The sequence below is a fragment of the Lynx canadensis genome, chromosome A2 (genome assembly GCF_007474595.2).
Source record: "Lynx canadensis isolate LIC74 chromosome A2, mLynCan4.pri.v2, whole genome shotgun sequence".
Classification (NCBI taxonomy): domain Eukaryota; kingdom Metazoa; phylum Chordata; class Mammalia; order Carnivora; family Felidae; genus Lynx; species Lynx canadensis.
Window position 1 is genome coordinate 112,327,987 of NC_044304.2, and position 144,179 is coordinate 112,472,165.

General features: G+C 36.1%; 1 protein-coding gene across 1 annotated transcript; it reads left to right on the forward strand.

The window, feature by feature from the left end:
- The first annotated feature begins 20,900 nt into the window (after positions 1-20,900).
- ITGB8 (integrin subunit beta 8) lies at positions 20,901-104,228 on the forward strand. The gene is made up of 14 exons (XM_030308069.1): positions 20,901-21,099; positions 47,329-47,414; positions 52,980-53,151; positions 67,869-68,115; positions 69,444-69,609; positions 70,208-70,366; positions 80,344-80,439; positions 83,680-83,769; positions 87,843-87,977; positions 90,536-90,941; positions 93,415-93,640; positions 96,292-96,398; positions 99,594-99,757; positions 99,854-104,228. Exons 1-14 carry the CDS (start codon positions 20,973-20,975, stop codon positions 99,974-99,976), a joined length of 2,304 nt encoding a protein of 767 aa, XP_030163929.1. The 5' UTR covers positions 20,901-20,972; the 3' UTR covers positions 99,977-104,228.
- Positions 104,229-144,179: the final 39,951 nt, after the last annotated feature.

A 144,179-nucleotide genomic window follows, 5' to 3' on the forward strand; every position in this document is an offset into this window, starting at 1 on the left:
CAAAGATAAATGTATCTCATTTCCAACTTTACAAGGTAAATTCAATTAAACTCATGTTTATTGAACCATTACTGAATGTAATGTATATGCTAAACTCTGCAAATTCCATAGAGAACATTCATGACAGGTGTAATCTCTTAATTGTGCTTGAGGGTAAATGGGATACAGAATTAATAATTCCCAGCTTTGTATCTCCATATCCATAACCTCACTCCTTTTATTCTCCTCTGAAGAAACACTTGATTGAATCAGGCCAAACATTTCTAACACCCTACTTGTATTATGAAAAAGTCATGTTTGGAGAAGGGAATCAATGCAGTCTATAATATCACAGTGAGAATTAGTTATGAACTCACAAACTTCTCATCTCAAAATCCATATTGATAGAACATCTATGAATCACCTCAGTTTTTCTTAAAGATGCAGAAAAGTTTATTAGTATACTCACCTGCCATTATAAATTCCAAGCATTTAGCTCTGATTATTTATAGGCCACTATTCACTTATTTATTATTTCAAAAAATATTTATTACACACCTACTATGTGCCAGGTATTCGCCATTATCAATGTTTAATAAAACAGACTGGTATTGCCATCATGGGGCTTGTGAGGGAAACAAAATAAATAAGTAAACAAAATGCATTATGATACAAACTACAAAAGAACTTAAACACACTGTACTGTTAATAAGAATAATGGTGAGGAAAGACAGACCTGCATTAGGTAGCATAATCAAGAAAGGCCTCTTGGAGGGGGCAATACTCAAACTGACAACCTGAGGAACAAGGAGCCAGCTCTGCCAAGATATAGAGAAAGGCATAAGGAAGTGTCTATACAAAGGCCAAAACACTTAGTGAGGGCCAAAGGATCTAGAGCAGAGTGAGCAAAGGGGAGTTTCGTGAGATGTGGAGAAGTAAGACGAAAGTCCATCATTCAGGATGGTGAAGGAGAAGCTAAGGACTTTAGTTTATTTGAATAGAATGGAAAGTCACAGTAACAGACTGGAAAGGAACTGATTTGATCTGATGGCTGCATGGAGAAGGGATTGGGGGCAGCCAAGAGAAATGGGAGAAAGAAGCCTATTGAGGAAACGTAGGTGGGAGAAATGATGTGACATGGACAAGGCTGGTGGCAGTGGAGTCAGAGAAGTGAATATATCTGAAAGGAATTCTGGAACAAAATTCAATAGGACTTGGTGGTAGATTAGATGACTCCTTTGGTTCTTGTGTTGCTTCCCAGCTTATTAGCATTTGCTGATACGAATATAACTCTGAAATGTTGATACAGTTTATTAGATTTAGAGCACCGTATTAGATTTTATGTCACACCTAAGCTTTTATTTTTGTAAAAAAAATTAAGAAAAATCTTAATAGAATGAATTATTTGCATGTCAATAAGGAAACACTTATTATCTAGCACCTCTACCAATGAGGCAATCTACAAAAAATAATTTTATACATAATGGAAGTTCGTCTACTAAATCACCAAAGCTTATTTAATTTTAACCACTTAGAAGAAATTTTTTTCTCAAATTGTTAAATATTTTCCTGATCTCTTAAACAGAATATATTTAATATCAGTTAAGCTTTTCAAAAAGTCAGACTTACTATGATGAAAAAATAGTTGCTGGACCTCTGTACTAGAATGGTGCCCTTAAAAAGAGTGAGATATAAAAGTGGGTTTCCTATACTCTGAAAAACTACTCTGCTTTGAAATAATTAAATTTTTGTTGTTGCCTCAGTTCTACTTCTCATTGTGCCAGATTGTAGTCATTCACTGACGCATTCTAACGTGATGTTTTTCCTTTGCTGTAAGGTGGGAACCTTGCTATCAGACTTTCATGCAAGTTAATAGCATGTAAACCAAGTAAAGTATAAACTTTTGTACTCTATTTTGATTGCACAGAGGCTTTTTTTACATGCTGCTTTCTCAAGTATATTTTAGGTCATTGAAGTTGCTTGATCAGCAAAGTTCAGGGAAATGTCTTCTGCTAGCATTTATTTCCCACATATTTCATGAGGTTCCTTGAAAATGGAATTCCCATCACCATATACATTATCATGTCAAGTTTCTACAAAGAATCCTTCCTTATGACACAAGTTCAACTACATCATTATAAATGTTGCTTTTTCTTTTGATGCCTAACATAAAAGCATATAAAATTTGATCATAAAACTAGACTTAAAAAAAAAACAGATTTCTTGATTGTGACTATAATGTAATCTGTTTCCTTTTTTTTTCTTTCCATTTTGACATGTGTGGAAACTAAAATCAAATGTCCACAAAACTCCAATCAACAACACTACTTTCAAAGTGTCTCTTGACAAGTAACATGTGCATATTACAAACCCAAAGGCATGTCTGAAGTGATTCTTCTGGAGACTTACATTCCTCAAAGCTCTCTCTCTCCTCAAAGTATCACCACTTTGTTTCAGAGAAGAAAATGTGTAAATGTGTAATGGAAATGTGTAAATGATTAAAGCATCTGTATAAACAAAGAACATTCTTAACACGCATAAGAATTATTTTGAGGACTTCTCGAAAAACCAGACACCAGATGCCTAAATCTGATCTGCCAAATGAGAATCCTTGAGAGAGAGGTCCAGATATTGGCATTTAAAACAATTAGTAACCAGCTTATTGATATATGTGGTCCTTAGGAAAATCCTTAGATAACAGTGTCATAGACTCCAGATAACCAATTCTAAATGATTTGCCATTTCAAATTTGTGGCAGTTTGTATTTTCCAAAGATGACTATGGCAATACATACCGTCTTATGTGCTCTTCCTATAAAGTGACATGGATATCTCTTTGCCAAAAAATGGGGTTTATGTTCCCTCTTCTTGAATCTGGGCAGACTTTTGACCACAATGGAAGTGATGTTATGTGACTTCCAAGACCAACTCATAAAATGCAAAACAGTTTCTGTGTGGTTCTCTCAAGACACTTGCCCTTGGAATCCAGCCACCATGCTGTGAGAAAGCCAAGAAGCCACATGAAAAGGCCACGTGTAGGTCTTTCAGCCATAGCTCCTGCTGAAGGCCCTGTCGACAGCCAGCCATCAGCCAGCAGAGTTGTGAGTGAGTTTTCAGATGATTCTAGCCCCCAGTTTTTGCGCCACCCCAGTAGAGCAAAAACAACCTCTCTCCTTTAGCCCTGGAAAAATTGCAGATTTATGAATAAAATTAATGTTGTCACTATTCTAAGCCACTATTCTTTACATTTTTTTTTTTTAGTGCAGCAACAGACAACCAGAAAAAATCCCAAATAGTTCTGTGACTTCTTTGGATAAGATGTAAAGCCCCAGATAAGCCTCTATGCATTCCAGTTTGCATTTAAGGATATCTAATTCTATCCAGCTAGATCCATCCCTGAATCATTGCTAGGTCCTTCTGTAGTTTATTGCCTAGATCTGTGGTTCTCAGCCAGAAGTGATTTTGCCTGCTAGGGGACACTTGGCAATGTCTGGAGACATTTAATGATAGGCCCAATTTGTGAGGGGGGGGGGAGGTTGGAAAGAAATGCAATTGGCATCTAGTGGGTAGAAGCTAGGGATGATAGTCAACAGCCTACAATGTACATCACCGCCCCACTCCCCAACAATAGTTACCAAACCTAAATAGTGCAAAGGTTGAGAAACTCAGACCTAGATCTGCTTCAGCAGTGGGGTATTCCATTCTTACCCATGATTCTCTTCTTCATCATATAAATCTGATGTTCTCAATCATGAGAAAATGGTGCATGTGTTGAGGGCAGGAGGAGTGCAATGAGTTAGAATATCAGGATTTTCAACCTATACAAGTGAGCCTGTGATGGTCAACTCTGGAAACAAATTAGAATAATTTGCCAAATTTTTACTTTTTGTTTTGCAATACTAACTCTGTTTAAATACCAGCTCAATCCCCAACTCTAAGGATTCTAGTTCAAAAAATACTCAATGCCAGTAGTTTTTAAAAGTACTTTAGGTGATTCTAATATGCAGCTAAGCATGAGAACCAGAGACACTGGCCCTTTTACCTGGAGACTGTGACTCTTAACTTGGATAAAAATGTTTGTAGAGTCTAGAGAGTAAAATTAGAAAATTCCAATAGGTGATTCTGTTGGTACCCCTCTGCCCCTTCCTCCACTGAAAACCTTTGGCCACCATGCATACCTGAACTTAGCCTGCCAGGTTCAGCAAGAAAAAGGACCTATGCCAGACTCTCATTTCATTCTTCTGCACTTATCTGGAAGGGAAGCAAACCCTAAGGCTTCATTAATTCTTGTTAAGCCAGTAAACAGCACCATTTAGTAAATGCTGAACAGCCAGTTCAGATTGAATGGGCTCGGTCTGCTATGTACCTCTCCACTGATAAAATCAGTTCTATTTACTGGATTTTCCATTAATTCCCTAAGGTGTATATAAAGATATCAGTCAATATTCTTAGAATTTTACTACTGGAGTGTCAAGCTAAATCAAATAATTTATATCAAATCAAAAATAATATGTATGATTTACATAGTTCAAGATGATAACTAAAGTTCTTGATAAGTTTTGAACTTGCCTTGCTACCCCACCCCCCAAAAAACAACCAGTTACACAAATACATTGCCATCTGCCTCAGATGCTAAGCAGATGAAAGTCTGCTTATTAAAAAAAAATGACTTGGGTGGAGGAGGGAAAAATGTGCAATAGCCTATTATTATAATAATTACCTTGGCAAAAATGTGTTATTTCATCATGGACAATAAGCTTTTCTGAACATGTTATTATTACATTACATTTGTGGTAAAAAGAAAAAATCAAAATTATGTTTTTCTTTTCAAAATCTATGTGTTGAAGGAAAACACCAATTTATTAATTCAATTTCTCAATTATTGCATTGTAACTTTTCTGTTTTTAACTCTTTCCTTATTAAAGCCAAAACCAGAGTCTTTAATGCCATACGTATGATCCTTATCTATAAAACAAAAAGCTGAATGTCTCTAACAGTTTCAAGTAATAATTATACAGTGTGCCTATATTTGGTAGAAGATGGTCATGATTAAAAGCATTTCCCTCTTAGTTAGATCGCCTAGGTTTAAATGCTAACTCCACCATTTACAAAGTGATCTTGGACATTATTTTAGCTCTGTGACTAAGTTTCCTCTTCTCCAAAATGTAATAATAAAAGTATTGAGGTAATAACTGCCTTTGAAGATTAAAAGATAAAATGAATAGAAAGTGTTTAGCATAGTCCCTGGCACATAAGATGCACTAAATGAATGAGAATCAAATTTAACTGTGAAATATAACTAATGCTGGTTTATGTTACTTATTCATTGAGCAATTTTGATTAAATCACATTACCCTTCTACTACCCAATTTTTCATTCATATTACAAAAGGCTTAATTCCTAAAATTCAATTCAACAATTACCCAGTGTGCCAGGTTCCTTCTAGCTCTTTATGTCTAAGAATCTGGCCTCTAAAGCAGATCTTTACCTATTTTCCCTATATCAGAGTGTCAAACTTACACAAATATGTTTTATTTTGTCTGTTATTTTAATGATTGTACTGCAAATTCTGTTTCTATAGCTTCCATTTCTTATATCAAGTATGCCTTGAAATACAGGGATGTTTGAATTTCCCTATAAAGTGTTATATATTACTTATTTCCTCTTAGACTGAAATCTGAAATGTCAATTCCTACCCCCAGGAAGGCTGACAACAGATAAACTGTCCTACAGACATGGCTTATGTTGTGATACAAAAGTTTCCATATTGATTTTATAAAAATATGAATATGGCAGCATATGTAAAGATTCTTTGAGAAATGCAGAAGTTCCTGTCAGGTTATTCTGTCCTCTTTCATCCTCTTCTCATGTAAGTATCTCAAAAGATGTCTCCAACTTGTTTATGTAGTGCAGTTTGGCTTCTAACTCACCCTTCACAGAGGATGCTCTCCCTGACAACAGCAGTGATCTCCTGGGTTCCAATCAAGTAGGGCATTTGAAGCCCTTATGAGAATTGACTTTTCTATAGCATTTGACCTTCTAATCACAGCTTCCTTTTAGAAATGTTGCAGCTTTTCTTGGTTTCTATCAATGAATCTCTACTATCTTTGTTTTCCTGCCTCACTGACCACCTTGTCTCAGCCTTCAGGTGCTGTTTCCCAGACTCCTCTTCTTGGCCATAAACTGTAATCCTTCTAAATATTTCCCCAAAGAATGCCCATGACTTCATATATCACCTAGAATATTTTTACTTTCAAATCTATAATAACAGTATATACTTCTTTTTTAAGCTTCAAACCTATATTCCCAACTTCCTCCTGGGTATCTCCATCTGAAATTCCTACAGGCCATTTCTAAATTATCTTCCCCAGTATATCTTAGTTTTCCTCTTATATTCCTTAACTAATCACAAAATTTATCATAAATATCTCTTTTTAACCTCCTAAATATCTCTCAAATCTATTACCTCCTCTCCATCACCAAATATCACTTTCTTGGCCCAGGTCCTTTGCACATGTCACCTAATCCTGCTCCATTCTCATCCTCTGACATTCACTCCCCACACCAACCAGAGTGATAAATCCAAAATGCCAGTCTAACCAAACCATCTGCCTGCTTAGAACTTTGCAATGACTCCCCATCATCTTAGGAGAAAGCCTAAGCTCCTTGGCCAAGGGGCTGTTCCATGGTCTATTTCTACACACCTCTCTAGTCTCATTATTGGCTACTTCCTCCCACCATCAAACTGGAACCCACTACAAAACTTAATAGCTCTGGGCCCTTGCACATTCTGTTCCATCCACTTCATTACTCCAGTATCCATTCCTCATTCTTCAAAACCCTGCCCAGACTTCTCTCATGTAAAGCCATTCCCAATTCTCCAATGGAGTAAACTTTTCACTTCCCTATACTACTCTATATATTCCAAACATATTGCTTTTATAATTAATATAGGATTATATTGTAGTTATATTTTAATTTTTTAAGTTTATCTATTTACTTTGAGAGAGACGGTGGACAGGAGGGGCAGAGAGAGAGAGAGAGAGACAGACAGGGAGAATCCCAAGCTGATGGCACAGAGCTCAATGTGGGGCTCAAACTCACAACCCTGAGGTCATGATATGAGCTGAAATCAAGAGTTGGAGGCTTATCTGACTGAGCCACCCAGGTGCCCCTGTAGTTATATTTTAAATGACTATCACCCTCAGTGTACCATGAAGTCCTAGGACATAAATACTATGTCTTATTCATTATTGTATCCTAGAATTTAGAAGAAAGATAGATGTACACCAGAGCTCTATGTTTCTTGATTTAGTAATAAAGATATAAATTGGTTCACTAATGATTTACTCAGTATAAAATGTATAATAATAAAAACCTAAGATAAATATAGTATTAAGGTTAAAATCTTACTTACAAAAAAAATTTCAGTTTCATTGAGTTAATTGGCATACAAAATTATAACATATTTAAAGTGTACATCATGGTGATCTGATGTAGGTATACATTGTGAAAGAATTCCCCCCATCTAGGTAATTAACACATCAATCACCTCACATATTTATCTTTTTGTATGAGAATATTTTTCTACCCCCTTAGCAAATTTCAGTTATACAATACAGAGTTATCAATTATAGTTACCATGTTTTACATTAGACTCTCAGACCTTATCCATTTTTCCAAAGCTCTTACTTTTAATTTGTCCTTAAACTTTTCATTCATACCTGGCTTTTTATCTCTTACCTGCACTGAGGTACCACCTCTAATCTTCCTGACCCTGTTCACTCAACTGCTCTAGGTTCTTTTCCATCTCAGGATGACTGAGCCTTGAGAGAACTTCTTATGTTATGCTGAAAGGGCTTTAGTCACTTACTTAATCTAATATGTCCTACCAAGAAGTTTATCTCTTTGAATCCTTCTTAGTCTTAAGAATCTGGTTCCCTGTCAGCAAAAATTATTTTCCACCTTCCTCAAAACATAAAGATATATGTTTTCCAACATGTCTCTGAATCTTCTGTACTGGGGTCTAAAATAGATACGAGAAAATGAAGACAGAGTAAGGTTGTTGGACTGATTTTTCAAGCTCTGTTGATCTTCTCAAGTAAAGTCATGTGGCCATTGTGCCTCTAGTTGTTATTTCTCTTCCTTCTTTAGACACAGATTGTTTGCTATTAGGGTAAAATATTTAAGATAAATCTTTAAGTTCTTCAAACTCTTGTTATCTTTTAACCTTCCTAATAATCTAAGGAGTGTTGACAAATAGTTCTGGGCCTAAAGTCCTACTAAATATTTTATGCAAATAACAAAACTCGATATTGTTCAGTTGTATGTATACCTTTGCTTGAACATCGCTCCAATAGCATCTTCAGTGTCCATAATGAAGAGTCATACTATTATTTAGTTTCAGGACTTAAAACCATCTGAGAAGTGTCTAATTTCACAAAAATAAATCTGTTTTAATGAGAGAAAAGCTATTATAATTCCAACACACTTCTTGCAGGTCAGGTAAAACTCAGAGAGAAGAAGCATAATGGAAAGTGGTGAGGTCGAGGACACACAACAGGTAACAGGCAATCGCTATTTGGTAAAAGAAATTGTGGAAACATTGCCAGTAATTTTACTTATGCCACATTCCACTGGTGATAATGTAGTTCCTGCTGCATTGAGATTAAATGGACATTTGATCCTAAGAAAATAAAGAACCGGAGGCTGAAATGGTCATTTGATCTTAAGAAAATAAAGAAATAGGAGGCTGGGCACTGCCTCCTTTGTCCATGAGTCACTAGTGCAGGGACTGCAAACTCCAATGACTATAGGACTTGGGCATGGAACATATACGAACAAACCCAGCCCAGGTATATGAGAAGCAGTAACATGATCACGTTGCAAAATGATAACTGACTATCATAAACAGAGCAGGAGTGGTGAGGACTGTGGCAAAGTGAAGCGCCTGGCAGCTCCTTCTTAGGTGGTAGCAGATATACAGCTCCAGCTCAGTGCCTTGGAGAAATGTAGGTCCAGTTGTGTTCAATAGTCTGACTGGTCAAGAGAAGCTAAAAGTAGGATTTTTTGAGATCTCCTGGCTTTATAGCATTCGGCAAAAAAAAATTTTTAAACAATTAAATCACTCTATAGGCAGATAGTATGAGGGCCAAACAAAACATGTGTTCACATTTGATTCTGAAACTGTGTTTCACAGTGAATCAAGAAGATCCAGTGAACTCAAACAAATAATTAGGGGTATATCTGAGAGGAAATTTACTTTTTCTAGCAGCAATAAAACACTTAATAATTAGGCAGAGATGTGAAATGTAAAGGGCAATTTTCATGTTTCTTTTGCTAATCTTGCCAAGATAGTTTATGGCAATCTTAATAAAGCCAATCTCCTTTCCTTTGGCCATTTGATTGCCTTTGAAGTTAAACACATTGGATATTTTCCATTTACCTATCCAGTTCCCTCTCTACCCTCTTTGTCTCCCAGGAAACTGGCCAGTGTAGATTGCATTAAAGGGCTACTTTAATTCTGGTTTTCATTGGGTTTGGTCCCTCTGAGGCAAGGTCAGGAGTTTGGACAGTAGGAATTGATATCAAGGTCTTTATTTGCCCTTCTTTTGCCCTGCTGGCTTACTAACTGGTTGGTTCCTTTCTTCCAGTCTGGAGGCTTTCTTTATACAGTTCCTTCATGCCCTTTGTGTGTGTTCCTTGAAATAACACCTCTTCTTAACCCTACAAGCCAAAGGTGCTAAAAATTCCTCACTGCTATCAGCCCCAGAAGACCACACTATTACTTGTTCCCTTCCATAAAACCTGCCTTTAGGCTTCAATTATCCAGCTTAACTGTGCTTTCCATTTCCTGCTGGGAGCCTCCCTTAAGATGCCATTTCCAAAGACACAATGATTTCCCAGGGTTGGGCTCTTCACTGGGCAAAATTTCTCATCAAGTCCTTTCATTCTTATTCTTCTGGGTCCTTTGGAAAAGCAAAGCTATTCGGCAGGAAGTATCAAGAGCCTCAAGAATGTATCTAATCTTTGACCCAGTAACCTTCACCTTGAATTTTCCTAAGAAAAGAATCTTTAAATATTTAATAATTTAAATAAATATTATGCAAATATGTTTATTATTAAAATGGTCAAAAACCATAAACGACCTACATCCCATCCTAAGGGTATGCCAGGTATCTTTTGCTTGCCCCACCAGCTTTCCACTCCACTATGTTGTCTGCCATAAGGGGCCAGCCTGCCTGGACCCTGGCTATGGCTCCACTATCCTCTTCTATCCTTCTATCCTAAGGGATAGGCTTCGCCCATGGTATGTCTTATAGGACACCGGAGAAGAGAAAAAGAATGAAGTGGGGGCAATTATTCCTCCTGTCCCTTCTATGCAGATGACCTCAGGCTGGCTGTGACTCTTGAATGGAGGTAACAGAACTTGTCACGTGATATGCACACACTCAATACCTCTGGGGTTTAGTAATGCACCCTTCTTTTACTCTTTGAATCCTAAGGATAGTGATGCATCTCCTCACTGTTTCTAACTCAAGAATACAGCATTATCACTGACACTCTATCCCCATGTTTATAAATAGTCCCTTTATTAACAAAGTCTCCTCAAATTATCCAGTTTGAGTAAGCTATCTGTTTCCCTGCCAAGAATCTGGTGGAATCAAGGAGCATATTTAAGTAAACTGAATAACAAACTCACTAGGGAATAATATATAACATAGAAAGATATTCATGAAGAATGCATATTAAAAACAAAAATGGTAGATCCAGTATGAACAAAGCCACATAAAAAAAGCAAATAAAATTCACCATGAAAATGCAATACATTCTTCAAATTTTCTAAAATAAAAACATGCTACTTTTTTAATGAAAATTTTTTTACAGATTACTAAAAATGAAAGATATTGTAGATTATGCCAAAAGAAAATCTGAAAGATTTTGTAGAAGTGGCATTAGAAATGATTCTCAACAATTAAGTTAAGGTCTCTTTCATGTCTTAGAGAAAGGATGGGTAATAGCATAAGATGAACCATAGAAAGGTTTAAGAAAATAAAAAGTTTAGATTCGTATTTCAGAAGGAAAACTCCTATGGCATTGTGGGGATGAGAAGGCTGGGTGTTCAAGAGAAGGATTAGAAAAGCCTGAGCTGAGGCAGACGTAAAAGCATTTAATAGGAAGGAAAAGATTATGGACATTTCACTAAAGTGAGATTAATATAATTTGTTAACTAATGAAAGACACGTGTTATGTAGCATACATCTCTGAGAGAGAATAATAATACCTAGGGCACACTGAAAAACTTGATAATCTTCTCATTAATTTAGCTTGAAAAGGGTTCACATGGCCAAAAATCATTTGCATTTTTTGTTGTTATTGTATATTATACTGAAATGTGCATCTTTATAAACAATTTTCCTATATTTCTGCATATTTACAGGACTAACTTCCCAGACATGAAATTAGTGTTGCACATATATCTATTGTAACTAAATATTTTCTTATGATTTGTATGAACACATGCTATGGTGTATGTTTTTTACCCTTTTACAAAGTAAGTATAAACACTTAGGTTTTAAAGAAATCATCATCAAATTTGTTGATTTGCTCTTTTGAAATTGGATAAATAATCTTTACAGTTTAGAAAGAATTTTATTGTCAATATCAGAAAAAAAAGAAATATAGTCTTGTAGTTTTACACTAAGCCCTTTAATCCATCCTGAATTTATTCTGGTATAAAGTAAGTTTCTAAATTAATATTGTTTTTTCCCAAATAGCAAAAATGATCCTGATACCATTTATTAAATTATTTATTCCTTCTCCATCAATTTTCAAAGGATATTTTGCATTGTATTAAGTTTTTATTGATGTTAAGGTCTACTTCTGACCTATCCTATTTACCAACTCAGTCACCTTTTTTATTATTACATATTATTTCCAAATCAGATTAATTAATATCTTTGAGAAAATGATAGGATCTATCACTTTACACATAGCAAATGTTCAATAAATATTTACATATTTATTAAGAATGTTGAAATTGAATAATCCTGTGCCTAATTTACAAAGAATTTCCTTACTATGTGAAAAGGTCACATTCTTCAAGGTGAAGCATGAAGTAATTCTGAAATTGGAGAAGGGGGACAAGAATGGAAGCATTCCAAGTATAAAAATGCCATGTGAATCTGATTAGAATAATTTAAATTTTGTAGTGACTTCATTCTCCAGAGGCTATGTGATCATGAGAAAACGCTGAGAGAGAAAATGTTAGTAGTGGGCTTACTCTGAGTTATTGAAGTTCAGAAAGGCCTTTAGCTGTGTAATGACGTGCAAATCAGTCCACATACCATCAAGGCTCAACAGATGAACAATGTCAGTGGTGACATGTTGTCTTTTTAATATCTGCTGATACCTTTATTTGGGAAAACCAGCTGTGGATCCTTAACATTGCTATACATTTAGAGTACTGAGCAATAAAGCAATAACATTTAAAATATACTACATATACATATTACCCTCCTGACCACATATAAGTTTAAACATGTTGGATTTTAAATAAAAGGCCGTATTAAGTATATTGCCCCTGTCATGTACAAATGAATGAAGCTTTCATATAGTCTTATGTCAAACTGCACAAGGATGACTTCAGGCTGAAAGACTGCAGAACAATTTTGTTTGATTAAGGAGACTTAAAACAAGACCATCATATGGGGCGCCTGGGTGGCTCAGTCGGTTAAACGTCCAACTTCAGCTCAGGTCATGATCTCGTGGTTTGTGAGTTCGAGCCCCGCATCGGGCTCTGTGCTGACAGCTTGGAGCCTGGAGCCTGCTTTAGATTCTGTGTCTCCCTCTCTGGCCCTTCCCCTCGAGCTCTGTCTCTCTCTCTATTTCTCTCTCTCTCTCAAAAATAAATAAACATTAAAAAAATTAAAAAAAAAAACTAGACCATCGTAAAGAATGCTAGGAATACAGGTGTCTATATAAAAACATGCTCACTACATCCACTGATGTATGTAAAGAATTGTATAGTTACCAGAAAAGAGTTATGTATTCAGCAAAATCAAAATTTTGGGTGATATTTTTACGATAAGATCCAAGTCTTGAAATAAGTATGTATGTATTTTCAATGTTGTTTATATTGTGAAGTTTAAATAATCTAAATTGCTACTGCAAAAACCCTTGAGACAATATATGGTGAATTCTAACATGTTTCATTCGTGACCTTTCCTTTGATTCTCATAATAATCTTATTTGGCAGGTGTGTGTGTGTGTGTGGCTGGCTGTGTGTGTGTGTGTGTGTGGTGTGCGTGCGCACTATATAAACTTGAGTATTTTTAGTTTCACTGCAAAAATGAATGGAAAACACAGAGGGTTCCCATATGCCTCCTAGCTCCCTGATACACACAGCCTTCCCCACTGTCAAAATCCCGTATCACAGAGGTACACTTGAAACAATGGCTGAACTATACTGACACATCATTATCACCCAAAGTCCATAGTTAACATTGGGATTCACTCTTGATGTTGTATATTCTACAGGTTTTGACAAACGTACTATGACATATATCCACCATTGTAGTATTATATGGAATAGGTTCACTGCCATAAAAATACCCTGTGTGCCATCGATTTATCCGTCCCTTCCCCCTTACCCTAGCAACCATCTTTCTACTATTTCTACACTTTTGCCTTTCCAGAATGTCATATAGTTAAAAGTCAGACATTATGTAGACTTTTCACATTGGCTTACTTTTTTAGCAATATGCCTTTAAGGTTCCTTCATATCTTTTCATGGCTTGATAGCTCATTTCTTTTTAGCACTGAATAATATTCTGTTGTTTGGATATAACCACAGTTTATTTATCCATTCACCTATGGAAGAGCATCTTGATTGCTTGCAAGTTTAGGCTATTATGAATAGAACTGCAATATACTTCCACGTGCAGGTTTTTGTGTAGACATAAATTTTCAACTTCTTTGGGTAAATACCAAGGAGTGCAATTGCTGAATTATATGGTAAGAGGTGCCTTAGTTTTGTAAGAAATCATGAAACTCTCTCAAAGTGGCTCTACCATTTTGCATGTCATGCCAACAACGAATGAGGGTTCCTATTGCCCATATCTTTGCCAGTTGTCAGTGTTCTGGATTTTAGACATTCCACTAGAAGTACAGTGGGGTCTCATTGTTTTAATTTGCAATTCTTGTAGTTATCTTAATTTCGTTGTGCATAAGTGAATAAATCAAGGCTCAGAGAAGGTAAATTAATTAATTAATTGCTCATGGTTCCACAGCTACTAAGTAACAGATTCAAATTTAGATTTTTCAGACCTCAAAGCTCCTGTACTTTTTCTTCTGTGGGTTGCCTTATAGCTAGACAAGAATAAAATTCAAATTCATACATGGAGGAGTCCAGAGAGTGGTTTTTCAGGCTCATTTATTATTTTTCTTAGTTTAGGTTCCTCCAGAAGAGGACCCTGAGACAAGGAAATACTAGGGAACAGTGGAGAAATGAGGGAGGAAAAAGTGGCCAATGAAGAATATGTCTGAATACAGTTATCTCTGTGGACATCTGTGGCTTACTCTATAGGGGAACCTGGGAAAATGGTGCTCAATATTGCTCAGAATGTGGTGAGTGATGGTACCAATGTCTGCACCTTCCCAGACTGCTCCAGGATAAAACACGTATAAAAAATAAAAGTTTGTACTGAGGAACTTTTATAAAAATTTGACATTTGGGTGGCATCCATTTTTAGTAATTCATTATGTTTTGTTGTTTAAATTACTAATCAATAATGGAATGAAAATTTCAAAACTGGTCCAAAACTAGTGTGAGAAGCACTAGTATAGAACACAAGTCCCAAAGTGATTCCATACAAAGAGCAGGAAGCTAGAATATTTATTTCTCCATTCCTATTAGGTCAGTCCTTGGTTGAGACAGGGGCCATGAGTGTTCAGTCCGCAGCACTTCTGGCCATGTGGAATGAAGTAGTGTGGGCTGGAAGGACACAGAAAGGTCAACAATAGGATCTGCTATAGACTTGACCAATAAAGAATTTCACACAGCTCAAAAATTAATTCAAACGTCATCATATCTCTATAACGATTCTGAGGAGTTAAAGGCTGAATAAGCATTAGTTTGCTGCATATGCTAAAGAAAGATAACAGAAAGCTAGGATTAGACTGTGCACATATAAAATGTTTCATTCACAAGTACTCATGAAGATAACTAATACCACTAACCAAAGCATTAGTGAGTAGGCAAGGTAGTTAAATTAAAGCTTCATCATTACCCAAAATCCATCTGTAATGCAAAGCAGTTGCCTGTGGAAGCCAGGATATGTGAGTGATGAGCGTCTGTCACTTTACAGGCTCCCTTCATCAACCTAAGGCGGCTTCATGTCATTTTGATGGGAAATGGTATATATTTTCCACTGAGGAAGCCAAAGGCCAAATCCTCCCCACTGCCCTCTACCCCCAGAAGGCCAGGGGACTGGCATGTGACTAAAATTCTGAAAATTAGACATTCCCAACCAGGATTCTGAATGTGCAAGTTGTATAAAGATGAAGGACTACTTAGAAAAGCATTCTTGTTTGCTGGACCCTTACTGCCATTGCTTATGCCTCCCTTGGTTTTGACCTTGTTCAGTCCTGGTCACTCAGCCTCCTGCTGATTCTGTGAGCTCTCAAATTCCTTCCAATAACTTCCCTTTTCACTTATGGCAGTCACAGTCTGAGTCTGTTACTTGAAACAAAAAGTAATCACTGATATGAGGTGGTGGACAAGACCCAGGGCTCTGATTATGTCTGCTCAATAATTCTCTTCAAGAAGGTCGGTCTCCTCACAATATGGTTCTTGGTTCCACATTTATAAGATAGGATTCATTCAGCAGTGTGGCTTTATGGAAAATTAGTCTGTGAAATGTTCTCTGAATAAAGGGTTTCTTCTTTTGAATAATCCAGTTGCATTTTAGCCTGTATAAGTTCCCGGAAAATCCTCCGTAAAGGATTTAACTTTAACTCAGCATTTCCCAAACTTAGTCATGTAAGTCTGTTTCTGAAACACTAACATCTCATAGAGTTAATCATCCATAGAATGCCTTGAGAAGAGTCATTGGCGCCAGAAATTCTTGTGTCTTTGGCTTTGCCTCTGACACTGGAGTTTGTCTATAAGCACACGTGAGGCCTTTGAGGAGTTTTCTGTATTAATGCATTATGGCAGAGGTTCTTAAACCTCATTGCATGAAGACATTTGAGGATCTTATAATAATACTGCTGGATACCACCCCAGATCTGTGAATTCAGAATCTCCTGGAATAGAACTAAGGAATCACTTGGTAGGTAATCATGTTGCAGGAAGTCTTCAGTTCTCAGTATGAGTAACACTACCTTATGGAATATTTCAGTGAAAACTGTCTTGCAGTACATCATTGGAAGACGCTAGAAGACATGGTTACAACAATACATCCCACTTACTGGATCATTCTCATCTCCTAAGCTGTAGATGAAGCAAGCTCATAGATAACTTGTGAACTTCTGCTTAAAACATACTGAACATCTGATCCTAACTTCAGAAAGATATAATATTAAAATATGTATATGGTTTAACTGTAACCATGAGGTCAATAACTTGGACAAAATCTAGTCAAAGGTGGAAACATGACAAAAGAAGCAGTCTCTCCTAGGTCTCTCACTGTTGCTATCCTCCTAGTCTATTCATTGCTAGAAATCAAAGGAGCAGGGAAGAAACTGAATTCATCTAATTTATACTTTTAGCAACTAAAAGAATCTGATGATAGGAAGACTGGAATGAATAGCTAAAATGATATTTTAGACTATCTGTGAATTCATTTGCTCTCATTACCACAAATGATGAAAAATAGCTGTCATAAATTTCAAAGCAAGACAGCAGAACATGCTAGAAACAGGAATTAATCAACTGGACTATCTCTGGAACTTTTTTCCTCTGTTAGAGCCTTCAGGTAACATGATAAAGGTAACAATACTCTACTTCTTCACAGTATCTTGTATATTTTATTATAGAAAAAAAGGATTAAGTTGTGGTTGACCAATGGTACTTATTGAAATAGCAAATTTGTGCCTGGGCCCTAATTATTCTTATTGAAAGAAACCCTACAAATGATTTAGGGGACTCAGGAGAATTCACTTATTATGTATATCCCAGAATGTACATTAACTTGTTTGTAAATAACCTGCTAGATCCCGTCTCAGCTGGGATACTGTTTTATTTTATTTGATACCAGAATTATAACCTCTTTACATAGTAAGTGTGATAAATGGCACTGAATTTCTCTTCAACAACTCCATAAAACTGACATCCGATATATATTTGCAATGGGTTTCATATAACAAAACATGGAAGTCTTTCTTTTTAAATGACTTCAAAATCTCCTGCAACAAATTTACAAACTTTATTTTGTTCCTCTTGCTACACAGTTCTTTTGGCCTAGCATAAAATATCTAGACATCTAACAATACCGGCAGTCCCTGACTTAACGATGGTTTGACTTAAAATTTTCTGGCCTTACAATAGTGCAAAAGTGATATGAGTTCAGTAGAAACCATATTCAGATCTTTTCCCAGGCTAGTGACATGTGGTAGGATACCTACCTCTCATGCCGGCAGCACCAGTGGGCTGCTGTTCCCAGTCAGCCACACAACCACAACGGTAAACAGCCAATATGCCTACCACCATTCTGTACCCATATGACCATTCTTCTCACTCTCAATACAGTATTCAGTAGGTTGGATGAGATGATCCACACTTTATTATAAAACAGGCTTTGTGTCACATGGTATCGCACAACTGCAGGCGAATGTACAAGTTCTGAGTCTGTTTAATTAAGGTAGGCTAGGCCAAGCTGTGACATTCAGGTTAGGTGTATTGATGCATTTCCAACTCACAGCAGTTTCAACTTATTATGGATTTATGAGCATGTAACCCCACCATACATTAAGAAGATATATAGAGAGAGTTAAAACTTAGTGCATACCTCTTTAATGTCACAAAACTATGCCCATTATTTACATACATTATATTTCATTTAATATTCTAATTTCCATTTACATTTCCAACATGAAGAATTAGATTATTAAATATGTCATATAACGCTGATGTGATAGTCACTTTACAGTGCAGAGTGCACCTATACACACTTCCTTACAGGGGTTACGAACTGACTTTTTCTCGTCATTGTAGCACTACACGGTCTCAATGGTGGCTACATTGGGACTGTGAAATACTCTCTGGAAAATACACATGCTCCCCCACTGAAGAATGATTCATGGGAGTTAGAATATGCTCCTTTTATGTTCAAATTTAACATCTTCACACCATCCCAGCCAGTTTCCAGGCCTTTCCTTTAAGATCACCTGAAGCAAAACCAGAGCTGTTCAAACTTGTAACTAAAGAAAGAAAATAAGTTATGAAGCTGGGCTAGATTTAATTCTATCTATTTAGAGTACATTGCCTATGGTGAATTGTGTTTACAAGGATTATTTTTCAGGTTTGGATCATTCATTCATTCGGGCTCTCAAAAGGACCCTCTTTGTAGATCTAGGGCAATTGTAATTTTCCAGCTGGGTTCTGGGTTTGCTTAGCTAATTTGTGGGTCCCAATGTGCAGTCCACACCTGAAAAGGGGGAGTTTTCAATGCTGTGGCTTATTAACCAGGTACTTTCCATTCACTCGGTTAACAATTAGAAAACAGAAAAAAAAAGAGAGAGAAAGAGAGAAAGCCTCCTACTTGTTTTTTTACTCCAAATATGGAGATGGAAACTATTAAACAAATAAGAAGGAGGGGAAACTCCCACATATTTCACCTTGACCTGGCTAGACTGGTCTGATGTCTGTACGAGGCGGGTGCTCTATGAAAGACGTCGCGCAGGCTGCTAGTGGAAAAATGAGAGGTCAGACTTTACCACAGGGAACCACTCCTGCCCCTAGAGGAAAAAGAAAACCATCACTCTGTGTCTCAGAATGCGAACAGTGCCTTGTTTTCAATCCGGGGGGACTGGGTTCCCTCCCTCGGTCTAGAGAGGTAGTGACAAGATCCGAGGAGGCGCGCGGCTTCTCTGACAGTTGCCCAGCTTAATACCCGCTCCCTTTTTGCACCTAAATTTCTGAACTTCAAGCAGGCAGAAATGCCCTCTCTCACCATCTCCTTAGCTTCTCTCTCCTGCTTCGTTCGCCGCACTTCATAACTTCTTTGTTCCGTTTATTTGAAAGGTGACGCTTAAGGTCAAAAGACTCACTGTAACTAGCAAAAACCCAGAGCCACCACCAGACCCTGGGAAGAGCAAGGCTGGACAGCTAAGGACTGAGGCTCCGCGAGAAGGAGCGAGAAATTTCAGCTAGCAGCTCCGGGTACAGCCTCTGCGGACTGGCCCAATTCGAACTGTTGGGAAGATGCCGGATGGTCTTGGGGTGGGGTGAATAGTGAGCTCCTAAATCTGCAAGCGAAGTTGGCAGTGCGCACCCGCGGAACAGAGGGTGTTGGGGGCGGGGAGAGGCCCCTGTGTTCCACTTGGTACGCCGCAGCTGCGGGCAGTGAGTATTTCGGAACAAAGAAGCGCAGAGTGCCCGGGTGAGAGGCTGGGATCTGCGCGCAGCTGCCATTAGTACTTATCAAGTCTCCACGCCGGCTAGGGGAGCGTTGGGGTGTAGGCATTCGGCGAGGAGGGGGAGAGGAAACAGGGCGAGCGATTCCCGTTGCGCAGCTACGCATCAGGAGCTCTGGTGAACGATGGGAATGGCAACTATCAGAGCCAAGGGGGAGAAAAAGAGCTGGAGTGAGCAAAACAAAGAGCGAGTGTGGGCCGCGGTGACTTCATGCCTCACCAATGTCCCGCCCACGCTGCTCGGAGCTGTTGCTGCTGCTGCCGCCGGAGCCGCCGCTGAGCCTGCAGGCGGCCGGGGCGAGGCGCCGGGTAGCGTGGGGCGGTTTCCTAGCAACTCGCGGCCCCGAGCGCGCCCAGCTATCAGCACTTCGGGAGCCCCCCCAACCCGGGGGCCGGAGCGGGACCACTGCTCCCCCGCCCCTCGCCAGCCTCGCTTCCCTCGCCTGCTCGCGGGGTGTACCCCGGAGTGCGCCAGCTGCCCGGGTTCTGGACGGTGGGACGCCTGAACCGCACACCGGGGCCAGAAGGACGAGGGTACGAAGCTCCCGCCCCGCAAGGCTAGGCTACTGCACCCTCGCGGAACCTCCTCTCCTGTGCTAGAGGCCGTGCGCTCCACTCCCGGCGAAGCGGGGATGCTATGCCTCGCTCTGTGTCCGCGGGCGCCGGCGGGGGCTTCTAGGGTGCTGCCGGAGCCGGCCCCCAGCTACTGGCACCCCGAGCTTCCCTCGCCAGCCCGGACGCTGCCGTTCTGACTTTGCCCGCCGCTCAGCTGACGAGGCTGCAAAGCTGTAACTAAGTGGAGTTGGCCTCCCTGCCCACCTGTGGAAGAAGCTCGCGCTGATTGATGCGCCATCGACTTTTTTCCCCTCGACCTCGCCGGCGTCCCCTCCCACAGATGCAGCATCACCCAGTGATAGTACTTTAGGCTGGTTTTTCCCCCCGGCTTCGGGCTTTGTTTGGGTTTGATTCTGTTTGGCTGTTCACTAAGCTGATTTATGCAGCAGAAGCCCCATCGGCTGGAGAGAAACAAAAGCTCTTTTCTTTGTCCCAGAGCGGGCTGCGGAGCCTTCGCTCGCGTCGCCGCCCCGGGACACTGACCGTCAGAGGAGGTGCTTCTCGCGGAGATCGCGGGACCGCGGAGCAGAGCTGGCAGGGCCGGGGGGGCCCTGAGATGCCAAGCGGTGCCGGGGCCAGCATACCTGCACCGCTTGCTACGAGCCGCGGGGTCCGCCTGCTGGGCCTTCGGGAAACGTCTTAGCGACACTTGGCCGGCGGGCCCCGAGGTGCGCCCGTGAGTCGCCAGCGCGCATCCGGATAGCAGCCAGGCGGCGGGCGCTGTGCGGGCTGCTTTGCATTATGTGCCGCTCCGCCCTGGCTTTCTTTACTGCCGCATTTGTCTGCCTGCAAAACTGCCGGCCAGGTCCTGCCCCATTCCTTCGGGCGGCCTGGGTGTTTTTAGTTGTTCTTGGACTGGGCCAGAGTGGTAAGTTGTTTTGTTTTCTTTTGTTTTCTTCTCTTTCCCAAAGGTCTTGGGCTGTGACGAAGCATATCCCGGCCAGGTAAGTGGCCCAGTGTCAGCCTCCTTGCCCTAAGAACTTCAGAAGGGCGGGTGTGTGTGGCAGCGTCCTCCCTTCAGGCGGCCTGAGGGAGGCCAGGTGTGAAGTGTTTCCGCCCCGGAGTGACAGCAATAACTAATTACACGAGGAGACTCTGTGCGTTGCTCCGGGTTTGGGGCAAGCAGTAATAGAATGTAAGTTTGGAGGAGTGGAAGGCCATATTTACATAAGTCACTTCAGGGGTTCTGCTCCATCCTTGAAAGCATTCTTCTTTAAGTCATCTTTGAAGATGCCCCCATATTTCTGCATGTGGATCCACTAACCACTAACTTGCATTTGATTCAAGGCTGAGGATACATTGGTATAATGGGAGTGAGTTTTCTGGTTTTGAGTCCATGAGAAGATGGCTGCATACAAGTTGCTTCTATCATAGTGCTCAGCCTGAATGAATTAAATACACTACCAATATTCTTTAAGTCACCGTTTTTTTTTTCAGCTTAAACAAACAAAAAAAAGTCCTAGCTGATTGATCCCTCAGTGAGATCAGCCCCTGAGACTGAAACACAGAGACAGAAATTTAAACCAGGATTGACACCATTTAATCCAGGCAAGCCACCTCTATCAGAATTGTCTTGATTTGGAAAGGATACTTCTTTATAAAGTTATTGTCCTTATTTTACAAGTGAGGACAGTACCTCCCTCCCTAAATCAAGGAATGCGCAAGTCAAATAGTGTATGAAAAGGTGTGGCACTTTTGAATTACATGCAAATTTAAGGTGGCTGTACTGGATTGTTGGCAAACAGTAAAACATACAGTAAGTAATAGAACTAATCATCAATTTGGGATGAGTTCTTCTTGGTTTTAAATACAGGCCAAACACTTTTGGTCATCAAGCCTTTAAATTCTGTTAGAGCCTTTCTCTGACCTCTGCTGTTGAAGTAGGGTTGTAATTGTTTTGTAGACTAAAATTTTCTTTTATACTTTGAATTGATGTGCCGTGTTTCCACCTGAAGCTTATAAAAACGATCAAGTCATAACCTTATACGTTAGAGTTTATGATGGAAACATCCAGCTAGTTTCACTCATTTGTTGCACATATCATTGTCCAATATTTGTTTCAAAAAGAGATTTACCCAGTTATGTGAATGGGAGAAATTAGAGTAAATTTTTATCTTGTAGTTATATTTTGGTTATATGTTATTTCAAAATAAGTGAAATTTAAAGCAAAGGAAATAGTAACATTGTCAATTATCTCTTCAGTGGAACATCCATTAACTGCAACAGATTTTCCACCAAGTATAATTCCATCTTCTGTTAATAAGTGACAAAGTATTTTCTAGATTTAGTAAACACCACACACACGCACACACACACACTCAATAGTAAAATGACCAAGACTGTGTCAACAGAGTATATTTTGTCCCAAATACATTGACAAAGAAAAAAGTGCTACTTGCCTCTAGAATTTACTACTAATAACAATACTTTAAAAATATTCATGGGCACCTGGGTAGCTCAGTCGGCTAAGTGTCCGACTTCGACTCAGGTCATGATCTCATGGTTCCTGGGTTCGAGCCTCGCATCCGCCTCTGTGCTGACAGCTCAAAGCCTGGAGTTTTCTTCAGATTCTTTGTCCCTCTCTCTCTCTGCTCTTCCCCCGCTTGCACTCTCTGTCTCTCAAAAATGAATAAACATTAACTTTTTTTCATGTGCTTGTAAAGATCAGTCAAGTTCTCATGTAATAGCATTGTATTTTCATCCAGTGACTATAACTGGTTTGGAGCAAATGCTATGAATGGGCTCCCTTGCACCTGCAGTTGTGAAAAGGCAATGCTTATCTGAAATCAGAACAAGACATCCTTTTCCCAGTCTCTGTCAATATACAAAGGTTTCTGATGTATACTGGTTGGCATTGCAGTTAAAATCATGCAAAAAATTTAAATTATAGCCAGTACAACTCAGAAAATTAGAGATCAGCATAAACTGTTGTACTTCCATGATAGAGATACAAGTCTCAAATTATATGTCTTCACAGTGCAAATTAGATGCTTAAAGCAGAACAGAAATTTAGGTATCAGTTACAAAAGAAATCTTGTTCCCTTGTTCAGTAGTTTACACCAAGGAAATGTTTAGGGCAATAAAGGCATACGCTAGGAACCATAAACTGCACAACAACATAACTTTGGGTTTAATTTTTGAAGTAGGGTTTATAGGTCCCAAATACATAGTGGACTTTTAATAATGACTATATGGTGAGCAAGGGGATGTTGTTAATAAAACCTGACCTTTTCTAATCTACAAAAATGTTTTTCAACTTTCCCTGGTGGAAATCACCGACAATTGGAGAAACAATAACAGAATAAAATGGTTAATGAGTAACTGGAAAACACTAAAGAATACTTAGTAGTTAATATTTGAAGAGTTAATGTAGCAACACTGTTGTTTCTACATTTGCTCACTTTGCAAGGTTAAAAATCTATTTTGCCTAAATTTTTATATGGCAATATGAGTGACAAATTTCAGAAAGTATTTTCTTTAAAAAAAAAAGGTGTTAACTATTATTGCAATGAAATTTTACCTTCGGTGCATAATCAACTATTCTTTTAAATAACAATCAACTGGATTAGCATTATTTTGTAACTGTAATATTATTTTACCTTAGAACATATTTCATATCACAGGTGTTCTTAAATTTCTTTATGCTTACCTAAAGTAAGAGGATATTTAAGATTGTTGCACTATATGCTAATTTGGATGTAAATTTAACAAAATAAAACATAAAAAATAAAATTAAAATAAATAAATAAAATAAAATAGAAACAAAAAGAATCAAGGCTTCATTTTTAAAAGTCTAGTCTTCCGAATATTTGCACAATAAACATCCAAATTAATTCTATCTTAATGCAACTAAGACACTTTCTGAGAAAAAAAAGCTTGTGCTGTCTATGAAAAGTTTTTATGCTGTAGAAGAAACAAACAAAAAAAAAAAACTGATTATGACTTGGTTAAATTCCTGTGCCCCCAAATAGCTCCATCACCTGTTAACAAATGATCTAAAATTTCACCATTGTAATGGATTTCTTTGGATTAAGTGCAGTACTGACAGTGGGTTTCTTTTCATTTCACACTTCATATTTGGAAATTTTCAAACACATACAGAAGCAGAGAGAATGGTATAAGGAATGCCCATATGCCTATCACCAGGCTTCATCAACTATCAACTCAGGGCCAGCTTCCTTCTTTCATCTCTTCTCCTACTCAGTTCATCTCCTTCCCCCAATAAGATTATTTTGAAGCAAACTTCACATCATTTTATCCCAAAATATTCAGTAAATCAAAGTACTACTGGAGGAGAAACACTATCATTTGTTTCACAGCATGATTTTTTTAGCTGAAATTTCGGGCTATAGAAATGTTTACTATGTTTAAGGGAAGAAATGCAGAAGTGAGGGAAGAAGCAAAGATAAAGAGAGTTTGAACCATTTACTTTTCAGTGAGTCTGTAATGGCTGCATTAAAAACAGTTCTCTTAAAACTATGCCTATGTAACAGCTTTTTGGTATGCATGTATATGAAAAAGAAAAAAAAAACAGCATGAGTACATCTACTTCCCCAGACAAACATCAATTATTTTATCACAGTGGAATCACAAGTGAGGAGTATTGCAGACAGAAAGAATGGACAACTCCTACAAGGATTTTTGCTATAAAGGAGAATGAGAAATAGAAGACAAGAGGTATTACAACATGTATGGATATGCACATGCAATGGTCCAGTAGACAGGAGAAAAACTGTCAACTGAAGAGACAGGAGGAACAACCCTTAAAACTGAAACTCAAAACAAGTTATACCTGAACTTTCTTTATTATATATATATATATATATATACTGGACTAATGCAGTCTTGGGTCTTAAATACCACTTGTATGCTAACAATTGCAGTCCTGACCTCTTCCCTGATCTCCAGAGAACAGAGCAAACTGCCTCTTTTGCATATCCACTGTATGTTTAAAGGCAAAACCCTAATGTATTCAAAACCAAATGTCCACTTTTCTCCCTCAAACTTGCTTCTTTAATACTCTTCCTCATCTCACTTTGTGATCAGCTATACTTCCAGTAGTCCAGGGTCACACTTTGGTGGCATCCTTGATTTCTGTTTCTCTCACATTCCACAACTCAGTTTACCACCTCCACTGCCATGGAGTGGTCCATGCCATTTTTTGCTTGAACTCTTGAATGGCTCTTAAACTGGCTTCTCTACTTCAAAGTGTAGCCAGGCTCACTTTTTAAAAATGTGCCTCGGGTTCTATCACTCCTCCCCTCAGAACTCTACATGTTTTTCATCTATCTCAAATTGAAGGCCACATCTTTATTTTACATGGCTTCCAAGATTCTGATGACTTCCTGACTTTACCTCCTAATCCTCTTTTCCTCTCTCACTTTGTTACCATAACGCTTGCTTGCTTCTTGCTATAGCTTGGATGTACCAAACATGATCCTACCTCCAATCCTGAACTCATTGTCCTGTGCCTGGAATGTGCTTCCATGAGATATATTCTGATCCCTCTCTCTCAGTTCTTTCAGATGTCTATTCAAATATCATCTTAAAAAGACCTTCCCTGCCCTCCTTATCAACACTATTTAGTTCCTTACCCTGCATCTTTTTCTTTTATATATTTAGCACCCTGATATATTATGTATTTGTTTGTTTTACTGTCTCCCTTTTCCCAACCTAGCAACTACATTAAAGCTTATGAGGAAGGTACTTTGTTCTTATTTTACTTATGGAAATGCCAGCTACATACAGGGTGCTAGGTACATATTTGTTGAGTGAATGAAAGAATGAATAAGTAAATTCTTCTTAATTTTTTCATCAGATTGATTATCTTGTTCAGTCTAAGACAAGGCTTCATTTTTTTTCCTATCAATCTCTAATCTTTGCAAAAAACAGATGAACTGAATAATCCAGTTCTACTACATTTACGAGACAATAACAGAATCTTCTTCCAGAAGAAAAATAAAGGTACTTCTATATTTAGTATAAACATGAAAAAATTGCCCAATGAGCCAATTTGGCTGTGATATTTTTGTGTGTGTCCATTCACATTTGATAAAGTTGACTTAATATTGTAACCTCTTTTTTTGTTTGTTTGAAGTATACCATATCTTCAAGTAGAACCATTTATATAGGACTCTAAAAAATAGGACTGACCATGTATAAAAAAATATCTCAGAATAATTCTGCCAGCTGATAATTTTTCCCAATGTATGTTTAAGGTTTAAAGGTAAATTATTTATTCATGAACATATACAACTGGTAAGCTAATTAAGCCTTGATTAGACTGAAAAAACTTAGTTAATAATTTTAATGAATTATTAAGGGGAGTCAGGAGATTTTAATGAATTATTTGGGAATTATTTTAATTTTAATAAAGTATTAAGGGGAATCAGGAGATATTATTTAGGCGACTAAGGGATACATTTGAATAGGTTTTAATATAGGTAATAACAAGATAAATATGATAATCAGTTTTCATTCCAGTTTGATTTTTTTAATTTTTTTTTCAACGTTTCTTTATTTTTGGGACAGAGAGAGACAGAGCATGAACGGGGGAGGGGCAGAGAGAGGGGAGACACAGAATCGGAAACAGGCTCCAGGCTCTGAGCCATCAGCCCAGAGCCCGACGCGGGGCTCGAACTCACGGACCGCGAGATCGTGACCTGGCTGAAGTCGGACGCTTAACCGACTGCGCCACCCAGGCGCCCCTCCAGTTTGATTTTTTTATGAGGCATGAGAAATATCATGATATAGCAACACTATATTGCCTTTTCAATTTTCCTGCTCACCATTTTGAAAGAACCTTCCTCAAAGCAAATAAAGTATTTGAGATAACCCAGTCTTTGTTGTTCAACAGTTTAGAGCCTTTTCTGCCCACCTGTGAAATAGCTGGGTGTTAAATTCCTCATTTTGTTCATCAGCACCAGCTCCCCGCAGTCATTTTACTGTTCACTAGCTGGGTGTCAGAGGGTATTGTTTTGATCTCAGCTTCTTTACATGTTAATAAATAGGACCCAATCCTTGGACTATCAGTTTTTTTGAAAAGTAATAAACTGTTTGCCTTGTTATGTAGCCTTGTCTTGTTTGTATTTAATAAGTTCAGATGCTCAAAGTATCTCCTCTTGATAATACCTATTGTATAGCATTCTGTCATTTAAATGATGTCTTTGTGCTGGTTTCGTAAGTCTCATTGAGTAACTGGTATAAAAATGGTATTACTTATGATATTATTGAATCTTACCTTATCTGACCTAAGGAAATAGTCTGTTTACATGTTCCTCAAATAACCTAACAACATCCATAACCAACTGTGTACTGTATATGATTAGTCCTTCTTGGTCCTCAAAATTAGTCCCTGTTGCAGCCCAAGTCTATAAATTTAGAGTTTTGCCAGCATGAAAATGCTGAGCTCTATGTATCTTCTCTAATTATAGATGAAATATATTCTGTAAGCTGTATATTGATTATAAAAGAAGCCATAGGAAAAAATATCTTCTGATGATTCATTTTGCATTTTATTAAATTGAACAATTAAATACTGAGCTTAAGTAGGTGACCTAATCATTAATCTCTAAAAATGTCACTTTCCCAATTATATCCTAAAGAATTCATGTAAGTGTGGCTTCTATATGTAGTGGAAAGAACTCACATAATTTAACAAACTGTTGGGTAGCTCTTACTCTATATCATGCACTCATCTAAATGATTCACCATATTAATTTAATCTTCATACTAATACTATGAGAGAGGTAGAATTATTATCCTTGTTTTAGAAATGAGGAAACTGAAGCACAATGGAGATAAAAATTTGCTCCAAATCACTTAGCTAGTAAGTAGAAGAGATGAAATTTGAACACTGTTATGTCGCCTCATACCTTCTTCAAAAGCTTCTGGATGTTGCTCTAAGTTACACATTCAGTGTGACTATCACATGAAAGAGGACTTTCACATACTCCTTCTATAGGGATTCCTGGGTCCTGCCCTGTAACAATGTTACTAGCACAGAGTAACTACAGATGAGAGGGTACTGATTTGCGAACTGGGGCAGGGTCAAAGCATACCTCCTGTGGAAGCCCCAAACACTCTCAAGTCATCTTAAATATACCTTACAATGGTTAGTTTCTTATCATAGTGAGAATGAAGAGAAGAATGTGGCTTTATGAGAGTAACCTGGAATGTAACTCTGCCTTCTACAGGATCTCCAATGTGTTACAGATGTGTATGACTTGTGGTTATGAGAGAGAACGAAAAAGAGACTAATCTACTAAATAGCTGGTTACCTGTTCAGCCAAAAGTGTCCAAAGGGACAAAATCATGGTATATGAGTCAGACTGTTGATTATCATAGGGCTTTGACATTCCTAGCTGCTTGGAGCTACTCTTATAGCTTGATGCTCTATATTGTTTAATATATTCATATTACTTTTTCTCCATGAATTTTTACTGAAGTAAGTAGGCCTTCAGCTGTTAAATATTTGCGATGATTAGCCATGTCTAGCAGTATTGGTTAATGAGAGGATTTCCAATATATACTAGGCTAAAGGTATATAATAATATGCTTTCTTCAGGCAGAAGTTTTTGCTGTTGTTTTGTTTTGTTTTGTTTATTGCAGTTTTATGACTTTGACAATCAGTAGTTAGTTTTCATCCATATTTACTGTCTATAGATTTTCGAAAGCTGTGACAGGTACATAGATAACGTACGTAGAGCACTTGTTTAGTGAATCTTCATCCTCATGTGTTCTGGACAACCAAATACAGATACTCTGTGGGACATTCCTCATTCCTTTGACCGAGAAAGCTCTGTTGAGCCTGGTGTCGTTGCACACATCTGGAGTTCCCTTCTCCTTGATGGCAAATTTCCAGGCACTCTTTTGAGTGCCTGAGGGGCATGGTTCTTAAAGCCCACTCCATGGATGCACTTGTGAATGACCTTGGGGTATTCCCTATGTATCATCTCATTAAGGGCAGAACAGCCCTTCTTCTTGTTACTCTCCTTTGAGGAAGCCATCCAAGGAGCACAAGGGACTGTATCTCTTCAGGCAGAAGTTTGATGAGATATCAAAGGCTGTGCCTAAGCCACTAGGAATACAGCAGAGAGCAAAAAAAATCCCTGTCCTCATGATGCTTACATTCTAATTGATGAAGACAAAATATATGTATGCATGTGCTTATATGTATATATAAACATATATGTATGATTGATATGTTATATAGATCTCATTACATGACACACGTATTTTATCATACATGTATGTTATGATAATGTGTTATGATATATACACACATGATAAAAAGAAGAAGAAAGAAAGCAGAGTGAGAAATTGTCCTGAGAGAGACCAGGACAGGCTGCTATCATATATGAGAGTCACAGCAGGCCATTTTAATAAGATGACATCAAACTTATTATTTTTCTTTGTACATCCACTTAAGGCATTTCACAATCTTTTCTATGGTTTAGCTCCTCTAAAAAGGGGGGGGGGAACATCTTAGGTTTTCCAAGTGGATAACAGTAATAGGAATTTTTTTCTCCTTTGCTATTAAAGGTTATCTAAGTCTCACGTACAGCTAGGAAGAAAAGTGTTGTAAGGTAGTGGAGGGGTGACAAGATGATAAATAAGTGGGTGAGACTAATGAGATGCTTAAAGGAAAATGGTTTTTTTTTTAACATCAACTCTTTGTCCATAATGGTATCTCCAATCTATCCCCTCCTTTTAAGACAATGCCACTAGAGTGGAGAAAGCCTGAAATATCCTTCATTCTATGAGCTTCCTAATCAGTCTCCATCATTTCAAATCTTTGTCCACATTTTACTTTTCTACTCTGAATCTTCTATGGCTCCCACTGCCTTCAGGCTCTTCCATATGGCAGACAAACCCTTTCCAGAGCATCCCATGCCTAACCCTCTGGATCCTTGTTCATGTCCCATTTGCACACCCACCTGGTACCTCCTTAGGAGAGAAACTGCCTGTTGGTTCTGTGTCTCCAATGCTTGGCACTCAGTAGGTCCTAATAAACTATTTGAAGTAAAGGACTCAATGAGGTGAGGACAATAGTGATTAGTTTAAATTGGGTATCTAAGCAAATAAGATTAGTTTAAAATTGGGTATCTGTATCTAATCCTCATTAGAATTTGAACTTTAGGAAATATAGTTTTCATTTAAAAGGGAGTTCTATTATAAAGCTTTAATGCCATAAAATACACTTGTGTCTGCTTTTTCAGTCCACTCCAGAAAGCAGTCTCTTGGTTTTATAGGCAAATCTTTAGCAAAGATCAAAATAGAGACTTGGTATTTTTTAATCTACTGTTTACAAAGTTGTTTTCCTTTTGAATTTCTGTGATAATTATTTTCACTGCTGATAATTAAGTCTAAAAAGTAATCCTGATCCTTTATCCTCAGTGTGTATTTTAAGACTGATTTCTATTTAGATTATACAAACTGGAATTTATAATCATTTAACCAAATACCAAAAAAGATTTGAAGGGGGACTATTCTAGTCCATTTAATCATTATTCATTCAGATTTTCTTAAAGCATCTACAACTTTGTGTCAGGTATGGTTCTGGGTTCTAAAGTTAAATAATAACAATAGTTAACATTTGTGAAGTATTTTCTGTATGCCAGATACCCTTCTGTACATACAGAATAAAAATATATCCTTGGGGCACCTGGGTGACTCAGTTGGTTAAGTGTCCAACTCTTGATTTCAGCCTAAGTAATGATCCCATGGTTTGTGGGATCAAGCCCTGCTTTGGGCTCTGCACTGACAATGCAGAGTCTGCTTAGATTCTCTGGCTCCCCCTCTCTCTGCCTCCCCTCCCTCCTCTCAAAATAAATAAACATAAAAAAAAACACAACATATCCTTTAATGTCCACAGTCCTCTGAGGTATGTACACTGATCATTCCCATTTTATAGTTAAACAAATTAAAGAGATATTGAATAACTTCTTCAAGATATCTTAATAATAAATAAGTAATGGAACCAGAATTCACACCTGAGTGGACTGACTCTATGCTCTCGATCATCATTACAGACTATCTTCCAGGAGGTGAGAAGAGTCCCTCTTCTGGCCCTCCCCAAAGGCAAGTTATCCAGGCTTTATGACTATTCAGTCTTCAATCCCCTTTTAGATCATCTCCAGAATTCTCTGCCCAAACAGCCCCAAATTACTTTCAGGGCCATCCTGTGGGTAGACTGTATTCCAAACTCCAGGAGGGGGAGCAAACAGAGCTTGGAAATATATGTTGGGAGTGTCCATGTTGGTAAGTGATAGGCTACTTGGCAATGTAGAATAAAACTAGGAGTAAGAGAGAAGAGGAGCAGATCAAGGGCTGGAGGGGACAACACTTTACACACTGCCAGTTCCCAAACAGAAATCTAAAGAGTCAGAATTTCTAAATTCAGATCCAGCCTTGTAGAGCATTATCAATGCATATTTATCAAGATAGGAAAATAGAACTTAACTTTACTTAATGATTTCTTAGTCTGGGTTGTAACTGTTATTTGGTCATGTTATGCCCACCACTATTTTCACTCTTGCTTTTCACGCTAATGAAGTTAAGGACAGACTTGTCTAGTAATTTATATATTACTATAGGAAAAGTAACAAACAAACAATGAAAACACCAGTGATTATTGCATAAGGAAAACTAACTCATGACAAGGTGCTTTTCTTTGTTAGTAACTAAATGCCTCTTGGTAAACTCAAAGATGTGAAGAGATTACACTGAATTCTATTTTCTTGCCAAGAGCATTATAGTAAGAGTCAAGTGTATGCATGTTTTTAGTTTTACTTTTTATTTACCCTTACTAATTTAAAATATGTCACAGAAAAGAACATTTTACTGACATGAATTAGCCAAACTTTCTTGAATTAGTCAGCTGGCATATATTTAATATCTGTAAGTGAATGAATAGGTAAAATAAACATTTCCATACTACTTTCATGGACAAAAAGAACTATTTTTCATTTTAAAAATAAGTCTTAATGTGACCTCCTTTCTGTTTTCAGAGTAAATAAATTAGCTTAATTTACATGTCAGAGAAAAATGTAATGAAAGTCAAAATGGTTTCCATTGGGATTTTATAATTGAATTAACAAAAGTACTGGGATCAATTCTTGCTCCAAAACTACTAATATTAAAAAGATTTATCAGAATTGCCTTCCCTAACTTATTTTTAAAAGCTCCCAATTAAAAATTAGTTTAGGAGATAAGAATATGATCATTAAGTTAGAATTGTAGTGTTAAATTATAAGTGACATTACTGGATATATACTCAAGATGATTTTTAAAAATGTTTTTGAGTGCAGTTATTCAAAGTAATAAATGTTCATATTTTAAAACAGCTTATGCGGTCTTAAAAAGTGTCCTTTTCATGATAACCTTACCCATGAGCCAACCATCATTATCATAATGGTTTGGAGATGTGTCCTCTCTCATTCCCAGGTATTTTTGTTATTTTGTTTTACTTTGTTTTGTTTTAATCAGCAAACACTGTTACATTTGTCCAAGACAGAGTCTGTTGCCATTCCAGATCAGCACTGGTGCAGTTTCATTTAGAGAACTGCCCCCCCCCCCCCCCGGACAAATCACAGTCCCCAGGTTGTATGGAGTAAGGAATCAGAGTAGCTGCCAAGGACTAGTTCAAATCAAAGTTGATGGGAGAAACCAAGTTTAGAAATGGAAGGAAAGTCTAGTAATGAAGACAGGAGGATAAAAGACAAGAAATGTCAGCTCTAAAGAAATGGACCAAAGATGTCTTATTAGGTGTGTGATGTGGGCAGTAGCTTTTGGCCCAAGATATTTTGATGTTTTGCATGGTTTAGGATCCACTTCCTTTTACAATGGAAAAAGTTGGTATTTCAAGATATGCCAGTGGTAAAATGCAGCTACAGTTGAGATACTGTTTGTTCCACATATACATATGGTACCAGGGTCCTATCCTAGGAATTGAGCACAAACATTTTCCCAGGTACAAGCCCTTTTCCTGCTCCCGAGGAGCATATATTTAGTACAATTCCCTAGTAACTGTTATAGATACTGAGTAGAGCAAGAAACTGGGTGGAAAGCTTCATCCTTATGGAATGAGGGATTATTGCTATGCTCCAAAACAGATTTAGAATATTTTGAGGCTGAACAAAGAAAAAAAATTAAAAGAAAATTTCAAAATTCTACAAGATTAGGCTGACAGAAGGTGCCTTAAGTAATGCCAAACTAGGAAATGTCTTTCCTTATTGCCAGCTTGCTAGGAGGCTGGACTGGCTGTGCGGAGTGGTTGGTGTAAGGTATTATTTGACTGCAGTAGAACAAAGAATGCAAGCAAGTTTTGAGATGTGTAGGGATTGCTGTAGAACTGGCTGTTCTAGTTGGAAACAAAGAACTCATTATAGCAGAACTGTATTATTGGCCAAAAAAAAAAAAAAAAAAAAAAAGGAAAAAATGACCTAGCTGGTCTCTTTTTTAGTATAAGGCATACCTCCCAAGGTGTTGCTGTATTGTCTTTTGTGCATTTTGGTTTGAACTTTTATTGAATTTATTGAAGAAGAGTGGATTGTAATTGGCAAAAGAAACTCTCTAGAAATGATAGATGGGGCTCAAGTTCCAAGGGAATTCATTTGGAAGATAGTAACATGGATAAAAACACTCAAGAAGAGAGAAAGTTTCAGGCATTCTGAATTTTGATTAAAAAGATCCCTTTTGGTGAGTGTTTCAACTAAAACTATCTAGAACCAGAGCCTTAATGTGAGGGCCAATGTAATATAACCACATTGCCTAACCTCTGAGGTTGGTAATGGAAACACAAGGACTAAATGATTATTAGTACCAGTCTCTAGTTTAGAGGATGTAGTTTGTTTGATGCCTCTTGAAGAATCCAAAGGCACACAATGCATGATGACATTTCATGGGACTATGATAGGATGAGAGAGGGGAGTGGGTTCCTCAGCATGTCCTGTGCCCTGCTGAAGGAAGCATAGCCCAGCTGGAGAATGAGGCCTAGTGTTCTCTGTCAGGGTGCACATGGTATTGGTCCAGGACCAATGGTTGGCTACTCTCGGAGGTCAGCGTAGCATTGATGCCAGAGTTCAATGCTTTCTGAGAACAGGGCCACAGACTAGATTATCTGGTGATAGACATGTGGTGCAGAAATTGACTTCCAGGTGTTATGAAAACTCAGATATTACTTTCATGATTTCATGATCCAATGGCCTCTCATGAGAATATACCTCATGAGAATTCCTTGCCACTGTCCCTGGCCCCAGGGATCACTAATGGTTCTGCCCAAAGTAGAGGTAGTGAGATATGTGGGTGATTTGGGTGATTACATGGGATCAGATGAGGCCAAAACCCAAAAGCAAGGGGTTGAATACATTGTAAAATTTAGGAAAGCATCTGGTAATAACAAAGATGGGGAGAGTCACATTGAATAAGGGCTTTGGACTTTGAAAGAATAGAGGTTGGTATTTCTGGGAGATGAGGAGGTAGGGAGTTAGGGGAGAGCCCTATAAGCAGGCAGTGAAAATGAGAACATTAAAGCATTGGTTGAAGATTTACCCAAAGAAAGATGAACTCTGATAAAGCTGAGTTTTGATGAGGGAGAAGTAATAGCTGGGCCATTTGGGTACATATGGAGAATATGGAACAAGAATTTCATAGGACAATACAGACAATAAATTAGTTAGTTATATAGTATCACTATTAAATGTCCTGAATTCACCACCCTATGGTGGTTTTTATGGGGCACCTGGGTGGCTCAGTTGATTAAACATCCAACTCTTGATTTTGGCTCAGGTCATGATCTCACAGTTTGTGGCTTTGAGCCTGGCATCAGGCTCTGCGGTGACGGTGCAGAGCCTGTGTGGCATTCTCTCTCTCTCTCTCTCTGCCCCTCCCCTGCTTGTGGTGTCTCTCTCCCAAATAAATAAACAAACTTAAAAAAAAAAAGAAGTATACACAAAAACTATGAGGTAAAGCCTTGTCATTTGACATACATGTATAAAGATGTACTTAGTCAACTTCCAGGAAATGAAGTTAAACTAGGCAATTATTAATTGAAATAGTTTAAGATAATTGAAGTATTATAGAAGATTAAATTTCTATTCTATAGGGCAGGTGAAAATTTTCTTATTATAATTCAGAATTTTCTTTGTGTGAGCCCAAAAGTAAGATGAATTTTATAAAAGACACTCAAGGGGCGCCTGGGTGGCGCAGTCGGTTAAGCATCGACTTCAGCCAGGTCACGATCTCGCGGTCCGTGAGTTCGAGCCCCGCGTCAGGCTCTGGGCTGATGGCTCGGAGCCTGGAGCCTGTTTCCGATTCTGTGTCTCCCTCTCTCTCTGCCCCTCCCCCGTTCATGCTCTGTCTCTCTCTGTCCCAAAATAAATAAACGTTGAAAAAAAAAATTTAAAAGACACTCAAGTATTGAGGATCATCTTTGGCACTGAGCACAGAAGAAACTTTACTGTAGAGAATAGAATATAAAATATATTATTAGGGGTGTCTGGGTGGCCCTGGGTGAAATTAACTCTTGATTTCAGTTCAGGTCATGATCTCAAGGTTTGTGAGTTCGAGCCCCACAGTGGGCGCTGTGCTGACAGTGTGGAGCCTGCTTGGGATCCTGTCTCTCTCCCTCTCTCTCTGCCCCTCCTCTGCTCTATCAAAATAAATAAATAAATTTAAAAAAATAAAATATATTAATGTGTACTTCATGCTGTATTAGTATTATTAGCAATAATAGTATGAATTACTAAGATACTTAATTTTACATTTGGTATTAATATGTACTCCTTTCAATTTTTCATACTGATGAGGACTTACAAGAAGTTCCCAGTAGAATATAAAGACTCATTTTTGAATTGGAAAAATAATTTTATCATCCGACAACTGGGATCAGTCCATTTGAAAGAATATTAAAATAATATACCCCTTGATCTGAAAAAATCATGCAAATCAGATAAGTACAGTAGGGATAAATGACTTTAGTTACCCACTAATGGACCTGTTAAGTATCTGTAAGTCAAAGGATTTATGTAATATGTCATTGGCTTACTTTTTAAAAACCACATAATTTACTATTTTTGTATATACTATCAGGAAAGGAATATATTTCCTCACTGTGCACTGACTGTCCTTTAGCTAACAAAAAAATACTCTGTCAAAGTTAATTTACAATGCTAATTTTAGATACGATGTATTGGCATAATTTACATCAATAAGCTGCATTTCTTTAAAGTGTCAGTGAGTTTTGACAGATGTATAGGCCTGTGGAACTACTGCTACAATCTGCATAAGGAACATTTCTATCCTTCAAGAAGTTTGCATGTGCCTGTGGTTCAAAATGGTGAATGATTCTCTATTACCAGATTACTGATGGGCAACTGGATATACCTAACATACAGGGTTTGGGTGGCTTTTTTAAAATAAATCTTCCAGGAGTATCTGGGTGGCTCAGGTGGTTGAGCATCTGACTTCAGCTCAGGTCATAATCTCGTGGTCCATGAGTTCGAGCCCTGCGTCAGGCTCTGTGCTGACAGCTCAGAGCCTGGAGCCTGCTTCACATTCTGTGTCTCCCTCTCTCTCTGCCCCTCCCCCACTCACACTATGTCTCTCAAAAATGAGTAAATGGTAAAAAATTTTTAAATAAGTCTTCCCGTATTATAAATTGTATCTTAAAATATTCCCATAAGTTAACAGGACTGTGCATGTTATAAAGCAAATGTCCTCTATCCAATCATGTCATTTTAACCCAGACTCTGCATTTTGAAGTGTTTTTAGAGCACATAAAAAGGAGGAGGATTTTTTCTACTTCATCAGCAAGGAAGCAAAACCCCAGCAAAGTTAAATTATCAAGCCAAGGTCAGAGAATAGGCAGTTAGGACAAGAACAAGTTGCCGGCTTCCCTGTTCCAGATTTGGCTTCCAGGGCAGAACTGGAAATTCACAAATGGAAATAGCAACTGCAAACACCATCTCAAGTGCTTCTGCCTAATTAGCATGCAGCCCAGAGCTGTCCCCTGGCAAGAGGTTGGGGAAACACGGTTGTAAAAGAAGTTCTCCCTTGTGCTGAAAAAGTGCCAACCAATCTAATTTAGGCACTCAGCACTCAGTGAGATGTTCAGGCTGGAGCTTTGGTATTAAAACTCAAAGTCTCCTTGTGCGTGGAAATGAAATGAACTTTGAAAAGAGCACTGTAGTATTTAGGGAGGTCTTTGGTACTGAGGACAGAAAATAATCCTGCTGGGGGAATCTAACATCCTCATCCCGAGAGTGGGAATAATAATAGGAAAAATAATGACATACTACTTCTATGAAAGAACCATCTTGAGGTACATAGGAATTATTACTGAGTCATCACTGAAGGACTAATAATAGTTCAATTAGTGAGAGTTTTAAGTCATACCTTGGTATAACTGTCTTTATGTTATTCTCTGTTCCATATAGGACATTATTTAAGAGAAAAGCCTCTATAATCAGAACAGGGTTCAAACTTGGTCTGTGTACTCACTAGCTGTGTGACTTTAGGATGAGATTTTTCCCTAAGTTATAGTTCCCCATCTGTAAAATAGGCATATTAATGATTTCCTCATAGGATTTTTCTAAAGTTTCAATGAAATCATACACCTATTTTTGGTATTGTTACATAGAAGAACACCAACTGGTAGAGGACCTAAAACAGTAATCACTTAATAAATATTTATTCTTTTTTTATTTTCCCTAATTTATACAGTTGCTATATAGGTTTGCTTTTTTAAGTGACAGAGTAAAATATAAATACCTTTTTGGTCTTTGAAATGTAATTGCAGGAAAATCAAATGCTAAATGAACTAAATTTCACTTTGGGCTTTATTTTTTTTTATTTAGAACAAAACTGTTCATGATATAAAGTGTTTCTTTGCTGTTCTAATCAAGTGCATACCTGCAATGTGACTTCAGGTTAAAAAAAATAAGGTATAAAATGCATTCCTACTATCCTGGGGCATTTCTTTTACACACTTAAGTATGGCATTTGAGGTTTTGATGTGAATAGCAGTGTGATTTTTTTTTAAGTGGGAGAAAGGAAATTCATACCTTGGAGAGGAAAATAGGAAGAGCCCCTGGAACTCTAGTGTGTTAGATTAAAAACATTATTTAGAGGAACAGAGTGGGAAACCGGTGATATTTTGGCTTTTATAAAAAGGGAGTGTGCCTCATAAACAGGACAGTTGGAATGTATGGAAAAGTTCCAGTTAAAACAAGGCACAAAGCACATGACTAATATTGCTTTTCCAAGTTAGACAAATGCAGCTTTAACCAGAATATGCCTCAGAGGGGCCTCTGGAGCCCTCCCTGAATCTTGAGATTTTTGATCCTTGCTCAAGTTCCAAGTCTGAAGAAGGAAAACTATACTGAGAGATGCTGTGCCCTGACCACTATTTCTTCTTGACTGAGTGTCTCTTACTTCCTTGCAAATTTCTCCCAGATGAATAAGTGTCAGAAGACAAACTGATGTGCTCAGGTAAGAGAGCAATTGCAAAAGTGAATTTGATCCTCTTCAGGAAAAATTCTTGTTACACATTGAAAACCTGCTTGGACCACCAAGAGAAACTTCCTGTCAAGAAAATAATATAAACTACAAAGTCATTTTCAAGTGCAAACAAGTATTCTTCATATTCTTTCATCTCTTTCCCACATCTAAGAGTATGTCAAAATACATGAAATATAAAATATAAACATATATGTTTATATACACATAAGCATATAAACATGTGTGTGTGTGTGTGTGTACACACAATCTAAAAACAATCACAAATTTCAACAAGATTGCTGCATTGCACCTGTCTGGTCCTCCTTAATGTCAAGAGATTACTTCATCACTAACTCATGGCATTCTCTTTCTCCTGACATTTTCTGTCACCTTAGCATGGATTTCCTTGTATATTGTTTTATTTCTTGTTCTGCACCACCAAACTCAAGTACATTTAGGATGACCTTAGACTTCAGCTTACCTGAGAAGTTCCAATTTATACCCGTTGCACCAGTGTACTTAATAGTGGCCTCTTTTGTGTTAAAAAGTGTTCTGATGTAGAGCATAATTTATACGATCACCCACTGTAAGCTGCAATAATTTTTTCAAAGCTAAGTTGACTGAAGTGTGTGTATATGAATCACAATGAAACATCGGTGATATGACCTCACCAGACCACCCTTCTTGTGATGGCCCATTTCAACACAAATGAGTGTCATCAGTGGCTTCATGATGGTTCTTCTTGTAAATTCCATCATGAACTAGCATTTTGATTTATGCCATCCCAGCCCACTTTAAATTCTGACTCACGTTGGGATTGCCCCAAACAGGGCAGGGCAGACAAATGGAATGTGTAGTATTGCCCTAACATTTCTTAACCTGCCTGGCATTGAACATGGCTTCTCCCCACTTTTGTTCTCCGAAAGTCTTTATGCTAGCATAAAACCCTATTGAGGTCACATGAATTTTTTTCTGTGTAATGAGGGAGGTTGAAACTTGTCCTTGAAACATAAAGATTACAATAAAAACCTAATAAACCTGGTTAACAAGAAGAAAAGATTAGTGCTATTTCATAACAATGGCATTACAAGGAAATTCTGCTCAGTAAAAAAATACTCAACTTTACAGGGGCAAAGAACATTTGCCTAATTGAAACTTGATGTAGATCTGAGCCATAATGAAACATCAAGCGAATCTGGTGGTTTTGCATCTGATAATGGTAGCAATAAAAATGTGACTTCAATTCAGTATCATTCCCTTGACATATTCAGAATTCTTTTAGAAACTACCCTTGCTTTAACATAAATTAGTAGAACTGTACATTATCAGAAAATTAGATGTAAAAAATTTGCCCCTATATGTAGGTTCTTTTTTTTCACATTTGAAAACATCAAGATGAGTTCATCCAGATATGTATCATTAAGTAAATATAATTATATTGTTTATAATAAATAGGTTTTAGAAATGAAGATTTCTTTAATGTAAATAATCAAGAGCTATAAAAGCCTCAGAAATTAAACTACCAGATCAACCTCCACTTAGACTACATTTATTCATCACACATTTACTGAGTGTGTATCAGATGCTATACTTGGATTTTGGGGATAGAAAGAAAATATATGTAAGCACCTTCCCTCTACAGTCTAGTAGTCTTACTTTTCCAAGGGAAAACAAAATGTATCTCTTCAGAGTGGATGGTCTATGTCATGTAAAGTAATGTTATGCCTAACATTTCTAAAAAAGCATTTACATTAATCCTGCTCAAGCCTTTCTTCTATTATCTTTCAAACCCAGGTGAATTTTCCTCTTACTTCAGAAACAGCTCTGAGAGACAACCCAGAATGGGGGCAGCAACTCCATGGTGCTGTGAGGGGCTGGGCCCTCTTTACCTTTGCCATTTAAAATTTTTTTTAATTATTTTAATGTTTTTTTAAATTTATTTTTGAGAGAGACAGAGCACGAGTCGGGGAGGGGCAGAGAAAGAGAGAGAGACAGAATCTGAAGCAGGCTCCAGGTTTCGAGCTGCCAGCACAGAGCCTGACACAGGGCTCAAACTCCTGAATCATGAGATCACTACCTGAGCCAAAGTCAGACACTTAAGTGGCTGAGCCACCCAGACGCCCTACCTTTGCCTTTCTTACCCTTGGCTTCCAGTAGGAGGGTTCCCTCAGGGCTCAAGATGGCTGCTGCTAGTCTAGACATCCTTTTATAAGACTGGGGCACCATGCCCAGCTTCTCTGAGTTCTGGCCTGTTAACAGTTCACAGTTGCCACGTTGGTGGAAAATTGGCTTCCCTCCATCAAAGAGAGCCACATCCCAGCAATGTGTAAAGGTTAAGCCACCCCAAGTCTCAGCCCTCTCTGGACTGACATCAGTCAATGACTGACTTATGGGAGGGTATAAAAGCCAGACCCACTCCTTACCTCAAAGTGGGACAACTTTGGGGTATCATTTGTGCTCCAAGTTCTGGGTGGAATCAGGCTAAGACCAGAATTTGACTGCAGCAATATCTTTGTGGCTGGCCTTCCTGACCTTACCTTACTTCCCTTCTCAATAAATCACTTTCCAAGAATCTCTAGCTCAGGTTCTTTCTTTGGGGAGCTAAGACAATTATTTTTCTCTTAAGTGTCCTCATTTCCTCACCTTTTCTCTTGAGCCACAACATACATATTGAACATTATTGAACATATTGAACATACCACGACCTTTTCCTCCAAATATATTTTGAGACTATCAAACCTAATCACTGGAACGGCTAACAGTGAAGTCAAGAAAGAAAGGAATCCAAGCTGATTTTCACCAAACAAAAATATGGGTATATTTTTTAATTGCAAGTAGAAGCAAAATTATTTAGACAAAATGGTTTTTCCCATAAAGATACTCATTTTCATTTCCATGGCCTGAATGCTTGTTTGCTACAAGTTTGAAACAAACAATATGGTAAAGGCAAAGGGGAGAGAAAAATGCTCTAGGTTGGGTATTATTGCTGCTAGACAATAGTATTTTCTGAATATATAATTTAGTACCAAATTACAAAGATTAAAGTGAATTTTTCTACCAATTCTATATGAGTACAGAACTATGAACTATGCATTTGTTGCATAAAAATTATTGTAGTAAGCTGAAGTTCTGGCACAGATGCATTATTTTAATTTTAATTATATCTTGTTCTTTGTCTATTCAACAGTAAAGTTATGTTTCATATAGTCTAAATGCTAAGTTAAAGAACAAATGTAAAATGTTAATAAATAATGTGGTTTTGTATTATGTTTATATGAAATCCAAGGGAAAAAAAACAAAAAGAAAAATACAAGTACTTGTACTATTTCCTTGCTCCCTCTGTTTTGCAATACTCCCTTAGTCACTAGCTTCCTCATGATACATCTCTAGCTCTTCAGAGCTTCCTTACTCAGATCTACCAAGAGCTTCCCATGCTTCTGCCTTTTCTTCCATGCCCCTTTACCTAATCTCTCTTAAAATTAAACTGACTTTGGTTTTGTTTCCTGTGCCTGATTTTCAAAGAAGTAGTCTTAACCACCTCTTCCCTCCCTATATTTTTGTAGGGTCATTTAAGAAACAGCACCTCAGTCAAAACTTGGAATAACTAGGTAACAGCAAGTGATTCAAACACTAATCTATTGCTTCATTTTTATTTTTACATCAAATGATAGCGTGCTAAATTTCTGTGCAAAAGAGAACTTTCAATAATCAGGTAATATATTTTGAAGACATCTGTGACAATTACATGGCCATGATATACATCTAGAATAAGCAAACTCCAAAATAAAGCAAAACTTTATTCTAAGTGTGCTCAATTTGTCTGGTTTTGACTGCTATCAAAGTAGAGTGTGTATTCATTGTAACAGTGTTTATTTTTTTAAGGAAGTAGCTTTAAATAATTGTCCAAGTTTAATTTAATTTGTATAGTAAATGCAATTAAGAAAAGGATACTGCCTGGAAAAAAATGCATTTCTACATTCTTCACAAATCATTCTGTCTATTCCTAATAGGAGAATCTAGAATAATTGATTCTGAATTTAAAATACTAAAATCTGTATCAGTTTTAATTGTTGGTTCTTCCAGATAACTTTGGGCATTTAAATTTTGTTGAAATTTTGTGGTGTAGACTGTAGAGCAGAAAAACATTAGAAATGTTTCCTAAAACTTTCACTTTCTCTGATCACTTGACTTACGGAAAGATCCCAATGTAAACATTGAACCCTATGTTCTTTTTTAGTTACTTTTTTGGTCCATTTCCCTTCTCTTCTTACTTCTATAGATTAAACATTCTCAAAATAATATGAATAAACGTATCATCCAAAACAAAGAATACTTAAGTGACAGTCACAAATATGTAGTTTCCTGATTTTTGTGTACTTTATCCTGTTGTTGATGGATATTTATTACACTTTATGACAGACTGTTATAAAGGTCATTTCACATGCGTCAGAAACATTTAATTCTGGGAAATAATTAGAAAAATATTCAGATTAAGTCAAGGTACCCTTTGAAGAATGTGAACAAAATGAAGGTGTTGTAAGAGATTTTCAGTAACCCAGTATAGTTATGCCAAAATTGTATTTGTAACAGATTGGATTGATGTGTGTATATTTGACTAAATTGGCTTTTAAGAATCATCTTAAATAACTAAAATAAAAGCAGTAGCTTTTTATTTTTATATATTAGCTATATTTTTAAAACTGTTAAAGGGGCACCTGGGTGACTCAGTCAGATAAGCATCTGCCTTCGGCTCAGGTCATGATCTCATGGTTTGTGGGTTTGAGCCCCACATTGGGTTCTGTGCTGACAGCTCAGAGTCTGGAGCCTGCTTCAGATTCTGTGTTTCACTCTCTCTCTCTGCCCCTCCCCTGCTCATGCTCTGTCTCTCTCTCGCTCTCTCTCTCGAAAATAAACACTAAGAAAAATTTAAAAATAAGTAAATAAAAATGTGTTCATGACCCAAAGGACTTTCATTTGAAAGATGATTAATTACATTTATGACAAATTTAAAGACATATAACACCTCCCTTTTCTTTGAAGCTGGATCTAAATATGCATACAATATATGTATACACATATAATAACTCACACATGTAAGTTATTATAACACTAATTATAATAACATTGCAATCCCTTTGCTGAGTGTCTATTATATCCTACACACTATGCGTGGCATGCTTATGCTTGCTCATTTCATCTCATATCAGTATTTTGATATAGGTATAATTAGTTCTACATTACAGTGGAGGAAATGAAGCCTCAGAATTTAGGTAACTAGCCTAAGAACACATCGCTGTTGAGTCACAGTGCTATGGAAATTGGGAACTTTATTTCTAGTGACTATTTAGCAATGGTACCTCATCACATCTGTTACCTCTAGTTGTAACATGAGTAAAAGTAAGACTCTCAGCCTATGCTCAGAGATCAAGGAATAGAAATTTTCAGAATGTACACACTTACATGACATTAAATTCTTTACTAATTTCTGTTTTGGTAGCACACTTTTTAATTACATGGGGTTTGTGAGGCAGTTAGGAATAAGGCAAATGAGCACAAAAGAGGGTTCTGAAGATACATAGTATAAAATATGATTCTGCTTCTATTGTCTTTCCTAATTTCCATTAGGATCCACAAAAAAAAGTGTCTTTAATAAAAACACAATGCTAAAGAATACAGTGCTATGCCACATCACTGGATGGGCAGCTACCACTCTCATAGAGTGGGAAGAAGAACCACTCAAGCACACCCTCTAATAAGGTGTCAGTGCTGAGGACTGCTAGGAAACCTCCACTGGAAAGCAGCCTCCTGTGATGTTGCATCCGTAATGGGGCAGCGAATGGACTGAGTAGACCTAGAGGCTGATGACAAACTGCTTGTGTCTGTAAACAGCACTCATGCATTGATGTGTGTTCAGTGTAATATTTCTACTTACATGAAAGTGCCTGGCAGACACACACACACACACACACACACACACACACACCCCTTTAGCACACATTGACTAACTGCCTCCCTAGTAGCATGTCCATTCAGTGTAAAGAACTGCTTTAATTGGTGTGATATTTGCATGTTAGGTATTCCCTTAATGTGTATTTAAAATTAAAAGAAAAATCCTTAAGATTCTGCTTAGCAGAATATGTCTGGTTTGTCTTCTCTAAAGTCCCACCATGACACTTTCCGGCAGTTAACATTTGACATTATTCCCATGGAGTTCAATTTATGGCCCTCCTCCAGTTCTGCAGAATCATAAGGCCTATGCCATCCATATCCATTTATGGGATCATTTTACCTATAATTATGTAGACTGAGAAATGTCAACCCTGGAACCTGAGAAGTATTGACAGGACCAAAGTTTGTAGCCCTGTTGGTCATCATTCTTAGGTATCTGAAGTTTGAGAACAGAAGTTGGCACTAGAACTTTTTTAAACAAATGGTCAGAAGGCAGACTGTAAAGAAAACAAATTTTTGCTTGTAAACTCGTTATTTACAACTTGTGTCTTGGAAGTAGGAGACTGACCTGACCTTGAATCTGGGTTAACTTAGGACACAGTCTAATAACTATTAGAAACAAAGACTATAGTCATAGAAGCTTCAGCTTCCCTTCCAACAGAGTGCAATCTTAACTGCCAAAGTCCTACCTATTGAGTGAAAGAGCTAGTCAAGTCTGAACTGAAATAGACTTAATTCCACATTCCAGTCAGGTCAAGTTTAAGAGTTAGTGAAGGCTAAGTTAGGTCTGCAAATGTGCTTGATTTCTTTCTGAGAACAAAACTAAGAAGGTTACTCTCTCCTCTGAATACTTCAGAAATAAGCACCTTTTATAGGTTGGCAGGCTAAGCCAGATGGAAGGATTTTAGGCTGTGGAGTTTTCATAGTTAGGTGGCCACCCTAGTAGTAAAGGCAGCCCAAACATCAGTTATTTTAGCTAGGCCAGGTTGGGACAGATCAGTAAAGAAGTTCTAGATAATGTTTATCAAAAGCTGGTATAAAGCCAAGGACAAAGGCTGCAAGGGGACACAGAGAGGAGATGATGGAACTGCTGTTAAGTGTTTAGGAAGGATAGTTTTGGCTTAACCTGTTGGTTGTCTGGGGAAACACAGAGGAAGGGTGCTCACTATTACCCCACTTATTACCTCTCTGCTATATTTACTCTCTTAGAGTTTCTCTTTTTATCTTCCCACTGCCAAAGCCCACCACATGCCACCTCTAGGTCACAGCAGCTTTAATCCTGTATTGTAGAATGTTGGGGCAAGTTGAGAGAGAAGAAAAAGAAAAACTGATTGGATGGGGACAACCAGAAATTTTGTGGATTCCATCCCTTTTCAAACTACCACATCCCTGTGTGATTGTATATACACACACAAACACACATGCCCTCTTCATTACATTTTTTAAAAAGATAAACAGATTAGAAGAAAAAAAGTGAAATGTCAAAGAGACATACTAGATATCACTGCCTTTATGGAGTCATCCTTAAACATACCCTCTCCCCCAACCCCTATCCTTCTCTCCAGAGCAGAGAAGCCCCTAACTGTGTGCCCATAGTGCCTTGGTGATATCTCTCGTTGTGCTTATCACATTGTATTTTATTGTTTGCCTATATAGTTATCTCCTCACCCAGACTGTGAACTACTTACAGCTAGAATGTCTGTGTTATTTACTGTATGGTTGTGGGTGAGATGAATAAAATGCTGTGATTTCCAGTGTCCAGTGATTTCATAGTAAAGGATGGACTGTAGGAAGTATGTGATTATTCCACTAAAAACTCATGGTAAAATAATTTATGACTCATGCTTTATATTTTATGTGTTTAAGCTCATAATGATGAGCCTCCTTATAATGATACAAGTAGTTAGTGACTAGGGATAAAGGTAATAGTTTCCAGGCACAGCCACGTTACTAAAATGTCACAGCCAAGTGGGAATCTATGGACAAGTGAATTGGTCACAATCTGGAATTGATCTAGTAAGAAAAATTACATTGGGTAAACTAAACTCATTCAGTTACTTTGTATCTAAAATGCTGAATCATGCTGCTACATTTGGTTCTGATATCCATCAAGCCAAAATAATCAATATTAACACAATCAGAATCCCCATTTATTCTATATGTCATCATTTCTCAAGAAATCAAGATCATTTTTCAGAAAGTTAATTCACTATAACCCAACATGGATTGACATGTTCAGATTGGGGTCAGTGTATGACTATTTTTACAGGGAAAAATTCTAGATCCAAAAATGCCTCATTAGTTCAGATAATATGAAATATAGTGAAACTTTAGCACACTAAAAAAATGTGGATCATCTTTTACTATTGTAGTAGAATTCAAGCGAAACCCCAAACCTACCTAAATTACATTTTAATCACCCTACTTTTTTCCAACCTTATAAAACCAAATAATAACTATCCAGGAAATGTATCTGTTAATTGTTATGTAGTTAACCTTACCCCTTCCCAAAGAAATTATGTATTTTTTAGTGTCATGTACTTAAAACTATTGGTCAGCTTATTTCGGTTTTCAAAATACATTTTGGTTTAGAATTGTATATACTTCTCAATATGAGAGTAACACCTCATTTTATCCTCCATTACAGAAGACAATAGATGTACATCCTCGAATGCAGCTTCCTGCACCAAGTGCCTTGCTCTGGGTCCGGAATGTGGATGGTGTGCTCAAGAGGTGTGCCTTTTTCTTTCTTATTTTCTTTCTTCTTTCTTCCTTTCTCTTCTTTTTCTCTTCTTTTCTCTTTCCCTGTTCTTCACAGTTGACTTCTCTAGGCATGATTTTATTGCCCTAATATTTTGTGCTTTGAAGGTGCATCAGGAAAAAGAAAGACACTGCTGAGCATCAGTAAAATTTTATTTGGTTGTATGCTTAGAAACAGCATATCTGGCTAACTATAAAATAAAGTATAACCTTTGCATTAGGAAAATTATGGTAATTTTGAAATGAAGTGCAAGCCATTTTATGTTCTCCATCTGTCCTATAGAGAGAATTGGCAAACACAGATAGTGACTTTTGATAGGTCAGTAGGTTTTGTGTGAAATTATTGCTACAGCTTGGGGCATTAGGTTATATATCCTAGTTGGATTGTAGTCTTGTACTTGCTTATTAAAGAAAAGCAAGTTAGTTTATAGGGCTGTTTCATTTGTTTTTATTTGAAATACTTAAAGATAAGTTATTTACTCCATTTCATAACATTGTATATCAATTCATTAGTTACTTATGAAAAATGGGATGCTTTTCCTTTGACATGTGACCCTATTCGTGTGATACTGTGTACATTTAAATTCTGTGGAATGGAGAATAAATCAGAAATCTTTTATTGTTCAAAATTAGTGTTTTTATATTCTAACAAGAGAAACGTACCCCAATAACAAACTTCTTAGTAAAACAAATATAATGCATTTCTTCTTTCCTGGCTGTGAAGTTGTTTTGTGAATTTTTTTTTTGTTGATATTCTTCCATCAGAACTACTTTACATAATAAGTTGCAATGAAGAAGCCATCTATAATCTGGGGTTCTTTTGTGAAATTACAGAGATAACTTTACGTTTGTTTATGTAGCTCTTGGGAATTGGAACAAAGAGATATTTAATGACCTTTTGCTTGCTATGAAGATCTCTAGCTTTTGCCTTCTCTGATTTTGCTCAAAAACTGCACCTACCATCATCTTTCCAACCTCTCCTGTTACTACTTGCCTATAACTTATGCATCTCCCAGAAAGAAAAAGAAAGCTAAAAAGTAGCAAAGGATGGTGGACATTACTTTCTTCTAAAGCAAGTCAGTAAAGAGACAGAGGAGGGCTTCACAAAGTAGTCTTAGCCATGTCTGAAAGTGTCTCCTACTGACAACCCAAAGGCTTCTTGGATATACTCTAGCCTTTACCAGTGAGGAAATCAGATGTCACTCGAAACTAGGCAGTGCTTCACCAGAACCCATGGAATGAGGCAATGTCAGAGAGAGGACAATTCCAGAATTTCTATGACAAGTCCCATCACCTATGAGCCAAATGACCAGACAGAACTCACTCTATTCTCTGAGCCTTCCTTTCCTCATTTGTATAACCCTGAGTTTGGAATTTACTTCTAGGTTTTTCTGTCAAGAGTGTTTCATGGCTTTATATTTCCTGACCCTAGGCCAATACTCCATTTTAGATTTTCACTAAGGAAGCCATGAAGTTTGTGTCAACTTGATGTCAGCTGCTCAGAACTTTAGTAAGTGTAGCTTAGAGGAACTCTCAAAAGATGATTAAGAAACCCAGCTGTCAGCCAAATGTAACATGCCAGCCATATAAAATTCCAAGTTCCAGAGAGACCCCTTTATCTGATATCGCCGCTGGCACAGAAAATCTGGAGAGGCTCAGTTATGGGAATAGCAAATGTCAGTCCTGCCACAAAAGGAAAGATTTTGAGTATTCAGAGAAATTGGTGGCCAAATGGCAAGAGGTAATCCAAGGAGAAATGTGAGGTGGCTGCCAGAGCACAGGAGGCAAACCCATGTCTGCTGTTGATCAAATGTTTCAGAAGAGGATCTCAGAAAACATTTGGAAATCACTTGGCTGTTTATGTTCCAGAATATCCTTCTGTGTAGTACAGGGCCATCTAATTCATGTGTTGAAAATGCAGGCTCTGAAATGAGGTCAACTTGGGTTCAAATCCCAGGACCATCAGTTTCTAACCATATAAACTTGCATACATTACTCTAACTACTCTGAACCTCAGTTTTCCTTAGCTCTAAAATGGAAATAAAAATTGTACCTATGACATACTGTTGTGAGGATTAAATGAAACCGTATGTGACAAGCATTTGACACAGGCATTGCTTAAGAAATGGAGTTGTTACTAAAAGAACTTGAGTGAGACTCCAAAGCAACTCATTCAGGTTTAGGAAACCAAGAGGACTGTGTTAAGAACACAACTTAGGGGGAAGCAACCAGTGTTAGGACTCAGCTACTAGCACATCATTAACAGAAGGAGCTGTCCACTTCCTGCAGGCTGACCTGACATCCTTGAGAAGAAGAATACAATGATTAATTTTGAAAGATTACCCACCATTAGACACATATGCAACTGATGTCTTTTATTTCTTAACCAACGAGAGTGGAGGTATGGGGAAAGAATAGGCTTTTGTTTTGTTTAGTTTTTTTTTCTGTGTTCATGATCACAATAGTTAAAACTAACAAATTAAGCTTGGTTTGTATAATTGTCAAGGCTGGTCAAAAGTAAAAGATCACTAGAAAATTTGGACAGGGTATATTCGATTTGCCTACATTCTTGTATAGCATGTTAACCTGATGTTCTAGATGTTTTGCCTGCTCTTTCTCTCCATGTTACATAAAAATAATTGTAAAATAATTAGGATGAAAAAGACCTTATCAGTATTGCCTAGTTTAACGCATCAAGCTCCTTTTTAACATATGTAAAAGACTTGATGAGTTTTGAAGAATTCTCTTCTTCTCCTGCATGCTATGTCATACACAGATTGTGATCACATAGTCAGAAGTTCAGAGGGCAGCCTTCGAATGTAATTATACTAAAATACAACACAAAGGTATTCACCGTCAAAAGGAACATGATAGAGTTCTTTCATTTCCGTGCAGATTGCCATGTTTGGAAATCAGAAAGACTCAGAAATAAGAAGAAAAAGCTTTTCTTATTTTTTCCACAAATAATTATATTGAATGGATAAAATTAACAAATGATGAAAGCTACCTGAGGTAACTTCAAACCTGGGCTTTTCATTTACAAATGGGATTTAGATGCAGAAGGAGTATGGTTTTGCTTGTGTATTTCGTGTAGAAAAAATAAAACACAAGCATTAGAAGAAATTAAAATGACACAAAACACCACAAATTAAAAGGGTGTGGTTTCAAATTCTTTTCTTTTATACAAAGTGGAAAGTAGGCCACAGTGGGCAGGGGCAGCATTCCATTCTTTATTTTGATGTCACGGTCTTTTCTTCCCTTCTCAAACCTAATTGTCAAATTGGCAGTGCTTTTCTAACTCAGTTTTTACAGCAGAGTAAAAACAGCCATGCTGATTCAGACATTGCAAAATAATTGAGACTATTTTGCCTATTTCAGCAAAATGATTTGACATTTAAAGGTCAAATGGCATAGCGTGATGTATAGTTGCCGTGAATTAACCGTACTCCCTTCTTTTCCATTTCTGTGTACACAAATAACAGAATCCCTAGATGAAAAGAAAAATCAGAATTACTTGTATTTTATTTCTTTTCTTGATTTGAAGTCTTGGTGTTTTTCCATCTATTAAATGCATGTAGCCCTTTGTCTGTGGCCTGTCATAAACATAGAGGTACCAAGTCTTAAGTACCCTCAATATTGCTCAAACTCTAGGACAGGAAGGATCCTTTCATCTATCTTGGAGCTTTCTGAAGGAACGTGATACATATGATAGCAATATATGCCATCGTTCTTTGAGCTAAATCTTATATTGAGTACCTCTAAGTTTTATCAATGGACAGAATAAATTTGGATACAAGAAATTAAGGCCTTGGAGATTTTTAAACATCATGATAAAAATCTGGGTGTATGGTCAATAGCAAAGCAAATTGAATTTTTCTATTCCCATGAAGTCATTTACCAAATGACAGCTGGAAATCTTGATTGAAAAGAATATATCCTCTTAATATATCCTCTTAATATCTCTTAATATATTTATATTACAAGGGTGCTTCACACTCTAATTCAGGATCAGTACTGTAAATATCAGTACAGTAAATATTTTTTAAGTTTTATGGGCCACATACTGTTTCTCCTGTATGTTCTTTTTTAATCACTTAACAGCATTTTTAAAAGGTAGAATGCATTTTTTTTAGCACTCAAGCAATACAAAAACAGGGCATGGATTATTGTATTTGTACCACCAGGCCTAGTTTTTGAACCCCTGTTCTAAATTAAGAGAGGAATTAAAATCTTTGTGTGAATGTTTTTATATTGCCTACCACCATCCCATCTATACCAGTGACACAGATGTTACTATTCATAATTAGTGATCTAATATTCAACTAATATTGAACTTGATAATTTCCTTCTTCCATAACCCTTTGAAATTCTATGCTTCCCCTAAATCTAATGCCTATAATAATTACATTTACTTGTTTAATGGCTGGATTCACCAATGGCCTATTGACTCTTTGACAAGGTCTCTGTCTTGTTCCATTCTGTATCCTCAGCACCTAAAAACTACTGACCCTGTGTAAGTATTCAATCTGTATTCTTTGATTGAATGATTAATTGGAAACCCAATTCCCTGGATCATCTGAACTAAAGGAGGAATGACTGAATGTCAGATCATAATAGCCACTGCCAGTAAAATCACTGAGCAAATAATCTAGCTACTGTGTAAGCAAATGTTCCAAATAATTCAGGCCAACATTATATATAATAAAATATATTTCTATACTTTTTAATACATTTCCTGTTCTTAGGGGAAAACAAGAATGGTTACATGAAAAATAAAAATATCAATTTTTTTCTCAGGATAAGTTAAATTTTAAGCTTGTTCCACTAATTCCAAGTTTCTTGAATGGCTATTGAATAAAGATCAACTAACCAATGCTGAATGGTAATAAAAGTTCTAGATTCACTTGCAAATCCAGTATAATTTTAGCTCCAATTTTCTATCTTCCAGCCTCATTATGAACATCTTTCTTGGTTTATTAAATTATTTATAGGCTATTGTGTGTCTAAGGTGGGGGATTTCGTGGTCTAAGAAATATACATCTCCAGTTCATCCTTTTGTGAATTTTCAGTACCTTACATTGGGCATGTGACTCCTGAGGACCCTCTCTCATATTCCGAACATAAAAATTTATAATGCATACACCAATTGGGTTATTTGAGAACTGAGACTTACATTTGGAATGAATGAATGGTCTATTTTGGATAAATTTTCTTTTGAAGTAGTCTTTCCAATGTAAAATATTTAGAAAGAATTAAGTTGGAATGATTTTACAGTGATCAGTTAACAATATTTAAAGTACTTGGTTTAAATCTCCTCTTTAATTTTCTTCTTTTTAGATAAGATTTAGGAATTAAAGCTTTATTTAAGACAATTTTTTTTAGTATTCTTTTTGGACACAAGCAGATATTTTGAATAGTTGCATAAGTTTTGTGACATTGGAAGATGGCTTCTTTACAATATTTGCTGTGTGGTTTTCTTTGGTTATAATTGAGACGGTATGCACTAAAAACATCAGTGATTTTCCTTCTTTTAAACAGGATTTCATTTCAGGTGGATCAAGAAGTGAACGTTGTGATATTATTTCCAATTTAATAAGCAAAGGCTGCTCAATTGATTTGATAGAATACCCATCGGTGCATGTAATAGCAAGTGAAAATGAAATGAATACACAGGTGACACCAGGAGAAGTGTTGATCCAGCTGCGTCCAGGTTTGGTGATTTTCAAATAAATCTTGATGATTCAGACTTTAAATTACATTTAGCTTTATTTGCTTATATTTAATATTTTGTGAAAGGCAATATTATTGTAGTAGAAATAACAGCGGGCTCAGAATAAAGAAATCAGAATTCTGATCTTTTTTTGTGCCTACAGCTAGCTAGCTGTGTGGCCTCGGACACTCTGCAAACCTGACCACATTATATTATAATTATGTGTTTCCAGACTTGATCACATTGTAGTGTAATTGTGTTCCAATTCCATTGCCAGCTCTTGAAGAAAGAGAACATGTTTTATTCCCCTTTTTCTCCAAAGCCTCACAGAGTGCTGGCTTTTAGTAAGCACTCTGTAAGTATATGTTGACTTGATTAGTTGATTAATTAATTAGTAAGAGATGTAAATTAAGCTAAGTCCTTAGAGCCTTTGCGATAAACTTTTAAACACAAAACTACAATTCATAATTATCATAATTGAGCTGCTTTGTGATGGCTCCTGAGAGTAACACATAGTTCTCCTCCTATACCTCTCTTATACTTCATTTCATCACATTGTATTACACAGTTTGGCACATGTAGTAGGCCACTGGAAATTATTCATTTTCTTCCACTGCTAGAAAATCCCAGTGTACAAGCTACATATGACAAGATAATTTCAGGTACATAGGTATGCATCAGTCAATTAGATGCATTTAGATTTAAGCAGTATGCAATTGCCTTTAAGTCTTCATTATTTCATTCTGGGTGGTCTTGTCCTGGCATTAAATTTTTAAATAACCATTATTGACACATGACCTCCCTTTTCCAAAGCTGAGCTATTTCTCCAGATTCTTCAATTACCAGAAAAACAAAGTCTATTTCTTTCTTGGCGTCAGGCATATTCCCAGCTTCCAATTAAAACTATGCTCTTCACCATATAAAACAATTATACAGCCCAGTATGGACATATACAAGCAACAGTTGGAAAGGGATACACAAAAATGAAGGTAATTAGGTTGGTAAGATTATGCCATTCACCATCTTCTATTGCTACCATAACAAAATTGTGTACACTAGGGGACTTAAACGACAGAAATTTATTTTCTCACAGTCCTGGAAGTTAGAAAGTACAAGATCAAGGTACTGGCTGATTTCGTTCCTGGGGAGGGAGAAAAAGAGACACACAGAGAGAAGAAGATGGAGATGGAGGTCTCTGGTGTCTCTTCCCATAAGGGCACTAATCTCATTACGAGGGCCCCACCCTCATTACCTCATCTAAACCTAATTATCTCCAAAGGCTCCATCTCCAAACATCACATTATGGTTTAGGGATTCAACATGTAAATTTGGAGGGAACACAATTTGGTCCAAAGCTCTTGATATATAAAATAACATTTTCAAAGGCCATGGAGTAATTTTAGATATTAGTCATATTTTAGACAAGAATATTTAATTCCAAAAAGCAAAAAAATATTTTTATAGGTCAATATGTGTGTACATTGTGCTATAATATTGAAGTCAGTATAAGAGAATAAACAAATATTAAATAACAAAGAAAAGTTTCTCCTAAATAAAGTCTGTCTCCAAGAATAAATCAAAACTCTAGTCATAGACCATTTAATAATAACAATAACAACAACTGACATCAAAATACATGGGATGTCGGGCACCTAGGTGGCTCAGTCGGTTAAGCATCCAACTTCGGCTCAGGTCATGATCTCACAGTTTGTGAGTTCGAGCCCCACGTCGGGCTCTATGCTGTCAGCTCAGAGCCTGGAGCTTGCTTCCAATTCTGTGTCTCCTTCTCTCTCTGCCCCTCCCCTACTTGTGCTCTCTCTCTGTCTCTCAAAAATAAATGTAAAAAAAAAATAAAAAAAAATACATGGGATGTGAATGAAGTTGCTCCCAGAAAAATTAAGATCTTTAAATACTTTTATTATTAAAGAAGAATGAACAAAAATTAACTAAGCATCCAAATTAAGATATAGGAGTAAAAAAAAGGCCATAAGGAAAACAAGGGGAAGGAATTAATAAGTTAAGAAAAAAACTTAACAAAATGAAAAAGAGAAAAAAAAGGAAAATGAATGTATAAATCCAAGAGCTAGTTCTTTTTAAAGTCCAATAAATAGACAAATTGCTGGCATAGCTAATTAAGAAAAGAAGAAAAGAAGTAAAAACCCAGTTATATAGATTATAGCCAGAGAAACAAATATTAAGGGAAAAAAGCCATTAAGAAAAAATTAATCACAAAAATCTATGGTAAAATGTATAAATCTTAATAATATAGGTAATTTTAAGGAACATATGCATGACTATTGACTCAAGAAGAGAGTGAGCCCTAAGAAACCTAATAAAGATCAAAGAAATTAATAACATTATAAAATTATAAAATACTCACATTAGGTCTAAATGTTTTCTTCAGAATAAATGATTTAATGTTCACCCAAACATTAGGAAATGCATTATACCTGTACTACATAAACTCTTCCATTAGTTTTAGAAAAGCCCTAGAAGCTACTCAGTTTGTACAAGGTTAGCATAACCCTAGTATTAAACCCTTAACATATTAGGAAATCACATTAAACCATATGTGATAAGAAAAACAATGCCAAAAGGAAAAAAATATATGTTGTTATCTCAACAGATGCTGAAAAATTATACAATAAAATTTAGTGTCTATTCTGCCAAAATAAAAATTTAAGAATAGTTCCTTAATATATTAAAATCCTTCTGGAAGTTTTATGTAAAAGCAGTTAGACAAGAAAACCAAATATGAGTTATAAATATTTTTAGAAGATAAAGCAAAATTATCATCATATGTCTATCTCATAAATCCAAGCAAATCAACCAAAAATAATTTTTAAAATAGAAAACAAAAAATAGGGGCACCTAGCTGGCTCAGTCCACAAAGCATTCAACTCTTGATCAGGGCCATGAGTTTGAGCTCCACCTTGGACCTAGAGTTTACTTAAAAAAAAAAAAAAATGAATAAAAAAAAATACCTCAGCCTTTGTTATGTAAATAAGGTATGCATATTAAAATAAATATATAAATATGCACATAAATAAATAAATAAATAAATAAATAAATTCATTAATTAAATGGCAGGTTTTTTAAATATTCAAATCAATGGATTTCTTACATATATTAAATATAATTTAAAAAGGGATAAATTCCTAGCAGCAATCTAAAACTCAAACTGTCTAGGGATAAACTTTAAAAAGAAAATGTATAAGATCCACTGTGCTACCTAGAAGATATGAATAAATGCAGAAGAATTTTATGTTGCTGATTAGGAAGACAATATTATGGCAGAAAGAGTTAAGATGCCAGAGTAGTAAGGGGATCCTGGGCTTCTTTCTTCTCTTGAACACAGCTAGGTCAACATCAAACCATTTTGGATACCTAGGAAATTGATCTGAGGATTAACAGAACAATCTTCATAATTTGAGAGAAAGAACGTGGCAGCTTCTCTTAACAAGCAAACCAAAACACACCTAGGATCTAGGACCTAAAGAATTATTTTTAATTTTTTAATTTTTATTTCATTCTATTATTACTGTTGTTGTTTCTTCCTCCAAAATGACAAGATGGAGGAATTCCCCTCAAAAGAAAGAACAGGAAGAAATTATGACCAGAGATTTAATCAATGCAGATGTAAGTAAGGTGTCGGAACCAGAATTTAAAACAATGATTTTAAGGATAGTAGCTGGGGTTGAAAAAGCATAGAAGACACCAGAGAGTCACTTCCTGCAGAGATAAAAGAACTAAAATCTAGTCAGGCCAAAATTAAAAATACTATAACCAAGATGCAAACCCAAATGGAGGGCATAAAAATGAGGATGGATAAGGCAGAGGAGTGAAAGAACAATACAGAAGATAAAATTATGCAAAATAATGAAGCTGAAACAAGAGGGAAGCAAAGATCAGGGATCATGAAGACAGACTTAGGAAACTCAGTGATTTATTAAAATGTAATAACATTTGTATCACAGGAATCCCAGAAGACAAAAAGAGAGAAAAAGGGGCAAAAGTTTATGTGAGTAAATTATTGCTGAAAACTTCTGTAATTTGGTGAGGGTGACAGACATCAAAATTCAAGAAGCACAGAGAACTCTCATTAAATGCAACAAAAGCTCATTATCTCTAATACATATCATAGTCAAATTCACAAAATACACAGACAAGGAAAGAATCCTGAAAGCAGCAAGGGAAAAAAAAAAAGCCCTTAACCTACAGGGGAAGACAGATCAGGTTTGCAACAGATCTGTCCACAGAAACATGGCAGGCCAGAAAGGAGTTGCAAAAGATATTCAGTGTGCAGAATGTGAAAAAATATGCAGCCAAGAACACTCTATCCAGCAAGACCATCATTCAGAAGAGAAGGAGAAATAAAAAGGTCCCAGACAAACAAAAACTAAAAGAGTTTGTGACCACTAAACCAGAACTACGATAAATTTTAAGGGGAACTCTGAGTGGAGGAAAAAAAAAAGCAACAAAGACTAGAAAGGACCATAGAGCATCACCAGAAATATCAACTCCATAGGTAACACAATGGTACTAAATTCATATATTTCAATACTTACTCTGAATGAAAATGGATTAAATGCTCCAATCAAAAGACATAGGGTATCAGAATAGTTAAAAAAAGAAGATCTGTCTATATGCTGCCTGTAAGAGACTCATTTTAGACCTAAAGACACCTGCAGATTCAAAGTGAGGGGATAGAGAACCGTCTGTTATGCTAATGGACATCAATAGAAAGCTGGAGTAGCCATACTTATATCAGACAAACTAGATTTTAAAACAAAAGACTGTAACAAGAGATGAAGAAAGGCATTATATTGTAATTCACCGTCTATCCATCAAGAAGATCTAACAGTTGTAAATATTTATGCCCCCAACTTGAAGGAAACCAAATATATAAATCAATTAATAACAAACATAAACACACTGATAATAATCCAATAATAGTGTGGGACTTTAACACCCCACTCACAGCAATGGATAGATCATTGAAATAGAAAATCAACAAGGAAGCAATGGCTTTGAATAACACACTGGACTTAACGAATGGACTTAACGAATATATTCAGAACATTTCATCTAAAGCAGAATACACATTCTTCTTGAGTGCACATGGAAGATTCTCCAGAATAGATCGCATACTGTGTCATAAATCGACTCTCAACAAGTACAAAAAGACAGAGATCATACCATGCATGTTTTCAGATCACAGCACTATAAAATTTGAAGTCGACCACCAGAAAAATTTGGAAAGCCCTCAAATATATGAGGTTAAAGAACATCTACTAAAGAATGAATGGGTTAACCAGGAAATTAAAGAAGAAATAAAAAAAAATACATGGAAGCCAATGAAAATGAAAATACAACAGTCTAAACCCTTTGGAATGCAGCAAAGGCAGTCCTAAGAGGGAAATATATTGCAATTCAGATGACATGATACTCTATGTAGAAAACCTGAAACCAAAAATTTTCCAGAAATGTCCCAAATACATAGCCTAACCTTAGGCTATGTAAAACTAGAAAAACAGACAAAATAAAAAAAAAAAAACTATCAAATAAAGTCGAAAGCCAGCAGAGGAAGGGGAAATAAAGATCAGAGCAGAAATAAATGATATAGAAAAAAAAAAACAGAAAAGATCAATGAAACTAAGAGCTGGTTCTTTGAAAAAATAAACAAATTAATAAACCCCTGGAAAGACTTATCAAAATGAAAGAGAAAGGACCCAAATAGATAAAATCACAAATGAAAGAGGAGAGATCACAACCAACAACACAGAAATACAATTAGAATACTTTGAAAAATTATATGCCAACAAACTGGGAAATGTAGAAGAAATGGACAAATTCCTAAATACTCACAAACTACCAAAAATGAAAACTGGAAGAAGTAGAAAAACTTGAACAGAACCATAACCAAAAAATGAGAATGATTCAGTAATAAAAAATCTCTCAACAAACAAGAGTCCAGGGCCAAATGGCTTCCCAAGGGAATTCTACCAGACATTTAAAGAAGAGTTAATACCTATTTTTCTCATAGTGTTTCAAAAGATAGAAATAGAAGGGAAACCTCCAAACCCATTCTATGAAGCCACCATTACCTTGATTCCAAAACCAGACAAAGACTCCACTAAAAAGGAGACTTACAGGCCAAAATGAATAAGGATGCAAAAATTCTCAACAAGATACTAGCAAATTGAATTCAACAGTACATTAAAATAATTATTCACCATGATCAAGAGGGATTTATTCCTGGGCTGCAGGACTAGTTCAATATTCACAAATCAGTCAAGGTGATACATCACATTAATAAAAGAAAGGATAAGAACCATATGATCCTGTCAATAGATGCAGAAAAAGTATTTGACAAAATATAGTAATTGTTCTTGATATAAACCCTAAACAAAGTAGGGATAGATGAAACATACCTCAACATCATAAAGGCTATATACTAAAGACCCACAGCTAATATCATCCACAATGGGAAAAACAGATCCTTTCCCCTATGGTCAGGAACAAGACAGGGATGTCCACTCTCACCTCTACTATTTAATATAGTACTGGAAGTTGTAGCCTTTGCAATCAGACAACAAAAAGAAATAAAAGTATCCAAATCCACCAGGGAAAAGTCAAACTTTCACTATTTGCAGATGACATGATACTCTATGTAGAAAACCTGAAACCAAAAATTTGCTAGAACTAATACATGAATTGAGCAAAGCTGCAGGATATAAAATCAACATGCAGAAACCTGTTGCATTTCTATACACCAATAAAGAAGCAGCAGAAAAAGAAATCAAGGAATAGATCCCATTTGCAAATGTACCAAAAACAATAAGATACCCAGAAATAAACCTAACTAAAAAGGTAAAAGATTTGTACTCTGAAAACTATAAGAACACTTATGAAAGAAATTGAAGAGTACATAAAGAAATGGAAAGCATTTCATGCTCATGGATTGGAAGAACAAACATTGTTAAAATGTCTGTACTACTCAAATCAATCTACACATTAAATACAATCACTATCAAAATACCAGCAGCATTTTTCACAGAGCTAGAACAAACAATCCTAAAATTTGTATGGAACCACAAAAGACCCTGAATAACCAAAGCAATCCTAAAAAAGAAAAACAAAACTGGAGGCATCACTATTCCAGATTTCAAGCTATAATACAAAGTAATAGTCATCAAAACAGTATAGTACTGGCACAAAAACAGATACATAGATCAATGGAACAAAGAAGAAAACCCAGAAGTGGACCCACAACTACATGGTCAACTCATCTTCAACAAAGCAGGAAAGAATATCCAATGGAAAAAAGAGTCTCTTCAACAAATGGTGTTGGGAAAACTAGAGGGCAACATGCAGAAGAATGAAATTGGATCACTTTCTTACACCATACTCAAAAATTAACTCAAATCGATGAAAGACTTAAATGTGAGACAAGAAGCCATAAAATCTTAACAGGAGAACACAGGCAGCAACCACTTTGACATCTGCCAGAGCTACTTCTTATTAGACACATTGCTGAAGGCAAGGGAAACAAAAGCAAACATGAACTATTGGGACTTCAGCAAGAAAAAAAAAATCTGCACAGCGAAGGAAACAGTGAACAAAACTAAAAGGAAGCCTATTGAATGGGAGAAGATATTTGCAAATGATATGTCTGAAAAAGGGTTCGCATCCAAAATCTATAAAGAACTTAACAAACTCAACACCCAAAAACAAATAATCCAGTTAAGAACTGTGCAGAAGACACGAATAGACACTTTTCCAAAGAAACGGCCAACAGATACATGAAAAGATGCTTAACATCACTCATCATCAGAGAAATACAAATCAAAATCACAATGAGATACTATCTACACCTTTCAGAAAGGCTAAAATTAACAACACAAGAAACAACAGGTGTTGGTGAGGATGTGGAGAAAGGGGAACCCTCTTACACTGTTGGTAGGAATGCAAAGTGGTACAGCCACTCTGGAGAGCAGTATGGAGGTTCCTCAAAAAACAACATATAGAACAACCTTACAGTCTAGCAATTGCACTATTAGGTATTTACCCAAAGAATACAAAAATATAGATTTGAAGCAGTACTCAAACCCCAATGTTTATAGCAATATTATCAACAATAACCAAACTATGGAGAAAATCCAAATGTCCATTGACTGATGAATGGATAAAGAAGATGTGGTGGTAAATATATATAGAGAGAGAGAAAGGGAGAGAGAGAGGGGGAGGAATATTACTCAGCCATCAAAAAGAATAAAATCTTCCCATTTGCAAGGATGTGGATAGAGCTAGAATGTGTTATGCTAAACGAAATAAGTCAATCAAGAAGGACAAATTCCATATGATTTCATTCCTATGTGGAATTTAAGAAACAAACAGATGAACATATGGGGAGCAGAGAGAATAGAGGGAAACAAACCACAAGAGACTCCTAATGATAGAGAACAAACTGTGGTTTCATGGAGAGAAGTGGCTGGGAGATGGGCTAGATGGGTGATGGCTACTAAGGAGGGCACTTGTGATGAGCACTGGGTGCACTGCATTCTACTTCTCAAACTAATATTGCCCTGTAAGTTAACTAAAATTTAAATTAAAAAAAGGAAGACAATATTACAGCAATGGCAGTTTTCTATAAACATACTCTATAAATGTAACAAACCCAAATGAATCAATAAATAAGACAATCCCAATCCAATTTGAATGAAGGTTTTTAAAGCAAATCTTCAGTGATACTCATTATGCATGTATCTTTGTATAAAATAGAATATTCATATAGGATAAATTCTTATAAATAGATTTACTAGGTCAAATATATATAAATTTATATAGGTTCCCAATGTATATTATCAGGTTATTTATAAGAAAAATGGATGTCCAGTTAAGGCTTTCAGAGTCAACCTTGCCTTTTCACTCTTTTTAATCTCTTAAGTTTTTACATGTAACTCGTCTGTTAGCTGTTTTCTTTTCCCTTTATCCTAGAATTAAAAAGCTGCAACATTTTTCCTAAGCTTACTTTAACCATCTTTAGTTCTTTTTCTGTGTGTTATTTGCCTTTCATACAAATTTTCCTGTTTTTCTAACTGAACACTAATTTTTAGTAGCTTATACATGAAGCTTATCATATATTATTTGCCTCAAATAAATATGACTATATCCTCTCAAAATGTCTTTCTCTGTTTTATATACTCGGGATTTGAAAATTATAAGGTGAATTTTTTTTCTATTATTGTGTTACACTTAAATATATACATTTAAACGAATTTAAATTTAGTTTGTTCCTTTTTGTATATATAATGGTGGTTGATTCTTCCTGAGACTAAAAATTAACAGTTCAGAAGGTGGGTAACAGTTTCAGTGCTATAGATAATAATAGTAATGGTGATGAGGCAGGAGAAAAATGGACAGGCATGAGAGATGTCTCTCATTAGCATCCCCAGGGGTTGGTGATTGATGAGCAAGGAGACACTGGAGCTGTGGCTTAAGTAACAAGGTGAGAGGTATGGCTGCCTTCTGTGGAAGGTTGGTACTGAGTTCAAACTGAGACATCTTAATTTGAGGTAGTGACTTACTGTATTTGAAGCTGAAGTTCAGCAGGAGGTACAGGTTGGATAAAGATGTGGGAGACCTCAACTGAGTTCTTAACTAAGGTCACTGAAGGCAGTATGGGGAGTAGAAGAGTGAAAAGAGAAATGCTTAATGTCTATGTCAATCACTATGGGGCTTGATTCTATTTAGTTTCCCACTACTATTTGGATTTCTGTATGCAAATTAGCGTAATTGTCTAATGGGTGTAAGCCATCTTTCCAACATAGCTATGACAGAACTCTATATTATAATAAACATATACAACAAGTAGTTATTAAATTACATTTAATAAGTTCATCTAAAAAATGCATATGATGGGGCACCTGGGTGCTTTAGTCAAACATCAGACTCTTGATTTCAGCTTAGGTCATGATCTCACAGTTCATGAGATTGAGTCCCACATTGGGCTCTGCGCTGACAGTGCAGAAATAACCTTTAAAATAAATGCACATGGCACCAGTTGTTTTGTTTGTTGTTTTAAGTTCATTTATTTATTTTGGGAGAGAGACAGCTCAGGGGAGAAGCAGAGGGAGTGGGAAAGAGAATCCCAAGTAGGCTCTGTGCTGTCAGCGCAGACCCAACTCAGGGCTCAATCCCATGTCTCTGGGATCATGACCTGAGCCAAAATCAAGAGTTGGATGCTTAACTGACGGAGCCACCCATGCACCCTGACATGCCAGCTTTGAAGCATAACATATAAAGCTACACTTTACCAACTCCAGATATATAGAAACATCACTCCTCATGATATGAAAGTCCTCTCTACCATGACACATATAATGCATACCTAAGTGTAAAATGAATTTATCCCCTAATATTGATATTGATTTGATTTATTTATAATCACTTATTCTTATCTTATAAAATTCATTATGTTCAATGTAGCATCTATTAAGAATCTAAAAATTTTTTCATGAATACTTCTATTAGATCATATACTAACTAAACTTTTTAAACAATGTTGGTAGGATTCTATTGTATATTTAATATATGTAATATATATTATTGAATCTTTAAAATTTTAAAAATTTAAAAGTGACACTTTCTTTTACTTTTTACTTCTTAAACTATACTTTTTTTCTTATTTTTACCTATCAATCTTATGGAAAAATAGTAACAGAAGCTACTGATCCTACTTGATGTTCCCTAAGAACACTGAAATGAAATCTTTAGGAAGGTAGGAGAGAGAAAGAAATCCTCTAATTCTACTTCAGAAGTAATATAATGTATATGATAAGGATAAGTATAATCTATACCTCACTAACTTAAGAAAATGTTTCAACATTAATTCATTTTTGTATTGTAAAAAAAATCCCTTTAATTTAGTGTAGCTTAATTTAAAATATAAGATTTTTCAGGTATTCTTCTTAAATTAAAAAAAAATTAACCATAAAAAATATAGAAGTCATTCATTCTTTTCCCCTCTACCCCTTGGCACAATCCCTTATTTTATCCCCCACAGAAAGTCAGAAACGTGCTGGAGTCTGTGCCTTGATGTTTCAAACCCATCTCATTCTGGGGCCTTCTTCCCCCACCCAAGTACAAGAAATTGGCTCTTCTTTCTTCCTACTAGTTTTCCGCAGTTTCTTATAGTTTTTCAATTTCATCTTATGTAGAACGTTTTTAGTTATCTTTTCTTAATGTCCCATCATGGTTGTTTCAGCCAAATCTTCCGAGATGTTAACACCATTATTTGAGTGATTTAAAACTCATTCTCACTACTTTTCATTCTTTGCGCTATTAACACCAGTACTGGCAATAGCTCTAAGTAGGTCTCAGCTTTCCCCCAAGTCCTATTTCTTATTCTATGTCACAGACTCACTTCTTCCCTTTGAAGTTAATTGACAGAAGAAAGGATCTGAGCTTTTAGAATCTCAAAAGGTATAAGAATGAAACTTTCTTGGAAATAATATAAGTAGTAGCATAAACATTTGGGGCCAGATGATATTCTTTCCTCCTCTGTGGGAAAGAAGTCATAGATATTAGCATCTCAGGAAGGTAAATATGTGGACCTTTTGAAATGCTGTATCAAAATGTGCTTCAGTGTAGTTTAGTTAAACACATCTATGAGTGTCTATGCATGTACCAAATCCAGAGGCTTCAGAGATAAATGAATAGTTTTTACCCTAATGAGGCTTATAATTTAGTAATAGTAATAATGATAATTACTAATGTGTGTGTGTGTATATATATAATATAATATATATATATATATTAATATATATATAATATTTACATTGTACCAAATACTACAGTAAATAGTTTACATAGATGTTACTTAGTAGCTCTTAGCCACTAAAAGAACCCACCTCTCTCAGAGTAGCATTTATGACATTACTGCCTACATTGATAACCTCAAAGCAATGATGATCACAGATACCAAATCTTATTTTTACATGTGTTTCTTTCTCATCCATTATATTCAAAATTTCTAATGTCATCTGTCTTTTGAGCCCTGTGTTGGTGGCACCCCAGTATGAACTGAGTGGAGATTTTATATGGGGACACAGTATCCATGTGCCCATGAAAAGGTATTTCTACTACCTCCAAGAGAATGTTTCTTCCTCCTGTATAAATGAAGCCAAAACCCAGCTAGAAAGCATATATGGAAATATCTCAAGCTCATGGGAAAAACAATAATCCAAGCATGGCCCCTTCAGTCTCCTCCTTAACAAGCAAAGTGGAATTTGGGATTAGTCTATCTAGGGTTGCCTACTTGAGCTGACAACTAGAACCTTACAGGAACCTCAAATGCCTTGCAGTTTAAAAGGGGTAATGTTTGTTTTCTCCAGCAATGACTAAAAAGCCTGTGCGTGGGAAGAGTCTCTTTTCCCCTTTATTAGAAACTTGTCTTACTGAGGCCTCAGCCCAAGCTGAGGTCTATATACTTCAAAATCAAGCTAGAGCAGCCTAAACCCTCCAGCCCTGACCATTTGGGAAGGCTTCTATACAGCCATCTTCTCTGAGGCCAGTGAGACCACGATTTGCTTGCAAGGCTAAGAGCAGCTACTGTATGCTGAGAGCTCTTGTATGGCTAACATTTGGTTGGACCTCCCCTAATATCTTAGTCCTCTAAGGAACTATGCCTTTGCAGATTCTGTTGGCTAAGATAACGAACCAACTTTATAACAACCTGCATAATACACTAAATATCTAGGGCATTATTCAATAACTCCATGAAAACACACAGCCTTTCATCTTTAGACAGAGACACAATAAACTGTAATGATCACCAAGATGAAAATACCATGTGGTCAGTGCCTAAGGTCTTCAGCTTATACCCAAGTCAACAGTTAAAAAACAATTACACAACTGGTAAAAAATAAAAAAAAAAAAAAGGAAGAAGCTGATCCACACATTAAACCACATGAACCACACTCTCCAATTATGTTCCATTTCTATTTCTTATCAACTTGGCTCTGTCTAGATTTCTGACATTCTCTTGAATTGAACCTCTCCATCCAAATAGCAAGACATTTCCACAGGGACAGGCATTCTCGCTAGATACTGGGAAAGCAGAGCTGAATATACGCTCTTTGGAGGCAGCCCAGCTCCTAAAGGGAAGGAGTGAGGGAGTGGGATGGGTGGCCTTCACATGCCAAATTCTCCTCCCAAAAGCTTGGACACAAAATAGGAGTGTTACAGTAAAGGGATTTCCAGCACATACAGGCAAATTAGTAATGAGTAATTTCTCCCATCATTATTATTACATGCCAGAAAAACCTTATTATATTGAATACATTCTGTAACTGACTTGAAAACATCTGACTTATAAAATAATTTGCAAGAGATTATTGCTACTTCTGAAAATATGATTTGATAAATTAGAGGATTCTTTTGTTAGGTAGATCAGGCTACCTATTGTATTTACAAATTGGTGTTTATTAAAAAAATTTTCTGCTCAAATTATTCTCCACTGATACTTAATGACTTACAAAGCACTTACTTTATTGTTTAAAAATGTAAATTCACAAATTACCTATATTTAAATTGACAACTTTTTACCATATACTTACAGGCTTCCAATTATGGAATGAAAAAGTCATGGGAATAAAAGGCACAGCATAAGGAATACAGTCAATACTGTAATAACAATATAACAGTACCGATGGTAGCTACACAGCATAACATAAAAACTTGACAAATCACTAAGTTGTACACCTAAAACTAATGTAACATTGTGTGTCAACTATACTCAAATAAAATAAGTAAATAATAAATAAAAATTAGTTAAAAATAATTACAGAACTACCAACTCCATAGAGTACTATATCCTTATATACAATGATACAGGTCCTTGTAGCAAATGATAATGGATAGAGAATTAAATAAAATTGCACTGCAGACAGTTGTTGGGAAGCTCCCACATTTCTCCTCATGGTGACCCTCTCCTCTCATCTAGTTCCTTGGCCTCCATGATCCCTCCTCAACATATGTTTATCAAGTATCCACTATGCATTAGACAAATTGTGTTCCCTACATTGCCCAGGTGCCCAGTGGGGCATTGCTGGGTACCATTCTTTAGATTACTGTCTCTTTCCTTCTCAGGATTAACTGTCGGGAAGAATCTCATTATCTAATTCATAATGACATACTACTTATTTTGAATAGGTTAACATACTGCTCAGTACTAGAGTTTTCACATCTCGTACGTAAATATGCCTTAGCCCAAAGGGATAAATTTGCATCTGTATCCAGTGAGAGGTAACTTTTCTTAAGATGCCTTTCTAGTTTTCCTCAAACCAAAAGCCACTTTCAAACCAATACAGCCACCTACTCTTGAGATAGAATGCTACTTGCTATACTGTGCTATGCTTTCCTAGATACTAAGGGAAACACAGGCAATATATTTCCTATTGCATTTATACTGGCCCATATGTTATTATCTCTGCACTACAGAATTGTGACAAATCCATTGTAGAAGCTGGAAACAAATAAATTGATGAGGTTTTCAAACTGCTTTAAAATTATTCCGAGATGTTCCTAACTTCATTCATTATGTACAAATTTGTGGTAGTTGTTCTGTATATAAAATATAACCGATTCATTGAGAGCTTATCCTGAAATGTTTAAAATGAATATTATATGACATTTGTGTTTCTTTGAACTAGAAGCGGAAGCTAATTTTATGCTGAAAATTCATCCTCTGAAGAAATACCCTGTGGATCTTTATTACCTGGTTGATGTCTCAGCATCAATGCACAATAATATTGAAAAATTAAATTCTGTTGGAAATGATTTATCTAGAAAAATGTCATATTTCTCCCGTGACTTCCGCCTTGGATTTGGCTCATATGTTGATAAAACAGTTTCACCATACATTAGCATCCACCCAGAAAGGATTCATAATCAATGCAGGTATCTAGAGGTTGATGTGAATTTCACAATGCCAAATTAATTTTTTTCTTAGAAAATCTATTTGTTTTTATAAATGACTTACTAAATTTTATATTTGTTTTATTAAGTGAGAAATGAAAATATTTGGAGAGGAAGTATGTTTTTATCTGAAAACTTATGAGCTTATAACTTGGACTTCTTGTTTTATGTTTTTTCAAATATGATTCAGTTTTATCACAAAAAAAAACCCTACAAATAATATTAGTAATTTTAGACAAAACCCCAATATTCAGGCTACTATGTATAGCAATACCTGTTTGAGAATTCTGTTTTTGTCCTTTTTGATTGCTCCAAATTTGTTAAATGAAGGTTGGTCAAATTTAAAGTGCTTATATTGCCAGTACTGCAACTGTCTTTCCTTTACTGTGTTGTGACTAGGTTTGTAATTTTGTTGTTTAAGATGTGACTTCAAAGAAAGCTCTGCTGAAAGAGCCTCTTTTCTTATCATTTTGAAACTCTGATTCTAAATAGCATATGCTCCACTATGAAACAAGAACTAACCTTAAAAATAAAAGTTTCTCACACAGTATCCTAATTATCCTGTCGAGTTCTGAGAGAGAAATGTGTTCAGTTCTTCGTTAATATAACATTTCATTTTAACATCTTTCCTATTTCCATAATCTGCCCAGATCACTTTAGAGTGTACACTCTAATCTGCCCAAAGAACTCTGCTAACTGTTGTAATGGATGCATCTCCTCATGGAGCTGTGTGCACCTTCTCCTGAACGTGCATGTGCCTGAGAAATTGTTCGCACTTTTGGGGACATCATGGGATTCTCAAAACAATTTTAATAAACTTTCATGATTCGTTGATACTTTCACCCCAATTATCACTTTAAAAACTAGCATAATATTTTAAATATCAAACAATGGTATAATGTTTTCACTAAGTTCCTAAAACACATTTCCCAAAAAGTGTTTTTCAACTATTCCATGGTCAAATATGATAGGAAAGCACTGCAAATTCTTATCTCCTCTTAAAAACTAGCCATGCATATTAGCATAACAAAAGCTCTGTAGGTGTCCTATATTGAACACGTTTAGTCTTTAGTTTTTGGATACCAAACCATTATATTCCTATTTCCTACTTGCAAAGAAACATCCAACAGTATTGAACTTTTCTGTGATTTTATAAAGTACTGCTTTTCTCTAATACAAGTTCCTTGGCAAAAAAATTATTCTATGTTCTTTTTTTACACCAAACCACACAATTTTACTGTGAGTAGTATTTTGGATCTTTGAATGAAGCATAGCAAAATAGAATTTGCATTTCTTCTTTTTTTACACAGCGACTACAATTTAGACTGTATGCCTCCCCATGGATACATCCATGTGCTATCTTTGACAGAGAACATTACTGAGTTTGAAAAAGCAGTTCACAGACAAAAGATCTCCGGAAATATAGATACACCTGAAGGAGGTTTTGATGCCATGCTTCAGGCAGCTGTCTGTGAGGTAAGAAGTTTCATATCATTTTGCTCAGATACAAAATTCCCCAAGAATTTAAGATTTTTTTTTCCTCTTTGGTGTATAGAGTCAAAACATAATATAGAAGAATACATTCTTCTGACTCTTACTTGTCACCAGTGTTATTCATTTTGGTATGTGTTCAGGACAGAGGAGCTAAATTGGGAGAGGGAATAATAGGGAATAAATAGGAAAATATAAAAGGGAAAGAATAACTTACGCACTTGGAAAATCCTTTCCAAAAGGGCTACTCTTTTTCACTTACCACTTTCCAAAGAAGAGCCCGAAATAGCCTGTTTTCCTACTCACATTGTGTTGGTGCTCTGCACTTTGTAGCCCTGGCTTGTTCTTCCTCTGGGGGAGCGCCAGAAATCTCTAGCTGTGAGATGTGCAGTCAAATGGCTATGGTAAAATAGAGGGTATGCAAATAAAAGTTAGTGCTATTTAGGAAACAGCATTGTATTTACACACATCATTCTAGCCTGACATAATGTTTGTTAAATTCCCAACTTTACATTTCTTGAGATCGAGACCACAGTACAGATCTATGGTATGGTACAAGATCTAATTATATGTTTATTTTAAGAGTCATATTGGATGGCGAAAAGAAGCTAAAAGATTGCTGCTGGTGATGACAGATCAGACATCTCATCTTGCTCTTGATAGCAAATTGGCAGGCATAGTGGTGCCAAATGACGGAAACTGCCATCTGAAAAACAACATCTACGTCAGATCTACAAGCATGGTAACATAACAATAGATTCTTAGTAGTTATGATTCTTTTGGCCAAGATATAGGTTTAAACTGACAATTCACCTGTTCTTGTACCAAGAAATTATCTGAATGGGCATGATTCAGAGTTAGGATACACCATGAGAGAAAAGTTATGTAATAATGCAATCGGTAAATGCTGATTGATATATTAAGACTAAAACACTTCAACAACATCTAGTAGCTGACTCTCTGATATGCTAAAAAGCACTGTATAATTTGTAAAAATGAAAGTGATATAGGAGCTTACTGTGTATGGAATTAAAGAACATTAAAAGGAAACATGTGTGTGTATATGTATGTGTGTGTGTGTGTGTGTGTGTGTATATATATATATATACACACATATATATGTATACACTTTTTGCTTTATATTAAAAACAACTGGATCTGCATAGTTGGTATCTAAAAACAATATTAAGGATTGGTAAGAAAAGTGTATTTGGCCTGAAGAATCCTCACAGTATAATAGGGAGAACTAAATACAGACTAAGAAAAAAAGGAGTAAAACAAGGTTGGCTTTCAATATTCTGGACCTCACACCTTCCCTCTGAAGCTTATCTATATTTAGGGGATCTTTTTTTTTAAATCAGTGGATAACTGGATTGCTTCCTGAGGATTAGCTTCAGCTCTGAATCATATACTTAAAAATAATATACATGAATCATCAAAAAATACATGTGTATATTTATGTCATTCGTAGTAATGAACTTAAGAATAGAAATTTGCCAAGCCTCAGAATCAGACTAGACATCACCACCCTCATTTCCTGTTCCACGTTGATTTTCATGCTGCCCAGTTTTGAAAGATATGATATCATCTAAAGGAACAAAGCCAAATGTAATCTTAAAAACACAAACTACCTCCAGCTAGTAGTTCATGGCTACCTGACAGATGTCAAATTATCACCTTGAAATTTAAAGATATTCCAAGGCGCTCTGGTAAGTGTATCGTAGTGCTCCAAGGCACCTCATCCTCAAACACACTTTGGGAATTTCAATATTGGAAGCATATAAGTTATGTAGAAATTTGTGTGGTTCCCATGAGTCAAATTTAAATAGTTTAAATTTAGTTAATCTGGAGCATCTTACCAGACTTACTAAATATCTAGAGGAGCAAGTATTACTGCATAGAATAAGTTCATCCCTTGGTTGGTTTAGCCCTCAATAGCAGCCTCAAAATTTAAAGATTTTAAAAGGTAACTAGAGTTTGAATTTTAAAATTGGGGATTTGGAATTATTCCAATAATGTCTTTCCCTTTTTAATTCTCTTCTATTCAGTCACATTTCACTTTCGTAGACCCACCCATTTTAATTTAGTCATTTCTTATCTTTCCTTCCTTCTATTTAACCTTTTTAAATCTGAGATAGAGTTCTAATTATTTACCAGGGAGTGGAGGAGGAGACAAGAGTAGCTATTCTATTGTGAGCCAAGGAGAAGCATTTTTTTAAAGAAAAAATAATAATCACATTATTCTCAAATTGCATTGCATTATCCTTTTGAATTTTTGCCAAGTCACTGAAGTCATGTCTTTATAATTATATTTAGAGGGTGCTGCTGTGCATCTTGGAAAGATTCCTTAAGGCAAAGAAATGCTCTCATAATTTTAGACATATACCATGCCATATAACCTTATGGAAATTAATTATAATTCTGGTGGAATTTTGCACTGTGTTTGGGCTCTTATTACATCAGGAATTTGGATAATCTGTCATCAACTGCATTTGCCTTCTTGAACTTTGTTCCACCTACTTAACAGAATGAAACTTCCACATGTCACTGATGTGTATTGAGTAAACCAAGGAGCAGTGTGTTTGTTAATACCTTAGAAGAATATATTTATCTCATTTATCCCAGGTCTTTGTTTTAAGGGATCTTCTTCCTAAGAATTCTCATTCCCTTCATTTCCAGGGACACTGCCCTAAAACAAAAGAAGTTGAAGCATATTGATTGATCCCTCGACTATGCATTTATATCTGCAAGATGTGCTACTGCTCTGAACCTTCCTATATCCAAAGCTACCCTGAACCTGACTCTAAGCAGATTTACCTGCTTATTTTAAAATGATCTCCATCTCTCTCCTATTTGGCCATTATAGAGGAAATTAAAAAGGTATAAGTTAGACAAGCAATTAAACACTTCACTTACTGGCTCTACCTCCAGTGGCCAACACCAGCAATGTTGAATGGTATCTGGGCTTCTTGGTCTAAGACTCTGGTTGTTTTATTTATAAAAGGAAATAACTGATAAAAGACCTTTTATATGATTAAATAACATGGGCCAGAGTTCTGCTACTTGTACATATAGCTATTTCACGAGGGTCAATGTGACTTCCAAAATAACAACAACTACCATGTTTGGGGTATTTATTAACTGAAACCACTATAGCAAACACTGCATACAGCATCGAATTTATCTTTACAGCAACTGTAGAGTAGTCATAATTAGCCTTTTTTTTTAACAAACAGAAAAACTGAGGGTAGAAGTACTTAAGTAAGTTGACTAAGGACAGACAGCTAAGAAGTTTTAATAAGTAGCAGAGGTGGGGCTCAAGTAGCTCAGTCCAGTTCAATCTTAAATTAAAATCTGTATTCTTTGTCACAGTGTCTCAAGGGAAAAGTACAAGAAATACAGCAGTGAAGTCCTTGGTGTAATTTCTGATCTAATTTCCTGGTTGCAGTCTTACTTATGAAAGACATAAAGCACATAATTTGTCTTACATGAATAAAGAAGACAGAATTAAAAATAGTTTCTATTTACACATTATTAAAATTAGTATATGGCTTTTGGAAAATAATATTATACTATTGAATAAATTACATTTTCCACTGCTTTTTCTCTAATTCCAGAATGAAAACTTGAGTAATATAGTTTTATAACTTATCCAGTAATAATGGCTGTTTAAAATATGGCGTTCTTTCTAAAATAGTAGGTATTAGTATAAAAATCATTAATGGTATAGAAGAAAGTTATTAATACTGGGTCTAGAATTTCAACCTGTTTCTCCACCCAGCTCCTCCAGGATGATTCTCAGCCTCCCTCAGAGACTTCCTTACAGTATTCACCCCATGCTTGGCAGTGGCCAAGAATAACACCAAGGTCTACAGTAACAGTGAAAGGGAGCTGAGGAGCAAAAGTTGGAAGAGGCACACCAGCCATGCAATGAACCCTTCCTTATTCGTGGATTTTTTAAAGGTTGTTATGACTGTCTGTTCTGGATGGAGATATGCAGATTGGCAAAATCCTACCACAGTCCTAAATGTATTTAGTAGCTTAGATTTGGTGTTATTTTTTCTATCCAGCCTTTTTTTTTTTTTCTTTCTTTGTCTCATCATATTATGGTTCAGGGATTCTTCATCTTTCCTATCACATAACTCCTCAGAATCCCCTTGCTTTGGGATTCATAGTTCATTCCCTCCCCTGAAGCCTCAATTGGATATACTCACCGCTGAACTGGTCACCATCTTAGAGGACAGAAGCTGAACTGCAGAAGGCATATTAGGCATTACTAAAGAGTTTTGCTTCTTTATGGGTGAAAACGGTCAATATTCTGCTTGTGACTTCTCATGTAACTTTATTTAACATGTTATTCACTTATAGTAAGCCAGTTAGGAAGGCTTTTTTTTTCCTCCATGTATCTCAACTACTTGGAATTATATTCAGTTTTTCCAGAGCTGCCGCTGAAGATAGGGAGCCTGACAAGATGCTTGACTAATTTAATCTATAACTTTGCTGAGTTAACAAAAGTTAAAGTTATTATATTTATTTGTGTTCCTATTTTTCTGACAGGGCTATTTCTGACATTTTCAAATGTCTGAGAGCATCATTTATAATTAATGCTATTATATAGCATTCCATGTAAGGAGACAATATTAATCTTTTAGTAAAGAGACTTTTTACTTATTTTTGCTGCTCTGTGACTAAGAAGTAACTTAGAAATAACCTCAGAAAGTGTTAAACGTTTCCCTATTTCTGCTGCTCATCTTCTTTGTCTCAGACATATCAATAAAAATGCTAATTCATTGAGCACTTATTTTATGCTGGCACATTGTTGAGCATATTGTTTATGCTATCTCATTCATATCTCTTCAACCCATTTTATAAACAAGGAAGCTGAAACTTAGAGACCTCAAGTTAATTTATGCAAGGTCACTGAGGTACTACAAATATCAGTCAAGATCCACACCTATGCTGTCTAATACCAGAATCCATTGCTGTGCTTATGCTGACTGCCTCCATTTATTACCCCCAACCCTAAGCTCTATGATCTATCTGCTGGACCCTCCACATACCTTAGCTCATTAAATCTCCGAATCAACCCAAAAGAGTAAGCATCATATACCCATCCACAATGAAGTGGAGAGGGAGGGCAAATACCTTGCTCTGGGTACTTGATTCTCAGATCTCTAACTTGCCCCCTATACCATAGTCTTCATACTGAGTACTGACTGCTTTTCAGAAGACCAATGAATGCGAGTGATTTTGGTGACACTGAAAGAAAGCTAAATTAGGAGTCATTTAAAAAATAGTTTTAAGCATATTCAACCCTGAAGTCTTCCCAAAATAATTATTCTAAATGTTTTGAACACCTAAAAATATACTTTCCAAGCCTAAGTTTATACAATAGTCCTAATTTTGCATGATACTGAATGCTGTTTCTAATGAAAAATAAATCTAGAATAACCCCTAATCTTCTACCTTTTGTCACAGACTGAGGCATAACAGCACAATAACTATTTAAAGTAAAATGGAGAGACTGTCTAAACCAAAACCATCCTTTTGAGAGCATTAGTATTTATTTAGTCGCAGGGAAATTACCGATTTGTAATTATGGGAATAATAATAACAGTAATTCTAATATGGCTCCACTAAAGCATGTAATAATAATTTTCACCTTATTTCTTACTTTTTTCTCTCTGTTTAAAACTACTTAAAACTATAACTTCTAAAATTAATTAAAGAGATAAGACCAGTTTAAAGTTTTTTAGCACCTTTGGGCTTTATGAATATGCACAATCAGGAAAGTAAAGGAAATGTCACCTGGGCAGAATGCACCTAGAAAATTTTATATCCTGTTTCAAGTCCACGTGCAGTTGAGTTTTTTTTTAAATAGTGTTAAAACTTTTAAAACTAACAAAATGCCTCTGTTCAGCTTACTGCTCTCTTAACTTTTAAATTATAAATGTCATAAGAACAATAATGACTTCAATAATAACTTTAGAATAGATCTAATCTGAATGTTTCTCATGCTCAAAGAAAAATAGCCAGAGAATGATCTCTGCAAACAATATTTAGTTTTGTTTTTTTTTTCTTTTAAATTGAAAGCAAAGGCTGCACACAGAAACACCTGGGTTAGGCTTAGAGTAGTCTGGCACTGCTTTTATAATGGCTTTGAAAATGAGCTCTGAAAAATATAATGGTTTGCAAAAGTGGCACAATAAAAATAAAATGTGATGAAATATTTATGAAATAGAATGTTCTAATTAAATGATAGTTTCAGTTCAATCATATTTAAGCAGAAAATTTTTATTACCACTCTTCATTGAAAAGCTTACAAAAGTTATCAGTCCGTCCCCCTCCTTCAGTAACTGGGATAGCATGATTACAATGATAGTGTGTTTGCCAGGAGCCACAAATTCAAACATTTGAGGGGCCAGGTAAAAAGGCAAAACCAATGAAGCAAATGAAGCATAGCTTATCCAAGCATAGCCCAATATCTAACCTTTAGTAATGTCCTCCAAATGGCTTTTACTAAGCAGCATTTTCTTGAAAGCTATCTTTTATTAAGTCCTATGGTACTTGTCACATTACGTTATATAACATCACCCAACATCATAGTGAGATAGATATTGCTAGTGCCTCCATTTTATAAATAAGAAAATGGGGGCACTATAGGGATCAGGAATTAGTCTGTGGTCACACAGCCTTATATATAGTAGTGCCTACAGTAAATGCCATGAAGTGTCACATCAGGACATGAGTTCCTATTCACCATTAATCTGGATTTAATAATTACAGAATGGTGAGTAAAAGCCTTTATACATATTAACTCACGTAATCCCCACTGTAACTATGAAGGGGAGGTACTACTATTTATACCTGTTTCATAGATATGGAAACTGGATCACAGAAAAGTTACAACAGTTATCCAGCATCACATAGCTAGTAAAAGCAGAACCAGGAATTAAAGCCCAGGTGGTCTGTTTCCAGAGCCCCTGCTCTTGGTACGGTTCTCAACTGGAGTGATTTTGCCCTGCAGAGGACATGTCAAACTCCAGAGACATTTTGGTTGTTACAAACAACTGGGGAAGGCAGGAGATACTGACATCTAGTAGGTAGAGGCCAAGGATGTGGCTAAATACCCACAGTACACAGGACAACAGTACACCCACAACACAGAATACATACCCCAAAATGTCAATAGAGCCACTGATAGGAAACCCTGGTCTATGTGATTACTACTGTGCAACTATGCAAATGGAAAATAGGCTATTGCCAGAGATGGAGATTGACAACACATAATTTAAAGTCTTTATCTCTAAATAAATCTCTGCTATCAGAGTACTTTCATTTATCTCTTTCTTCTAAAACGTGAACTGTAAAAATATAATCCAGATAATTGCGTACTTTATTTAACAAGACATTGGTCTTTTTTCATCTTATGATGATATTCACTACTGTAAATTCTCTATTAGCTTATAAAAATTTTTACCATCAAGTTCAGTTTTATGAAAAGAATCTTAAACACTTCTCTTTTTCGTCACTATTTATGCACATTATTAAAATTCTCCCATACACTTCTACACAACTATCTCTTTAACTGGAATTGCTCCCAATGAATCTTTCTTACCTCCTCTTTCCTTCTGACATTTATAAGTTATTTCCCACAAGTCACAGCGAAGGTGTTGGTGAAGAAGAAAAATGTGAAAGGAATCCTTTTGCCCTTAATTACTTAGCAGCTGTCTTGGCACATTGCTTTCCCTTTTCCCTTTTGCCCCTGAAATGTCTGTTATCTCTATTAATTATTTTCAGAGTTTAGAGAAACAATATGTAATGGGTTGGACAGAGGGGGAGTTAGAGATGAGGAGCACTGACGTCACCAGAATTGGACAGCTGGCTGAGAGGGAGTGTTCTGCTAGTGAAATACAAGACAGAAAAGATAAAATATTTAAAAGATAATATGCTGCATGGAGGAAAGGGGAAGGGGCTTCAAAAACGGCCATTAATCCACAGCTCTCCTGTCAACAGTGGTTTATTTAAACATCTGTTAAACATTTGTAATTTTAACAAATCTACCTCAAAGTAGCTGGAATTTTCTTTTAAAACAGATTTCTTTGTAGGGTTCAAAAAAATGTGTCTTTTAAACTTAAAATCCAACTGACCTCTTAATGAGCTTCTGACCAAACTAGAACCTTCTAGATTTAAATTTTGTGTACTTTTGGTCAATGTGACTTCCTGTTTTTGAAAAGGGAAAAAAGATTAAGAAGGCTCCAAAAGCTGCTTACATTTGGAACTGTTCTTTAAATATTGATTTTATGTGAGTTAAGTATAAACTGGTTAAAAACATATGGATTAAATTATCCTTAAAATATGAATGGTTTTAAAAATTAAGGGGGGATGCTTGGCAAACTGTGATTATTTTTTGTCAAAGTGAAACTATTTCAAAAGTAGTTGTTACCATTAAAAAATATATTCCCAATACAAATAGATTTGTTGTTTCCTTCCTGGACTTGTTCTCTTTAATTCACTAGCATTATGGAAATTGTCAGAAATGTATTTTAAGAGTATACATAGTATCAACAAGGCATAAGAATTTATCTAGCAGAACTTGTATTTTGGGAATTGTTTTTCTATTAGTTTACAATATATTCTTAAGAATTGCTCTGGGAAGAATTTTTTTCTGATGCAAATCCATGTGGTAATACTTCTTAAACCTCTTCATAAATTAGTTTCATATCACATTTAAATGAAGTTCATGTAAATTTGATTTGTTTTTTTACCACAATAATAAGTTATATAGAAATGAGATGTATTTGTTATGGTTATATCTTAGTCCATTCTGTCTGCTGTAACAAAACACCATAAACTGGGTGACTTGTAAACAATAAAAATTGATTCCTCACAGTTCTAGAGGTTGGGATCTAAGATCAAGGCACTGGCAGATTCTGGGATCTGGTGAGAGACCCTTTCCTAGTTCATACATGACACCTTCTAGCTGTAATGTTTTCACCACCTCACATGGTGGAAGGGTCTCCACTGACCCTCTTTTTTTTTTTTTAAAGTTTATTTATTTTGAGAGAGAGGACACATGTGTGAGCTGGGGAGGTGGAGAGGGGAACAAAGAGAATCCTAAGCGAGTGCCATGCTCTATCTCACAACCATGAGATCATGACCTGAGCCAAAATCAAGAGTCAGATGCCCAAAAGACTGAGTCCCCCAGGCATCCTATGGCCCTCTTTTATAATAGCACTAATCCCATTCATGAGGACTCCACCACCTTCATGATCCAATCATCTCCCAAAGGCCCACTTCTTAACACTATCACCTTAGGGGTTAGGATTTCAATGTATGAATTTGGAGAGGAGGACACAAATATTCAGATCATAGCATGTTAGTGATAGTATTTTTAACAACAAGGCTGTTATCTTATATCTATGTATGTAAGTTTAATATGTGGGTATCAGCTTAGGCTATAAGAGAAACTAGTCAAATTAATTCTTTTACTAAGTTCACATAGTTTGCCAAAACACAGAAATGTTAACCAAGATGGTTTAGCAAAATCTCCTCTTAAAGAAAACACAATTAGCATTGGAAGGTGAAAGGAGGAGTAAAAACTACAGAGGAATTTGAACTTGAATCACATGATATGTATTAGGTTCAGCCACATGATCCTTAGTTGCAACTTAGCTAATGCAACTAAGTACCAACGAACAGGTGAGGACCACTGCAGGTGAAGTTTGACATCATCCCTCTGAGAACTGTCTAGTTATGAAGTTGTTATTTGAGATCATCACTTTAATTTCTGGAAGACCATTTACATAAAGAAAAAATAAAGTACTATGTCTAACTATATAACTTTAGATACCATTCGACAGTTGGCAGATTTCTCATATTTACTAAATTGTATACCCTTTCTCCTACTCTTCCCCAGCTTTCTCACTAACACAAGAATAAGTATAGCTCAGCACAAGTTTTATTTATCAAAGTAAAACAGATTTATCATATATCACATGACGAAAAGGTTAAGTGTACTGATAAGCTGAGAGATCTGAATACCTCTTGTACGAGCTGCTGGAAATAAAAATCATAACTGCTATTAGTTTTGAGTACCTATCATATGTAAGAAGCTGAACTAAATAGATCACATGCAATTGGTATCTTTTTGATCTTGCTTGCAATCATGGAAGGCAGAAACCACTGACATGTTACAGAGGATGGACCTGAGATAGAATTTTTACCATAAAGTGACAACCTGGGATTTGAGTGCAAGGTTTTCTGCTTTTGTACTATATCATGTTATATATCAATTATACATGTATTTATGTTTATACATGCATATATTTGTATTTCAGCACTTGTTACTAAATTTCAGAATGTGACTGTCACTAATGTGTCTCTATTTCTGAATAGTACATTATCTTTTAGTGATAACACTGTGAGACCAAAGTTAATCTAAAGAGGTGCTGAACACACTTTGCATAATGTTGATTTAACCTTCTTCATTTTTCTGACTTACAGGTTTATATAGGGCTTTTATCTAGAAAATATCCTTAATATGTTGATATTGATCTTATTTTTTTTAATTTAAACGTCTCTAATAAAATCTTAATCCTTCCCAACACAATATATTTTTATGTCAGTCATATGGTTTTCCTCATAATAGATGTTTGGGTATGTATGGAATTGAGCTAATAAATTTCAATCCCTTCTTTTTTTCATTATCTTTTTCAGGAACATCCCTCACTAGGCCAACTTTCTGAGAAGTTAATAGACAACAACATTAATGTCATCTTTGCCGTTCAAGGAAAACAGTTTCATTGGTATAAGGTGCGTGAATTCCAAAATATAAAAACTGAAATGTTTGCATTGGTAGTTAGAATATTTCTTGGGTCCCCAGGTAAGGAGTCTGGAGTTATTATACTTTTTACTATCTGAATTTTATAAAGTAGTAGCTAATGTATACTACACAGTGTCTTAGGTAAACATTTACGTATAAATTCTTTGTTTATAACACTTAGAACCAAGTGTGGGCACTGATACTTAGTGTGGTACTGTGACATTAATGGAGAAGACTTTTATCAGGTAAAAAGTGGTTCACATTCCAACTGCACCTTTCATGTATGGATTCCTGCTTCTATTCAATTTCTGGGCATATTCTTATAATAGATTAGGTTGGGGAACATCAGCTTAGTTTTCACTGGTAACAACATACCTAGATTTGGTCTAGGCCTCCAACAAAGGAACAAGAGGAGTCACTGAAGTGGCTGATCCAGTTAGAGGTTTCCTATGGAAGAAGAATCTTGGTTTTGTCCACAATCCTTCAGGCCAGATGAGACCCACAAACAGAACAGATGTTTGGCAAAACCATGTCACTCTGGCAGCATTGTGGGACCCACCCCCAACAAAAAATTGCTTCTGTGACCCTGCTGTCATATTGTTTTCACAGTCTTTTAGGTTCTTTTTTCCAGAAAACTCTCTTTTCTTCATTTTCATGATGTGACTCCTTGATTTTCATTGCACGTGTCTGTTCACTGGATCTCCGTCTCCTTTGTTATCTCTGCCTCTTCTTTCCACTCTCACTGTCCTTTACTTATTTCTTTTTTTTAAAAAAAATTAATGTTTAGTTTTTTTGAGTGGGGGAAGGGCAGAGAGAGAGGGAGAAACAGAATCCAAAGCAGGCTCCAGGCTCTGAGCTGGCAGCACAGAGCCCAATGTGGGGCTCGAACTCACGGACCACAAGATCATGACCTGAGCCAAAGTCGGACACTCAACTGACTGAGCCACCCAGGCACCCCTATTTATTTCTTTCAATACTTCAGAAAAACTAAATATCCTTCGGTTTCAATAAATGCTTGAATCAATTTGCATTAGCCATAAAGCTGGTATTCCCTCCACCAATTTCCCCAATACCTGACCACTTATATGTATCATCTGAAAGCACTACTTTAATCATGCCACTTCTTCCCTTAGAAATCTACAGTGAAACTTTAATCAGTTCCCTGTTTTCCCAAGCTGATACACCATGGAACCCCTTTTTAATGTGACAATTATTAATAGTCACAGAAGTAGGGCTCTACTCCAAATTAAATGCCCAAACTACTTTATTAACAATAGTAACAGATTCCACTTACTGAGTTCTTACTATGGTATGGCACTGAGTTTATTAACATGAATTCATATAATACTCCTAACAACGAGGGAAGTATTACTAATTTAAAGCCCACTTTAAAGTTGAGGAAACACATTCACAGAGGTTACATACTTGCCCAAACTTTCCTAACAGCTTAAATCCTGTGTTCTTAACCTCTAAGTTTAATAGTTGAATTTCAAATTATCTAGATTGTTACTGCTCTAGCCTCTTCCTGCTTTGCTACGGATTACTTAATAGTTGCTGCTCTTATTGGCTTTAGCAGTTTCTCCCTACTCCTTTAAACAGATTTTCATTGACTGATAAAACCATAAAACCAGGTTTATTATTAATTGAATTCTGTGCAAAGTAGGATCTGTGCAAAGTAGGAATCAACAGGCTCCAGAAGCCGGACGAGTCCTGTGAGGAGGCCCGTGTCTACCCTTGGAGTCACCTACTTTGGCTGCCCAGACATACTTTTATCAGTCACCTCCATCTGGGTTGTAACAGCCTCCTAATCCATGTCCCACATTCATCCTCCACTTGGCTGCAGAATGATCTATTAAATCACAATTGTGACCACAGTTCTCCCTACAGCAAAATATTCCAGTGGTTCATTCTGATTTAAAGGATCAAGTCTTTAATGTGGCATATGAGCTCATCTCGGTCCTGCTTGCCTCTGTGCACATACACTCACCCACTCACCAGGCTCTTTCTTTCCTTTGTGCCTTTGTTCTTGTTATGTATCCCCCATGCCTGGAAGTCTCTTTCCCTCATTACTTGGCTCACTCTTAGTCATCCTTTAAGATACAGCTCATGAGTCACCGCCTCCAGGTAACAATCCCTGACAACTTTTGCAGCCCTCAAATACTTTCTGGGTATCCCTCTCCTTCAGGTCTCTGCATATCTCTATTCATGTATACATCGTTTTTTGAAGTTGTCATTTATATACCTATGAAATCCTTAAGGATGGAAACTCCAAAGTGGTACCTAATAGGTATACAATAAAGGTTAAATAATTGGCTTTTAAAAATCTATAAGTGATAAATTTTCCCTATTACCTAAGATAACAAATTGTTAATGTCCAAGTAGTGGCTGGCATGTAGCAGGAAGTTAATGATATTTGTGAATGGTAAAATGAGTGTATAAATGGATTTCAAGTCTTTCTATAATCTGATTCCTTATAAATATGCAGCCTTCACTCCAGTCAGACTGGTTTCTTCTCTTTTCTTACTTCATCTAAACCAGGTAAACCTTTAAGCCTTCACTAATTCTCACTTTCTCACTAGGAATACCTAGAGTTTTCTCCATAATTGTTAAATGCCATCCATCAAGAATACCCACTCCATGAAGGCTCCACTTGTGACAATGATTTTTTCTCCAGTCTGGGCCAACATGTCCTATAGGTCACTCCACAAAATAGTAGTTCTGCAAAATATTTATATATGTTACATGAGAAAAAGTTTTGTGATTTAAAAATGTTGGAAACACTGCAACAAATGCTGCTAAATTATTTCCAAATTGCAGGACTTCTCTGAACCTTTACTTTGCAGGTGTGCATTTTGAATACTTAAAGGGAAGAAACCATATGGAGAACTTTCCAAACTTACTTGCCCTCAAAACCCTTCTGATAACTATGTTCCATGGAACATGAGAAATAATTTGGGAAATGCTGGTCTGTATTTGATTGGGTTTTTAGATCAACATGTAATTTGTGCATGCATACAGTCTCATGCATATACACATACAGACACTCCCATTTCAGATGTATGTGTTTTGGCTGCCCTACTTGGTTGCTCACATTTTTCTTGTATCTTATATTTTGTTTCATTCATGTAATGGCTCAACTTCCACTAATAACTATAAAAATGTTTAATATTTGTTGATTGCTGAACCACCATATACCACTGTCATGTAAATGCTATTGGTATGTTTTCTAGGACCTTCTACCCCTCTTGCCTGGCACCATTGCTGGTGAAATAGAATCAAAGGCTGCAAACCTCAATAATTTGGTAGTAGAAGCCTATCAGGTACGTATATATTAAACACTATTTTTTTTCATGTAAACTTTTAACCCCAATTTCTGTGGCAGGATACAAATTAAGGCCTTATCATCTTGAGAGGAATGGTGGACAGAAAATTAGGTTAAAAGTTAGGAATTTTAATTTAGCCCTGGCTCTACTACTAACTAGTCATGAAACCTTGGGAAAGTCAGTTCAGCTTTCTGTACCTCACTGTCTCATTGACAGTAAACGCGGGTCAGGCTAGAGCCTATCTAAATTTCCTTCCAAATCAAATGTTAAGTAAGTCACTAAATCACGGCTATAGAATATACTTTATTACCATAAATGTCACAATTTCCTATGTTGTAAAGGTCAAGAAATCCACACTATTTAAAGCAGCAACCTGTCAGGTTGAACAATCTGGGATATAGAGATGACTGAGAGGACTCTGTTGGGGTTTCCTAGGTCAATCACTTGATTGTTTAATCAGTTATTTTAGCAGTTTTATGAAACTAATTTGATTAAAAGAATCACCTTAAGAGGTATACTATTTTATTGAATTACAGTTGTATGTTCTTCCCAGTCTAACGAAGAGTGAGTACCAAATGTAAAGTTTTACAGAAACATCTGCTCTCAACACAGGTCATTACTGGATACAATAATCATTGTTAAGATGTTGTAATAATTTTGATTGTTACTTTAATACCACTGAGAATCAGATACTTTCCATACATGACCTCATTTAATCCAGACAACTGATCCATAAGCGAGATGTTGTACTCCCATTATGTATTTATAGAACCTCAAAGAAGGGAAGCAAGCTAACCAAAGGTGAAACAAGCAGGAGAAGCAGGATCAGAACCCAGGTCTTCCTTAATTCTAGTTGTCAGGTGCTTCCTTCTGTGTGATACCACCTGTTTTTCTTTCTTTCTTCCTTCCTTCCTTCCTTCCTTCCTTCCTTCCTTCCCCTCCCTCCCTCTTTTCTTTTTCTTTCTTCTTCCTTCCTTCCTTCCTTCCTTCCTTCCTTTCTTGCTTTCTTGCTTTCTTTCTCTTTTTTCCACACTATCCAAAAATAGGCTTATTCTATCTTGGATTTATGGGCCATTGATAAAGTCTCACTTCCCAAATTCTCTGATTCTCTTCCTGACACATAGAGATGAATAATGTTAATAGTAGCTCAAGCATTATAAGAAATCTCAGGCTTCTCATTTTCTCCATGAAGCATCTGTCTTCAACTTGAGCACAAATGGTAAAGTCAGGAAGCAGGCACATGATAGAAAATGACTTGTTTAAACTTTTTTCTTTTAAAAATGTTTTTAAATGTTCATTTTTGTGAGAGGAGAGACAGAGAGAGAGAGAGAAAGCACACGAGCAGGGAGGGGCAGAGAAAGGGAGACAGAGGATCCAAACTGGGCTCCTCACTGACAGCAGAGAGCCCGATGACGCAAGGCTCAAACCCACAAACCATGAGGTCATGACCTGAGCCCAAGTCAGATTCTTAACTGACTGAGCCACCCATGTGACCCTCAACTTTATTCTTTTAAAAGAAAAATAGGTGCGCCTGGGTGGCTCAGTCGGTTAAGCGGCCGACTTCGGCCCAGGTCATGATCTCGCGGTCTGGGAGTTCGAGCCCTGCATCGGGCTCTGTGCTGGCAGCTCAGAGCCTGAAGCCTGTTTCAGATTCTGTGTCTCCTTCTCTCTGACCCTCCCCCATTCAGGCTTTGTCTCTCTCTGTCTCAAAAATAAATAAACGTTAAAAAAATTTTTTTTAATTAAAAAAAAAAAAAAATAAATCTTGTAAGACTTTTTTTTTTTTTTTTTTTTTTTTGCCAAGGAATTGTTCTATGCCTCAAAAATACATTGGATGAAATAAGGAAGACCGTCTTTAATTATTTTTATTTCTCACTATTACAAAAGAACATTAAGTCTGGGGAAACTTCTCATCAAGGAAAATCAAACATATACAATTCATTCCCAACTGCAGTTTGTTCCCAGGAATAATCAAAAAAAAAATAGGAAGGGATTTACAGTGTTAGAAACACCCCAGTTTTTATAGTATGAACACATTTACTAGTCCAAACAAGAAATATAAATTGACAAACTTGCCTGTGTGTCAGACTATGCCAATAGAAAGGGAAACAGCAGCATTTGGTTTTATATTCTTTATTTACCAAGGTTAGGTATCCAATGCCTTAGCAAACTGCAGTTCTGACTGACCTTAAACAATGGGAAAATACTAGCAAATCCAACGAGACTCACTCTGGCTAACTAATCTCCTTTACGTTAGGATTCTATTATTATTTTATACATTTTTATAATTTTCAAAATTCTTCTGAAGTTTTATTTTGTCTTCACAGTCCAACAGAAATAATTCACAATGCATTGAAGAATAAAGATACTTCACTCTAACTTTTAAGTTTTTGCATTTCCTTTGTAAGAATTTTATAAAATTTACATACAAATTTAGTGTATGGTGAATGTGACCTCATTTTAATTTTATCCTTTACAATAGCACTGCCATTAGAATTAAGATTAAATAAAAATCCTGACGATAATAACTTAAACTGAAATTAAGATATTAAAAATAAGTTATATTTAATACAAACAGAATTAAATATTGAAAAATAAATTCTGCCTCTGTATCTATTAGATATTAAAAAGAATCTTGATACTGTGTTTGGAACCTAATTTCTAAATCTCAAAACTGGGCAAAATTTTAGATATTTGTCTTCACACCTTGCTTAAGTGAAAAACATTAGTGTAACAAGCTTAACTTTTTAACAGAAAGAATTTCAGAAGAACAAACTGAGAACACTCATTATATTAGGAATGTCCTTCTGATCTGTCAAACCATCACCATATCAACACCATTTGTATACCATTAGAAGTCGCAGTTAGTTTGCTAAGAGTGTCCAAGTAAGTGATTACAATGGATGAGCTCTCTGGGAGATTTAAAAATTTGGCTGACACAGTCTTCTCTAATCCAAATAAAATTTACTAATTTGAAAAAGTATCTTGTTCTAGATTTACCACTGTGGCCAATTATTAGTAAGCATACATCTCTTTATTGACTATACAGTTGAAAATTAAAATTTACTCAAGTAAAAAATTAGAAGCCTTTGGAAAAATTGTCTGTCTTCATATCTTGCTATTCATCTTTCCTTAGCTATATATTCATCTTTTCTCCTTCCTTTTGTTACAAGTATAAGTTAAGGACTTTTGCATGTGGTAGACTGTTTTATGAGATCAAATACACACAGATCTTCAGTACTTATTTAATGCAGCTAGAAATGTTTGTAACCAAAGATTTGTGACGGAAGAAATTAGTGTGCTTGATACATATAAGCATTACGTAAACATTTTTGAATAATTATATAAATGAGTGAATAAATGAATGAATGGTTTTCCTGTCTAGTAAATGTTCCCACTGTCCCACTTCAGTATCAAGGATTAGAACAAATTTGATTAACACAAGTAAGCCCCAGGGACTTGGCAAAATTCCTAGGGCATGCTTGGAGAATTTACAGGACATATCTGGCAGGTAATTCTTAGGCCTACAGTACAGAAATGCTCTCCCCAAAATTTACCTTTGAATTCTGTATCAGTAAGGTGTTTTAGGTTTCATGATAGCCTAAAGTGTTTGAAACTGAAATATTTATTTATATATAACATAAATGTCAGGACTGTGTTTCAGATTTTAAGCTGTTAAGATTTACCCTCTGTGATGATATATGTGTTCTCAATGTTTTATTCAAATTTTGTCACAAAATATAAACATTACTGGATTTAAAATGATTATTTCTGTAACACAGGCTGAAGGAGAAATATCTCCAAGGTGATCGAAATGCATAGTCATGGAAATATGTGAAAAAAATAGAACAATTTAAATGCATATGGTCTAATCCTTCAGTATTTCTTATGTATATCAAATATAATTGGGTCATTATGTGGAAACAGTATATTTATTCATCCTTTCATAGGGACAGACTCTTCGATTTAGTTAAAAATTAAATCTAGAATCATTTAATAAGCTTGACTCTGTTTAGTTGTTTACATTTGAAATTTCTATGATATACAATTAAAAAATGATGTCTCTGCAGAAACTCATTTCAGAAGTGAAAGTTCAGGTGGAAAACCAGGTAAAAGGCGTCTATTTTAATATTACTGCCATCTGTCCAGATGGGACCCGAAAAGCAGGCACAGACGGATGTGGAAATGTGACAAGCAATGACGAAGTATGTGGGTGTGCATTTTTCCCATTTTAAAATAAACTAAGTTGTTTGGCAAGTTTTCTCACAGAAAAATCAAACCATTCTGGAAAACTTTATTTACTACTGACTCCAAGGATCATATTTATATAGTTCAAAGTAATTTTTATTGTCTCTTTATTATAAAGTTCCTACTTGTTTTAACTCCATTTATTTGTCTTAAATATTTATTTGTCTTAAACTCTCAAATTAAGTAAATATATATTATATTAAATACTTATTTAATGATAATAACTTTAAACTTCTGTGTCACAGCCAGTATATATCAGTAAAGCACATCTTTTCAAACAAGTAGTGTTTACACTTATGATGATGATGATACCTACCTTTTGGTTGCAAATCTCAGAATAAATTTGAAATTGAAGGTAATAAGCCACAAAAAGAATGAGAGTGATGGAGCAACTGATAAAGGCTATGAATTCCAAAATCTTTCACTGTGCTATTGTCCCAGTACTCACAATGATCTAGGACGAAGTGGGGACATTTATTAAGAACAATAAAAAAGAAGTGTCATTTAATTAAAAAGGGATAACCTGGAAAACAGAGGGTCCAGATTATTGCAGTGTTAAGAAATAGGACCAGGGGTGATAGGAGTTCTCCCAGTATCAGCACAATAGAGGGTAAACCACAGAAATATGCTCTTCAAGGGAATTCTTGTTAGATGAAGTGATTTTCAGTGAGCCACCTTGAGGCATCAGTTGCCTAATTTTTAAATGAACAGATTACAAAATTTAGAATCCCTTTTCCTTTCATCTCTAAAGTTCTATGATGTTGTTATTTTAGTGTCATGCTGTAGTTCAGAAGTATGGTAGTATGGTTGCTCCAACAAGCTGGCTATTTGAAATCAATTATGGCTAGTTTCTAATTCTGTAGGTCCCTGCATAATCACTTTTTGGATTTTGTTAAAAAGACATTATATGAAAAATATATATTTCGTTTATAAAATATACAATAACATATAATTCATATATATATAAATATATATTGATTTCCATTAAATATAGAAAAACTTTGTGCTAGCAAAAGTTTCTGAGAAAGGGTTAGCCTTTTAGAAGTAGTTCTTTCTTTCAAAATCAGTTTTGGCAGAAAGGTTTTCCTTCTTACTTTTTTTTTCTTTTACTTTGTCTATAATCCCTTTTTCACCCTCACTTTCAACTAAGTAGTATAAACAGTTTGACTCTCAGAAAGAGTCATATGACCTCTTAATTACATAAACCCCAAATTTTGCTTTATTAATATTGGCAATGGCCACATTATCCTACACATCTGTTAATCCTTAACATTCTTTAAGACAAAAAAACATTTCAAGTAAAATACCAACTGCATTAATTTTAATATTATGAAACTGATGTTAATTTCTGATGCATATATGTAATATAAAAGCCTAAACTTAGATCTTTCATACCTTGTGTGTGTGTGTGTGGTGTGTGTGTGTGTGTGTGTGTGTGTATTTTTGCTAGGCTTTTTGGTCAGAGTGAATTTATATATATGGATATATCCCCACCCACGTATATTCATCCCAACAAAAAAGGCTACCACAAATTTTTTAAGTTGTAATGGATCTTAATCTAAGATGGAAAAAAAAAAAACATACAAGCTTATTTGCCAAAGTACCTGAAAATTATAAGGTAGGCTAACAAATCCAAAAAAGGCACATTAAACCAATCATGTTGTGCAAAAAGAAAAAAATAGAGAGAAAGGAAAAACTTGGCAGGATCTGTTGTTTCACAAGGGAAACAAACTCCTGCCAACACAGATCTTGTACGCACATGTCTCCACTGAGACAAATGTAGGACCCTGTATTGAGATCTTAAGATCTGAGAGAGTTCTAAATCTTATTCCCTTAAGTAGCATCAGAGAAAGCCTCATGTTTTCCTTCATTAACACCATGTATAAACTAAAATTTAACCCTGAATCTTTACTTGGGGTTTAATATATATATTATTATAATTAAAAATAATTTATTATAAATAAATTTATTTATACATTATATATTGTTTAATATTAATATTTATATGTTACATATTTATATATTTATATATTATAAATAAAAATTGTTCATCTGAACATCCTATCTCAAGGTTTAAACCAGTAGAGCAGTAGTCCTTTAGTTTATTTGATCTCTCCCTTGTGCCAAATATTCGTTAACCCCACATTTTAAGTACTTAATTCAGAAAATGGTCTATTCTCTCTCAAGTTTGCTAAGAAATCAATTGAGAACATCAGTTAGTCATTGGAAGTGGAGTAGACGTTTCAAATAGACTTAAACCCATGTCCATTTAATGGTACAATAGAGACAAGTAGCAGTCATTGCTTCTTTTGACTCTCTGGTTCATTAATTAGGAAATAAATGAAATGGAAAAGGGAGGTTACATCTATATATGAAAGAGTGCCTGTGTAATTTACAAGTGTTATAAATTTCTATAAGATGGTATATTATTGATTCAAAAATCATTCACACATAAAGAGTAGTGATAAAAATAATCAAGACATTAAATATATTTTCTTTCTCTCCCTCCATTTAGGTTCTTTTCAATGTCACAGTTACAATGAAAAAATGTGATGTCACAGGAGGAAAAAGCTATGCAATCATCAAACCTATTGGTTTCAATGAAACCACTAAAATTCATATACACAGAAACTGCAGCTGTCAGTGTGAGGACAGCAGAGGACCTAAACGAAAGTGTATAGATGAAATTTTTCTAGATGCCAAATGTTTCCAGTGTAATGAGAATAAATGTCATTTTGATGAAGATCAGTTTCCTTCTGAGAGTTGCAAGTCACATAAAGATCAACCTGTTTGCAGTGGCCGAGGAGTTTGTGTTTGTGGGAAATGTTTATGTCACAAAATTAAGCTTGGGAAAGTGTATGGAAAATATTGTGAAAAGGATGACTTTTCTTGTCCATATCACCATGGAAATCTGTGTGCTGGTAAGTATAAGTAAATATATACATGTAGTTTTTACTAGTTACTATTAAACTAGCATATATATCAAAGTCTCTTTAAGTCACATCTTTTAATTACCAACCCTGAATCTGAAATTAATATTCAAAATTTCAAAGTCTATGAAATTAGGCCATGGCAATGCATTTATGGCACATGATTCTGCTATTTATATTTTAAATTATTTTTGTACAGAAAATAACTGAAAAAAAAACCAAAAATTAAGTGTTATTCTCAACCATGCCTTGATTTTATAAAGATAAATATCAGAAAAGGAAATTTCTGATGTCTGGCAGGTTGTCTATAATCAGAGCATTCTTCTAGAAAAGACTTGATTTATTCTCATAAGTAGTCACTCCCTCTAGCTTTCACAAAGGATAGTGAGCTTTAAAAACACAGTTTCCATTCATTGGAAAATTCTTAATGCATTATTATAGATGGTATTATAAATTTGTAATAATTTAAACCTATCCAGTTTATTTTTGGAACAATGCAAGCAACAGAATTATCAGAGAACAGCATTCTTCAAGAGAATACGGGTTTTGTAAGTAATCTAGAAGATTAGTACCAGAGGCCACACACAGACCACGTTTAAAAATGAAATAATTTAAAATAAAAATATCAAAAGTACTTTTTGGCTAATTCAGTTTACTGCCACCTAGAGGTTAGATTCTAGAAAATCTATGCAACATTTGAAATTTAATACAAAATACTGTTTTTAAATGAATTAATTTTTCTATGACAGTGTGCTAAATCCACTTACTGTTACAACACCATTTTAAAAATTTTTGCATTTTGGTAAGCAAATATTAATTAAATTATTAATGAACTAAAATATTTCATTATCATAACCATATGGAAAGTAACAAGCCTATACAAAATGAATTTTCTCTTCTTGTGTCAGCTATAAATTTGCCATATATCACATAAATATGCAATGAAAAATTGACTTTTTATTCTGTTATATACACAAAATATTTTATATGCCAAACATGTATCCTGCTATATCTTGTATCATTGGTAGAATGGATTATAGATAAGTTAAGAACAAGCCAGCAATTATCTTCTAATATTTAGAACTGATCCTATTTGGAACAGGCAAGAGGAAGAATTCTGATATCCCACAGATATTGGGATAGCAGCTTGAAATACATTGGGAATCTCAGTCTCTATTTATAGTAAACTATTAAAAATCAATATACTAGCTCTTCTGTATGACTATTCTACCAGCCCACAGGCAGTTGAAAATCTGCTTTGAATTATTTGTGTATAAGTTATAAGTGCAAAATGTAGCTGACAAACATTTTCTTCACTAGTTTCCTTTGAGAATAAAAACATATGTTCACAGGTCAGCTGGCTAGGATTGGGCGTGCAGCCTGCATATAGGGAACAGGGTCTGGCAGGCATTTGTTTGGCCTGGACCTCATTAGTTTTACATTTAGCAATTGAGTTGATCCAACAGTAGACTCTATGGAGCAGTTACCCTGTGAGGTGCTTGCAATAAGGGGAGAGAGAGGGAAGGAGGAGGAAGGAAGCCAGGAAGCAAAGGAAGGAAGGAAAGAAGACTCTGTAGCCAAATAAGCTTGAGAAACACTACGTAACCCTGTAATATATACTCCTTCTTGAGGATTTCTAATCCACATGGGCATATTAAATTTTGGATGCTTCCTGAAGTCTAAAACCCATTTAACTACATAACCAATGTTTCTCCTCAACTACTTGTCTACACGCATGCCCCCAACCCCAACACACAGGTGGCATGTGCATACACGCATGCACACACACACACACACACACACACACATACATACATACATACACCCACACTCCACCTTGCTTTCTCTCATTTACCACCTAATAACAACTCACAGCATACTTTAGGACATGCCTCTCTAACCTGCTAAATAATGTCTTCAAGATGTGAAGAGATCAGTTCAACTCCGCCAGAGATCTTATCTTTAAACATGGCACTAACAGAACTGAAGCACTAGAAGGGTTTGCCTTAACAGACCTTCAAAAGTATCCCAGGCCCTTAGCAATAATGAGAAACTAAGAGAATGATTATGGAGGCTATTAATCAAATACCCCTGGTTTTTGGATTTCAAGACTGACAATTAACATTACTTCAGCCTTTGTAGCTTTTTTATATTTGTGTGTTTTTAATTTAAAACTGAATGCACAGTGACCTTCAGGTAGTCAGGCAGCCACTGCAGTGGGGCATATGTCACAACTGTCAGCACAAGAGATTAGCATCATGGGGTTTATCTACAACAGAACAGCTTCAAAAATAGACGCTCCTAAAACCTCTCGTTGTTTATGTCAGACGAATAGAAAACGATGCTGTTTCCATTCAGTTGACTGTCAGTGTGTTTCCATGGATATGGGAGGGAAATTTATGTTTGGAAACACTGCACAAAGTCAGTGGCTCCAATAACTTAGGTCCTGGAGTGTCTGTTGCAGGGCATGGAGAGTGTGAAGCGGGCAGATGCCAGTGCTTCAGTGGCTGGGAAGGAGATCGGTGCCAGTGCCCATCAGCATCAGCCCAGCACTGTGTCAATCCAAAGGGCCAAGTGTGTAGTGGAAGAGGCACATGTGTATGTGGCAAGTGTCAGTGCACTGATCCCAGGAGCATCGGCCGCTTCTGTGAACACTGCCCCACGTGTCACACAGCCTGCAGTGAAAACTGGTATGTGTTCTCCAACTCCAAACATACATGAAGCAGTTCTTCACCATAGCTATGTTCATCCTTTTATTTTGCCTTCCTTAATCTTAGAAGTTGCTGGATCTTCTCTACCGGATAAATTTGTTATCATCATGCTAAAAAGGAACTGAATAGGGACTTTAGGAACAAGAAAACTTAGATCCTAACTTTTGGCCACTAGATAGCTGTAAAAGCATTGGAATTGATCTAGGCATTCACTGCTTTACTCTTTTTTTTTTTTTTACATTTATTTATTTATTTTAGCAGAGAGAGTGAGAGAGCACATAAGCAGGGGGAGGGGCAGAGAATTCCAAGCAGGCTCCACGCTATCCCCAACATGGGGATATCCCCAAGGGGATATCTCCAACATGGGGCTCCACATCTCAACATGGGGCTTGATCTCATGAAATGTGAGATCATGACCTGAGCCAAAACCAAGAGTCTGAGGCTTAACCGACTGAGCCACCTAGGTGCCCCTGCTTTAGCTTTGTTGAAACAGGTTTGTTGTTTTGAAGAATCAGATTTGGTGTTCATAAGGGCTCACTGTTTTTTACCCAGCTTTCATGAGATATAACTGACATATAGCCTTGCTTACACAAGGCTTAAGGTATACAACATGATGATAATTGATGGCAGTTTACCATCAATTAGCTGTTTGAGCTAGGGTATGTTGTCGAAATTCTCTGTGCCTCAGTTTCTTGATATTGAAAGTGATGATTATAATAATAATACTTTGCTATATAGTTCTGTGACAGAATTAAGTTAGATGATTCATGTGAAAAAAAACCCATTTTTACTTGGTGCATAATAATCCTAGAATAAATATTAGCTATTATTATTGGGTTTTTTAATTTTTTTATTTTTGAGTTTTTTTAATTATTTTAAAAAATAAAGAAAGATACTGGCTATGAAGCACCCCTGGAAAAAAGTGATGTATAAGTAATAGGTGATATGTTAAGTGAAGATGGCATTATTGTTTGGTGACAGTAACTAATTTTCCAGTAACAATTTGAGCCTGTTCAAAGACCACTACTCTAAACATCATTGTGCCTTCTAATTTGTTTTATTCAAAAATTTTAAGACATTCACTTTCTCAGATTGGTAGCTCAAGTAAAATTTTTAAAATTATACATGGGAATTTATGTAACTCTCCTGGAAATGCAGTACTTAAACATAATGATGGAGTTATTTCTAATGAACCCAAGTGAAACTTGAATTGTGTATTCACTGATAAATTTTTCTAGTAGTATAACATTTATCTTCTAAAATATTTTTTTTTTATTTGTAATAAAAGTTTCTTATGTATTTCTTGGGTATTATCTTCTCAATACAAAAAAAAATCATTATTTTGACTGTATACATTATTAAAATAGTTTTAGTGATTAGAATATAATTTTGCATGGTATTAAATTCAGCCAGTATTACAAATAAATATTTTGGCTTTCTTTCCCAGTTTTACAAGACTACTATCCTAAAACAGTACTCTATTTTGATATTTTATGTCTTGCAAAAAATACTATGGGCTTACAACTGCCGGAGTCCAGCTCCAGCAGGTCCAGGGGTTCCAGAAGGATGAACAGCATCAGAGAAAAAGTGAAAATAAAACAAAACTAAAAAATAAAAATAAAAAACTGAAATAAAAAGCTAAAATAAAAAACTAAAAAATGGACACAGACGGCAGCAGTGTGTTGAACTGGCCGATTTATTGCAGTAAACGTGGCATTATATATACTAGTGATTTCCTTGTAGCATACGTCAACTATGTTTTTTCTAACATTACCTAATTTTGAAAATGTTCCTATGTATAAACGACCTTTAAGAAATAACATGGTGATTTTACCCTAACTTTCCCGCATACACTTTGATTATAGATTAATTTCTTACGTTATTCCATTATGCACCTGTGTTTATCTATAATCTACAAAGCATTTGCTTTGCTGTTCTCGTGAAAGACCCTCCATTTCTCAACACCTCAAGTGGAACAGTTACAGGGACATGACCTCCTAACCACATGAGGCCAGAACAATGTGTTTGCCTCGGTCCAAGGTGCCAGAAAGGGGCTGAAAAAGCCTTAGAAACCCATGCCTCATACATTCTCAGAGAGACAATGCACCTAGGAACCAATGAACCATTCTGTAGTTTAACAGACTAGGTTCAGTCATCATCTGGAATGCCTCCGGGGGGCCAGGTGGGCCTAGGGGTTGAAGTCACCTGTGCCCAGAGATACACTCGTTAGTTGCCGGAGTGAGGCTTTCAAATCAATGTCTCTCCTTTACAGGCCCTCTTTGCTGGCAAAGGTATGAGGCTATCCTTCCTGTAACTAGAGGAGTCTGCATAGGGGGTGGCAAGAGCTAAACCTAAGGCTGCACAATTTCTTGGGGAGCCTTATTTTCTTCCCTAATGGTTCTTTTCCCAGGGGGCCTGCCGAGGGCAATTCCCCAACAGACAATACCCCAGGTAGTTTTAAGGCCTAATTACCTAAAAACGGGAGTCCAAGAAGCTTCACTGTCGGTGGGCCGCCCTGCAGTCACCAATCCGTCCACAGCCCGGGCCCTGCCCCTCAGGCCGGGATAGCTCGGCTTCCAGCATACAACCTATTCAAAGATTAAATGTTTCGTTTCTGTTTGTCTTTATAGGAATTGTGTGCAATGTCTTCACCCTCATAATCTATCTCAAGCTATACTTGATCATTGTAAAACTTCATGTGCTCTCACAGAACAGCATTATATGGACCAAACATCAGGTAAACCAAAGCTTACTAATGAAAGCACTGGAGAGTATCTGTAGAGAATCATATTCCCCCAAAGAGCCCATAATCAATCATCCTAAAGAAAGGAAAAACTGCTTCAGTGTTTTCAGTCTTCCAGAGATGGTACTTTATAAAAAGCAGCTGAGTATATTTGCCATAGTTCAGCTGAATGAGTAGATCTCCTGTCTCAATTATCCAGCTAAATGCCCATGCTGGGCCCCGCTATGGAAGCACACCAAGCAGAGTGTCTACCGAGGCCTCAGTGAGCCAAGAATGGAAATTTCCTATGTACAGTCCGTTTCACCCTTAGACATAAACTCTATGGAGACATTCTTCTCTTTCATAACCCAGCTTACTTCCAGTTACAACCTTCCTCATGTAAAACCAAAACTCTCCTTTATGTTTCAGGTGAACCAAAAATTCTAAGTAGCAATTACATGCTTTTGCAAAATATATGTCCTAAAAAGGGCCATCCCTTTCTGGTGTTTTTCATTCTGACATAAATATAATTTATGGGTGAGTGATTATAAAGGCAGCCTAATGGAAAGGGCATGAAAACTTTTAAGCTTAAAGCATGTTCCTTGACACCAATAAGAAATACCAGCCCTCTTACAAAATTTCCCTGAGCCTCAATTTCCTCATCTGTAATGGAGATGATAATACCAACCTCAAAGATTGTATGACAGCAAATGAGCCAGTGAACATGACAGACATATTTAAATTAAAAGATGACACACAAATGGGAGAAACATGTGAAAGCTGTGTTCAAAGACCACTTTAAGACAAAACTTCATTAGAACTCAAAAGCCAATAACCGACTTTGCTCAGGTGTTAAGGTGTTGAAGTACACATGAATTAGAACTTAAGCTTTAAATTATGTCTTCTTTGAAAGAATTTCTACTGCTACTATTATTTCTAGTCTCTCCTCCAACTTATGAAAATAATTCCAGCTCTTACAGAGCCTGCATAGAAGAATAAAGTTTCTCCAGTTTTGTTTCCTTCTTCTCTTGCATCCACACTGATCTTAGTCCATAATAAATTTGGCTTTGAAAACAGCCCATGTGCTGCCAGCTGGGGCTGCAGCAATCACTCCAGAAAGCCAAGTGCCTTTTCTAATAAATAGAGCCCTTCCTGTCAACATGTCATTTATTATGTTAAGTAAACAAACCTACTCTGACCTAAGTGTGGTTACAAAAAGTATTCCCTTAAAGGTCCTTAGGAAAAGCCCTTGCTTGACCTAAACCAAGATGAGAGTCATGGCCAAGGCTAAATGTTTGGCTATCCAAAATGATATTCTAACATTTTATTTTATTTTTTTTTTTAATTTTTTTTCCAACGTTTTTATTTATTTTTGGGACAGAGAGAGACAGAGCACGAACGGGGGAGGGGCAGAGAGAGAGGGAGACACAGAATCAGAAACAGGCTCCAGGCTCCGAGCCATCAGCCCAGAGCCTGACGCGGGGCTCGAACTCCCGGACTGCGAGATCGTGACCTGGCTGAAGTCGGACGCTTAACCGACTGCGCCACCCAGGCGCCCCTCTAACATTTTAAAATGCATGCAAACTTGAGCCTTGAAAATGTCCTCTATCCTAACCCATTAGAAATATTTGTAAAATGTAACAGTAGCTAGGGGGCTCCCCTCCCTTTCACAACTATGGTGGAAGGAGAGGAAAAGGACATTTGTCAGCCACCCCTATTATCTATCCACTCAATCACACTTAAAGGGTGTTTTGGTCTTCTGGCTAAGCTCCTCCTAGGCAAGAAGCCAAAAAGTGGGATCAAGCCACGTGTCCCCTTTAAGGATCTGCTTTAGCCTGATGGACTAGTTCTAAGACAGCCAGAGGAAATGACAGTCTGTCAGGATGAAAGGCATGCATGTCATAGACCTGAAGGTCACTCTGGAAGACTCCAAGGGCACCACTTTTGAATAGAGCATCTTGGATAGTCTCTGTGTGTGAGAACAGTAACAAAGGGAGACTTGTACTCTCATTTGGTGTTTCTATTCCAATTAGTAGCCCTCTGGACTCCCTTTACCCTTTCTTTCAAGGACCGTTGTCATTGACCAAAAGAAAACTGGGCTCGAAGTGTTCTCACTTGGTGAGGAGCCCTTACATTGTTCCTGAGCTCTTGGTTTATTCAAAAGCATGCTTGGTCATCCCTTGGGAATTCAGACAGAAATTACCCATGTTTGGGTAAGGTCTAAGACTTGGAAGGTCCCCTCTCAAAAGGCCCTCTCAGGGAGACCTTCATACATTTAGGTGAAGTCCCCAAAGTCTGGAGAATGGGTAGAAAATACTTGCCTCTTTAAGCCAGGAGGTAATTTTGTGAATCTGGGGCAGCTGGTGAGTTCTGTGGAATACTGACATATTGTGCAATGTTCCCCTTAAAATAGGGTAATACTTCTGGCATCCACAGAGCCTGCAGACTTTCCAACTAGAGTTTGCCAAAGGTCTGGTACTAAAACAGAGACCTAGTATGTTCCTCCTCTTAATGCAGCATTTCCTTCGCCAGCTAGTAATTATTTGTTCTTGAAAAAAATACACAGTGAATTTTTAGAAGCAAAATATGACAGATTTGGTTAGTGGACAAGTAAAAACCAAATTAATAAAAATTGAGGAAAGAGATTTGCATATTGTCCCGAGTTGGACACTCCTACTCCCTGGAGAAGCTACTTGTAATAATAATGGAAATTTACACTACAGTTTCAAAGGAAATAGCTATTCATCTATTAGAGTAGTACTGCTTTTAGCTTCTGCATTGTTTACTTTACTTTCCATTACTGATGTGCAACAAATGAAGAGCAAGCATAACCACAGAAACATATGCTAATGCACAGAGCTGTTAAATAATTTTTAAATCCTGTTTCCCACTTAGTGACCAACAGTACACACCACAAAAACTGTCTCTTCTCTGCCACAGGTAAAATTTTATTTGTTTAAGGGATTTGGACACATTCCAGTTAATACAATTAAAGAATGTCTCCTGGAAACATTTTAATAATAAATGTGTAATAAAAAATTATGGAGTTTATTTTTGAATCAATAGTAATGGCATTCTCCTGTTTTAAAAATGCAGGTTTGAAAATATCTCTGGTCCTATTAATTGAGATGGAGAACATTGTTTGCTTGTTAGAATCCTTTGATTTACTCATTCTAGTTTTAATCCATTTATTTGTTTGCTTCATTACAGAATGTTTCTCTAGCCCAAGCTATTTAAGAATATTTTTCATCATCTTCATAGTTACATTCTTGATTGGGTTGCTTAAAGTCCTTATCATTAGACAGGTGATACTACAATGGAACAGTAATAAAATTAAGTCCTCGGCAGATTACAGGGTGTCAGCCTCAAAAAAGGTCAGTGGATTCTAAAAAAGAATTACTATCAGTATGTCATTGTCCACTTCCAATATTTAGGCTGTTAATTAACAATAGTATTTTTTCTCCATCAAGGACAAGTTGATTCTGCAAAGCGTTTGCACAAGAACAGTAACCTACCGACGTGAGAAACCTGAAGAAATAAAAATGGATATCAGCAAATTAAATGCTCATGAAACTTTCAGGTGCAACTTCTAAAGAGATAAAAAGTACTTTATGGGAAACTGGATTTTTAATAATTGCTCCTAGAAAATATACTGTTAGAAGTCACAGGAGGAGACAAACTGTTCTAGATCATGCTGGTTGCTGGTTGTCCACTTGAATGAAGACTGACAAGCATCCTCATCATCATGTGACTCACATCGCTGCTGAATTTTTCAGAGAAAAATGTGTCTTACTACTGTTTGAGACTAGTGTCATTGTAGCACTTTACTGTAATATATAACTTATTTAGATCAGCATAGAATGTAGATCATCTGAAGAGCACTGATTACACTTTACAGGTACCTGCCATTCCTGTGCTTCCCAGAGAGAGACAATGCTGTGAGATAGTTTGGGCACTGTGTCACTACAAGGGTACAGTAATCCCTCCACTGAACATGTGGATGAAAAAAATAACAGGCAGTTATAGTACTGTTGCCAAACACTTCTACAACTGGCAGTGACTAGACAAGAACATCTAGATGAATAAATGGTTAGTGTTTCACTCATTCAAGAGGTTAATAGATAAAACCTTAATCTTGAGGGAAACTTCTTTCGAAACTGTGTAGTGTTATGCATCTGTTTATGTTTTCTGCTTTTTACAAGATACTAATCCCAACATTTTCTCCTCTTTGCCTTCATGTTTTTTCTTTCTTACAGGATAAGTTTATATTATGTCACAGATGACTGGATTAAATAAGTGCTAAGTTACTACTGCCATAAAAAACTAATAATACAATGTCACTTTATTAGAATACTGATGTTTTAAAAGCTGAATGTTTAATAAGGGACACTGTAAAGTCACATCAAAATCAGAACAGCTTCGTTGTGTGCAGACGTGGAGTCTTATATCTTCTTACCTGATAAACTGGATGTTCCACCATTTCATTTGTCTAATCATCAGGTTGAAGTTCACAAGGTATTTAGAAACTCTGCCTCAAGCAAAGTACCACATTTTTTAGTGCGCTCTCTCAGATATTAAATCCAAGTAGATATGAGCATTTTTCAAATTAAAAGCTATAGTAAGCTCTATTCTTTTTTGCATTTCAGTACAGCCTAAGAGATTCTGTCCCTGAATCACCTCAACCCTACTCACCAGAATTTTAAAGGTATACAGTGGGAGGAGGATAGACAATAGCTTAGAAGTAAGCTAATTCATCCTCTTAGTTAGTCAGGGAACTGAGGCTCACAAAGTTTAAATGATTTCTTAAAAAACACCCAAGTGATTAAGTGGCAGCATTTGAAGAGAAATTCTATCTTCGGATTGCCAGGCTAGTGTCCGTTGCACAATATCATGCTACCTCTTGAATCTTTAAAATATTTGATTGGCAAGTATTTTTAAACGTGATTTACTGAAGTCTTAAGTATATGAGCATGAGAAAATTTCAAAGGAAAGCAGAAAAGAGTAATTCAAACTGAATTCCACGACTGGCTTGTAATCTTTCTTGCTAATCAGCTTCTAAGAGAATTCAGCATGGCCTAAGTACAGGGAAGTCCATTCAAACGACAGCCTGTGAGTTGTGTAGTGCTCAGCCTGAGAGCTTGATATAGAGGCCATCAGCTTTTGTTTTCCCCAGTGGAAACTTCTTCACAATTACCATATCCCTACAGACTTATTTGGTCTGATTTTATTGGCTAGAAGTCCAATAGTCCTGTGTGTAGTACAGAGCTTTGCCTATGAGAACAAAGGAATTTATTTAAAATGCTTTCTTATAATTAACTTCCCAAATTTGCTGTCTTCAAGCACTGGAAGAAATGCCAGGATATTTGCATTTTAATGAGACTAACTCCCACCCCTTATTTTACCACAAAGAGGATTTAAAAACATATAAGTGTTCTGGAGCAAACACAGCAGTCCCATTAAATGTCCCCTCCAGCCACGCAATTATGATGCTAAATTGAACTGTATTTTCTTCCCCAAATGAAATTGGGGACATTGACATAATTCAGTACTGTGACTCACTTGTGTAAGATACCTTTGATCACCAAGGATAACATAAAAATCGTATTTTGCAGCCTGCCCGTCACACATAGCATCCATTTTAAAAAGAAAAAATATGGATACACTATAGCTCCCCAAAAGGAAAAAGTGGAAATTATCCATTTATTAAAATGCCAACAATTTTAAAAATTAACATTATAATGTTCATAAACTAATCTCCATGTAGAATGAGTTATCCAAAGGAGCATAATAAAATGAAACCCTTAAAAACCGAGGGCTTCTGTTTTTATGCTGTCACTAGTTTGCACTAATATAATGGACCAACGCTGTTATAGGAAAAGACAGACTTTCTCATAGGCAGTTCAAGGCTTGATGATGATTGTAGTTATGCTTGTGATGTCTTGTGCTTTCTTTTTTTACTTAAAGACCTAATTCTTAAAGATTTTAGAGCTTATATTTTACTTGAATAATGGATATTTTCCTATAAAATGGCTTTGAGAAGAGAATTAATATTTGACTAGTTAGAATTAATTAAAAGGTAAGGGAAAACAGGGTATGCTTAGATTAAATAATTTATGTAAATAGAGCCTATTTTCAACTAATATGACCATAGGAGCCTTTTGAGATTCATGATATTAAACAAGTAATGAAATTTTAAGTAATTAACAAAGAACTTGAACACTTTTGGTACGACAGCATTTTTGTGCCCTAAAGTATGTAATGATTTAGACATGTGCCATATATACACTACAATATAACTGTATGCATTTTGTTTCTCTGGGGACATCTTTACACCACAGTGTACATGGATTTCTAAACATTTGAAACCTTTTTTTGAAACTTGTTAATATGTATGAAGTCATAGACATTCTCTGAAAGACTCAAAAATTCACCAAAAATCTGATTATGTACTGAATGTTCAATACAGCTTTGATTTATAGGGATAAAAAGGAAATCTAAGGTTATCAGAATAGATTTATTTGGAGGCAAATTTTTCAAAACTCAAAATTAGTGGGTGAAAAAGATGCAAAACTTCACAAAAGAATAAATTCCAAATTAAAAAAAAACATATACTTAATTCCACTAACGATATTCTTGTGTATGACAATAGGTATCCATGAGACACTGAAATATGATCATGATGAACTATGAAAATTTTTCTCCATAGAATTATATTCCTTCTGGTACCTGGTATAGTTAAGTTATACTCAATGACTTTTCCTTCCTTTCCTTACTCCTAGTTTTCCTACTCACTTTTCCTAAGAGCTTGCCTAAAACTCCAGGCTCAATAAGGCTAATCATGAAAAATAACTGAATGTAATGATATAATGAAGTTCTTCATTTCCAAAAATCTCTTAATGATTTCAAAATTCATTATGCACCTGAGCCAACACACACCCATTGAAATTAAGAATTTAAAATTTTCACACCCATTTGAGCTTCTTTCAGGTCTAAAGGATTTGAGATCTAGATCTTTTAATATAAGTATCAAGTGAAATATAGCTAGTTGGGAGTTCAATCATGTGCACATTGTATTCTGTTTTATATACTCTTAACATTTAACTTATGATGATCCTTATTTATATTGACCTTATGAACTCCATTTCATGCAATGTAAACTGAGATATATTTTCAGAGAAATATAGAACTAGCATTCTTTCAGATAATTTCCTTTTTCTTTTATAATTACTCTATGGCAATTTTTTTATGGGTAACTGATTATACATATTCGTATTTCATTGATTCTAAGATTTCTACTTTTTCAATTCGCATCTCTAAAATTGTGATTATATCTTACAATCATTGGCATCTTAGATGCAGTGTTTAAAGTTGTTCTTATATAACATTACACTAATTCATCTTTAAATGTTCATGGGGATAGGGACATTCCTTTTCTTATAAATATTTCAGAACCAATTTATGGTAACATGTGAAGCCAATTTTCAGTACAACTGAATCACATACAACTCATCATGGAGCCTATCTGATTATGAGCTCAGATCCTGCAAACCTTTAGGTTGTAAAGCTCTTTCATCTTCCTATTTATACTTTATGCTACTGGCTACGATTTCAGCATACCTACCTTAACTAATAAGAATGGGTGGGTTTCTCCCAATTTTGCTAACAAATTTTTAATCTCTCTAGGCCTTTCTAAAGAATACTTTCATATGATCATCTCAGTTTTAAACAGAATTAACTGGAAAATATATGAAACCATTGTAATTAGATTTTGTAGTATCTTGTATGTCTGATGTCAATAACAAAAGAAAAATATGATACAACCAATCAGTACTGTAGGAAAAAAACAAACAATTGTCCCCTCAAGTCCTCCTACAATTTTATTCTTTCTCCTTTCTGCTCTCTGGTTTGATTTTTTCTTTGGCTCTGATAAATTTACCTTCAAGCCCATGTAATGACTGTCATTAAACTGCATATTTAAGTTATTTGAATTATGTAAAACAATTGTTCAGCTATCTGGGCAGCTGTTAATGAAACACCTGAGAATAATAACACTACTCTTTTATCTACCTGCATACTTTCCTGCATAAAATCTATCTTCATAAGCTAACTCTATTATTCAGATTTCCAACCTCTATGGCCTACTTCAGTTAAAATTATTTAACCCAACAATAAAAAAAAAAACCCTGCAGTTATCAAGGATGGAAAATGTGTGATTTGTGTAAAGAACATTTACTAACTTTACACTATACCACAGATAAATGTGATTTTGATAAGAATTCTCCACAATAACAAAATTTATGGTACATAAATTTTATTAAGAATTTTGAATATGAAATATTTTAATTCTAAATTGTAAGAAAATATAAATTTGCACATAATATAGAAATTCATTTTATGTATATTTAATACAACTTTAAAACTATTTTACATTTACCAGCTACTTCATTAAAGTTTTTTAAAAACCTCTGCAAAAATAAAATTTAGAAATGTTTTTAAATTATCAGTAATAAGACCTTATTGTCTCATTTAACAAATCCCACCGTTGTAAAAAAAAATAATATAGAGTGTATTTTTAAATTAAAATATTTGAATATAAATAGCTCTTAAGAAAAACAATTCTCATTAACAAATTTCTTATTATTTCTGGCTTTAAATTATACATGAAGTTAAATTGCCTTAAATGACACAGAAATTGGGAAATATGATAATTTCACAAATATACTATGAAACTGTTCATGTAATTCTAATTGACTACTAACTTCTGTTTTATGTATTTATTAAAGAGCTGACACTGTAGTTTGTTGTGAGATGTTTATTTTTCTAACAGAGCTTATAACAGTTATGACAAGGCATTTAATTAATGCATCATTCTGTTTAATATAGATATTAATCAATGTGAAATTTTATGTTTTAAAATAAAAATGTAAAGATCTAAGAATGCACAAAATGCTTCTTTGTTTACCATTGTGTGTTACATGACCCTTGGAGCTGCCAGACAACAGCATTCTCACATGAGGAAATGTAGTAACATCCATACATTGTCATTGGTAGAGGACATTACATAATTCCAAAAAGCTACTTGAAGAAAGTTGTAAAGCCGATGATACTGAAGATGTAGGGCCATCCAATTTCTCTATTCCCTTTTGATAGCTGCTCAACCAACAGTGGGAAGTAGAAAGAATATCCAAATTACAAAGAACTGAAAAATTAGCTAAAAGATAAATCCGGCCTTTCTTACTAGCCAGAGACTTCTACCATCACCTGATACAATGTAACATGTTCGTAAATTTCAGTGACACATTCTGGAGAGCCATATTTAACAACTGAAATTTATGGAATACCCTTGTGTGTTTGTGATTGTGATTGTTGTGTTGTGATCTGAGGGCCGAGAGTAAAGCACATGAGGGGACAAGTTAAAAGTTAAATAAAGACATGTAGACAGATTGCCTGTCATTAGGAATTTTTAATAGTTTGAAGGAAAATGTATATGTAGCACATCTATAAGTAGAAGTTGCACTAGAAAGATCAGATGGAAGCTGTAAGTAGGTCCCACAAGGACTTTATTTTTGAGGATACATCCCAGTTGGCTTTGGGACTAGTCTTTCAGTCTCAGAATCATGATTTTGTTGTGAGTGCCGTTTGGCCCCATTTTTTCCCTTCTATCTTCGATAATAGGACCTGAGTTTCAGTAGAGCACACAGCTAAGACTGAACTACCTAGACTCCTTTGCAGCTAAATGTGTTACAGGACTAAATGATGCCAGTGAAACGTGCAACTCTGGATCTCACTTCCTCTTTCCCTCTTTTTGTTGCCTGAAACAACTGGAGCAGCTGTCTTGGCAAAGGAAGCCCTATACTGAAATTGTCAGAGCGGCCCCTTCAATCATCTGCTCACCTCAAGACTGACACCTGGTGGGGAAACAATCTTTATAGCTAAGCCACTGTATTCGATGTTCTAGCAGATAATCTGCACTCTAACAATGTATGCTTTATATAATTGTTTCACTGATTATTCAGCAATACTAATACCACTTCCCTCAATTTTTCAAATAAGAAAAACAAGGCACAGAGATATTAAGGACTTTGTATACATACACACAGCCAGCAAGTTACCAAGGCAGAATTCATACCCAGATCTGTTTTACGCTCCATAAATGACTGATCATGTTTTGTGAGGATAGATTTTACTAGTTTAATTAGCTTTACTAATTTATTTCTCCATATCACTCCCAAATGTGCAATAAATTAAGTTGGAGAGTTAATGTATGTGCAAAAGTACTACACAGGAAGGAGTGAATAGGCTTTAAAAACGAAAAAAAAAAAATTTGGTAATGTACTCAGATGCTGGAGCTAAACTGGAGCAGGTCCATAGAAGAGAGCATTTGGCCTAGACTTTGAAGAAAAGATGAGTGTGGACATGCAGAAAGGCAATGTCACGGAGAGTTAGGGGAATGGTAAAGCAGACAAGACTGGGAATTCCATGTAATACCACTGAAATCTTGTTGAGATACAACATTAGATAATGAAAGGCAGTAGCCTACAGGTGCTAAGTTATGGAGAACTTGATTCCCAGGGTTAGAAGTTTGAATTTGGGGTAGGGAAAAGCAGCTCTAAAGCTTTAGAAGAGTGATGTTGTCGGAATTATATATAGCTTGGCATATACTTATATAAAACAAATATATTTTTAAATTAAGCATTAATTTCATATCCTTTAATACTAAATGTCAATATCAATTCTATTAATGTTGAATCACTATGTTGTACACCTGAAACTAATGTAGCATGTGTCAAACTATACTCAATTAAAAGTTTCTTTTAAGTATTATTAAGTTTTAATGGTATTAAATGCTTTTTATACCAAATTTAAACATTATTTAGTACTAATATAAAAAATTTGGAAGTATACAAAATCAGGAAAAAATATTAATTCTAACTTCCTAACATCAATCACTTTCACATCTACGCATATTTTCATTTTATTTTTCTCTGTACTTTTATCACTTCTATTGTGCAGATAATGCATATTTATTATAAAACATCCAAAAATACCTAGACACTACAACTTAAATAAATATTTCTCTGGTCTGACCACCCAGCATTAAACATTGCCATATATTTTCCAGACAGATATACCTGTTTGTACCTAAGACAGAAATATGCTACGAATAGTCTAGTATAAAAATACTTTTGTTCAAAGCATTTCAAGTATTTTCCATGTCAATATTTCAACAATCATTTTAATAAGTGTATGTTATCCCATCCATAAATGTGCCACTATCTCTTATATTCACTGAGTAAAGAATGAGCAGGATATAATACCAAATATAAAATCTTGGTTAAAAACTTCAGTATTCAACAAGAGGAGATTGGTTAAATAAGTTGCTTTTGAATGGGTGAGATCTGCATATTTATAATGGCAGAGAAGAAGGAACCAATGTAGAGAGAAATGTTTATGTTGGGAAGGTTTGAATTGGTCTAGGGTATAATAGGGAAGCATTTCAAACTGTGACAAAGAGGAGTCAGTGAAACGAGCTTAAAAATTTTTTAGGAAGTAAAAATCTAGAGAAAAGTACAAAGGGAGTTGAATATGAGCTACTATTGCAAAGAATATTTGAGAGAATTTGGAGACTGGCTAGATAATCAGTGATAAGAAAAGAAGTTAGTCGAAGAGAATTCCAATGCCAACTCTGAAAGTCACTACAGACTTCTATCCAAATTGGATAAACCTTCCAATCTGGTCTCACAGACCACATTGTTCTTGCCAATTCATGACTTTTAGACTAAATTCTAACTTCATCAAAATATTTGGCCAGACAAAACTAAAGCTGTGAATATTTAAACCATGTCAATGATCATGTTTTCAAAATCATCAAAATAGGCCTAACTGCAAGATAGACAGGATTTCCTTAAAGCAGTTGTTTGTATATGAAAAATTTGATCAGAATTAGAAGTAATGGTAGGCTGCACAAGAAAAATAAATGATACCTTGGCTTTCAACTTGGCAGTCCTTTAGCTCTTATTTGGACTGGTGCATTATTTAGTGCTTAGGACCTGGTACTGTTTAGACTTCTTCCAGTGAATTGCTTTAAGCTTCAAAAAAATCCTCAGACTATAGTAGTGAGAGGAAAACACTTACTTCCTTTATTGGGCTTTGTCATATTCTGTGCTGTTTTTTTCATTGTTATGACTACAAACTACACTCTCACCATCATTAAGGTCATGAAAGATCATTATCCACATAAGAAAACCTTAATTTGACATTAGCAACAATTATTTTTTATATTTCCCCCTATTAATTATAATCTATAAGTCCATGGTTCTCAATGGGCAGTCCCCAGACCAGCAGCATCAATGTCACATGAAAACTTACTAGAAACTCCAAATATTCTGAACCAGAAACTCGGAATGGGGCCCACTGATCTGTGTTTTAACCTACTCTCTAAGTAATTCTAATGTGTACCAAAGTTTAAGAACCATTTCCATAAAGAGTGAAAACTAGCATCAACAGACCATAAGCTATGGGTTATGCTTACTAATCAGTACCTGAAAATCAATATTCAGTACAGGCACTCAGTAAATAACTGCTGAAAGAGTCAGTGATGTTCTGTTTTCTCTGAGCCCCTGAGACATGTCCCTGAGAAAAACCTGTGCTCAAAATTTCCCTGTCATTTGTTATAGTTAAAATCAAAGTAATAAAATGATTGTCTTGCATGTTATTTTTAAAAATAAGGTTGACTTCAATTACTTTTTATAGGAAACCTAACATCTCCAGTGCATGTAGGAGGCCCCACATTAAATATTTTGATTATCTATAGCCAGTTCTCATTTTCTGTCACTGAAAACCTCTCTGTTTTTTTCCAAAAACTAAATGTATTTATATTTGTGTGCATTGTAAACAGTGGAGTATCTCCATCATTACCCAAATTAAGAGGGGAATTCCTAACATGGCCTTTGGAATTCCATCCTGGTCAGAAGACTCAATCAAATCTTCTCTTCACACCCTCATCCCCACCAAAGTATACAACGTATCTCCTTCTCCTCTGTTTAGTGACACAAGTATCCAGGTCTATTTGTTGTATTCAGGAAATACAAGGAGGATGGCCACACCAAGGACAGCTAGGCACAGCATCCCTTCTATTCTATTCCCTGGTCATTGGAGTAGAAAATGCTTATGTTCCCTCTTACTTTGAGGAATCACATCTATTTACTCTTCTCTCAGGTCTAATTCACTTCTTTCTCCCTTGCCCTAGACCTAGTGTAGCAGGATTCTCACACAGAGAGTCATGACATCGAGGCTTTTCTTCTAGGAAGCAACTTAATTCGTGCAGCACTGCTCAATTGGGTTTGTACCCGAAAAACAGAGCCTGGAATGTCATGTGACATAGTTTTTTAAACACATTTTCTATTTCTTTGTTTCCCATATGCGGTAACACACAAACATGCCATCTGATTAAGTGTCTCTTGTTACAAGGTTGTGAGGGATGTTGTCAAGTACATGTATAGCCAAGTTGCCTTCAGGTTTTTATTTTGTTTTGTTTTTTCTCTCCTTAGGGAGGGAACCCTACCACACTAGGTTTATATTCTTTTGAAAAAAAGTAGATCTATGGACATGTATCCACATTTGTCTCTAGTCCACTAAATTTTGCACTTGTTTTGGTAGTATTTCTGCTTTTGTGTGGGCTTGAAAAGGGGAAACAATGCTTATACTGCCAATGAATAGCAAAATGGAAAAGAAATACATATGTGTGTGTATTTAACAGACAGACCCAAAATAAAAAAAATGGTACTGAAAATTGGTTCTGGGACTCTGGATCCTTTGAGCCATGGAAAATATAGAGAGGGCAGAGATGGTAGGGATAAAAAGATCGGTTAAAAAAAAATTTTTTTATAGATCTCTGCTTTGACTCTCTATTTCACCTCTCTCCAGGGATAGGGTGAAACATATTCCCTCTAACTGCCAGCCTAGTGGGACTTCAAGGGACCCACCAGAGGCTCTAAAATGTGTTCCTGCATCTGGGAGACAGAGAAGTCTGATGTCTGGCTCATGCCAGAAAAAGAGGCTCCATCAGGAACACCAGCGTGGCTTAGTCGGTTCAGCATCTGACTCTTGATTTCAGGTCACATCATGATCTCATAGTTCCTGGGTTTGAGCCCCACGTTGGGCTCTGCTCTGACAGAGCAGAGCCTGCTTGGGATTCTGTCTCTTCTCTCTCTGCCCTTCCCCCTCTCTCCTGGTCTTTCAAAATAAATAAATATTTTAAAAATTAAAAAAAAAGAGAGACTTCAACATAGATTGGTGCTGATAACATATAAGGCTATGCTCCGCGTCTTATCTTCTCCTAGGATGAACGGCTAGCACTAGGTATGTCTACCTATTTCTAACTGTCTGTTCTTACTCTATAGGTTAGAATATAACTTGAAACAGAATAAGTAAGTGCCATTTTTCTTCCTTTCAAATATCAAAACAATAATCTCAGACTCTTCTCAAGAATGATTTTGGATATAATTTACAACTCCCTCTCCCTGACCACAGAATCTGAAAACTACAAATAACATGTATTGAAAAATTTTCCCCAAATACTGTTTATTATGTTTTTTAAAAGGAATTAGAGGAGGGTGTCTAAGATGGCAGCATAGAAAGATCCTGAACTTGCCTCCTCCCACAGACACACCAAATCTACAACTATAAATGGATCGATTCCCTCTGAAAAAGATCTCAAAACTAGATGAACTGCTCTGTACAACAAAGAACAAAGGAACACATTGAGAGAGGTAGGCGAGGCAAACACACAGTCTTATTTAAAAAAAACACCTACCCCTAATAGAGGGACACACAATAAAAAGGGATCTCACCTGAGAGGAACTTCTCTCAGAGGAGCAAGGGGTTGGTGCCCCACACTGGGGACCCCTACTCCTAGGATCTGCACCAGAGAGACAGCCCCAGGATATCTGGCTTAGAAAACCAGTAGGGCTGATATCTGGAAGTCCCAAAGTGCTAAAGGAAACAGAATTCCCCCTCATGGATGACTCACATTCACTCTTGCTCATCCTGAGATGCAGCGAAAAAATAGCAGTTTGAAAAGCACTTAGACTATATGAGAAAGAGATTCACTTCCTGATTTGAGGGCATCAGCTAAAGGGGCTGAATCAGTTGAGACAGTCCCAGAAGGGGGAAACTCTGGTGGGTGCCATTGCTACATTCTCCACACAGCCTGCTAGCACAGATGGGTGAACTTGGATAGAGCACCCTCCTGACACTTTGCTGGGATAGGTGAGACAAGCAATCATAATATTTGCTGAGGCCAGAGAGTGTGGGTGGTTGCAGCACTCCCCTATTCCTAACTAGGGCAGATCAGAGAGTTCTTCTGCTCCCCAGCTAAAGTTTGCAGTGCAGCCAATTGCAACATTCTCCCTCCCCCTGGCTGGGGCTGGCCAATATGAGAGCTCAGAGCATTCTCTTGCTCTCAGCCTAAAGCTGGTACATGTAGAATCAAGGCACTTCCTGCTGCACTGCTTAATCCCACAGAAGGGTGCACTCAAGACATTATTCCCCTGCCTTTCAGAAGCCAGCAAGCCTGCCCACCCCCATCCCCCACTCTCCAGCTGCCTTGCAAAAGCCAGCAGGCACATGCAATCCACACAAGGGATATTCCTTGATTGCCTGGCCCTGGTGGCCAAGGGGGCTGGCATTCCAGAGCTCCATGGGACTGTAACAATTGGAAAGACAGTTCTTGGCAGGCCACCACACCCAGGGCACTGCACAGACAGCAGACTGAAACACAAGTCCAGTCTTCCTGTAAAAAAGGCCCATTTATTTAGCCTGGAGTTTCAGTCTGAGGGATAAGCCTCAGGATTTCCACACATCTAGATACTAAGGAGGCACTCACTCCCAGGGAACATAAACAGGGAAAAGCCATCTTTGCATACCCATTGACCTCATTACAGCTCAAGGAGACGTCCCAGAAATAGCTTATACACAACTGTCACACAGAGGACACCTCCATGTCTAGTTTGCAGACCAGTAGAGATTACAATTGTAGCCATACAGAATTGTATATGTGTGCATACTTTAAAAGCTGCTGCTTAAGGGTCTGGCTTCCAATCAGCAGCAATGAAAATAGGTGGTAAATGAGATTCCTTCCTTTGGATCACTAACAAATCTTGGCACACCCTCAACAATGGGGACATATCAGGAATAAATCAGGTGGTTCAGACAAACACAAAGGTTCCAAAGACAACCAAGAGCTAGGGCAAGGTTAAAGAAGGATCATCACCTACACCAGGCCACTCTTTCAAGACTGAGAGAGGTAGCTCTTTCACCTAATACATAGAAACAAACACAGAGAATCAAATAAAATGAGGAAGCGGAGATATATGTTCCAAATGAAAGAATAAGATAAATTCTCAGAAAAGGACCTTAATGATATGGAGATAAGTATTCTACCTGATAAAGAATTCAAAGTAATAGTCATAAATATAGTTACTAAACTCAGGAAAAGAATGGATGAACACAAGAGAACATTAACAAAGAAACAGCAAACATAAGTACTAAACAGAAGTCACAAAGCTGAAGAATACCAACACTGAACTGAAAAATACACTAGAGAGAATCAACAGACTGGATGAAGTATAAAAAAAAAAAAAATGGATCAGTGAGCTGTAAGATAAAGTACTGGAATTCACCCAAAGAAGAAAACAAAAAGAATTTTTTTAAGATAATTTAAGAGATATCTAGGCTATCAAGAGGAATAACATTCACATTATTGGGGTCCCAAAAGGAGAAGAGAGAGAGAAGAGGGGCAGAAAATTTATTTGAAGAAATAATGGCTGAAAACTTCCCCAAACTAGGAGGAAAAAAAGCAAATATCCAAGTCCAGGAATCCCAAAGAGTTTTAGATAATATGAACCCAAAGAGAGCTACATCAAGACATTATAATTAAAATACCAAACGTTATGTTAATCTGGTTTGTTTCTTAAATTCCACATATGAGTGAAATCATATGTTATTTGTCTTTGATGGACTTATTTTGCTTAGCATAATACTCTCCAACTCTATCCACACTGCAAAAATGTTTCATTCTTTTTTATTGTTGAGTAATATTCCATGTCTTCTTCACACAGTCATCAGTTGATGGACATTTGGGCTCTTTCCATAATTTAGCCATTGTTGGTAATATTGTTATAAACATTGAGGTTCATGTATCTCTTGGAATCAGGACATTTGTATCCTTTTGCTAAATACCTAGTAGTGCAATTGCTGGATCATAGGCGAACCCAGGGGAAGGTGGGGGGGGGGGCAAAGGGGGGAGGAGAGGCAATGCAGGAAACACATTCTTAACTATAGAGAACAAACTGAGGGTTACTGGATGGGAGATGGGCAGGGGGTTAGGTTAAACAAGTGATGGGTTTTAGGAAGGACATTTGTTATGATGAGCACTGGGTGTTGATGAGTCACTAAATTCTACCCCTAGAACTAATATTATATTGTATGCCAACTTATTGGAATTTAAATAACAATTTGGGGAAAAAAAAGAAAAAAAATGTCAAAAGTTAAAAAAAAGGTAAACAGAGAGTCTGTTTTTTATTTTGTATTTTTTTAATTTTTTTTTAAGAGAGGGAGAGAGTGTGCATGGGGGAGGAGGGACAGAAGGAGAAAGAGAGAGAATCATAAGCAGGCTCCACACCCAGCATGGAGCCTGACATGGGGCTTGACACAGGATTCAATTTCAGGAACCATGAGATCATGACCTGAGTCAAAATCAAGTGTCAGATGCTTAACCAACTGAGCCACTCAGGCACCCTGCCAGAGAGAATCTTAAAAGCAACAAAAGAAAACCAAATTGCTATGTACAAGGGAAACCCAAAAAGGCTATTAGAATATTTCTCAGTAGAAACTTGGCAAGCCAGAAAAGAGTGGCATGTCATATTCAAAGTGCTAAAAAGAAAAAATTTCCAATCAAGAATACTCTACATGGTAAGGAGACCATTCAGGTTTGAAGGAGAGATAGAGTTACCAGATAAGCAAAAGCTAAAGGTATTCACCACTACTAAACTGGCCATACAATAAATATTACAGGGACCTCTTTAACCTGAAAAGAAATGGCATTATTAGTAATAAGAAAATACACAAAGGTAAAAATCTCACTGGAAAAGGTAAATATTTGGTAAAAGCGTGGATTAATCCCTTATAAAGCTTCTAAGAACACTAAAAGTCAAAAGTAGTAAAAATTAACTAAAAATATAGTAATTAGCTAATGGATACATAAAATAGAAAAATGTGAAAAGTGACATCAAAAACATAGAATGTGGTGGGTGGAGTAAAAATGTAGAGTTTAGGAAAGTGTTCAAATTTAAGTTGTTATCAATTTAAAATACACTGTTATATTCACAGGATGATACATGTGAACTGCATGATAAGCACAGGGCAAAAAATGATGGTAAATACAGAAAAGAAAAAAAGAAATCTAAACATAATACTGAAGAAAGTCACCAAATCAGAAAGGAAGAGACAAAAGAAAAGAAAAAAAAGGAATAGAGAGGAACTACAAAAGCAGCCAGAAAACAATTAACAACATGGCAGTAAATACACACTTATCAATCATTACTTTAAATATAAATGTGCTAAATTCTCTCATCAAAGGAAATAGAGTGGCTAAATAGATTAAAAACCAAAACCAAAACCAAACACACAAACAAAAATCAAGACACACATATAAACTGACTATAAGAGACTCATAAGTAAAGACACACACACACACTGAAGGTGAAGGGATGGAAAAACATATTCCATGCAAATTAAAATGAAAAGAAACCTGGTATATTTATATTCAGACAAAATAGACTTTAAAACAAGGAATGTAATAAAAGACAAAGGGAGCACTACATAATGATAACATAGGAACATCAAAATTTATAAAGTAAATATTAACAGATCTAAAGGGAGAAATTAACAACAGTACAATAGTCGGAGATTTTAACACCCCACTTACATCAACAGATAGATCATCCAGACAGAAAATCAATAAGGAAACACTGACCTTAAGCAACATATTAGACCAAATAGACTTACAGATATATACAGAATATTTTATACAAAAGCAGCAAAATAAACATGCTTCTCAAGGAGCATATGGAACATCGTCCAAGACAGATCACATGTTCGACCACAAAAGAAATTTCAGTAAGTTCAAGAAAACTGAAATCATATCAAACATCTTTTCCAACCATAATAATCTAAAACTGAAAATCAATTCTAAGTATAAAACTGTAAAAACTACAAATATGTGGAGATTAAAAAATATGCTACTGAAAACTACTGGGTTATAAAGGAAGCTAAAAAAAAAAACAACCTAGAGACAAATGAAAACAGAAATATGGCCTACCAAAATCTATGGGATACAGCAAAAGCAATTATAAGAGGGAAGCTCACAGTAATACAGGCCTACCTCAAGAAACAAGAGAAATCTCAAATAAACTTTACACATAAATGACTAGAAAAAGAACAAACAAAACACAAGGTTAGAAGGAAAAATTAAAAAGGTGAAAGCAGAACTAAATGAAATAGAGAGTAGAATAACAGTAGAAAAGATCAATTAAACTAAAAGTTGGTTCTTTGAAAGACAAACAAAACTGACAAACCTTCAGCCAGACCCACCAAAAAAAAAAGAGAGAGAGAGAAAGAGAGCTCAAATAAATAAAATTAGAAATGAAAGATAACAGTTATAACTGATACCATATTAATATAAAGGATCAAATAAGACTACTATGAAAAATTATATTGCCAGTGAACTTGAACCACTAGAAAAAAGTGGATACATTCATAGAAATTTAAAATACTCTAAGACTGAATCGTGAAGGGAAAAAAAACATGATTACAAGAATTACTAACAAGGAGATTGAGTCACTAATCAAAACCCTCCCAACAAACAAAAGTCCAGGACCAGACACCTTCATTGGTGTTCTGCCAAATATTCAAAGAAGACTTAATACTGATCCTTATCAAACTCTTCCAAAACGCTCAAGAAAAAAAAGCTTCCAAACTTACTTTATAAAGCCAACTTGGCCTTGATACTGAAACCAGACAAGGACATCACAGAAAAAGAAAATTATAGGCCAAAATCCCTGATGAACATAGATGCAGAAATTCACAACAAAATGTTAGCAAAAAGAATTTAAAAATACATTTTAAAATAATACCATAATGAAGTAGGATTTATTCTGGGGATGCAAGAATGGTTCAACATGTCTAAATGAATCAACATGACATACTACATTTTAAAAAGACCAAAGCAACAAAGACTAGAAAGTACCAGAGAACATCACCAGAAACACCAACTCTATAGGTAACACAATGGCACTAAATTCATATCTTACAAAAATCACTCTGAATGGAAATGGACTAAAAGCTCCAATCAAAAGACAAAAGGTATCAGAATGGTTAAAAAAAAAGATCCATCTATATGCTGACTACAAGAGACTCACTTTAGACCTAAAGACACATTCAGATTGAAAGTGAAGGGATGGAGGGGTGCCTGGGTGGCTCAGTCTGTTGAGCATCTGACTTCGGCTCAGGTCATGATCTCACAGTCCGTGAGTTTGAGCCCCGCGTCAGGCTCTGTGCTGACAGCTCAGAGCTTGGAGCCTGTTTCAGATTCTGTGTCTTCCTCTTTCTCTCTCCTCCCCCGCTCATGCTCTGTCTCTCTCTTCTCAAAAATAAATAAACGTTAAAAAAATTTTTTTTAAAGAAAGTGAGGGGATAGAGAACCATCTATCGTGCTAATGGATGTCAAAAGAAAGCTGGATATAAGATATAAGATAGCCATACTTATATCAGACAAACTAGATTTTAAAACAAAGATTATAATAAGAGATAAAGAAGGACATTATATCATAGTTCAGGGGTCTATCTGTCAAGAAGATCTAACAGTTGTAAATATTTATGCTCCCAACTTGTGAGAACCCAAATATATAAATCAATTAATAACAAACATAAACTCACTGATAATAATACAATAATAGTAGAGGACTTTAACACCCCACTTAGGGCAACAGACAGATCATCTAAGCAGAAAATCAACAGGGAAACAAAAACAAAGGATATGGCTTTGAATGACACACTGGACTGGGTGGACTTAACACATATATTCAGAACATTTCATCCTAAAGCAGCAGAATACACATTATTCTCAAGTGCACATGGAACATTCTCCAGAACAGATCACATACTGAGTCACAAATCAGCCCTCAACAAAGTATAAAAAGATCAAGAACATACCATACATATTTTCTGACCACAACCCTATGAAACTTGAAGTCAGCCACAAGAAAAATTTGGAAAGCCCTGAAATACGTGGATGTTAAAGAACATCCTACTAAATAATGAATGGGTTAACCAGGAAATTAAAGAAGAAATAAAAGAAAATAATGGAAGCCAATGAAAATGAAAACACAACAGTCCAAGCACTTTGGGATGAAGCAAAGGCAATCCTAAGAGGGAAGTATATTGCACTTCAGACCTATCTCAAGAATCAAGAAAGGTCCCAAATATGCAATCTAATCTTGCCCCTAAAAATGAAAGATAAAAATGATATGGTCATCTCAATAAATGTAGAAAAATCATTTGACAAAATTCAACATTCAATTATGATAAAAACTCTCAACAAAGTGGTTATAAAAAGAACGTAGCTCAACCTAATAAAAGCCACATATAACAAACCCACAGAAAATCATACTCACCAGAGAAAACCTTCAAGCTTTTTCTCTAAGATTAGGAACAAGGCAAGGATGCCCACTATTCCCAGTTTTATTCAACATAGTATTGGAAGTCCTAGCCACAGCCATTAGGTAAGAAAAAGAAATAAAAGACATACAAATCAAAAAGAAAGTAAAAATGTCACTACTTGCAAATGATGTGATAAAACCCTCAATACTACATACACACACACACACACACACACACACACACACACACACAATCTGTTAGAACTAATAAGTGAATTCAGTAAAGTTACAGGATATAAAATTAATACACAGAAATCTGTGGCATTTCTATACATTAATAATTGACTATCAGAAAGATAAATCAAGAAAACAATCTCATGTACATTCACATAAAAAAGATTAATATAGGAATGCAAGCTGGTGCAGCCACTCTGGAAAACAGTATGGAGGTTCCTCAAAAAACTAAATATAGAACTACCTTACGACCCAGCAATTGCACTACTAGGCACTTATCCAAGGGATACAGGTGTGCTGTTTCGAAGGGACACATGCACCCCCATGTTTATAGCAGCACTATCAACAATGGCCAAAGTGTGGAAAGAGCCCAAATGTCCATCAATAGATGAATGGATAAAGAAGATGTGGTGTATATATATACAATGGAGTATTACTTGGCAATCAAAAAGAATGAAATCTTGCCATTTGCAACTACGTGGATGGAACTGGAGGATATTATGCTAAGTAAAATTAGTCAGAGAAAGACAAAAATCATATGATTTCACTCATATGAGGACTTTAAGAGACAAAACGAACATAAGGGAAGGGAAACACAAATAATATAAAAACAGGGAGGGGGACAAAACAGAAGAGACTCATAAATACGGAGAATAAACTGAGGGTTATGGGAGGGGTTATGGGAGGGGGGTGGGCTAAATGGGTAAGGGGCACTAAGGAATCTACTTCTGAAATCATTGTTGCACCATATGCTAACTAATCTGGATGTAAATTAAAAAAAAAAGTATATACATTGGACGCATGAAAAAAAAATTCCCATCTCAAGAAAGCACTCAATGATTCATTCAAATTAACAGACATTTTATTAAACTTTATGAATTTGCATTTTAACATAGGGCAACATCTAATTTGCTGACACCAATAAATAAAATTCAAATTAGGTAAAATTGGAGTAGATAAATTTGGGGGAAATTTAAACTTACCATTGAGCTTCAAAATCACCCAATAAATGACTACTTAATCTAAAAAAAATAGTAAAATAACTAGGAATTAATTTAACCAAAAACATGAAAAACCTGTACATTGGAAACTATGAGATGTTGATGAATGAAACTGAAGAAGACAAAAATAGAAAGATAGTCCATGCTGATGGAATGGAAAAACATACATTGTCTACACTATTGAAAGCAATTTACAGATTCAATGCAATCTATATCAAACTTCTAATGACATTTTTCACAGAACTAAAACAAATAATGCTAAAATTTGTATGGAACCACATAAGACCCTGGAAAGGCAAAACAATCTTGAGAAAGAGGAATGAACCTGGAGGCAACACACTCCCTGGTTTCAAACTATACTACAAAGCTATTGTATGTTATTAACACAAAAACAGACACATGGATAAATGGAACAGAACAAAGAGCCCAGAAATAAACCCATGGATACACGGTCAATTAATTTATAGCAAAGGAGGCAAGAACATACAATGGCAAAACAACAGTCTCTTCATTAAAAAGGTGTTGGGAAAAATATACAGCTATCTGCAAAAGAATGAAACTGGACCACTATCTTACATCCTACACAAAGATTATCTCAAAATGTATTAAAAACATTAGTGTAAGACCTGAAACATAAAACCCATAAAAGAAAACATAGACGGTAAGCTTCTTGACATTGGTCTTGGCAAAAATAAACAAATGAGACTGCATCAAATTAAGAAGCTTCTGAACAGCAAAGGAAGCCATCAACAAAAGAAAAAGGCAATCTACTTAATGGAGAAAGTATTTGCAAGGTAAGGAATTAATATCCAAAATATATAAAGAACTCATATGCCTCAATAACAAAAAGGCAAGCAAGCTGATTAAAAAATGGGTAGAGTATCTAAATAGACATTTTCCAACAAAGACATACACATGACCAACAGGCACATGAAAAGGTGCTCAATCTCAGAAATTATTAGGCATATGCAAATTGGAATGACAATGAGATATCACCTTATGCCTGTCAGAATGGCTATTATCAAAAGACAAGAAAAAAACAAATGTTGGTGAGGATGTGGAGAAAAGAGAACCCTCATGCACTGTTGATGAGAACATAAGTTGGTGAAGTCACTATGGAAAATTTTATAGAAGTTCCTCAAAAAATTTAAAAAAGAAGTATCATGTGATCCAGCAATTCCACTACTGGTTATCAAACTGAAGAAAACAAAATACAAATTGGAAAAGATATATGCAACCCAAGTTCATTGCAGCATTATTTACAATAGCCAAGATATGGAAAGAAACTAAGCATGAATGCATGGATAAAATGAATGGATTAAAAAGAAGTGAGATATACATTATATGTCAGTGCTATGACATGAATGAACCTTGACAGTATCATGCTAAGTGAAATAAGTCAGACAGAGGAAGACAAGTATCTCATGATTTCACTTATATGTAGAAACTCAAAATCAAAACAAAACAAAAATGCGGACTCATAGACACAGAGAACAGATTGGTGATTACCAGAGGGGAGGGAGGTTGAGGGCAAGAAGTGGGCAAGAAATTTTATAACTTCCAGTTATAAAATATGTAATTACATGGAGATACAATGTACAGCATGGGGAATATAGCCAATGTTTTATTAATACTTCATAAGGTAACAGATGGCAACCAGACTTACTGTGGTAGCCATTTCATAATGTATACAAATGTCAAATAATGATGTTGTGCATTTGAAACTAATATAATATTGCATGTCAATTGTACCTCAATAAGCTAATTAAAGTTTATATTTCAATGCATTTAAAATATATGAGATTAATTTGCATAAAAATATTAACTTTAATCTGCAGATTGATTTTGCAAGTATTCGTTACTTTTCACTAGGCAATTTCCTAGCTTCCTGGTATTCGACGACCATGGTTCTCCCCTTTATCCTTGGATAAATTGTGAAAAGACCAATTATTAAACTTCAAGATTTCATTGCCTTGTCTCCTGATTACATGGAGTCTATTTGGGTAAGTATATAAGTCATATATATATATATGTGTGTATAAGTAATATATATGTGTACGTGTGTGTATGTGTGTATATATATATGTCTTTGAATCACAATTGGATTTCTAGAATGGTAACTATATGTATCATTTTAAATTTCTTCTATTAATAAAAGATAAATATGCAATTTAAGTTTCTTCCTAGCTCCTTAGTATTTCAGTAAGAATAAGCATACATCTTAACTCTCTATTCTGGTAATGGATAGATAAGGGCCTAATTAGTCAGCAATGATTTGAAAACAGGAGCAGAATAGAAGAAGAAACCTACACACTTCCAAAGAACTGGGGATAAAGTAAATGCATTCTTAAAAATGATGGTGAGTGAAGGTGTCAGTTGAGTCTTTATGATGGGTGTGGGTGGCTCAAAAATAAAGGAGAGAAATGAAGAACAAAATGTCACAGCAGGAACAATTTCTATCACTTATCTGGCAGCTCCCCTCACCAACGAACACACACTCTCATATACACATACACACACTCATATACATAAACTCTGTATGAGTATAAACAGTCACAATACAGCTGCCCAAGGCCTCTTTTGGATGTTTTCCTCCTATGTATAATTTACATATAATATAATGCATGGATCTTAAGTTTACAACTTGATGAGTTTTGACAAATGTATACATCTATGGAACCACCAACTCAATGAAGATATAGAACATTTCTCATTTCAGAAAGTTCTTTATTCCCCTTTCCAGTCAATCAATCCCTCCTGTGATGGTTAATTTTAAGTGTCAACTTAATTGGGAAAAAGTGTCCAGATATGCGATCAAGCATTTTTCTGGATATTTCTGTGAGGGTGCTTGGGGGTAAAATTTACATTTAAATTAGTGGGCTTTGAGTAAAGCAGATTGTCCTCCATAATGTGACTGGGCCTCATTCAATTAGCTGAAGTGGAAGTTGAATCAGCTTGTTCTATCACTGAATAGAACAAAGGACTGGCCTCCCTCAAGCGAGAGGGAACTCTCCAGCAGGCTGCCTTTGGAGCAAAATCACCAGTTTGGACTTCATCCGCAAATCAGCACTTCCTGGTTCTCCAGAAGACTGCCATTAGACTCCAAATGCAACTCCTTCCTGAGACTCAGGCTTGCTGGCCTCCTCCATTAGATTTTGGACTTACTAAGCCTCAAAATTACATGAGCCAATTCCAATAAACAAACAAATGCTTGTAAACATAAAATATATATTCATCCTATTGGAGAGAGAAAGATGTATCTCCATCCTATTGTTTCTGTTCCTACGGAAAATCCAGTACACCCCTTTCATGCAATCACCGATTTCACTTATAGCCAAACAACTTTCTTACTTGCAGTTTTCCTTTGAATTCATAGCCCCTCTCCAGACATTTACCCAAACACAATCTTCTCATAGCAATACTAAAGTATGGAAGCTAGCATAATATTTAAATACATTATTTTTGCTTTTTTAAAAGTCAGGTTCATTATGGTATAATTTCCCTATAGAAAAATTCACTCTTTTCAGATGGATCTTAATAAATAACATGCATATAGTTGTATAACCACTACAACAAACAAGATACAGAATATTGCCATCATGCCCAAAAGTTTCTAATGCGGCTTAATAGTCAATTCTCTCTTCGTATCCCCAGGTCCCAACAACCACTAATGATTCCTAACCCTATAGTCTCCTTTTTCCAGAATGTCATATAAATGGAATTATACCATACAATAGCCTTTTGTGTATGTTTTTTTTTTTTTTTCACTTAGCATAATGCTTTTGAGATTCGGCCATGTTGACCTGTGTAAGTAATTCCTTTTATTGCTGAATTCCACTGTATGGATGTACCACAATTTGATCATCCATTCATTCATTAGTTTACAAGCCTTTGGACTATTTCCAGGTTTTAGTGATTATAATAACACTGCTGTCTGCATTCTCAAAAATGTATCATACAGATACATTTTTTATTTCTCATTTAAATACCTAGACAGAGAATTTCTAGGGCAAATGGTAAATGTGTGATTAACTTTACCAGAAACCACGAAACTATTCTGCAAAGTGGCTGTACCATTTTACATTCCCAGCTGCAATACACAAGTGTTCCAGTTGCTCTGTATCCTTGTTAGGACTTTGTAGTGTTAGGTTTCTAAGAGCCATTCTAATAGGTGTGTACTGCTCACTGCTCTTTGTGGTTTTCATTTGTACTTCCTTAATGCCTAAAGATGTGGAGCATCTTTTCATGTGTTTCTTTGCTATCTGTAGTAGTCAGTGTCTACTGATGTCCGCCCCCCAAATAATCCAGAGATATTGATATTCACATCTCTATGTTGCACTCTTCTAAATTTAATAAGGCTGTGTAACAAGTAGTATACTCTGGAACTGATGGTGTGTAACTTCTAAGGCTACATCATGATAGCTATTGCTGCTTCCTCCTTGATGTATCTTGGCTCACACTTTGAGGTAAGCCAGCTGCCAGGTAATGAGGGAATTCAAAAATACCTAGGGAGAGATCCACACAGTGAAGAATTCAGGTCTCCTGATAACAGCCAATATCAACTTGTCAGCCATGTGACTCAACCATATTGAAAGCAGATCTTCTCGCCCTTAGGTAAGGCTTCAGATGACACTCAAACAAACAACCCTAGCTAAGCTGCTTCTTATTTTCTGACCTACAAACACTGTAATAAATGTAATAAATGTTTATTATTTTAAGCCAGCAAGTTGTTCAGTAAATTGTTAAGCAGTAATAATTAACACACCATTCATATGTTTTCTTTGGTAAAATGTCCAAACCTTTAGTCTATTTTTAAAAATGGGTTGTCTTCTTGTTACTGAGTTAAAAGTTCTTCATATACTTTGGCATAAATTGTTTATAAGGTGTTATTCAAGTATTTTCTTCCAGAGTTTGGCTTATTTTTTTATTTTCTTAATAGAATCTTTCAAGAGAATAGATTTTATATTCTGATAAGTTAAATTTGAGTGTGTATGAGACAGAGAGAGACAGAGAGGGAGAGATTCATGCTTTTGGAAAGATTCATATCTAAGAAATCTCGACCTAATGAAAAGTCAAAGGATTTTTTTCCCATTTTTCCTTCCAGAAGTTTTATAAATTTAGGTTTTACTTTTAGATATATAATTCATTTTCAATTTAAAAATATGAGGTGAATTCATTTTTTGAAAGCCTAATTGTTTCAGCACCATTTCTTAAAAAGACCATTCTTTCTCTATAAATAAGCTTGGCACTTGGTAAAACAAATCATTTGATTAGGACTCTATTGAATATATAAATCAATTTAGAGAGAGAATTGACATTTTACTAGTTTTGATTCCTCTGGTGCATGAACAAGATATATTCTCTCCATTTATTGAAATGTTCTTTGATTTCTCTCATTAACAATTCATAACTCTCAACATAAAAATCTTACACATATTTTGTTAGATTTATTCTTATGCATTTTATATTTTGATTCAATATTTATGGCAGTTTATTAATTTCAAATTTTAATTTTCCATTGTCAGTATAGACAAATGTAGTTGATTTTTATGTATTCACCTTTTATCTTGTGACCTTACTTAAACTCACTTATAAATTTTAGTATCTTGGGGTGCCTGGGTGACTCAGTAGGTCAAGTGACTGACTTCAGCTCAGGTTATGATCTTGCTGTTTGTGGGTTCAAGCCCCACATCAGGCTCTGTGCTGACAGCTCAGAGCCTAGAGCCTGCTTTGGATTCTGTGTCTCTCTCCCTCTCTCAAAAATAAATAAACATAAAAAAAAATTCTTAAATAAGTTTTAGTGGCTTTTGTTGTAGATTTTTAGGTATTTTCTATTTAGACAATTATGTCACCTATAAATAAAAATAATATTATTTCTTCTTTTGTAATCTGTATGTCATTTATTTATTTTTTTAATTAAAAATTTTTTCAATGTTTATTTATTTTGAGACAGACACAGAGCACCAGTGGGAGGAGGGGCAGAGAGAGTGGGAGACACAAAATCCGAAGCAGGGTCCAGGCTCTGAGCTATCAGCACAGAACCCAACTCGGGACTCCAGCCATGAGATCGTGACCTGAGCCAAAGTTGGACACTTAACCGACTGAGTCACCCAGGCATTCCTGTATGGCATTTATTTCTTTATCTTACTCCATTGTACCAGCTAGGACTGCCAGTACAATGTTAAATAAGAATGATGAGAGCAGACACTTTGCATTATCTCCAATTCTTGGGTGAAGGCATTCACAGTCTTTCATCATTAAGTAAACTACTAGCTGTAGATTTTTATATTTATGCCCTTTATGAAGGTGAGGAAATCTCTTTCTGTGCCTCATTTGCTGAGAGTTCTTTAATGATGGATGTTGAACTTTTCCAAATGTTTTTACTTCATCTACTGACATGATCAATTTTTTTTCTTTGTTTTTTTCTTTGTTGATATCACTTACATTTATTTTTTTTTCAATGCTGAACCAACCCAGCTGCTTTTAAACACCCTGCACAGTATAACCTCACATATTCTACCATATTTTGCACATGGTGCAATCACAAAACCTAATCTGTGGTACCTCACTACCTTCTTAACAATGCTCATCCTCTGACCCACAATGCTCTTTTCTCTTCACATATCTGAATCCCTGTTTTCTTTCAAGGTCAAGTTTAATTTTACCTCCTCCATAATCCTTTCTCCAGTTATCTAAATTCCCTTTCCATGGGCTAATCATTGGATGTAAGCACTCTTCCAATCCATTTTTTATCAGCAAAAGCCATGTCCAGAAGAGCAAGAAACTGCTTGGCATCAGGGGATAGAGACAAGAGTCAGTGGAGGAGAGTAATGATGAGGCAAGGTGGCATAATATTTCAGTATTACAATTGGTGTTTTTCTCCTAGTATAATAATACAGGGAATTTCTTGTTCTAGTTATGGGGAGATTCCAGTAATGTTATGCTCATAGATAATCCTCCTCCCACCCTTACTGCTCTTGGAACAATTCTGGAAGACTGTAGTCCTTTATTTATGGTGGAACTGCAAAGATAAAAAGAACCTCCTGTTTCTCTGAAAATCCTTTGTAAAAATATATATAAAAGAATAAGATAAAATGTTACATTTATTCACTCACTAAATCCTCAGCAGTACCTTGTGTGAAACACTGTGTTAAGCTTTGTTGGAGATATAAAAACAAACTCTATTTGACGTATCTAAATTTAAATTACATGTAAAATACTGAATCTACTTATACTTTCTTGTACTGAAATCTCTATTTCTTTGTAATTCCCCACCTCAGACACACACTCAGCTTCCTTCTACCCAAGGAAAAAGGGCTATTTAATACACAAATACTAAAATATATGGTCACATAAATAAATATTATTAACATAAAGTTAACACTACTTTGAATAGTTTTACACAACTAGTTCCATTATCAAACAATTGTGAAATATAATATTTAATTTTTAAAAATCATTTTGAATATTTTCTCATAATCTCTGAATAGAAAACCCATTTGAAATGTAGCCAACTGGTTTTCATTAAAAATCAAAAATGAAAAACATCGTGGTTAAAGCTGGGTTTCAGAATTAAAACCGTATGGGAGCTCTGAACAGTGCAACTTTTGGCACTGTCAGGATTTCTTGTGATGAAACTGGCACCTGTTTTCATGGAAGTATTTTGCCACCTATGCATTTGGACATTTTCAGTTTTGGCCTTAATAACAGTATCCAGATGATTATTAAATTACCTAGGTAAGGAATTTCAAGTTGTTAAATATTCCTTTTTAAAATGTATTTGTCTTCGTATAGCAGACATAGTACAGAATAATTGCCTGGGAAAACAGAAATCGCCAAATATTGGACTAGTATCACCCCCACTCAGATCAGAATCTTAAGAGACAAGAGTAAAACTTTGGTGATTTCCATGCTCCAAGATGAAAAACAAAGAAGATAGTCTTATACTGTAAATGACAGTGGGGATTTTTCTCCCTTATATTAGAACTCAGCTAATTAAAATTCAGCTGGAATTTACAGTACTCAATGGTCAAATCAATGTATGCCTTGAACTACAAACACAAGTTGAATGCAATAGGAATTACAGAGTAAAATACTGGATGAATCCCAGTTTTATGTTACCCACAGTCAAATTCTGTGCGCAAGTCTTAACTCTACCTTGAATAATTTAGGAGCCATCTGCCTGAGAATGTCTGTGTATCCCCCTTTCTTCTATCCTTTGATATTCTGATTTTTGATATGCTTTTCTAGTTAAGCCTTGTCAGCCTGAAGTAAACAATTTATTAGTTTTAGTAAAGATGTGATGGTAGAAGAATAAACAGCATAAAACAGTTTAAAAAGGAATGTTTTCAATGTATAAAGCTATATAAAGAGTATTCTTCAGTGTCTTTTTATAATCATCCATGAAAAAGTACAGTAGTGCCCCCTCCTTACCCACAGGTCACCAAGCCCCCCAGTGGATGCCTGTAACAGGGGATAGTACTGAACCCTGTACATACACTGTTTTCCCTATACATACATACATACATACATACATACCTAAAATAAAGTTTAATTTGAAAATTCTAGCACAGTAATAGATTAACCACAATTATTAATAAAATAGAACAATATATTTTAATAAAAATTATGTGAATGTGGTCTCTGTCTCTCTCTCTCTCTCTCAAAATCTCTTATTGTACTGCGCTCACTCTTCTTGTGATGAGGCCAGGTAATAAAATGCCTACATGATGAGATGAAGTGAAGTGAATGATGTAAACATTGTGATGTAGCATTAGGTCCTACTGATACTCTGAGGAGAAGTCAGAAGGAGGATCATCTGCTTCCAGACTGTGGTTGACAACGGGTAACTGAAAGTATGGAAAGCAAAACCACAGATAAGGGAGGACAACTGTATAAACAGTCCAGTGTATTGGAGCTAAGAGGGAATGCAGGAAATACCCAGAGGGAAGAAGAATACCTTGTTCACCTTTTGCTAGGTCCTGCAGACCATACCAATGAACTACCTCCACAGACACACAGATATCTTCCCTCTGTATAACCCCTGATCCTTCTTTGTATCCTTCTTCACACCCTCCCCTTTGCAAGGTGTGTTTGCTGTATTATTTGAGAATATTCAGATCTCCTATAGAAGACAGGAAAAGCAAATGGAATCAGTAAAACTCATGAGAAACATTAAACATAATAAGTATAAAAGTAGCTTGTGAGACACAAAAAAAACTCATAATATGTTAAGCAAAGACACTAAGTTAATAACATGTGAAATACGTTAGACATAAATAAAGTAAAAACACCACTAGTGATAAACATAGGTGGAGATGGAAAGATCAAAGGCATCAAATACTAGTATGGCACATGAGATACCAAATCTTAATGTTCTACTAATGTCCTACAAATGTCCGTAAGATTTTTAATTACCCTCCATCTCTTAGTGACACCCATTCTGGTTCATGTGTCTTCTGCCTGAGACATGCAGATTAAAATCTACAACTGTTAAGACAAGCCAATGAGCAAGCTATAGTTGTGGTCAGGTATATTTGCCCCTGTGTCTCCCATAGCACAAGCATTTATTGACTTCAAGCACCTTCCATTGGCTGAGTTCCTTGTTCATTCTCAATACTATTCCTTTTAACCACACTAACAGTGGGGGGGCTGATAACTTAGAGAGAAGGATAAGACAGAGAAACACTGTATAACACAGAAGTAACATCATGTGGTCCTTCTAACCCCTTTACCCTTTCCCAAGTGTGTTAACGTACCCTATCTCTTTTCTCTCGCTTCTTACTCTTTGCTTTATGTTGATTCAATAAATAGTGAGCTTTGATAATTTTAGTTTAGTCCCTGAGTGTTTCTGTTCTGTGACCTTTGGGAAAGCTTCTCTGATTGTATACTTGTAGACTTCCATTATATCAAGGCAATTTTCCATGTGACACCCCATTACCAACCACCTCCAAGGTTGCTCTCAGCTTCACTGTCCTGGCTGGTAAGAATAATGACAGGTATCCAAGGATTCCAGAAGGCCCTCAATGCTTTTGAGCTCCCCAGACTTAAAACCTTTTGCTGTCATGTACACCTAAACAAGTGCCTCCCTATACTGAGACTTCTGTGAGTAGATTAATTTTCTTTACATAAACTCTCATTTTTGTCTGACCTTTAGGTTGTCATTTTTCTCTTTTATTAGTTTTATCATGAATAATTTCTCTATACTATTACTTGAAAATGTTGTATTATTATTGAGAGTGTTCCTCTGATTCCTACCCTACACCCAGTTCCCTTCTCCACAAACACCAGATATTTTCAGCTGCCCAAGTCTGGTAAGGACAAAAGGAAATAACCAATTTCCATTGAAAAATATTTAATATATTATTAATAATAAAGTAATTATAAAAATAATTAAAAGTTCTTTGGAACTCTGAATTAGGTAAAGGAATTTTCAAAATATATTTTTTTGATAATCACTGAAACTCCTTGAGAAATAAATATAATACTAGATGTGTGACCACTGACAAGTTCCTCAACCCCCCTGTGCCTCAGTTTCCTCATCTCATAAAAATAAAAAATAACAAATGTGCCTATCCTATAGTGTTATTGTAAGTATTAAAATAACAAACTCACGTAAAGTGCTTAGAATAAATCACTAGCACTTAATCATTTCAATCTCTTATTTTGTAAATTGTTTTTTATTCTTTCTGTCACATTCATCTTTTATAAAGAATAAATAGCACTGTAAGTATTCATATTTATAAAAAATGTAGACCAGTTTTAAAGACAATAATACTTAAAATGAGACTTTATTGAACTCTCACCATATTTCAGGCATTCTGCAAAGTACTTTATCTAGATAATCTCATTTAATGGTCAAAACAACCTTAAGTTGTTTGGATATATTATTATGATATATTTGATATACAATTATCTCCTTTTAGTACATAAGAAAATAGAGACTTACCATGATTAGTTTGCCCAAGATCACACAGTTAGCAAATATAGCCAAACCTTAAACTAGTGAAATGATCCATTTCTATCTCTCTTAAGTCCATAATGTTAAAATTGTGTTTTAGTACCTTTGCCAAAACTTCTTAAAATACCTCTCCACTCTATAATTTCCTTCTTAGTTTCGTTTACATTACTTGCAACACAGAAATATTTCATTTGTATGTAGTAATATCTAACAATGTTTTGAAGTTTCCTTCACTGTTTTTATGGTTAGAAAGTCATTCCCCACTCCCAAGACAACATAGTCTGCAGTACTTTCTAGTTGTTTTAGAGTATTTTTTCTTTATTTACATATTTAACTTATTGATGAATTGGGTATTTATTTTTGTTTTTGTTTTAAGTTTACTAATTTATTTTGAGAGAGCACGTGCATGCACAAATGCACATGCAAGCAGAAGAAGAGCAGAGAGAGGGTGAGAGAGAATTCCAAGCCAGCCCTGGACTGTCAGTGCCACTATTTTTGTTTTTATTATGAGGTTGGGGATAACTTGATTCTCTCCCCATATAATTATCTAATTGTCATTTCTTTTGTAATATGTGAATTCATCATAATCACACAAACTGAAGATGTATTTTTGCTTATAAATTTAAATTATGGCAATTTGAAAACATACTCTACTATGATGTTAGTAAAGCATCATTTTTGTGCAGAAAATTTAATACCTTCACTCTAAATTAAAAATCTCTCAAGAATATGTTAATTCCAAGGGGCTCTTGGGTAGCTCAGTTGGTTGAGCACCTGACTCTTGATTTTGGCTCAAATCATGATCTTGAGGTATGAGAGATCAAGCCCTTCATAAGGCTCTGCAATGACCACACAAAGCCTTGTTGGGATTTTCTCTCTTCCTCTCTCTCTCTGCCCCTCCACCCCCCAAAATAAATAAATAAATAAACATTAAAAAAAAGAATATACTAATTCTAAAAAAAAAAAGTAAGAAAAATAATAAACCACCCATTTCCCCGTGTTGTGCAATATGATGGTGGCACCTATAGCATAGCACTGTGTATTCTAGAAAATTATACCCTTGGTCTGTGCAGCTCTGGTTTGTGAAACCTTATAGCCAGCTGTAATCTTACTGGTGGGTCAATTTGGACTCCTGCAGAAGCTGCCTCCTCCACCCCCAAAGATTCAAGTGGATATAATTTATTTGGGAGGTGATCTGAAAAGATCCTGATAGGGAAATAGGGAAGAGAAACAGACATGGAAAATGACCAACAAAGAATGTCCTATCAAACTCTTTACCACTGTGAGCAACTGGAACTTATGTCTGAGACAGTGTAGACCTCAGTCCTCTAAGGTGTCCACACTAGGAAGGAGGGAACTGGAGATTTTAGGCAGCAACTCCAGTCAGCCTATGGCTGAAAGCTACTAGCTGTGGGCCTAATTTTCCAGGATTTCCAGAACCCTCTGGAGGCAGACCTGGCTTCAGCGGCCAGATGAGGGGACACAAGTTTGGGTGGTGTACTATAATAGGGAGGTCCAGAGGATTAGGATGGGGACTGATGACTTCTGCTCCAGTTGGTAAACAAATGTCATTAGTCAGGGTTCACCTTGAGTAAGTTGCTGAATTAAGGGAACTCTTGGGGCACATTGGTGGCTCAGTTGGTTAAGCATCTGATTTTGGCTCAGGTCATGATCTCACAGTTCGTGGGTTCAAGCCTCGAATCAGGCTCTATGCTCAGAACCTGGAGCCTCTTTCAATTTCTGTGTCTCCCTCTCTCTCTGCCCTTCTCCCACTTGGGACCTTTCTCTCTCTCTCTCTCAAAAATAAACAAACAATCAATGAAACTAAAAGGCAACCATCAATATGGGAAAAGATATTTGCAAATGACATATCGGATAAAGGGCTAATATGCAAAATCTATAAAGAACTCACTAAACTCCACACCCGGAAAACAAATAATCCAGTGAAGAAACAGGCAGAAGACATGAACAGACATTTTTCCAAAGAAGACATCCAGATGGCCAACAGACACACTCATCATCAGGGAAATAAATATCAAAGCCACACTGAGATACCACCTCATACCTGTCAGAGTGGCTAAAATTAACAACTCAGGAAACTATAGATGCTGGCAAGGATGTGGCGAACAGGAACCCTCTTGCACTGTTGGTAGGAATACAAACTGGTGCAGCTGCTCTGGAAAACAGTGGGGAGGTTCCTCAAAAAATTAAAAATAGAACTACCCTACGACCCAGAATAGCACTTCTAGCGATTCGTCCAAGGGATACAGGAGTACTGATGCATAGGGGCACATGTACCCCCAATGTTTATAGCAGTGCTTTCAACAATAGCCAAATTATGGAAAGAGCCTAAATGTCCATCAACTGATGAATGGATACAGAAGATGTGGTTTATATATACAATGCAATACTACTTGGCAATGAGAAAGAATAAAATCATGCCATTTTCAGCAATGTGGATGGAACTGGAGGGTATTACGCTAAGTGAAATAAGTCAGTAAGAGAAAGACAGATGCCATATATTTTCACTCATATGTGGATCTTGAGAAACTTAACAGAAGACCATGGGGGAAGGGAAGGGGGGAAAAAAACAGTTACAAACAGAGAGGGAGGCAGGCAAACCATAAGAGAGTCTTAATTACACAGAACAAACTGAGGGTGGATGGGGGGCTGGGGAGAGGGGGAAATGGGTGATGGGCACTGAGGAGGGCACTTGTTGGGATGAGCACTGGGTGCCGTGTGTGAGTCAATTTGACAATAAATTATATTAAAAAATAATAAAAAATAAACATTAAAAAAATTAAGAAAATGGGAAATCTTCAGTCATGACTCCTTTGTGATCATTGTGAATGAATTCTGAATACTTACTAGGATGTCTATCCTTCTATTCTATCTATTCTGATCTTTTACTGCAATATTTTAATTACAATAGTTATGCATTTCAAAGCAAATCCCTCCTTTTTATATTTTTCTTCAGAACATTTTTAGCTAATCTCATTTGTTCACATGAAATTCAGAATTTTGCATCAAGCCCCACATCCACCCAAGAAGAAAAAATCAATTAGTAATTATATTATGATTTCAAAAAATAATTTAGTAAGAATTGACCTCTGTATAAAGAAGATGTGGCACACACACACACACACACACACACACACACACACACACCGGAATATTAGTCAGTCATTAAAGAGAATGAAATCTTGACATTTGGGAGAACATAGATGGACCTAGAGGGTATTATGTTAAGTGAAATAAGTCAGACAGAGAAAGGCAAATGCCACACGATTTTACTTACAAGTGAAATCTAAAAACAAAACAAATAAAACAAACAAAACAAAAATAGAAACAGACTAATAAATACAAGGAACAAACTGGTGGTTGCCAGAGGGGAGAGGGCCATGAGGATGGGCAAAATAGGTGAGGGACATTAAGAGGCACAAACTTCTAGTTATACAGTAAATAAGTCACAGGGACGATAAACATAGCACAGGGAATATAGTCAAAAGGATTATAATAACTTTGTATGATGACAAATGGTAACTATACTTATCAGAATGAGCATTTTATAATGTATATAATTATTGAATCACTAGGCTGTATACCTAAAACTAATATAATCATATATGTCAACTCCTTCAATTCAAAATTTAAAAAAGGGAGCACCTGTGTGGCTCAGTCAGTTAAAGCAACTGACTCTTGATTTCAGCTCAGGTCATGACCTCACGGTTCATGGGTTTGAGCCCCACATTGGGCTCTGCACTGACAGCACACAGCCTGCTTGGGATTCTCTCTCTCTCTTCCCTTCCCCCATACACTCTCTCTCTCTCAAAATAAATAAAATAAACTTAAATTTTTTTAAAAAGATTTGACCTCTTTAGAAACAAAAACATTATTCCTATACAAAAGTACAAATTCAACTCTTCTTTCATACCTTTCAGTATATTATTATAGTTTTATTCATAAGCCAAACAAATGTTTTGGGGGATTATTCCTTGATACGTTATAAGGCTTTCTCTTTTGTTATTCAATAAAGAATATCCCATGTCCTTTTTTCATTAGACCTTTTATACAGATGTAAATTTCATATAAGAAAGTTACTGACTTCTATAAACTTCTCTTATTATAGACAATCTGTTTTTCTTACTTCTAAGTATTTTTCATAATTTTCTTGTGCTGGTTAGGTTATAACTAAATTATCTGCAAAAATTATCATCATCTCTTAAGACTTCATAAAATTCTACCATTAAATATTTGTTCCTTTGAGCCAAAGCGTCGTCTGTAAGGTGCAATATCCTTCTAAGAGACTAAGAACATATGTGGCTCTTAGCAATTATTAACTTATTAGTGTGAATTCACCAATCAGATCCTCTATACTTAGTTGAGATAATGTTATTAACAGAGAAAAAGAGAACATACTGGTAAAAAGAAAGGGCTAGGGATTGTTTCTAGGCCTGGGGAGGCAGGATATGAACAAAGTTATTAATCCTGGCTGGGGAAATACCAAAGAAGACTGCTCCGTCTTCAGCAGTAATGCTTAGAGAAGGCCGTGATCTCCAGTGGCCTTCCCACTTATCAACCTGGCCCTTTTCCAGATCTCATTCTAGCTACTGCTTCCACTCTACTTGATGACAACAAAGAACAGAGTGAGAAATGCTTTCACAAGAAGTTTGGCTCAATATCCACACATTTTCTGAATTGTCTAGGGCTGCATGCTTGGGATATGAACAGTAGAATATTCTGGATTTGATTATTACACAGCTGGATTATGAAATATTTTGCTAAGTTTGTAGAAGTATGTTACTATACACACAAAAATAAAGAGGTTTATTACTTTTTACTCTAGGATCCTAAGACATTAATGATTTTTCTAAAAAATACCATAATTTAACATTACAAGTAGACAACCTTGGGTAGAATATTAAAAGCATTTTAAATATGCTAGGAAGGAAGAAAGTATCTGCAAATTCTAAATCTCTCTCTCACCAAGCACCATATGACTGAAAATTCTAAGGAAGAAAGGAAAGGAGGCAGGGGAGGAGGGCAGAAAAACAAGAGGAAGAAACTTTTTTGCAGCTAGAAATTCAAGTAATTTGTCCAGTGAAAGAATCAGATCTCATTGCCATTTCTGTATTTTATTTTTCTGTAATTAGTAGGCCTTTCCACAAACTGTCTTCCTGAATATTTTTGAGGAAATATTATTTTGGGGGTTCTCCAGATGGAAGTACCTTTCTGAAAATTAGAAAAGCCTAAGAAAATTACCTTTAGAAAATATAAAACCTTTGGGTGTGAAACGACTGAATTTCAAACTTGTTTTTAGATCCAGTGACCTAAGACTTCAAAAAATTACTCAGGAATAGCTTCCATTATTATACTTTTGGTAAATAGAATAAGATTAACATAGTCCAATGTTTTGGAAATCATTAAGTAGAAAATGTCAAATCCTAAAATGGAAAGCTAGAAGCACATATTTGTTCATCAGAACCAAGTGAACACCATCTGTTATTTTCTTATCCAGCAACGTCAAAACCTTAAAATCTCACATTTTATACGATGGGGTTATTAGAAAAAATAAATAAATTAGCATTACACAAATATTTAATTATAAATATTTAAATACAAAATTCAGGGAATAAATATCAGTAAGTCTTAATCATAAGTTGGAATATATTCATTTTTGAGTAATTTTCTATGAACTGTAGTTCTTTGTTTTTAACTTTTTATTAAAGTAATTTCTACACCCAACGTGCGGCTCGAACTCACAACCTTGAGATCAAGCGTCACATACTCTTCTGACTGAGTCAGCCAGGCCCCTTGAACCCTGGTTTTTATGTAAAATGTTAATTAATGCAAAATAAATCAGAAGTTTAATCTTGACTTGCTTTTAGAAAGCCAGATTATGGGCACCTGGGTGGCTCAGTCGGTTAAGTGTCTGACTTTGGCTGAGGTCTTGATCTCATGGCTCATGAGTTCGAACCCCGCATCAAGCTCTGATGACAGCTCAGAGCCCGGAACTTGCTGTGTCTCCCTCTCTCTCTGATTCTGTGTCTCCCTCTGTCTCTGCCCATCTCCCACTCACACACTCTCTCTCTCAAAAATAAATATTTAAAAAAATTTTTTTAAGTCAGGTTAGCTTACAAAATAAGGCATATTTTAAATCAAAATGAAAGCCTTTGTATAGTTTAACAAAACATTGCTATATTCTCTTTCACGTAAAATCATCTGACACCTTCAATATTTTTTGCTGTCCCAGTAATTCATGTCACTTTTTGCATAATGAAAATGGACACTGGGTACTTAAAACTTAAAGAGCTCTTAAAAATGCTTGTTGCTACCAGTAAGTGCAGTAAATGTCTGGCAATACCTTCACCTTGTAGTTGAACTCATTAAGTACAAATAGCATTTGTGCCGTAGAAGTGACGTAATAGCAATTACACAAATAATCCAAAAATTAATTTTTATCTTCTTGTCTTTATAATGCTACTCTTCTACAGTATTTTGGTTCCCTTTTGTTTAATAATGAATTTATCTGGTATTCTCTAAACCCTTGGAATTTCCAGAGTTATAACTATGTCTTTGTTATTCATGGTGGGCCTTTGGAACCACACATGAGTTTATACTAACTAGGTGACTGAAATAAGATGAACACAGCAGGCCCTTTCATGATTTATGCTAACAAGATAATTCAGAATGGTGGCTGGCCATGCCCAAGAGATCAAGAATGTGATTGGAGGGTTGGAGCCTTGAGCAAGATGGTAACAGCTCAAATTCTGAGGAGGAGAGAAGGACTGGAGATTGAGTTTAATTACATGGACAATGATTCCATCAATCATGCCCACATAACAAAATTCCATGGAAAACTCTGAACACTGAAACTGGGATGAACTCCCAGACTGACAACACATATACTGTCATACACTGATGTGCTGGGAAGGCAACCTATCCTGACTCTATGGAGAGAGGACAACTGAAGCTTTGTGTTTGGGACCATCTAAACCTCGCCCATGGGTCTCTCCCTTTGATTGGATGTGATTTGTATCCTTGGCTAAATTAAAACTATATTCATAAGTATTGCATTTTCCTGAGTTCTGTGAGTCATTCTAGCAAATTATCACACCTGATGAGGTAATGGGACTCCCTAAATTGGTAGCTAGCTGGTCAGAAGAGAGGGTAGCTGACGGTCTCCTTGCAGTTGATGACTGAAATGAAGGCACTCTTCTGGAGGCCTGTGCTCCTAATCTGTGAAGTTGGGACTAGTTGGGGTCAGAATCTACTGCAGTCCTTTTTTTAACTGAAGTCACATCACATTCTAATGACATTCTTTTAAGTTCTTCTAATCTTTTCTTTTTTGCTTTCGATCCTCTATTACTGAGTCCATTTAGTGATTTTATAGCCAAACTGTAAGACTGAGATAGTGGTTTTTTAAGTATAATTAGGTTAAGGAGGTCACAACTTTTAGTGTCATGTTTTCCTGTTATCTTCCTAGGGGGTGGAATTTTGTTCTTACATCAGGATTCATTTTCCCAAGCCATGTTTCTGACCATCATCTTAACTTTGCTAGGTAACTATCTTAATCTCCCAAAAGTTTATTTCTTTTTTTATAAAGCCTTGACTCCTAAGAGAAGCCACATTTCTTAGGATGATTATCAGAATAAACTGATTTGAAAAGCAGATTTTTCTTATGACTTAGCACTCTTTTGCTAGCTTATTAGATTAGTTCTATTTTAAAGGAAGAATTATTCTTTAACTGCCTGACAGTTTTCACTATATTTTTAGTTGCATTTTCTATTACTTTTATGAGCAGATCTCAATGGGTATTCACAAAGTAAACAAACAAGTTAGCAAATAGTCTAATAAACCTTGAGAATTACTCCATCTCTTTCCACTGCTAGGACAATCAGATATTACCAAGGTTAGTATTCAAGTTATAATGGTCTCTGAGGTCTACATTAAACATCCTACACAGACTCCTGACTGTATGAAGTAATTTGCCCTTAATGGGAAATGCACTAGATTCAGTATTCCTTAGGTTATGTAAAGTGTTTCTTTGTCAAGGGACTCAGTGTTCTCAAGGAAGACCTTGAAGATAAAAAAGAGAGCCTTGCATTTCCCCACTGTTATCAAGGAAACTCATGTTTCTGATTTTGTTTTTTGAGATAAATTTCAAATAAGGAAATAAGATCAGAAAAACTTACCCTGAGGAAATAGGATCAGAAAATGCAAATGTCTTTGATATGGGTACAAGGAATAGTCTTTCAGGAATGTTAGCAGAGCACCATAGTTCACTTACCTAAGCCAAAACACAAGGCCAAAAGCTTTGCTTTCTACTTCCTAAAAACAATGAACCTATGAGATTCAAGTAAGTGAATTGAATGACTCTATCAGGAAATGTTTCTGTTATTTAATTCTCACGCTATTTCTGTGTTTGGTAACTTTGGTTACAAGGGTTTGAAAAATGAGGAACTGAGAAGCAGAGTCATACCCACTTTATAGGAGAAATTTAACATTGCACGTTGTTTAATTTCCCAGGAGATAAATGGCTTGAAGTTGTGCAGAATCAAGACATCATGATAAAGGTTATTTAAGGACAACTGTCTAAAAGGAGAAAACTGTGGAAGGTTGGCTGAACCAGGAACCATTTGACTTCTGAATTCCCCATTTTCTTTTCTCCCAGCTTACTTCTTAGGCAGAAACTAAATTTTTAGGAAAAGGCAAGTATACTTACACCTCCTTTTTCTGTCCAGCTAATTTTTACTTCAAATGGCCATAGCTGTACCCTAATGGAAGAACACTGGCAGGAAAACAATCAAAATGCACAATATTTGGGCATAGCTATCTCCACTTAGTGCAAGAAATTCAACATGTCCCAGGTAAACCTAAATCTCTGTGCTCAGTGTTTATTTTATCTCCTCAACAGAATATTATTCCTATTTATTTGGTTTGTTTATTCACTGAAATCCTGCATTATTCATCACTTTAAAGTTGGGACACTTTAGGGGCACCTGGATGTTTCAGTCGGTTAGCATCCTACTCCTGATTTAGGCTCAGTTTGTAGGATTGAGCCCCGGGTAGGCTCTGCACTGATAGTCCAGAGCCAGCTTGGGATTCTCTCTCTCCCTCTCTCTCTCTGCCCTTCCCCCCACTCACATGCACAGTCACACTCACTCCTGCTCTCTCTCTCTCTCTCAAAATAAATAACCATTAAAAAATAAAGTTGAAAACTTTAAAATCAGAGTATATATAATAAAAATAATTATATAATATGAATAAAAAGACAGTGGACAGACAAGCATGCAAATAGACAACATAGGCCAAATCTGTTAATCTGTAGATTATGTAAGAACTTCAGCTATTTTAGATGGGTTTCTGAGTTTCCAGGTGAAGTAAAATCATTCAGTTCTCCTTGTAGAGAGAGAAAAGTTCATGGGTCAGGCTTCTAGACAGGAGACTTCTAGGAAGATTTGTATGCAGGAAGTTTACTGGGGAGGGCTCTTGTGATTAGCACCTGGGATTAGGGAAAATTCAATGGGAAGAGAGAGGAGTTGAACTATGAAGCCATCAAACGAAATCTTTCATTTGAGGAGCACTTAAACTGGGGCAGCTCTGAAGAGTTGTACCTATTGGATAAAAGAGCCTTTATACCTCTCAGCCCCTGAGAAGTGGAGTAATGTTGGGCCAAGTGGCTCTCTTTAGCAGAGGGCATTTGAGGGTGAGTGGGAAAGGCCTTTGCTACAAGTCATCAGCTGTCAATTCTCCTAGGAGCTTTGTTATGTGTGCTGCAATCCTGAAGGTCATGCATTTAAGCTGCACCCCTACCATTCACTTATCAAAGAAAGAAAACAGATTACTTTCTCTGGCAAAGCAAAGTTATTCCAAAACAGGATGAAAAATAAACTATTTTCATACTTGGTTTATAGCAAAGTGAGTAATATGATGGAAAAAATTCCTCAAAAATAGCCCTATAGGAAACAAAGTTAACAGATTTCATGGAGCTGTTTTCAATGGTATTCCTGATAAGAGGTAATATTAATATACCTCTCCATTAGAATGATTCTGTAGGGGTTATCACAAATAACCTGGGACCCGGTTTTCTGGTAGTCCAACCTCATCCATTCATCCATTCCCTTATTCTACAAATACATACTGAATGCCCACTGGGTGCCAGCCATTATGCTAGGCATAAGAAATATTATGACAGGGGTGCCTGAGTGGCTCAGTCAGTTAAGCATACGACTCTTGGTTTAAGCTCAGGTCATGATCTCACAGTTCATGAGTTTGAGCCCTGCAAACAGTGTGAAGCCTGCTTAGGATTCTCTCTCCCTCTCTCTCTGCCCCTCCCCCACTCATTCTCCCTGTCTCAAAATAAATAAACTTTAAAAAAAAAAAAGGAAAAATTATGACATGACAGGGTAGACCTCACAGAAATTGTATATTTAATCAAAGAATCACATGAACAAATGCAGATCATTACACACCAGAGGCTCACTCTCCAGTGTTAACAAAACTTCTAATAGTGGAAAGTGACCTGGTTATAGAGGTAAGAGGCACTTCTTGAGGAAGCAATTATTTTTCTAAGGGTTGAAGGGAGAGTAAGAGCTAGCCAACTGAAGCAGACAGGGGCAGCAGAACTGGTGTTAGAAGGGACCACAAGCCAAGAAGGCTAGTGTGGCTAGAATGCAGACAGATGCTCAGGGCAAACTTGGAAGATGAGGCCATAGAGTTAGGGAAAGCCAGCCCAGGCAAGGCCTTATAGATTACTTTAAGGAACATGGTCTTCATCTTAAAACAAATAGGAAAATAATTCAAGTGTTTTACACAAGACGCTGAGTGAAAAGGTGCTGCCGTTGAGATTCATTTGGAGAACTCAGCTGATGAGTTCTCTAGGGCTGATATAACAAATTACTACAAATTTAGTGACTTAAACCATGCAAATTTATTATCTTAAAGTTCTGTTGTTCTGAAGTCTATAACAGGTCTCACTGGGGTAAAACCAAGTTGCTGATGAGGGTATATTCCTTTCTGAAGGTTCTAGGATAGAATCTGTTTCTTTGTCTTTTCCAGCCTAGAAGCCTCTAGAATAGCTGCCCACTCTCCTTGGCTCACCGCCCCCTTCCATCTTCAAAGCTATCAAAGTTAGTCTTTCTCACATCACAGCCCTCTGTTGCTGACTCTTGTGCATCCCTCTTTCACACTTAAAGATCTTTTGATTACAGTGGGCCCACCCAGATCATGCAAGATAATCTCCTTTATTTCAAGGTCAGCTAATTAGCAACCATAATTCCTTTTTTTTTTTTTTTTTGCATTTTTTCCCCAAGATTTTATTTAAATTCAAGTTAGTTAACATATAGTGTAGATTGGTTTCAGGAGTAGAATTTAGTGATTAATCATTTACATATAACACCCAGTGTTCATCATAAGTGCCCTCCTTAATGCCCATCACCAATTTAGTCCATCTCTCCCCCCACCAACCTCCCCTCTAGCAACCCTCAATTTGTTCTCTGTATTTATTTTTTTTAATTTGCATGTTTTAATAGTTCTAGCAATTTTATTTTTTTAATACAATTTATTGTCAAACTGGCTAACATACAGTGTGTAAAGTGTGTTCTTGGTTTTGGGGTAGATTCTTGTGGTTCATCACTTACGTGAAACATCCAGTTCTCATCCCAACAAGTGCCCTCCTCAATGCCCATCACTCATTTTCCCCTCTCCCCCCATTCCCCCCATCAACCCTCAGTTTGTTCTCTGTATTTAAGACTCTCTTATGCTTTTTCTCCCTCCCTCTTTGTAACTATTTTTTCCCCTTCCCTTCCCCCATGGTCTTCTGTTAAGTTTCTCAAGATCCACATATGAGTGAAAACATATATCTTTCTCTGACTAACTTATTTCACTCAGCATAATAACTTCTACTTCCATCCATGTTGCTGCAAATGGCATGATATCATTCTTTTTCATTGCCAAGTAGTATTCCATTGTATATATAAACCACACCTTATTTATCCATTCATCAGTTGATGGACATTTAGGCTCTTCCCATAATTTGGCTACTGTTGAAAGTGCTACTAGAAACATTGGGTACATGTGCCCCTATGAATCAGCACTCCTGTATCCTTTGAATAAATTCCTAGTAGTGCTATCACTAGGTTGTAGGATAGGTTTTTTTTTTTTTTCATTTTGTTATTTACTTTTTTAATTTATTTTTATTTTTATTTTTTTAATTTTATTTTTTTTAATTTACATCCAAATTAGTTAGCATATAGTGCAACAATGACTTCAGGAGTAGATTCCTTAATGCCCCTTATCCATTTAGCCCATCCCCCCTTCCATAACCCCTCCAGTAACCCTCTGTTCTCCATATTTATGAGTCTCTTCTGTTTTGTCCCCCTCCCTGTTTTTATATTATTTTTGTTTCCCTTCCCTTATGTTCATCTGTTTTGTCTCTTCAAGTCCTCATAGAAGTGAAGTCATATGATATTTGTCCTTCTCTGACTAATTTCGCATAGCATAATACCCTCCAGTTCCATCCACGTAGTTGCAAATGGCAAGATTTCATTCTTTTTGATTGCCAAGTAATACTCCATCATATATATATACCACATCTTCTTTATCCATTCATCCATCGATACGATAGACATTTGGTTCTTTCCATACTTTGGCTATTGTTGATAGTGCTGCTATAAACATTGGGGTGTATGTGTCCCTTTGAAACAGTACACTTATATCCCCTGGATAAATACCTACTAGTGCAATTGCTGGGTCGTAGGGTAGTTCTATTTTTAATTTTTTTGAGGAACCTCCATACTGTTTTCCAGAGTAGCTGTACCAGTTTGCATTCCCACCAGCAGTGCAAAAGAGATCCTCTTTCTCTGCATCTTCACCAACATCTGTTGTCGCCTGAGTTGTTACTGTTTAGCCATTCTGACAGGTGTAAGGTGGTATCTCATTGTGGTTTTGATATGTATTTCCCTGATGATGAGTGATGTTGAGCATTTTTTCATGTGTCATTTGGCCATCTGGATGTCTTCTTTGGAAAAGTGTCTATTCATGTCTTTTGCCCATTTCTTCTCTGGATTATTTGTTTTTTGGGTGTTGACTTTGATAAGTTCTTTGTAGATTTTGGATACTAACCCTTTACCTGTATGTCATTTGCAAATATCGTCTCCCATTCTGTCAGTTTAGTTTTGCTGACTGTTTCCTTCACTGTGCAGAAGCTTTTTATTTTGATGAGGTCCCAGTAGTTCATTTTTGCTTTTGTTTCCCTTGCCTCTGGAGACGTGTTGAGTAAGAAATTTCTGCGGGCAAGATCAAAGAGGTTTTTGCCTGCTTTCTCCTCGAGGATTCTGATGGCTTCCTGTCTTACATTTAGGTCTTCCATCCATTTGAGTTTATTTTTGTGTATGGTGTAAGAAAGTGGTCCAGGTTCATTCTTCTGCATGTCGCTGTCTAGGTTTCCCAGCACCACTTGCTGAAGAGACTGTCTTTATTCCATTGGATATTCTTTCCTTCTTTGTTAAAGATTAGTTGGCCATACATTTGTGGGTCTGATAGTTCTGTTTTTAATTTTTTGAGGAACCTCCACCCTGTTTTCCAGAGAGGCTGCATCAGTTTGCATTCCCATCAACAATGCAAGAGGATTCCTGTTTCTCCACATCCTCGCCAGCATCTATTGTTTCCTGAGTTGTTAATTTTAGCCATTCGGACTGGTGTGAGGTGGTATCTCAGTGTGGCTTTGCTCTGTATTTCCCTGATGATGAGTGATGTTAAGCATCTTTTCATGTGTCTATTGGCCATCTGGATGTCTTCTTTGGAAAAGTGTCTGTTCATGTCTTCTGCCCATTTCTTCACTGGATTATTTGTTTTTTAGGTGTTGAGTTTGGTAAGTTCT

Bases quoted from the DNA above. Each gene is read 5' to 3' on its own strand.
- ITGB8 (XM_030308069.1), top strand. From the start codon at position 20,973: ATGTGCCGCTCCGCCCTGGCTTTCTTTACTGCCGCATTTGTCTGCCTG. The intron at 21,100-47,328 runs GTAAGTTGTTTT...CCTCCATTACAG, and splicing joins TCTTGGACTGGGCCAGAGTG to AAGACAATAGATGTACATCC. The intron at 99,758-99,853 runs GTCAGTGGATTC...TTCTCCATCAAG, and splicing joins GGGTGTCAGCCTCAAAAAAG to GACAAGTTGATTCTGCAAAG.